The following is a 144,179-nucleotide window of genomic DNA, read 5'->3' as shown; positions in this document are numbered from 1 at the left end:
TAGATCGGGCCAGAAACAATACAAAAGAAAATGAATATGAGTGAAATAATTAGATAGAACATATTCAGGAAAAGCAGTTGATTCAGTATGGGTACATGTAGATGATGGGGGAGGGAAAAAACTCTTGAAATGGATCACAGACTCTAATTTCTTATTTTATATGTTTTTGAATCGTCTTGATTTTAGATCTCTTCTGTTTTAAAATTAGTTTTTTTTTAAATCATTTTTTTAAGATAGATAATAATTTTGACGTTTCGACTACTTTCAGTCTTTATCAAAGTATATCAAAGTTAGATTTATAGCTCTGTTTTGTAAATTCTAATACAACTATGAATTATTTAATTGATGATTGCTACATATTTTTGAGTTGATGTACTAAGAGAAAAGTGAATTTCAATTTTTATTTTATTTTTATTTTGATAATCATGAAGAAAGTGTTCTATTGATCAATATAAATACGCAAATTGTCAATATCATATTTTGATAAAGACTGACAGTAGTCGAAACGTAAAAATTATTATCTATCTTTAAAAAATTATTTAAAAAAAAACTAATTTTATAACAGAAGACACCTATACAAACATATAAAGATCTAAGAAATAAGAAATTGGAGAAATTTCTATATTTCTCGGTTGTACACATCTTGTCCTATTTCAAAAAAACAGTCATATCCTTACCGATGAAGCCGTCGTTTGAGAGGTGTCGTGTTTCAACTAATGCAAAAAATACCACCCATTTTGCTCAAACCGTGTCAAGAAGGCCTGGGAAAGGTTCAGTCGAATGCGCTTTTGATCCAAAATGAGCAAACTTCGTAGCGAAAGCGCAGATAGCTTAAGCATGCTTAATTCTTCAGTTAGTATCTATATTGCAAACGCGCTCTTTTGATAACCTTCTAACGTAAATCCGATGGTGGTCCAATAACATTTGGTGAACTTTTTCGATGATATCGGTGATTGTCGCAGTTTTCGGCCGACCTGAATGCTCCTCGTTAGTCAAGTTGATACCAACACGTTTGAATTCAACTGCCCATATTTTACGGTCATAAATGATGATAAATAGTCTTTGTACTCGGTCTAGCTTTCAAAGACAAATATCGGATGACAGCTCGATACTAAATTTTTCTTCACAACGACTCACTTATAGAAGGGTAAATGGCTAAAATGGCTGAAATTTTAGCAAGAATCTCTCGAAGCGTGCGAAAACATATTTCCCAAATTATATTGATAAGTGCTGACATATTCAGGTTGAGGTCTGAAGCTTTTCAAATAAATCTTGTACCATAGACAAATTCAAACGTAATGAAGACCTTGCTTTAGATTTAAAGCGATATTTACCTAGTTATAATGCTAATTAATAATAGTATCAAATATAAATTATAGCCATAATGTTCATTTACAGTTACTATATTCCAAGAAGACGAAAGTATTACACTTATTCAATACGGGAAGTAATAAATATAAGATTTTTTTTTTTTCAAATAAACACTGGAAAGTCTGATATTGCATATGTAAGATTCTTTTAAATCCCATCACATGTAAGTAGAATGTATTTCTGCTCTTAATAGTGAAGCAGCATGTTTCCTATTATGCAAGTCAATTGTTTAAAATCACTCCATATTTTTAGAGCAAAACAGGAAAGAAAGAAAATCTGGTAATATAAAAATCATACAAATGATGAGGCAATTAAACTTTACAATATCAAAACAATTGAGAAGCGCCGTAGAAACAAGCACTGGGTGCAAATATGTAAACTTAACAGTTTGCTCATCATAGTTATTGTTAAAAGACAGTCTGATGTCACAAGAGTACAAGCAAGGTTAATGTTTTCGTCAATTTTTGATTAGATACTACAATGTTTCTCTTCGATGTTCCATTTTTGTAACAAACAACAAAAGTAGTACCTCGTCGATAGCACTTTCAAAATTAATGACTGTACAGAACTGAAATTAGAACTAAGTCCGTAGTATGGCCAATCTCATTACTTTTCTCTTATATCTCTTACAGATTTATCTGTTCTCTCCACCATTACTGTAATCAATAAGTTTTATTTTGTCTCAAGATTTAATTACGCGTTGGTCATGCTTGTAGTAGCAGCTACAATTCATAAATAGATTGGCGTAGAGTAAATATCGTTTATAAAACAGTGATACATTCTAAGGAAGAATGTTCAAGATAGAATTAGAATTTATCGTTAAGCAAAAGATTCTAAATGCAAAGAGTTATGCAATAGTGCATGTATTTAAATTGATGACGTTGGAAACATTGATTCTTTTGACAAAAAACCGTCACAAGTTGTTGGTATTGTGGGGTCAAAAACTGGTTAATAGGAATGAAATAGTATTGTAGGTAAAGCCGACCGGCCCATTACCTGGAACCATCTATAGATGTAGCAACTGATCAAATTATATTTAATTTTGGTGAGGATGACATTTAATAAATTCTGAGAGTGAAAACAGTGATTTATATAATGTTACGAGCTCGTCCCCGAATATAGACCGTGACGCCAGTCCTGTTCTAATTTGTCAATTGAAGCTAGAGCTCAGCGGATGCGCCATTTTAGTAGTTTCTTCCACCTTCTCAATGGATGTAACTAAACGTGATAAGAAGGATTAATTACTTTCCATATCTTGAGGTATTCTTAGCTAAAAATTTCAACTTATGTTTGGTAGAATAAACTATAAATATTAACAAACTGTTTGGAGATATTTGATTTATATAAAAATATTCAATCACGAATTTTCAGTAGAATGCGGGACAAATGATGAAATTTGTGACTGCGACACAATTGAATTTTGATGAATTTAAACACCTCAAACCCTTATCAAACTTATAACACGTACTTAAATTAAATGTATTTCAATATTCTATTTTTATTATAGAAGCTCACATTAGCCAAAAATCAATTGAATAAGCATTTTCATCTATAAAAGCTTAAAATTCTGTCTCTTCCTTCCTTATTCATATTTGAATCGGTTTGCCTGATTCGTAAGCACGCTTCTTCAATTTCAGAAAGATCGTTGCACGGCTATCCACTTGGGAACGCTCAGCATGACCTTTATCGACCTACTACAAGTTCAGAATTAGTTAAGGGCTCAATATTTTACAATGCAAAAAAAATGCACAATCACTTGCCAATTGAAATAATTTTTCCCGCATTTCAGAATAATTTGAGGGCATATTTACTAGAAAGTGTCTATTACTATTACCTATAATTGTGTTACTCATTGTGATTTTCTTCTGTGTATTGAAATTTTATTTCATTTGTATCTTTATTTAGTTATTTTTATGTTTGCTCATTAGTTTTTACCAACTTTTGTCTACAAATTGTAACGATTTTGAGGCTAATATTTTTTTACATTTGACTATTAATATATACCTATCATAGATTAAGGATTAATTTCACTTTAAGGTAAATTTAATTAACTTATTTGACGTATTGAAAAAATTGAAAAAAAATATTTAGAATTTCATTCAGTTTTATATTATAACGTGCTCATAGATGTATCATATCTACTCTAAAGACTGATTTATAAACTTTGCGTTACGTTTGCCGTTACCGTTCGCGAGTGACGTTTGCCGTTTGACGTCTATTGACATTATGTTGCTGCTGTTAACCTAAAAATTTTATTCTTTTTGACATCTCTACGTTTTCGTAATATTTTTGAGTTTTTGTTTGTATTCCGGTATTTATGGATGATATTATAGAAAATAACGAAGAGTTTTTTTGAGATTTAGGTAAAAACACGTGACGAACGAAAACGGATGTGATTGGCTCTTTTCTTTTGCTACGAAACTTGCTACGAACGGCCGACGAAAAAAGTTAAAATCCGTTTATATTGAATGTCACCGACGGCAAACAGCGACGTCAAACGGCAATTTATGAATTTCATTGTTTTTTATTTTGTAACAGCAAAGGTCAACGGCAACCGGAAGTCAAGTTTATGAATCGGTATTATGAATTACATCAGTCACACATCCTTTAAAGATTTTTGTTATGAAGTAAACATATTTCACGTAAACGTTGCTCTACAAACCGGTTTTTTTTCACAAAAACAAGCAAATAAACGGTCCTATTTCTATTTAGGACTAAATTTTGTGAAATTGTATAAAGCTACTTTACTATATAGACTAATACGCTGCGCTGATGCGTAACCGGATGAAATCTTTGATGATAAAACCGATCGAATTGCTCCAGGAGATTGCTTTTCACTTTCATAGTCCATAAAATATATTTAATAATACCATTTAATTTTTTTACGTAGTTGCAAGAACGTAATTGAGTAAATTATAGTGATACTATTTGAATAACTTATATTCGTTCTATAAAACCTTAAACTACAAATAAATTGAAATGCGGAGTATTGGAAATATATTAAGTTCAGTATTTTAAAGCGTAGATAGGCAAAATGTATAAATTTACAGTCAATTTTCAGTCAATCCAAGATTGAATATAGTAATTGTCAACCATCTACGATAGTTACTATTTATATTTTTTGCTATAGCAACAACACAAAGGTGCATCAAAGAACATATTGCGAATTCATGAAGTTCCATCCTGAAGAACTAACAAAATGCCATATGCTTATGCAAATTAAAGTAGAGTTAGACACTGTATTTGGATGCTATGCACCATAGTTTACGACCGAAAAATGTTTCTAAATCTCAAAACTCGGTTTTTATAAAATTATTTTTTTATTTAAATTAATTATTATAGTGAAAATACATCTAACATCTACAAAATTTGATTTAAAAGTGAACAAATTCAAAGATTGAAAGTTAAAGTGAAAAAAGATATGATTAACAGATTTTACGACATGAGTTTGCTGAGTCTGCGGTTCCCATAAGAAGTGTTGCTGCTTTGCCATGAGGATACGCATCTTCGGTCTTCACCATAGCTAAGCTTCAAGAATTGTACTTCGAATTAATTGGCCACCCGCCGTTTTTATCACATCTGGCCGCCAATGATTTTTTTCTGTTTCCTAACCTTAAAGTTTCACTTACAAGCAAGACTTCAAAATATACGATTACGTATATTTTGAAGAAGAAGACGTCACTATTAATTGAAAGGGCATAGCCCCGATTTAAATAATAAAAAAGAATCTAGTGGTTAAAATTTCAAAGTAGAATCAGTATGTCAAATATATGTGGCTAAAGTCTGATGAAACTTATCCACCTTACACTGTTAAAACGCTTCAACTTCACGATCCAGCGACTAGACGTATATGTTCTTCCTTGATATATTATTTCATAAACTCGAGACGAATGAAATTGATTGTCCAGAATTGCTGGGTCCTCCAAGAATACATACTCTTCGGGTCGCATTCGGTCCCACTCATCATTCTATTTTGCAGATGCTATAACCAATGTTCTGAAGCTTCCACCTTCATACAGAATGAATCAATATCAGTGTCATATGCAGAACAAAACAGAGTTATCATGGGGTTCTAGAACTGTGTGTGCTTTTCCCACCTTCTGCCCTACGATTTTACAAATTCTTGTCGTCATATTAACACTTTTGGGGTATATGCAATTTTGTTTCTTCGGTTACTGAAATTTTCATTTTGGTTAGGTTAGGTTCCACTCCTGGGAGCTGTAGATTTCAGTTCTATAGCCTGAACGGGTGGGGGATTGTTGGTAAGAAACAGCTAAAAACGGTTGGTGGGAAGCTGGTTGGTTGACTGAAGCAGACTAGATGTAAACTGGCCTAAAATATGGCCGAGTTTACCAGTATGAATATTGCATTCCAAATTTCTCTGGCCGAATTTACCGCACCAAAAGGTTATCTATCTGTTCTCTGACCAGTCCTTAGGCTGCGGGCTGGTATAAATAAATAAATAAAGAAATATGTGAAGAAATTCGCACTTATAACTGCCTTGTATCGCATCGCTTGAGTCGATCGATCATAACAATTCTTGAAACTAATTTTTGAAGATTTAAAGTTCATACACACCTCTTGGTTTTCCTAAGCAAACAAATTTCTAATGGCAAAAGTGAAACTATTTTATGACACTCTCCTCCATATATGGAAAACTATATTAATGGACACCCACAACTTAAAATCGAACAAATCCGATATGATATCGTTTGTAGAAAACGTAGGAGTTGAACGAAATTACCACCATCTCTAATATTAATGGGCTTTGATACAAATTATTATAAAAGAGTAGATATTAGTGGCGTAGGAAGTGTAAATAACTAAATATATCATCATGAAATAAAAGAAATTTCCAACAGAGATTAACTTTAATCGTTGGGCGTGAGTAGAACAATTACTAGAGAATGTTCTGCGGCTACTATAGTAGGTATCAACAATACAAATCTTTGCAAGTACCGCCGTGCCGGTTCAAAAGAAATGCCTGAAGGATGATTCAGACAAGTGTTTTTTATGCTCGAATGGAGGAAGCAGCATAATTCATACTGCCGGAAAAAATAATTAAGATCGAAAAAGTTGAATATTTACCAATAATTATTGGGTTTGAAATCTTATTTTGGTGTTTCACCGAATTAAAACATATTAAGATATATTTTCGTTTAATCAATCTAAGTATTTTTCTCGAAGCTACGGTTTTCTACAGAATGATGCCCGATATAAAACTAATAAAAGAGTGACCGGCGAATCCGCTTACAAACTTCAAAATTGTTTCTTCGGGGGCGTTATAATTGTAAAAGAAGATGAAAATGGAAAGAAAATCGCAGTGGCTAATAACCCTTGGTACGGTATAGGCAGCAGAAACGTTTGCAGATACGACGATCTTAAAGATACCGTTATTATGACAAAAATTTAAAATCATTTTATATGTAAGTGAAGCGCTCGAATAAAAATTTGTGAGCAAAATTTTTTTCCAGTTACTTTCGAATCTGTGGGCGCTTTGAGACTGGAAGACATATTTAAAGAAGCCGTTAATTCATTGAGGAGCAAATGTGCTTCGTTATTGAAAGAAAAGAAATGTATTTACTTTCCTGTATGACTGTTTCAAACATTTAAACAATTAAAACTTGTATTCAATCACTTCTGTTTATTACAAAAACTGCCTCAATCTCACTTCAATTAAGAACTTGAAGAGAAATTAATAGTTTTAAGAAGGTTTGAATGATCAGACAATTCAAGTTGAATGTATGGATAGTTGAGAGGATGACCAATGAAAGGTATATGTATGGATGGCTGCCTACACAGGCAAGTAGGATTGTAATCTATCCGTCTTACATTTGCTTTTACGTTCGTTGGTTTCTAGTAACACCTTCACAGATTCCAGACTCTTAGAGTCGGTGGTAAGAAAATATTCGATGGAAAATACTCACTAACGTCATATATCATTGGAAGAATTGACGCAGAAGCCTCTTAGCCTCTTAGCCGATTTAGTCTCGAGAGTAAAACTCGCAATTGCAAAGGGTGTTGAGAGTTCTCGCCGGAAGTAGAGAGTGAACTCTCCGAGAGCTGCTCCTCTTTCGTCACAGTAGCAGGTGTAAACGCTTCTGAGAGCTACTCTCAGAAATTCAATTCGAGTTTGACTTTCTGAGAGTATTCTCAGAAAGAATGTCTTCACCAAAAAATGAACGCATGAGAATGTTTGCACTCATCGAGGTATATGAGTCTAATCCAATCCTTTGGGACGCGATTATAAAAATAGAATTAAAAAAACCTAATTCTTGAAAAGCTAGCTGAAGACTTCGAGACAAATATAGTGGAAATAAATAGAAAAATACACAACTTGAGAAATGAAGTAAGTTTATTTCAGATAAACAATAAAAATTGTACATTTTAATTAACAATTCATAATGTATCACTTTGTTTTTCTTAATAATTACAGGTTTCTTAGGAACTCAAAAAAATGAAAAATATGAAGAGTTGAAATGGAACCAGTGAAACGAAAACTTGCTATTGGTGCTATTTTTCGGTATTGAGTTTCATTGTATCCTCTCTTGAAGCCGCTCCTTCTCAATGTAATCTAGTAAGTTTTTCTTAGACAATTTTTACAGAAAATTAGGTATAAATATCGGCTATACAACAATACAAGGGGTGACTGTATGCTGTGGAGACACCTGGTCCTCAAATCCACTAGTTTCAATTGGGATTTTCTCCGAATTTGATTTGGTTTATAATTCAAATGAGCAAAAATCAAATAATTAAATAAATCATATCCATAATGATTCAAAACTTAATCAATATTGTGAATTTCATAAGTACTGGGCAGGATTTGCCAATAATAGCAGTTGTTTAATAATAGTGCACTAATATTGTATATCAATTTTTAGATGCCAGCTTCAAATTTTGTCGAGCATATTCATTTGGAAAAGGCCACAGTTTCTTCTGATGAAGCCACTCCAATTGTCACATCAAACGAAAAATTATGTGCGAAGAAAAGAAAAAAGGAATATTCGGACAATGACGGTGTTATTAAAGCAGCACTAAAAGTGCTCGCTAGAAATCCCGATGATTCTTTCTCCACCTTCACCTCCGACGATACCTTCGCCTTTGCCCACAAATCCCATTTAGCCCGAAAATAAGAATAACCCACCAGCCCAAGAAATTGTTGAGTTGTGTGATTTTGTACATTTATAACATTTTATTTTAATTAAATACGTTTTTATTTATAAATCTTTGAAGCTTCTTCTAAACAGATTTCGCTTCTTACAATGGAGTGTTCTTTTTGAAAATTAATGGGCTCACTAATTGTACTAATAATTCAACTTCCACACTTGAAAATCTACAAAAATTTCGAAGCTGCTTCTAGTCTTCTAGTTCCAATTCACGGGTCAATGTGTGGTAAGCGACTAAGTTATTCTTTGGTCCCAAGACCTGACCTATTATCTTCTTCCTCGATTCGTTTTTCTTCAACATACACAAAATCAACAAAGCCGCTGCTGTTTCTCGTATCCTTGAAGACAATTTGAATAATGTATATGTTGAATTAAAACGCTACAGCTGATAGCACTGAACTGAAATCACGAGATGTTAACTGGCTTAAGTCAATCTCAGAACTAATAGAAATTACCCGTGTAAACGGTCTGAGGGTACTCTCGAGAGTTGCCATGGACTAGAGTAATTTCACTTTCACGTAAAGGACTCCGCGAGAAACTCTCGAGAACCCTCTCGTCGAGCTCCTCCCACGTGTAAACGCATCTTAAGGTATATGATATAAAGACATCGTTTCATGTTGGAATTGGAACTAAATACATCTTATGAATTAAATTTCATGTTAAATGTGTATTTGGCCTGTATTCTGAATAAAATACGCACTGCAAAAATAGAAATATCGATGCTGGACAAAGTTCGTGATGCAAACTGGATGAATGCCGCACAGAACCGATACAGATGGAATAAATTACTGGAGGCCTGTGTCAAGCAGGAGTCATAAGAGCTGGAAGATTATGTTATCTATATCTGGTATTACCTGGATTCCAATTAAGGTAAACATCCGTCGGGATTAGTAGTAATTTAACTACCAGCCATTTTGCTTCTGCTCTGATATCCACGACGTGTTTGAGAATAAATCAGATTTGTAAATTTATTATTTACTATTTTCTGGAAATATCTGGTTTGCAAACTAGTCTAATAATGGTTCTAGGGGACCAGAAATAGGGGAGTATAAAAAATCAGCATTACAACATACTAATCAAACTATGAAACAAATGTTCGTACAATGCCAAGAGCACAATATCGGAATTGCAAAAACATCGACTTCAAACAAGCCATCGACAGTCTGAAAAGGATGACAATTATAAAGGACGTGGAAAAACTGAGTGCTCTAAAAGTTGATACGAAAATAACTATGTTAGATTCTAGGGATTCTTAATGAAAATTGAAAAAAAAGGAAGTCACGAATTAGAAACAATAAAGATGAATGACTTCAGCGTCCAAGAAGTCCACACCTTTAAGAATTCATAGGCAACAAACATTGTACAAAGTAGAGTAACAAATATGGACAAACAAGGATATATGAGAGGAGAATAATTAGGAAAATTCATGAATTAGTGAAAGCTAGAAATAATAAGTACCGAAGACTTATGAACTATGAGATTAAGAATAAATTAGAAAATGGTGATATAGTGTACACAATTTAGTCAGACAGATTACGATGGTATGAAATATTGAAAAAAATGTAAAACGACGGAGGATAAAGAAAATTACAGAATGGAGACTGAACGAGAGAATATTGTCAGGAAGATCAATAAATAAATGGCTTTGAGTTTCTAATAATTAACCATGATAATTAGTAAATAAAAAAAAACAACTTATCTATAAAAATAATAAACGATTAATAATATTTTTGGAAAATAAAATCGACAAAATGAGGCGTTTAATCACGTGACATTAAACAATAATCGGAAAAGCGTGACGTCACACCTCGCGAAATGCTATTTTGTAGCTGTCATTTTCGTATAAAGAAACCAGGTTATTTCGAGTTTTGCAGCAATTATTGTTAAATTAATAAAGCTCGATTTTAGTTTAATCTTGAAAGACAGGTATAATTTGCCATGGAGTTAGGATTTAACAAATCAAACTGTAGTAATTTGCCCAAAATTGACGCAGTTATGCTTGACAAACTTTTTGCATTGAACACCTACTATTGTTCATCGAAAGTCCGCAGTGTTCAAACTTATATGTAGGTATTATGTGAAAAACAAAGTCTTATTTAATTAACAGTTACCAGTCAGAGAGTCGCATTTACCCACTGTGGAATGAAAATTTTAAACTGATTTTGAGGTTAGCGAATACAAAGTTTCAATAACTTTAACTTAATTAAGTCATTACATTTTATTTGTTATTTGTGGTATATTATGGTAGATTTCGTAAACTTATAAACAGATACATCAAGTTTTGTTTGATACATCAAAATGATCTCCACAGAAATAATTTGTGGAATTAGTTGATAAAGTAAGTGAATTTTGTCTCTTTGCCGTTTTTAACCACTTGTACTTTCACATTGGGATACTATACAGTATTCATAATACGAGGAATTCATTATTTATTAAAAAACACAATTGACTGTCTTAAACAAACACAGTTGTTTCGCGAGGTGTGACATCATTCAAGACGCCATGACAGTTCGACCTTTTTCGCGGTCAATTTCAAGTTCATTTCTAAAAACTCGAAATACTAACGTAAAAAACCTATTTGTCTTAAAATAATATATTTTTGGGATGAAATAGATGCTAAGCTATAGTTTTAAACTAATTTCCAAATTTTGTCAACTAGCCTATTCTAAATAGAAGCCTTTGATCGGGGTATTTGGCATTTCTCACTAAATTTGTTCATTCCATAAACAAAATGTGTAATAGATGGTGGAAACACTTAATGTTTTCATCACAAGCTTTGCTTTTACAATTAAATACACAACAACACACTTTACTTTCATTTTTTCTTTCTGAAATTTTTTAATTTTTACATACTAATCGTTATTAACTTTCACTTTAAATAATATAAAATCGAGTGATAAACTTAGAAATATAAAAAATTCCACATGAATATTTGTATACTTGCAATTAACTATTATCGATTCGACCTATCTACTCTGATATTAAATTTCGCCAACAGATAGCGTATCCGAGTGATAGAGATCCGAATATATAGTTGAATAGTATCGTTTACTATAAAGTATGGTAATTATACACTATCACGGTCACCTGGTTTTTTGGCTCTAGAAAATCGAAAAATGGATGGATTTTAATGATCTTGGTCTCAAAATGTTCCATTTTACGGCGGATTTATAAAAAAAATTAGTAGAAATAGCTGGAATGAAAATTTCTCATAGTTTTACTGTTTTAAATCGTGAAAAAAAGGTTTTGCAAAATAATCCTTGACAAAAGTATGGTAATTATACACATTTTTCGATTTTATAGAGCCAACCTAACCTAACCTACTCGGTAATCATACACTTTCACGGTCACCTGGTTTTTTGGCTCTAGAAAATCGAAAAATGGATAGATTTTAATGATCTTGGTCTCGAAATGTTCCATTTTACGACGGATTTATAAAAAAAATTAGTAAAAATAGCTGGAATGAAAATTTCTCATAGTTTTACTGTTTTAAATCGTAAAAAAAAGGTTTTGCAAAATAATCCTTGACAAAAGTATGGTAATTATACACATTTTTCGATTTTCTAGAGCCAACCTAACCTAACCTACTCGGTAATCATACACTTTCACGGTCACCTGGTTTTTTGGCTCTAGAAAATCGAAAAATGGATGGATTTTAATGATCTTGGTCTCAAAATGTTCCATTTTACGGCGGATTTATAAAAAAAATTAGTAGAAATAGCTGGAATGAAAATTTCTCATAGTTTTACTGTTTTAAATCGTGAAAAAAAGGTTTTGCAAAATAATCCTTGACAAAAGTATGGTAATTATACACATTTTTCGATTTTATAGAACCAACCTAACCTAACCTACTCGGTAATCATACACTTTCACGGTCACCTGGTTTTTTGGCTCTAGAAAATCGAAAAATGGATAGATTTTAATGATCTTGGTCTCGAAATGTTCCATTTTACGACGGATTTATAAAAAAAATTAGTAGAAATAGCTGGAATGAAAATTTCTCATAGTTTTACTGTTTTAAATCGTAAAAAAAAGGTTTTGCAAAATAATCCTTGACAAAAGTATGGTAATTATACACATTTTTCGATTTTCTAGAGCCAACCTAACCTAACCTACTCGGTAATCATACACTTTCACGGTCACCTGGTTTTTTGGCTCTAGAAAATCGAAAAATGGATAGATTTTAATGATCTTGGTCTCAAAATGTTCCATTTTACGGCGGATTTATAAAAAAAATTAGTAGAAATAGCTGGAATGAAAATTTCTCATAGTTTTACTGTTTTAAATCGTGAAAAAAAGGTTTTGCAAAATAATCCTTGACAAAAGTATGGTAATTATACACATTTTTCGATTTTATAGAACCAACCTAACCTAACCTACTCGGTAATCATACACTTTCACGGTCACCTGGTTTTTTGGCTCTAGAAAATCGAAAAATGGATGGATTTTAATGATCTTGGTCTCAAAATGTTCCATTTTACGGCGGATTTATAAAAAAAATTAGTAGAAATAGCTGGAATGAAAATTTCTCATAGTTTTACTGTTTTAAATCGTGAAAAAAAGGTTTTGCAAAATAATCCTTGACAAAAGTATGGTAATTATACACATTTTTCGATTTTATAGAGCCAACCTAACCTAACCTACTCGGTAATCATACACTTTCACGGTCACCTGGTTTTTTGGCTCTAGAAAATCGAAAAATGGATAGATTTTAATGATCTTGGTCTCGAAATGTTCCATTTTACGACGGATTTATAAAAAAAATTAGTAAAAATAGCTGGAATGAAAATTTCTCATAGTTTTACTGTTTTAAATCGTAAAAAAAAGGTTTTGCAAAATAATCCTTGACAAAAGTATGGTAATTATACACATTTTTCGATTTTCTAGAGCCAACCTAACCTAACCTACTCGGTAATCATACACTTTCACGGTCACCTGGTTTTTTGGCTCTAGAAAATCGAAAAATGGATGGATTTTAATGATCTTGGTCTCAAAATGTTCCATTTTACGGCGGATTTATAAAAAAAATTAGTAGAAATAGCTGGAATGAAAATTTCTCATAGTTTTACTGTTTTAAATCGTGAAAAAAAGGTTTTGCAAAATAATCCTTGACAAAAGTATGGTAATTATACACATTTTTCGATTTTCTAGAGCCAACCTAACCTAACCTACTCGGTAATCATACACTTTCACGGTCACCTGGTTTTTTGGCTCTAGAAAATCGAAAAATGGATGGATTTTAATGATCTTGTTCTCAAAATGTTCCATTTTACGGCGGATTTATAAAAAAAATTAGTAGAAATAGCTGGAATGAAAATTTCTCATAGTTTTACTGTTTTAAATCGTGAAAAAAAGGTTTTGCAAAATAATCCTTGACAAAAGTATGGTAATTATACACATTTTTCGATTTTCTAGAGCCAACCTAACCTAACCTACTCGGTAATCATACACTTTCACGGTCACCTGGTTTTTTGGCTCTAGAAAATCGAAAAATGGATGGATTTTAATGATCTTGGTCTCAAAATGTTCCATTTTACGGCGGATTTATAAAAAAAATTAGTAGAAATAGCTGGAATGAAAATTTCTCATAGTTTTACTGTTTTAAATCGTAAAAAAAAGGTTTTGCAAAATAATCCTTGACAAAAGTATGGTAATTATACACATTTTTCGATTTTCTAGAGCCAACCTAACCTAACCTACTCGGTAATCATACACTTTCACGGTCACCTGGTTTTTTGGCTCTAGAAAATCGAAAAATGCATAGATTTTAATGATCTTGGTCTCAAAATGTTCCATTTTACGGCGGATTTATAAAAAAAATTAGTAGAAATAGCTGGAATGAAAATTTCTCATAGTTTTACTGTTTTAAATCGTGAAAAAAAGGTTTTGCAAAATAATCCTTGACAAAAGTATGGTAATTATACACATTTTTCGATTTTCTAGAGCCAACCTAACCTAACCTACTCGGTAATCATACACTTTCACGGTCACCTGGTTTTTTGGCTCTAGAAAATCGAAAAATGGATGGATTTTAATGATCTTGTTCTCAAAATGTTCCATTTTACGGCGGATTTATAAAAAAAATTAGTAGAAATAGCTGGAATGAAAATTTCTCATAGTTTTACTGTTTTAAATCGTGAAAAAAAGGTTTTGCAAAATAATCCTTGACAAAAGTATGGTAATTATACACATTTTTCGATTTTCTAGAGCCAACCTAACCTAACCTACTCGGTAATCATACACTTTCACGGTCACCTGGTTTTTTGGCTCTAGAAAATCGAAAAATGGATGGATTTTAATGATCTTGGTCTCAAAATGTTCCATTTTACGGCGGATTTATAAAAAAAATTAGTAGAAATAGCTGGAATGAAAATTTCTCATAGTTTTACTGTTTTAAATCGTAAAAAAAAGGTTTTGCAAAATAATCCTTGACAAAAGTATGGTAATTATACACATTTTTCGATTTTCTAGAGCCAACCTAACCTAACCTACTCGGTAATCATACACTTTCACGGTCACCTGGTTTTTTGGCTCTAGAAAATCGAAAAATGCATAGATTTTAATGATCTTGGTCTCAAAATGTTCCATTTTACGGCGGATTTATAAAAAAAATTAGTAGAAATAGCTGGAATGAAAATTTCTCATAGTTTTACTGTTTTAAATCGTGAAAAAAAGGTTTTGCAAAATAATCCTTGACAAAAGTATGGTAATTATACACATTTTTCGATTTTCTAGAGCCAACCTAACCTAACCTAACCAAAAAACCAGGTGACCGTGAAAGTGTATAATTACCTAAAGTATTATTGCTCCACGTTAATTTTGTGACAGATATAATGGACGGCGCTTGTTAAAGATCAAAATTTAATAATTATTCATATTCATATTCATATTCATATTCATATTCATATTCATATTCATATTCATATTCATATTCATATTCATATTCATATTCATATTCATATTCATATTCATATTCATATTCATATTCATATTCATATTCATATTCATATTCATATTCATATTCATATTCATATTCATATTCATATTCATATTCATATTCATATTCATATTCATATTCATATTCATATTCATATTCATATTCATATTCATATTCATATTCATATTCATATTCATATTCATATTCATATTCATATTCATATTCATATTCATATTCATATTCATATTCATATTCATATTCATATTCATATTCATATTCATATTCATATTCATATTCATATTCATATTCATATTCATATTCATATTCATATTCATATTCATATTCATATTCATATTCATATTCATATTCATATTCATATTCATATTCATATTCATATTCATATTCATATTCATATTCATATTCATATTCATATTCATATTCATATTCATATTCATATTCATATTCATATTCATATTCATATTCATATTCATATTCATATTCATATTCATATTCATATTCATATTCATATTCATATTCATATTCATATTCATATTCATATTCATATTCATATTCATATTCATATTTATATTTATATTTATATTCATATTCATATTATTCATATTCATAATATTTCATCCACACATATAATGATTGCCGTTGGCCCCAATGTGTGGACCCTAAACGTCAAAACACAGACTTTGTATTCCTTCGATTTAACTTGCTTATGAGAAACATCCTGTATATGTAATTAATTGTATCAAAGTTTCGAGAAGAAGTTTATTTAATTATTTAGAATATTTATTAACGATTAATTATTTCTCTAATAAGGAATTCTTATATAATCTCTTGGTAAACGAATAGTTACCAATCACCTTTTCTAGAATGCCATCAATAACTTTTTTGTGTTTCATTGAAATTTTAAGCAACGCAACCTTTATGTAATAGATTCTCAAATCAATCAACAACCTATCTATAATTAAACACGTACTATTTATTTTGAGTTTTAAATCATCATGTTATTCATATTTTCAGTTTATAAACTAAAGTGAAACCGGAACTGTAATTTGAACTAACAGTATCAAAGTAAAAAAAAACTGACATTAATCATAACACTTCCCGTAAATGATTTATCATCAACTTAATTTGGAGAAAGGTATACACGTTGAATAAACAGTCCGGTTTGTTAATGTTTTAATAATATCAAACAATATATGTATGTCCGGTGTATTATAATTTAATCATAACGTTGCAATCGGCTGCTGCAGATCCTGTTTTAGTGCAGTCATTGCAGCGTTATTGCTCCGATTTTTTTTACTGTGAACTGATTTGGTTTTGGAATTTTGGAATTAGGCTCATCTTACCCTTAACTTCAAAAGTGAAGATAATCTGAACCGTGCATCCACCCTGGAAGTGGTTTCCACCCCTTCTCGGTGGGGTAATTTTTTCTAAATAACCTCGAATATCGATAGACGGCATAATTTTGAGAAAAAAATGTTCTATAAAGTTTTTCAAAAAACCTAGTACTTTTCAAGTTATTAGTAATTGAATTTTTTCACGTTTTTTAACGGTTTTTTGAAAATATCTCAAAAAATATGCATTTTAACGAAAATTTTATACTAAAAAAATTATAGATGGTAAAAAACTGAACAAATCGGTTTTTTTTAAAGTGTTCTAAGGGCAATATTAAGCGAGATATTGAAGATCAAAGCCGTTATTTATTTTGTCTGAAATTTAATCAATTTATTCAATGCCATCTAGCAGCCAGCAGATACATTTTATAGATTGGAATGAAATAGGGTTTTATACTGCTTAAAATAAGCTTTAAAATGAGTACTGTTAAAAGTCTTTTACACATAAAATGAGTGAGCTGTAATACAAATAAGATCATCTGGTTTTTTCTTTTAAATCAATGTGTTTCATAAGAAGCATTTCCACCAAAATTAAAATTAATCGTATTTCGTCTAGAATTAACTTTAATATAAAGAGTTTGATGGATGCTAGCAGTTTGGCTGCTTTAGGACATATATTTTTCATAAAAATCACGATTTAAGAAAAAAATTTTCGAATTTAAAAAAACCCACCTTCTTTTCATAATATCTCAAAAATTATGAAAGATACGTATAAAAGTATACTGATGGAAAATGTAGGTCTTTTTCTGATAAAAAATTTGGTTAGTGTTTTTTTTCTCCCACACAAAAATTGACGGAGATATGATAGTTTAAAGAGCTCGCGGCAACGCAATCACAGTCTCTATCGAGCCCTTTGACCCTTCACCGTTTTAAAATAAAAAGTTTTTCACTATACATTGTAATGAAAAAAGTTGTAGCTCTTTCAATTACCTTTAAAATGGTTTATTATAAGTTGTGATTAAAGTTGTGAAAATTAAAGGACTTATGAAAAGCTTGAGAATATGATAATCATTTTCGAGAACGTGGAATAATATTTAAATCCATTTCATTTCATCAGAAGAATTTTTTTAAAAAAATTTCTTATCAAGGGGTTGTTTTTAAGGGTCAAAAGGGTATTAAAAATTCAATAATTAAGATAGAGAACATAAAATATTATTTACTCTATACTTAAATCTTTTTATGTCATACCAAAGTAATTTTTTCAATTTAGGGGTTATTTGCAAGGGTTGTAAGGTTTTTAAGGGGTTGAAAATGATTTTATTATGAGGTAATTGTGTTAGAAAACACTTTACAATTTCACCCTTTAATATTAAACACGTTTACTAGGGATAAAATGGCTCAATATAAATTTTTCTATTAAGGGGCTGTTTACACCCCTTAAAAATAATAGGCGGAGCTCAGGTCATTTTCACTTTTGAAGTTAATGGTAAGATGAGCCTAATTTCAACATTTAATGCAAATCGCTTCACAGAAAAAAAATTCGGAGGTAAGACCCTATTTTGCGCTTCAATGACTGCACTATATTAGAAATTTTAAATTAGGTATCCACAAATCAATACATTGCCGGTTATACTATATATCCATTGGGTTTTCATCATTGACAAGTACTAATTTACACTCAGATATACTTCTATTGTAGCTAACAGGTCTTTTAATGAGTGCTGCGGCGTGCCACACTTTGAAGTAGGCCTACTAAAGCAATAAAGTACTTATGCGTTTGGCTAGATACGAAACTCAGGTTTAACAAACGCGTGAAGAAGTCGATAGAAAAAGCAGAGAAAATTCTCTCAGCTTTGGCAAGTATAGTTGCCTAATGCATCTAAAAGGAAAATAATTTCGAGCGTGGTTCATAGACAAATTGTATAACGCACCAGTACGGCATATTGTCTACGAAAGTCGTGTCGCAAAGCTGACACGACTACAGACGAAGATGGTACCGGACTGTATTTGCAGAAAGAATCGCAGGGCTGGTTCATATGGGGTGGCAAGTAAAATAGAAAAAAGGCAGGTACGACGGAATGTCGAAATCTGACGCAAGAAAAAATCTCATCCAGAGATAGCAAGTGAAATAGGATAACGAAATATATGGCCGATGGATCTACCGACTTATTCCTATTATCGAAGTCTGGGTGAACAGGAAGCACGGATAAACTGACTACTTCTTAACACAAGCACTCACAGGCCATGGATGCTTTCGCAAGTATGTACACCAGACACTCCAGTACAGTCCAGTAAGAAACTTGTATAGCCAGAAACGTAAAATATTGCCAACATGATGTAATGCTTGTTGGAATCAGAGAAGTTCTGGAAGTACACTTTTGAAGCGATACTAGCTATAGTAGAAACCAAAGAGTAAGAACTAGACATAAGAAAAGACAGGCTTTGCAACGAAGCAATGCAAGAGCGGATACCATTGCAAAATGCAAGAGCCCAAGAGGGGTTTAAGTCGGTAAACGTCCGACACTCCTGCCGGTGGCCCATGAAGATTACGCCTCCTACAGAAAAGAAAAAGGTTTTTCAATCAATGAGTTTCTCAACTGCATTAAATATAAGTTTAATAAAAATCCTTATACGAATCCGTACTATTCTTATTCGACATACAATTCATCAACTTCTATAAAGCGTGACAAACATGATCAATTTTTGCCACTTTTTAATAACCAAATCATGAATATAATGATTTCATCAATAATTAAAGCGACGGAATATTTTTTTTTCAATATTTCCAATCTCAATTTATTTCTCTCACGGATTTTATTAGAAAGGTTGTCTAAAAATAAATTTGTATTTTTTTAATATATCGTTAAGTTAAAACTCGTATTATAAGTCATGTGAGACGTGACATGAGAAAAAATCTTTACACACATACCAAACGCAGAAGTAAATAAAATACCATAAAAGTGAAACTGGAATTTTCGATGAAATGATTTTATTTATTGACACTATCAAAACCAACATCAGTTTAACTTATATGGTTGTCATGTTAACGCCACCAGCAAGTAAAGGTGGGAAAAAATTTTTTAAACTGTTATATAATAGAAAATGAACTTGCACGAGCCAAAAAAACACACGTTTCGGTTTCTAAACAGACTAACTTTTATTATCTTCATTGTCAATACAGAAAGTCACAAAACAAGAAGAAGGGAACGCAATGATGGCTACACCGTACAGTGACGCTTCATATACAGGGTGTTTCAAATTAAGAAATTAAATTTTTAATTTTTTTAATATTCTAGATACGAAGTCGGTTGAATTAGTAAAGTAGTAGTATATAATTAAATAATTGCTTATACGATTTTCGAGTAAATCGGAAAAATAGAATATTTTTCTATAGAACACCCTGTATATTTTTGGCTCAAACTTTTCCAAATTATTCACAGAATATAAAAGCTCTTATTTAGTCTAAATCTAAAAATAACCAACTTATTCATCTCTCTAACAAGTTGGTTATGGATATTTAATTTTTTTTAACAAGTTGGCTGAAATAAAACTCAAGTATAATCTAAATATTTTATTACAGTATAAAACAAACAATTACAAACTAGATTAAATAATCAAAAATATCGCTGTTTTGTTCATTTTGAGTATTCTTTAGTACACGTTGCGCAGCTTTTAAACCGGTTCTGCCGTCGATGGATGCTATAATGTGTCTGATACTATTTTGAAGTATATCTTCTTTTATAGACCTCGTTCTTGACATAAACCCAAAAGTAAAAGTCTACGGGAGTTATGTCAGGAGATCTAAGGGGCCAACGTGTAGGACCATTTGTAGTAATCCACCTATCTTGGAAAAGTCTTTCCAACAATAAATAAATTTTCTCGACACCAATAGTGCATGTTCTTACGATTAAACATACCCCTATTTGAAAAATTTGCTTCGTCGGTCCATAAAATGGATTTTAAAATATTGCAGTTCTGTCTACACATATTTATAAATCATTGAGAAAAGATCAATCAATGTTTGCATCGGTCGGTACTTGTAGGGCAGGTAAATTTTGTGAGAATTCTTTTTTTCTTTTTTTTTTCTACTTGTTCACTTATTATGAATTGTTTCCTAGCTCTCATCTTCACAAAAATAGTTCCTGAAGTTTATATACAACTTAAGAAAATATCTTCTGTCTGGCTGATCACGTTCGGGTTACATTTGACCATATCGTTCCAATGTTTGAAAACTATTTTTTCAAATCTTAATCCACATAGACTAATATAAATTACATTGTTTTTTGACAGCAGTGTAATCCTCTGATGCATGAAATGATGTTTTTTTGACGTACGTACACTAATGTTGTATAGGAGCTTTTATATTCTGCAAATAATTTGGAAAAGTTTGAGCCAAAAATATACATTTTCCATTAAAAAATATTCGATTTACTCGAAACGGATATAAGCTATTGTTTTTCTGTTTTCACCATCTTAATTAGCGTGAAAAATAAGTTAATCGACTTAGTGCGCACTTAATTTGAAACACCCTGTATACATATTTCAAGCTAAATTCAACATTCCCACTAGTACGAAATATAAATCTAAATCTTTTAGGTATCTTTTAGTTGATAAATCAGCGGGCATATCACCGGTTGACAGATAAAATTTTAAACCAATTTTCAGAAATTGCTTCCATTATAAAATGATACCTTACATCTATGTGCTTAGATCTTTTATCAAACATTGGATAAAGGCTAACGTTTGTGCACTTTGACTATCATTATACAAATTTATACCATTATATACAGTACCAGTCAATCCAGTCAAACGATTTTTTAAAAAACAGCGTCTCTTTTGAAGCCATATATTCTGCCTACGTGCTGGATGAAAAAACTGGTTTTGTTTCTTGCTTTTCCAAAATACAACAGATTCAGAAACTTTAAAACACATTCATTACTGGCCCAATCCGCGTCCACGTCTAGTTATGTATCTTCCTTTACAAATTGTAAGTAATAATTTTAAGTAAACTGTAAATACCTCAAAACTAGTTTGGCTTCCCTCCAATTATTACTTCGAAACAATTATTAAATTGGTTGAAGCAATTAACTTCAAATACATTGTAAGGCCTCGTTAATACAGCGAGATACATTAAACTACCAATAAGTTGTTGATATGGCACATTAGGTTTACATGTATCATCTTTGCTTAATTTAACCTTTGTCTCAATTGGAGAATATAACAAATTAACCTAACCTAAAATATTAAATCGTTTTAGCAAATAAATTACATATTGTTCTTGATCTAAAGTTAGAAGGCGAGAACTACCCTATCGGCAGGAATGGTGATGGCCACATGATTACCTGAAGAATGGCAAAATGGTGACAAGGCTGTACTATGTGGAATTATTGGGCCGATTCGACACCGAAAAGAGAAAACAGCCCCATTTGATGGAGGAAAATATGCTCTTGCACCATGATAACACATCGACGTACACCTTCACCCTCGTCCCGGCTAAAATGGTTGAATTAGGTTACGAAACGATACTCCACACCCGTTTTTTCCAGATTTGGCATCGTGTAACTTCTACTTGTTTCCAAAGTAGAAAAAAGCCACTCGACGGATTTGAGGATTGCTGCCACAGAGGCTTACTTTACAGACCTCTAGAAAACGTATTTTTTAAACGCGTAAAAGAAGTTAGAGCATAGATTAGTCAAGTATACCTAAAAGTAGATTCCATTTAAAAATAAATCGTCACTGTTCTTTTTTTTGTAGTCTAAGTACTCATCGGAGCACCTTCGTGATTATAGAAAAAGGACTAACGACGAACTAACTAAAAAATTTTTTATGAACTTTTCATTTTTGTTTCATTCTCGAACACCCTGTATACCACGGTATACAGTACTGAAGCACATTTTGTTGCTTAAACAAGAAATAAAGAATACTAGCTGACTCGGCGAACTCTGTTCCGCCTTAAAGGCAATAAATAAGCCGATTTTCGAATTTATTAAGTTAATTTTTTTATTATGTCCGCTCCTAGCTCCTCTCCAACTCAACCGATTCAAGTGTTCAAAAACTCTAAAGAAATAAGATGCTTCAGAGAGTGATCTTAAACCAAAACGAAGTCTCTATCTTGAATAGAACCTGAGATATAGATCTTTGAATGTAGAAAAATTTCCAAAAACCTACAAAAATCCATAACTCCACATTGAATGTCCGCGCCTAGCTCCTATCCAACTCAACCGATTTAAGTGTTCAAAAACTCAAAAGAAAGAAGGTGTTTTAGCGAGTGTTCTTAAATCAAAACAAACTCTGTAGCTATATTAGAACCTGAGATATAGATCTTTGAATGTAGAAAATTGCCAAAAACCTACTAATCTCCACATCGAATGTCCGCGCCTAGCTCCTCTCCAACTCAACCGATTTAAGTCCGATAAACACAAAAGAAAGAAGGTGTTTCAGCGAGTGTTCTTAAACCAAAACGAAGTCTCTATCTTGAATAGAACCTGAGATATTGAGGATAGAACGTGTGTATGTGAAAAACTCCCATAAGTAATGTACAGGGGGAAAACGCATTTGAGTATAACTTGAGAATGGTGAAAATTAGATGAAATCCGAGGGTTAATGGCTGATTTGTGCATCAATACCTTTCAATGAAAAAAAAATTAGTCAAATCGGTTGGGTAGAACGCCTGAACGGACTCGGAATGGAAATCATCAATTTTTTTAATAGATAACACTGTATTTCAACTGCTTTTTAAGCATCTATCAAATTAATCCAGCCTTCAGACACCCACTGATAAACATAGACCTCCCGGAAAGCACGCTGTTCTACCTGTATTGAGCTTATAAGCAAAACACGCAGTCAGAGGCTCCATATAAAATGGACTATTTGCTTAAGCTTATGATAACTTATTAGATTCTCTACTTAGACCGTTGTTTATTTGTTTGTTTGTGAATGAATCTACAATCTCGCAAAATAATTGTGATTTGAATTTTGAATTACTGAAATACCTCAAAACCTTCTTCAACTTACAATTGAATACCACAATTGTGAAAAGTGACTCATATTGTAGACCGATTTTATCTTCTTCTTCTTACGTTAGGACTAGGTCCTGTCATTTGCCAGGAGTAGTTGGGATGCTGAGGACCAGCTTTCATACCACCTTATAGGAGGTCGTCCAGGAGGTCGATTTTATAAACCAATCAAATTAGATGTTTACCTTGTACCAAAGAGTTGTTTTAATAGTTAATGAATACCTACGAAACGAGAAAAATCTAGTATCAATTAATAAATAAGTGAGTGAATTCTAAACAAACAGTTTTCTTTTTCTTTCACTCACTCTCCAACAATTATTCAGGAAGTTTCAAGAAAATTGAGGAAATCCTCATATATTTTTTATGTAACTAATTTGTGGGTATATTATTAACTTGCCGAATAGGTTTGCATTAATTTTACTAGTTTATTTTTAAACTATTCAAATTTCTTCTAAGCCAAGAAGAGTTCAATGCACAAAAAACGTTGTCAGCGAATGTTATTCAACTTGTGACTATAGTTTATATATTTCTCTCACAGTAGACGAGATCAACACTATCTTCGTACATAGATTGAAGCTTCGTTATTTGCATCAATGCAAGTGATCAGGTGATTTTGTTTTTAAATTTCCTCGCTAAAACATTTTGCTAATCGTTTTGACAAAGATATTATAAAGCGATACTGGAATTGTTTGTAAAACTAGTAGTAAGAGCTTTAGCGTTTACTTCATGTGAATTTTGAATAATCTATTTTGGACACAAAACTATAAATATAAGTGTAATTAGTAATAGTGAAACCGATATAAAAAAAAACGCTAAATTTGACTTCACGAAGTATGTATAAAATATTATTAAAACAAGAAATGGAATAAACTACAATAATACCTTAAAGACTGAAATCATACGATAAATTTGAAAGATATAACACAACAGGTCATTCGTCGTTCGGTGGAGAAAAAGAGCAAAATATATGAGATCTTGATAATTGCATTGAAATTACCATCGAACCCGTAGTCGTGGATCAAGACGAAGATACTATTGATGAATATGAAGACGATATAGACTTTAACTGTAGTAATCAATTGGAATTATCTTAGGAGCAAAAGGCGATGAGACAGGTCTGTCTCCAACCCTATTTAAAATTGTAATAGATCGGATGAGTCAAATGGATGAAATGTCAAGAATCAACTGGAACCTATTAGAAAACTTGGAGGACCTTGAATCGCAGAAATACACATCACATGCGAGAGACATCTAACAAGCTGCATAATAAATGAGCACCAGATGGATTGAATATAAAGAGTAAAAAAACAAAGATATTACGAAAAAGCGAAACTGAAACAGAAAGCGCCCTCTATTTAGAAGAAAGAGAAATATATCAATCTTGCTATTTGGGTAGAATAGTAAACATAACAACAAGTATTTCAACAACAACAATAAAATTAAGACCAATGTAAAATCTGTTCTGCTCTTCTTCTTCTTCATCGTACGTTAGGACTTAGTCCTGTGTTTGCGTCAATAGTTGCCTAGCTGCAGCTGGGATGATGAAGACCATCTTTCATACCATCTTGTAGGGGTTGATTTTTCTTCCTTTGCAATCTTTTCCAACCTGTCCTCTGACATCTGTCCACGTGGTCTTTACATTCCATTCACCGATTTCTAACCCTTCTCACTACATCCTGGATATCACATTTCATAATTTCTTTTGTGGTCAAATAATGTATGTCACGCTATTGATTTCAGTAGTTCTTAAAAACCGCTTAGTTATGATGTTTGACTGACTTTGCTCCTGGTAGTCATATATTTATTCCGTTAAAGTACATCTCTAAGGTACCCTGACATTAATCACGCCTTTGTTGTTTGAGTTTTCACTTCATTCTTTAGATTTCTATTATTTGTTATGTTCGCTCTTAGATATTTGAATGACATCATTTGTTCTACACTCTGATAGTATATGCGGTTCTCTGGATACTGTAAAAGATTGTTCAAACCTATACAGTAGCCTTTGTAAGTGATCTTCGTCTTCTGAGATGATCACTGCGTCATCAGCAAAACGTACTATTTTGATTTCTTTGTTTCCCATCCGGTATCCTCTTCCAGCTTGATTTACCTCGTTTATAATCTCAGATCGGGCTGAGGCTGACTGCCACAGGTATTCAACTGCTCAGTTTATTTTCCATTCTGATATATGTGTAATTATCGGTGTTCAGGTCTTCGATAATCTTCTTTCTCTTCAGTAGAGTTGTTACATCCCTCAATTGTACCCTATCAAATGCTTCGGTGAGATCGATGAAGCACATATAGGCTGTCTTATAGCCTTTTACGTAATTTGTTCTTTCTGGATCCCTGCTGTTCCTCAGAGATACCAGATGACATCAATTTTTCCGTTAAAAATTTAATGAAAAGTTTTTATACTGATTCATCAAGCTATAATTTTGTGGATCGTTCTTTACACCTTTTTTAAAAATTGATATCAAAATACTTTCTTTCCATTCTGATGGTATACTCTTGGTTTCAAGTATTTTATTGAAAATATTCCGTAGTTCTTCGTGTAATGTAGTACCTCCATCGTTTGATATTTTGTTAATACCTTAAGCTTTTCTGTTTTTAAGTTTAGACACCATTTGTTGTATTTTCTTGTGTTCTGCTCTATGGGACCGAAGCTTGGAAATATAATAAGTGTTCCTGATAGTTCAATTGTTCATCAACAGATGCCTACTTGTTATATTCAAAATTCTTTAGCGAACACTACGGAAACTAGCAACAAAATATGACAGATATTCAACTATAATAAAGGGGCACACCTATACGAACAACGAAAAGAATTATGGAAAGAGACTACTGACATAGCCGAAAACAGAAGGAAATGGCAAGCCCTCTTGGACAAAATTTGCCGGAATCCACAAAAAATAACGCCTGGGAATAGAGGCCACATAGTTCTATCATAGCAATATCTCAGGTTCTATTCAAGATAAAGACTTCGTTTTGGTTTAAAAACACTCGCTGAAACATCTTCTTTCTTTTGAGTTTTTGAACACTTAAATCGGTTGAGTTGGAGAGGAGCTAGGCGCGGACATTCAATGTGGAGTTATGGATTTTTGTAGGTTTTTGGCAATTTTTCTACATTTAAAGATCTATATCCCAGGTTCTAATATAGCTACAGAGTTCGTTTTGGTTTAAGAACACTCGCTGAAATATCTTCTTTCTTTTGAGTTTTTGAACACTTAAATCGGTTGAGTTGGAGAGGAGCTAGGCGCGGACATTCAATGTGGAGTTATGGATTTTTGGCAATTTTTCTACATTCAAAGATCTATATCTCAGGTTCTAATATTCCGGAATTTTTTCCAAAACTGTGATTAATTACGTTTAAACGCAAAAGCAAATCTGTTAAATTAGCTATGATGTTAATAAATATTTACTTCATAGTTCAATCAACGAGTAGGGGTGAATGATAATGTAAATTAGTCAAAAATCTGTGCAGTTATAATCATCAATTAATTTTCTTTCTTTATTTGACGTAAAGAAAGAAAAGAATGCTGAAACAAATAATTATACTTATAAACGAAACTATTATACTTTCTAAACACTAGAAAGTTCTCAAAAAATAAAACAGTCCCCAAGATTGATGCACAAATCAGCCATTAACCATCGGATTTCATCTAATTTTCACCATTCTCAAGTTATACTCAAATGCGTTTTCCCCCTGTACATTACTTATGGGAGTTTTTCACATACACACGTTCTATCCTCAATATCTCAGGTTCTATTCAAGATAGAGACTTCGTTTTGGTTTAAGAACACTCGCTGAAACACCTTCTTTCTTTTGAGTTTTTGAACACTTAAATCGGTTGAGTTGGAGAGGAGCTAGGCGCGGACATTCGATGTGGAGATATGGATTTTTGTAGGTTTTTGGCAATTTTTCTACATATCTATATCTCACGCTCTAATATAGCTACAGAGTTCGTTTTTTTTCTATTATAATGATTTCTGATACTTATTTAATGGATTCGATGCGAGCGAAGCCGAGGGTAAAAGCTAGTTGTTGTTTAAATTTATTTTCTAATAAACAAGAATCAAAATATTCCGGAATTTTTTCCAAAACTGTGATTAATTACGTTTAAACGCAAAAGCAAATCTGTTAAATTAGCTATGATGTTAATAAATATTTACTTCATAGTTCAATCAACGAGTAGGGGTGAATATTAATGTAAATTAGTCAAAAATATGTGCAATTTTAATGAGTTATAATCATCAATTAATTTTCTTTCTTTATTTGACGTAAAGAAAGAAAAGAATGCTTAAACAAATAATTATACTTATAAACGAAACTATTATAGTTTCTAAACACTAGAAAGTTATCAAAAAATAAAACAGTCCCCGAAAAATGAAATTTTTAATCCGCTTCAACGACCAAACACATAATAAAATTTAAATTGTGTGATTTATACGGACATAAACAATTTGATGATACAGAACAGCCTTTCTAACAGTTACATAAGCACTTGTATTAATAATCAAATTGGAATTGATGGGCGAGATGGAATAGAAAGGTAATTGATGTATCTAGGTAGGTAATTATATCATCAATTTTTTTGCTCTTACCGAGAAATAATCTGAAATCATCTAATTCCAGTTGTGGAAGTATCATTGCGTTATATTTTCGAATCGTTTCGAACCATTAGTATGTAAGAAGAAATCTATAACAGTTAATAAAAACGTCGGAGTTTTTATGAGGCAACTAAACAGACGAGTGACAAAAAGAGACTTTACAACACTAAAATGTTTTATTATTAAGAAAAATTGAAAAGCTAACAATAAAATTTAACATCCCTTATAACAAAACAAAACTTTTAATCACAAAATCGTTTGTTGTAAGTCCAACGCTATCTTCGTGTTACCACCTGCTACAGTTTCCGCAATGTCTCATGTCTGCTACTCTATCTTCTTTACAGGCATGACAGAACCAGCTCTCAACCTTTTTTTTAGATTTACATCCCTTCTCGTTTTCTTTGTTAATTTTCCTTCATAGTCCTTTGCTTGTCTGCTTACTTGCAGGTGTTCGTTTCGTTACTCCTGTTTTTTTGTCTTGTACTGTTTTTGAATCTTTCTTATTGAACAAATCATTCGTTACTTTTTGACTCACATAGTTTGAGGCTTTCCTTCGTGATCGAGTTTTGATGTCCCAATAATCAGATGTTGGTATAAATTTCTAGAACGAAGTCTTCGTATACATTCGAGCTAAAGGTACGTCATCCTCATCTATTGAACTACGAGAAGGAGTTCTTTGGCTTGTGGAAATACGCGGAGATTCAGATATAGAGGCAGAGGCAGTTTTTTTATTAAAAAAAGCTGTATAGGAGCTGGCGCAAATCTCTAGCAGTAACCGACATGGTGGAAAAAGCAAGTTACTGATGGGTCCCTTGATCTCATGCTCCCATACACGAATATTCCTGTCATAGTTTTGTTCAATATCAACGCGACGCTCGCACATTTCGTCGGGTCATAGCGTGAGTGTGCGTGAAGTAATTTTCAAGATTATTTTTTCGTGTTTTCTAGTGTGTAGGCCATACTTCAGCATAGGTTTTATTTGTATCAAGTACATTCATTTTAATAGTAATTTCTCTATTTAATTTATTATTTTAATTCACTGAAATCCATTACCCACGACTCGGAACGAATTGCCTCTTTTAAATATCAAATTGCCTCCGTTTAGGGCGTGGGCCCCACGGTGGGAAACACTGCATAAAAATATATTATCCTATTTAATGTCTCAGTAATAATAATAACCCACCCAAAATAATACGTTGTCTTGGTACAACAATTTTTCTTAGTATTAAGACGTTAAAAATCTTATAAGAATGTTATAATCTTGGATGATAATGCGTGTAGGAAAGAAGCAGAAGTAATTAAAACCGATTTTATAAATAGTATTACTTAAAACTGAGAAAGTGTAATCCATCATTTAGTATCTTGAAAAACGTTTGATCTTTTAATAAAAATAAGAACGTGACTGAAAGCTGAAAACATGTTTGATGTTTTTAACTAATTATAATTAATAAGAAACCAGTAAAAAAAGTCGGCGCGAGAAATTTTTTACCAGTAAATATTAACAAACATCATAATTTATAAAATGAAGTTTTTATGAAAAATAATACAAGAAAAATATCAAGAATTTCATTTATTTAATTATCATTATTTTTTGACATATAATAATTGACGTCTAACGTCATTTGATGTTGATCGATGTCATATGATGTTTATTGCCGTCGATTGATGTCGAATCACGTCATTTTATGTCATTTGAATTCATTTGGCGTATGGAATCACATTTTGGTTGTTTCAATTAACTTTTTTCTAATAATGTCTCAAATTTCTTTCGTTTCACATCAACAGCAATACAGGAGTTACGAGGATGGTCCCAGAAGTACCAAGTACCTGGCCCAGCAAAGAAAACCCAAACATTTTTGGAAAAAATATATTTATTTTTCAAAGTAATCTCCTTTTAGTGCCATATACTTTCCCCAGCGATGCTCAAGAAATTCGATAACCTTTTTATAATAATAATCGTCAAGCACCTCAAAATAGCCATTAATACCTCTTGATTGTTGGAAAATCTTTTACCACTGAGCGATTTCTTCAAGTCTAGGAACAGAAAATAATCCGAGGGAGCTAAATCTGGCGAATAGGGTGCATGAGGTAGCAATTCAAACTTTGATTAATTAATTTTGGCTATTGAAATAACGGATGTGTAAGCTGGTACATTTTCTTGTTAAAAAAACTCTTTTTCTTAGCCAAATGTAGCCATTTTGCTTGATTTCTTCACTCAAACGTTGCTATAAGTATAATACTCGCCGTTAATAGTTTTCTTATTTTTCAAAAACTTTTTTTTTATTTTTATTTATTCACATTCATTACAATTTACTTAATAACACAATTTTTTGAATACATATTCTTGTAGTATTTTCAAATTGTGCAGTACTACTAAAATATTTAAATATAACAAGCTATTCAAATAAATTACATCCGCGCGTGCCCTGTCACAGTCTAAACAAAAGAAATCTATCCATAAAAAAAACTCCATTTAATTTGTGTATCACGATTTTTTTCAAATAACTTGTAGTAGAAATAATCGAATGCAAGTAAGTGGTTCGGCACAAACTAGGGCGTGTCAGGCCATCAAACAGGATTAGCTTTGTTTTGTAAGTTGATCGACAGCAGAAGTTATAAAATTCTTCTGTTGAAAATCATTCCACTTGCGGCTATACAAAATGTTTGTTATAGTGAATGGGTGAAAGGGAACTAAAAAATCTTTCTATATCGACGGGACGCACCATGATGACATTCTTATGGATTTAATTTTCAGAGTACTAAGTAATCAAATAAAAAATATATCTGAGTATACACTAGGTTAAGTCATTGCTAAAGTCTATTAAGCGAAGAAAAATAGTAAACCAAAACATTTTCGCGCAAAGAGCACGTGATTAGGGTTCAAAAAGGCCAAAGCATGTAACAGGACCGCACTCCGCACTTAAGAAATAATTTGCGGTTTTTTGCCTAGGTCGTTTAATTTTCATTATAATTAAGGATGGTGACTGAACATATTTTTCAATTGCATACATTTCTGCTTGAAAAATGCTTGGTGCGATGCCCAGTGTTTGGCTCTAGATCCGTACACTTCTATTCCAGTTCCGTCTGCTGTTTTTGAACCGTCCCTATACCATTTAATGGTATTTATGTTCATTTCTTGTATGTTGTTATGATCCCATCTACTTCTACAGCTTAGTATCGACGTGAATTTTTTCCCAAAGCTAAACTTTTTCGATGCATTATGTCCCAGTTTTGGTCATTATTTAGAAACGGGTTTTCTTTGATGATTCTGTCTCTGAACATTCTAAGTGATGTTTTCTCTGCCACACTTCCCAGTACTATGTGCAGAGATGGGAGATTTAGAATCACTTCTAGTGCAGCTGTTGGGCAAGATTTGATGACCCCAGTTGCACATAAGCAAGCCAGTCTTTGTACCTTTGACAGATTGTTCCTCATGGTATTTAGACTAGTTCTAGTATACTTTTATATACTTATACATAGCATCTTATGGCTAACACCGAATGCAGAAATCGAGAGAAAATATGTATGTTGAAACGTTGAAATAAAATCTTCATTTCCTACCTCGTCGTCAACATTTATAATAAGGGACTTAACTTGCATATCAATGACAATGTCTATATTCCACATTTTGATTTCAACCTTTTCCTGCACAAGTTGACTAAACTTTTTCGACTTATCAAGAGTAATTAACGTCAGAAAATGTGAATGATTCATTTCGGTAAACTCTTAGAGAAGATACTCCCGAAAAATTTGCCGTTTTAGAAATAACGTCAACACTCTTCATTCTCTTGCATTTCATTTTTATAAATATTCATATTTGTTGTTCGATAGGGTTAAATTGAAACTTTTCAGTTCTCTTCTCAGGCAGAGTATAGTTAATGTCAACAATTTCATCATATATTCAAGAAAATTATAATACGATGCCGTCCCTGTACTACACTTGATCTAACGGCTTCCTCAGCGATGCGGCGCTCGCCGCTTCCACGCGGCGTTTTATTTGTAGTATATTATGGCCTCACTGATTTGTAATAATAACGATGTTCCGCCGCATTTCGCCCGGGATGTTCACGTGCTGATCAGGCACTTATCATTGTTTTGGTTTACCATTTTTCTTCGATAAATAGTAGGAATAGAGGAATGAGAATATAACTTTTTTGTTATTACCATTAAATAATAAGAAGCAAAGTTCTTTATACAAGTTGTTTTAAAAAAAGTAACCTCGTCGTAAAGGGCGTTGAAGAAAAAATTTATACAAATCATGTACGATTTTGATTATATTTTAAAAGCTGATACATTTCATGAATTCATTTTTATATTTGACAATCGTAGAGGGCGTTACGTATGCGATTCGTACCAAGTAGTTTTGAACATAACTTTTTTGAAGTTAGAAATTTCGAAAATTAATTCTCGCATATAAGTAATGGTTTATCTTGATTTTCTCTAAATTTGCCATGAAAAACTGTCATTTATATATATAAACGTATATAGACAAGTAAAATGTAGTAAGGGAGTTTGGCTTAAACAGGGTACCGGGCATGAACTGAGCCCTTTTTGTACTCCATTCGTCTATTAGAACTTCGGTAGTCTTTTATCTTACGGAAATAATTTCAATTTCATTGTCTTCATTGGCTCATGGTCTAAAGAACGTCATATTACTATTTATTTAAAAAAAAATATGAATTAAATAAACCTCACCAAGCCACGCCACTGCTTATCGTAGACTGTCTAGCAGAAATATTTCAAAGAAATTGTGTACATACGCCTTCCGACAGCTTCGACGAATAGAAATGCATTTATGTTTACGATTCGATGTTTTTATCGGTAAACAGTGAAGATGATGAGTCCACGTGGACTGACGGTTTGTTAGATGTTTACCGAATTTTATACGGGGAGTAAACTTTTTTTTCATTTGTCAATTTGGTATTAGTGCCGTGCGTATTTACGAAATATTGATTGATCCTCGCATAACCGCGTAGTACATAAAGTTCGAAAAATCGATTGATAGCGGCTATATTTGATTCACTTTATATTCAATAAGTATGATCAGATTAACGAATTAATCGGTGACATCTGAATTTTCTGAATTAATAGATAATCACCGATAATGTTTCAACTTTTTCACAAATGAACAAACATTCTCGAATATTAATTTAATGCAAATTTGAAAAAATCAGCAACCGTTTACATTACGGTTAACTTGCTACTCTGTTCATTCGAATCTCCAGAATTGAATATGTTTTCACGAATTTACAAGTCAAAGACATTAACATACTTATTAATAATTTATTTTAATAAATTACGCAGATCATCGCCCTACGGGCAGACAGTCACAAGGATTCTACTTTTACTTTTAAGGAGCAGTGAAAACAGCGTTAATTTCAAATTCTAACCTACCATATTTCAATATGTAGATAAAATATATGTATTAAGTGAAATGTACACTAATATGAAATGATTCCTTTATGAATTCATTGTACAATCATATTCAAAATTATAGCACAAATCATTATTTTTTATTTGATTTTAATTAAGTCAGAATTTCTATAACTTGATGATATTGACATACTGAAGACTGTAAAATATTTCGACGAATAAATAAAAAGAATGGACCTAGCATGTTTGAATATAATTGAAGCCAACTTACAGTTGACCTCACTATTGTCAAATTTCACAGTTAATATTTATTATCTGAATGCATTGTACGTTTCACAAATAATTATTATTATTAAAAATCAATAAGAATCTGGTTTAGTTCTCACTAAGTTTGGTGAATGGGAGATGTTTTCCACAATTGATCTCAACAAAAATGTTTTCATCACCAAGAAAATAATTTTGCTCAAAAAGTATGAGAAAAAATATAAGTTTAGCAACATCGCTATATATCTGTTTTCTTTTGCGGTAAAATGGCTGCCTTTGTTTACTAAATATTGAGAAAGAATTTTGAATAGATTTGTTGAAGTGAAATATATTTGAGTGTTTAGATAATATTGTTTAAGTGAGAAATTAGTGTTAAGACAATGGGTAAATCGTGCTATGTTTGTAAAATTGTGGATTATTTAAATCCTAACCTTTCATTCCATGGGTGAGTATCAGTGGCGTAACTCAACCTTATTTGTTAATAAATCGATTAACTTCTTACAAGATAAAATTGTGCATTTCGTACGAATGTAGAGCAAAGACAAAAGTGGCTAGCTGTATTGAAAATACAGGAAAAAGATTTACCCTAAGAAGCTTATATTTCTTGCTCTCATTTCAAAGCCGACGATTTTTAATGGAAAGGAAATCCTGAGATTTTTTTGAAAAAGAATTTAATACCTTTACCATACTTTCAATCAGATAGCAGTACAGATGATGAGGTATCTTCCAGTAAGAAGTATTAATTTAAGTAATTGATAAGAAAATTATCTTATTTACAAAGAATATTGTTTTCAGGCAAAAAGTTACGTTAAATTTGGATATTAAACCGGGTACTTCTTGGCAGTGTTTTGATTCAACATCTGAAAAGTATTTATTGTCTGTTTAAAAAATTTTGTTAATTCATATTGCGTATATCAATGTCCAAAAAATTTTAAATATTTGCTTACTTATAAATTTTCACAAGACCACTTGGAACTGTTTTTTGGTGCTATTAGAAGTAGAGGTGGATTCAACAATAATTCTACTGCACGTCAATTTGAAAATACCTTTAAGAGACTTCTAATTCACCAAGAAGTAAAAGCAGGAGATTCAGGGAATATTATTAGATTGTATTGTAGTAGATAATATTCAAAAAGATGCAGAATTTCAAAACCAATTGAAGCAAAATATTGAAGAATTTCAGTATTTTAACACGGAATCAGGATTTTGACCGATTATGTTTTAGATGTAGTTAGTTATATTGCAGGATTTGTTTGTAAAATCTTTAAGACAAATTATTAATTACAAATACTGCTTATCTCTGCTAGAATCAGAGAAACCTTTATCTAAATTGCAAATGCAAAAAGAATTTCTCCATTTCACAAATGCTTCATATTTAGTAATTAAGGTATGTCAGTGTGCAGTGAAATATTTTCGATTTTTCAACAATACCACCAATATTTTCAACAAAAATATAAAGAATTTGGATTTGATTTTAGTTTCGGAAACAGTAGCTAACTTGCCTAATACCATTTTAAATGAATTTAATGATCATCTATATGATGAAGATCTCATAGAAAATCACGGAATTAAATTGATTAAACTTATCTTAAATAAGTACTTTAAGGTGCGAATTCATCACGAAACGAATAAGAAAATTGAAAAAATTCCACGAATTCGTCAACAACTAAACAAAACTGTTCTCTTCAAAAACCAGTAACGTTTTTTAACTTTGTATTTCAATTTTGTTCATATTTATTCCATATTACAATTGCCTATAAATATTTGTTACTTTTAATTTTCAATTGAACTATTGTCAGACATCCAATATTATCCATTTGCCATGAGAAAATCGATTTTGTTAGTTTTATATACTTCTGGTTAGCATTCATAATTTACGTCTACATTTAATCTAGGATATTATTTTTAAAACTACCTTGAAACATATATTTTGACATATTTAATTTTCTTTGAAACTAACTATATTGCAACATAAACAAACTGAGCCTAAGTTGGCTTCATCCATGATGTACAAGGGTTCTTCCCAAAGGCTCATTTTCGACTCGGTCTCTTTGGAAGCGAATTCTAATTGGCTGCTTCCCATCTGGTGCGCAATAGCACACCTTGTAGTCTTTACATCATGTAGTCAATTCAAATGATTCAAAGTGGCGCGTCGTTTTGGGAGCGAACTCTCATTGGCTGCTTCCCAGCTGGTGCGCAATAGCACACCTTGTAGTCTTTACATCATGTAGTCAATTCAAATGATTCAAAGTGGCGCGTCGTTTTGGGAGCGAACTCTCATTGGCTGCTTCCCAGCTGGTGCGCAATAGCACACCTTGTAGTCTTTACATCATGTAGTCAATTCAAATGATTCAAAGTGGCGCGTCGTTTTGGGAGCGAACTCTCATTGGCTGCTTCCCAGCTGGTGCGCAATAGCACACCTTGTAGTCTTTACATCATGTAGTCAATTCAAATGATTCAAAGTGGCGCGTCGTTTTGGGAGCGAACTCTCATTGGCTGCTTCCCAGCTGGTGCGCAATAGCACACCTTGTAGTCTTTACATCATGTAGTCAATTCAAATGATTCAAAGTGGCGCGTCGTTTTGGGAGCGAATTCTCATTGGCTGCTTCCCAGCTGGTGCGCAATAGCACACCTTGTAGTCTTTACATCATGTAGTCAATTCAAATGATTCAAAGTGGCGCGTCGTTTTGGGAGCGAACTCTCATTGGCTGCTTCCCAGCTGGTGCGCAATAGCACACCTTGTAGTCTTTTCATCATGTAGTCAATTCAAATGATTCAAAGTGGCGCGTCGTTTTGGGAGCGAACTCTCATTGGCTGCTTCCCAGCTGGTGCGCAATAGCACACCTTGTAGTCTTTACATCATGTAGTCAATTCAAATGATTCAAAGTGGCGCGTCGTTTTGGGAGCGAATTCTCATTGGCTGCTTCCCAGCTGGTGCGCAATAGCACACCTTGTAGTCTTTACATCATGTAGTCAATTCAAATGATTCAAAGTGACGCGTCGTTTTGGGAGCGAACTCTCATTGGCTGCTTCCCAGCTGGTGCGCAATAGCACACCTTGTAGTCTTTACATCATGTAGTCAATTCAAATGATTCAAAGTGGCGCGTCGTTTTGGGAGCGAACTCTCAATGGCTGCTTCCCAGCTGGTGCGCAATAGCACACCTTGTAGTCTTTACATCATGTAGTCAATTCAAATGATTCAAATTGGCGCGTCGTTTTGGGAACGAACTCTCATTGGCTGCTTCCCAGCTGGTGCGCAATAGCACACCTTGTAGTCTTTACATCATGTAGTCAATTCAAATGATTCAAAGTGGCGCGCCGTTTTGGGAGCGAACTCTCATTGGCTGCTTCCCAGCTGGTGCGCAATAGCACACCTTGTAGTCTTTACATCATGTAGTCAATTCAAATGATTCAAATTGGCGCGTCGATTTGGGAGCGAATTCTCATTGGCTGCTTCCCAGCTGGTACGCAATAGCACATCTCGTAGTCTTTACATCATGGCTTCATCGTTCTCCGCTTAATGTGTGTTATGATGCTAGGTCCATCTTTTGTTATTCGTCCATGGTAAAATGCACAACACTAATAACAAAGACAGCAACGCATCAAGACTTTCTATTCGATTAGATTCTTTGTGAAGGGTTCTGGTAATTGTCATTTGTCTAACTACTATTTTCCATGCTCTGGTTGTTTGGATAAATCCATTTTTCATCACAAGTAACAGTTATTTCTTTTCAAGTATTGAACTAAACTGACAAAGCGCAGTTCAACATGAACAAACTTACATAGAATGCCCCATTATTTAAACGATCTCATATTATACTGGTTTTCTACTGTTTCCCTTGTATTTCAATGTCTCACGCAGTTTAAAGACCTGAGCAGAAACGGTCTTCAAGCATGAAATCTCCACTATTAAAACGATTAAACCAACGCTGTGCTGTTCGCTCATTGAATGTATCTCTTCCCCTTCAGTTTCACATATTCCCGTAGAATGCTTCAAAGAAGCAATTGCAGTCTTATAACAAGTTACGTCATGTTTGAATCGAGGCGTATTAATTGTGACATAATATGAAAACCAATATTACTTATGAGAAACCCTCTGAAAATTTATGGTTTTGATAAAATAGCTTTCAAAGCTCGCCCTTCTCCCTGGAAATAAGTAATAGAGAACGGTTTGTGTCCGCTAGAACAAAAAACAATTTTTGAAGAGGAAAATGACGTACCTACACTTGTTGTAATTAGAATAATTAAATTGTAATTATTGGAAAAGTTAAGTATACATTGCACATGCTCTCAATATAATATTATTATACTCTACTCGGGGCGTAAGAATTTTCATATATGTGAGCCGACATTACTTATGAAACACCCCCTGTAATAGTAATCATTAACTTTTTCAATGAGATTAAAACTTCTGTGACTCACTCACGTCATGTGAGTGCTGTGGTGTTTTGCGTACATTTACCCCAGGGCGACACTTTTAAATTTTTTAGTCCTTTAAAAAAAGTAAATCGTTGATGCAATAGAGAAAACCAGAGCAGATTTAGAAGCGAGCCAGTCTAAGGGCCAAATCAGACGGTGCGGACTAGACGTGCATCACGATTATTGAAGAATGGAGTAAGCCAATCAGCACCTTGACGCATACGTCACTAAATTCTGCATCCAGCGCGTAGCCAGAACGTGGGCGCCATGATAGTGTCAAACGTCACATAGTTCAATTTGTATTTTGATGTTCTGACTACTATTTGTGTATTAAATAATGAGTTCTAATACAAAAGTACTTTAGTAGTATATAAAGAAGTATATGAATTAAATTGAAGTCACCTAGAAGTTCATGACGTACATTTCGCTGCGCATTTATCCGCTACATGTGAACATAGTGGGCCAGACAATTGTGTAACAAAAGATGCGTCAATCAAAGTGCTGATTGGCTCTCTCCATTTCGCAATAATCGTGACGTACGTCCATTCCGCAACGTTTGATTAGGCCCTAAGAGCTCAAATCATTCGAAGAATCGACTGCATCATAAAGACGTAAGGTCATAAATAGAATATTATAAATTTTTATCAAAATCACTTATAAAACACAACTTTTATTTGTTGATAATAAAGTTTGTGAAAAATATCACTTGTAAAAATTCAGTCAAGTCTTGAATGTATAATATTTTTGCCAGTAACTTTCATTCAATTGTTATTTTTAATTTTTTTAAATTATGTGAATTAACAGCACTGATGATTTATATTTTTTGCGTTTTATTACCATTAACAAATTATTCAGCAAATTGCAAAATTATGTAGAATTTTTCGAGTGGTGCGTTAATTTTGATTAAGAGTTTACATCTATTAAATATTTAATAATAACAACGATATAGGCGCGTCTGGACATTCTCTTTTTTTTAGTGATTCACTTATTTATATGGATTGGTAGGTTTTGAATATGACTTTCATCGATGTTCACTGAAATGAAGCGTCTACTTCAGCTCTGGAATATTTGTAAATAAGTAAATCTTCCAATATCAGTATCTGTTCTGTCACTTACACATTAAATTATTGCGCTTTCATTATAAAATCATCGATTGAAAATATTATACAGCGCTTTCGTCGAAAGTCAAATATTGTATTGCGGATAGAGGGGCTAGGATATGATATTCCTTTAAAGAAACTAAGCATTGTTCACAAAGGAATATTAATTGTAGCTCAAAAACTATCAGTATCTATCAGATTTACTATTTAAAGAATCCAAAGTTTTATATATTCGCCATCCCCTGTATCCTTGAGAAGTGGTACGAATGCTATGGAACGTTGAGTATACTTCGTGTGCCAGACAATCTAAAAGACGACTGGTGGTCATAACCCTATGAATCAAAAACTGTTCAAACTGACCTTGGAAATAATATTTAGGAGGCTGCAGACAAACCCGGGAGGAATCTTACTTAACCGATCGAGACACGGCAGCGTTTCGGTAGGTAACTACACAAAAGAGAGGATCTACCGTACAGTACTAAAGCTATTTGTCTTGTGAGCTTCTGAAACCTGGAGAATGACTGCTAGAGATGAACTGAGACTGAGCTCGTGGGAAAGGAAAGTACTTCGGCATATCTATGGTCCAATTCCAAGACCAAGGAGAATGGCGCATCCGTATTAGGGCTGAGATTTATGAGTATGGAGAGCCCAGAGTTCAAGAGTGCGAGACTAAGATGGTTTGGTCACGTCGAACGAATGCCGGACGGTCGAGGAGTCAAACTTCCATACCGGCAAAAGTCGGAAGGCGACAGACTACCAGGACAACCACTCATAAGATGTAAGAACGACGTAGAACTAAACCTAAAAGATCCAGGAATCCGAAACTGGTACAGCATCGAGAAGAATGGAGGACGGTTGTCCGCGAGGCCAATTTTCTTCAAGGACCGTAACGCCAATTGGTAAGGTAAAATAAGTTATAGATTTAAGACATATTTACTATTTTCAAATTTGTTAATGGTGTTACAAAAATAAATCTTTCTAGTAACAATCTAAATAGAAGACATGCATGTCACTATAATATTGGAAAGGACAGGGGTCAATAAAAAATATTGGTCAAAGATACCGTGGATATTTGATTCCAAAAGTATTTAACTATCTGCCATTAAACCTAAAAAAATCTTAAAAATCTCGTTAAGAAAATTGAAAAACATATTTAATCAACTGTCTTAAGATTATTTTATTCTTATTGTACGAGTATTACATATTGAAGGATTTTTTATTGTTATTTTATTTATAAGTTAATAATTTTTGTCTGTCTTTGAAAAGTTAAGCTGTTCTGGGAGCATGTCTGTTTGATATATACTATTAAACAAGTTTACTCTTGAAAATAAATTTAATGTTTTGGAGTTTACTCCTTAAGAATCGATTTGCATATATAAGGGGCCCGGTATGAGAAAAATGTGAGGAGTAAAATCTATCGATGAATGACCTCGTTACGTTTTTGGTGCGCACCCTATGATGCGCAACTTTCTAATTTGTCAGTGTCGACATACTTATATTGCTGTTTTTATTATAAATATCAATAATTAATATTGTTATTGTGAAGTTTTAATTTTTATCATTGTGTTCCGCCAAAGTGAACTGGAAGTATTTTCAAATAACTATGGCAGAAAGAGGTGTAGATGATATTGCCGGAACATCTAACAAACACGTGGTTGCAAGGTACGTTATAATTCATGTATTATATGTATGAGCATGTGCAATTCATATTTATTAAATATTTTGATAATTATCGATGTAGTTCATATAAATATATATTTGAAACAACACATAAAATTAGATAATCAACCCAATATGAATTACTTATCGAGATTATTGACTATTGTAAAAAGTTTAATGTAAAATATTTCGTCGATTAGTTATAATAAATGTATATGAAATGAATAAATTGAATAAATATATATTTATATATGTATATTATTTTCATTAATTAATAAATTTACCCTTTTATACAGTATCAATCTTTTTTAAGTTGAATAAACTCTTTTTGCGTCTGGTTAGACTATCGAACTTAAGGAGTAAACTCCAGTCGTGCGTCGGAGCTGACACACACAATTTTTTTTTAATAATATCTGTTTGTTTGCAGTGGGCATACTGTCTATTAGTGAGGAAGGTGAAGCTTCTTTCTAATATAAAATAAATGGTTCTTCTGATCTGCGCCAGATCCTTTAGACCTTTAGCCATGAAAATTTCTGATACTCTACATTTTCCTCTTCTAGTAATAGCATTAGTGAGGTTATCTGTACTCAAGAAATTTGTTCTCTTTATCTTTGTCATATTCTTCATTGGGTTATAATTGTGTACCAGTCATTCGGTACGTTGATCATAAGTTTGTCGAGACCGTACTTGGAACGGTTATCGGAAGCGTTTATAGATATTTTCTGGGCAATCTCCGGCTATGCCCGCTTCTTGTAACAGTACTTGCTATCAACCAAGTATCGAAAAGATCGTCCTTGAAACGGTTCGCAAACGATGCCTAAGTCGGTTGGAACACATAATCTCACAGAATTGTCACCGTAGGACCAAGGACGGTTTTTTGATGGGTTGGAACGAACCTTATATTAAAACAAAATCAGATACATTAGATAAAGCCGTCAAAGGAAAAGTATGTATCAATAAGGATCTTTTTTTACACTAAATTAAATAAGTTTTCATCACAACATCGCCTATGAGTAATATCTGACAGTTTTTATCAATTGTTTACTGACAGTTTTTATATTTTAGAATTGAGTACTTTCCGGTTTATTTTTAGGTCAGAAAATCTCATTTTGTCGAACCGAGCCAGAAAATTATTGTGATAGTTCGGTAAAAGCTTTTATCGGTCTCATTTTTATTTACTTTCCGGCCTATCTTTAATTCAAATAGTTGGTCTAAGATAGTAGTCAATTGGTTTCCATAGTAACCAAGTTTAGTATTATTTAAAACTATACAATATCTTGACATACATTAACGTTTTCTTTGAAAACGTGACATTTATTTTAAAATGGATATTCAAAATTATGCATTTGATTGTAAATTAATGGAAGATGAAATTATACCAGATGAAATTGTTAAGGCGGCCACCCGAGCAACGTTTGATTTATTACCTTCAAAGTCCCGATTTGAACAAACCAAATTTTTGAAAAGTGGTGCCAGAAAAATTAGGTAATAAGCATTTGTGAAGATGTGTTATTGGCGCATTTGTCAGAAAAATCAGAAACGCTGAAATCTTCTTCGTTGTGGAGTTTATATTCGATGCTACGTACTAGAAGAAATATCGACATAAGTAAATATTTTAAATTAACAGCGTTTATGAAGAAAAAATATTTATAGTATAAAGCAAAGAGGTCTAGAGTACTTAATAAAGAGGATATCGATAAATTTTTAGTAGAAGCTTCAGACGAACAATATCTACTGACCAAAGTGTTGTTGATTATAGGTTATACTGGTGCATGTCGGCGGGAAGAAATCACTAATATATTAATTGACGATATAGAAGACAAACAAACTATACTTTTGTTAAAATTTCAACCACGAAAACAAACAAGATCATTTATTATCAATGGGAATAAAAGCTAAATTTGTATAGGAACTATAGAAGAATAGGAAGCCTAACTAACGTTCCTCGTCGACGTCTCTTTATTAATTAACAATAAAGAACAATGTAATAAACAACCTGTAGGCATACAAACTGTAGGTAATGCCCTCCAAAATAGCTACATTTTTGAGTTTGCAAACCCAAAGGAATACACAGGGCATTGCTTTAGGCGTAGTTCGGCGACTTTTCTAGCTAACGAAGGTGCTGACATCATAAACTTAAAACTACATGGTAGTTGGAGTTCATCTCAAGTTGCCGAAGGCTACATTGAGGATTCAGTTCAGAATAAGATTGATATAGCTAATAAAATTAAAAAAGCAGGTAACTCAAACACAGAAATTGTCTCAGAAATTCATTGTAATGTAAGCAATTCAAAAAATCTCACGTCAACGAATAATTTTGAAATACCGTACTTACAGATAAGTGATGCTAATAATTGTACTTTTAATATAACTATTCAGAAATAATGTTTATATTTGTGAACCAAAAATTAACGATTGTTAAAAAACTTAATTAATAAAGAGTTGTTATGAAAATGTAAACTGAATAATATGAAGTTTATGGTACAACAATGCCCGTTTTAAAAAAAAATATTGTCCGTAACACGGCCAGAAAGTGGTCTTTGACTGGACTCGCCCTGCAATTTGCCCACTCGTCCAGTAAAAGACCACTTCTGGGACTTGTTACGTAAACTACTATTAATTGAATCTATTTACAAGTTCCTTTGTTTTGAATCTTTTAAGACGACGTACTTCTACGTATTCTTCGGTTAGTTTCCTTAAGAGTACGTTAAGGTAGGCAATGATTTTGGCACTGTTAGTCAAACTTTTGGTCTTGTCTTCATCCCTAACCAAAAGCACTTGAAGGTTTCTTTATATGATAAATATAGGCGCGTACCACGGAATGTTAACAAAAGTTTTAACTACTTTATCGTGAAATCTTTGAAGGGTTTCAATATTGTTACTTGCAGGGCCCCAGAGTTGAATCCCATGAGTAAATAGGGGTTTAAAATTATCTTATAGAGGAGGAGATTAGTTTCAATGTTTAATCATGAGGTTCTGTCATTTAGCAAGTGCATTTTTCTGAACTTAATATTAATAGATATGCTTTCATCATGTTAATTTCCTTTCTAAATACATGCCTATTTACTTTATGTAAACAACATGCTCTGCAGTGACTCTAAACAACATTAAGTTAAAACAAGAAACCATAGACATCCAAAGTTTTAGTATAGTTGTCGTAGGGTGAAGATGCACGACTTTTATAAAAAAAAGTTTATGCTTGATCACTTTGTATTGATAATAGGGAGACAATATATGGGTGTAAATAAATATTTTATAATTTCAATACTTTTATTAATTATGAAAACAATAAATAAATTAGTATAAAAAATATATAAACATAAACTTAACAAACGTATTTACAAATAACATACCATTGTAAAAAATATATATATTATTTTATATCATCTTATTTTTCAAATATATTGTCATAAAAGCATGTTGGTACAGCACTCAACTTCATCAACTCTTTTGTCGTCTGATTTTAATAATAAAAATTTGAGAGAAACCACACCCACAGCCCAATATGTTTCATTGGATTAAAACTATGCGCTATTAAATTTGATAAGATAAAAATTCAATGTACAGAGTGCGCCAGAGAAACTTACTTATTTGAAAAAACTCCCGAGCGGTGAGTTGGAGGAGAAGAGGAGTGCGACGGAGCGCATCCGGATGGGGAAGTCCCCAAGTTTGTCCCCCCTCTAGTCAGTTGCCATCGTGCTCTGGTCGAGAGCAACGTGCCTTCCGTATTCGTTTTAAAATTCCTCCTCACAGACTTGTTCCTGGCCGTAATTCGATTCTGTCGTGGGTTACCTCATTTCGGGAGAGCGGAAGTGTCGCCAGACCTGGACCACCAACAGAACTCCGCAAAGTGTCGAAAGAGCGAGGCAGTAAATTATGCGTTATCCTCGGCGGTTCGCTCGCAAACATGCAGCTGCTCTGGGACTTTCTGACACCACTGTTCGGCGAATTCTCCATGAAGACATTCATTTTCATCCCTTTAAATTGGCTGTTTTGCAAAAATTGACTGAACGCGATTTTGTAGCCCGTCAAAACGCATGTGAATTGCTGCTTGACAACCTTCCTCACGATGCGGTCCTTTTTTTAGTGACCAGGCTCACTTTCATATTTAGGGCAGCGTCAACAAACAAAACATGCGTTATTGGAATGGTGAAAATCCGCGTGAACTTCACAAGAAGCGACTTCATTGCGAACGAGTTACTGTCTGGTGTGCGATATGGTAATGGGACTAATTGGTCCTTATTTTTTTGAAAAAAAAACGAATATGCAGTTACCGTAAATGCAGCTCGTTACAGTAACATGATCGAGGAATTTTTTCTTCCAAATCTTTAACAAATGAACGTTAGGAACGTGTGGTTTCTGCAAGATGGCACGAGGCCTAATGGATTTGTTGCGACAACATTTTCCCGGTCGCCTTATGTCTCTCAGAGGTGATCTCCCATGGCCCGCACGCTCTCCAGATTTGGCTCCATGCAATTTTTATTTATGGGGTTATTATCCCTGGTTTATGACGATCGACCACGGACCATTGCTCACTTGTAGAACAACATTCGTGATGCCATTGCCAACATACCCATTGATATGCTGCGAAGAGTGGAGACGAACTTCCGAAATCCCCTAAATCAATGTATACACAATGGAGGTCGCCATTTAACAAATGTCATTTTCAGCACTGAATGAAAAAAAACTTGGGACCTTGAATTTTCACATAAAAAAATATTTAAAACAATATCTGAAGTACTTTTGTTTTCATTGACCTTTCAAATAAGTATGTTTCTCTGGCGCACCCTGTATATCCTCTGTAATGTGTGTCTCGTATCTTCCAATTAAAGTTCAAATAGTTACTTTTCATAAAATTATAAACCGGTTGTGGAATTGTAGCACAAATCCATAATTTTGTTTTCACCGATGTGAGTAAATTAAATTTCGAGACCACCCGTGACTATTAAAAAATGTTCAAGGCTATAATTAAATCAATTACGCAATTGAGTACTTATTCTCAGTTGTTTCAGATGAAATCTATTATCTATCACGTGTGTGATATCACTTTTAATGATACTTTCTGTTTCGCCAAAAGGTTCCTTGATACAAAAGCTATGTTTAGTATTATTTAGATAACCACCTCTTTAGAGGTTTTCATTCAAATTCAATCTGTTTATTCTTCTAAATGTGAAGACGGTGTTATTAATTTATAAAATTCTGAGAAGTGCGGATTTACTTTAAAGCTAAAAATTTTGAAGAATCCACAAGATTCAATGCACACTGATTGGGCGTCGGGCGAAAACGTGGCACAGACGTCGCTTGTTGCACTTCTAGGACATTGTTATAGTTCATGTATACCTTGTATCCATCAATACCCAAGCAAAGATACATCAAAGCTACTTCTGGTTGCCGAGCGACGAAAAATCAATAGATTTTCTCCAAAATATGTTACCGAGGAAGCTTGGGCAGCAGTAGCCACAGAAGTAAACGCTTTCAGAAACAGCATCCTGAGCAAATTATGGGTTACCATCTACCCGAATTTTCTCTGTTGATATATTCGTGTTTTGTGCTTCAAATTCTGAGGCTTTTCTGATAATCTAATTTTAGATATGACAACCCTAGTTACTGCCCACACTAGTAGTAGATTTTCCGCTGCATCTCAATTTATTCAAGCTTTCAACGTAAATTTATGGACACCTACTGCACCTCCACTTAACTTGTATATAAATTTGTAGCTTGAAGTCTGCGTTTTTCGGCCAGCTCAAGAAATAGTTCTTCATAATAAAATAATTTAAACTTTCTTGGGTGTCTGTCGAGTTCCTTGCGCTGATCTGACCAAAGTACATGGAAGCCACGTGGCACTAGCATCTGCCATTTCACCCTTACTTGTACCTTCCAAGTCGCTCATACCTTACAAAACCAGACAAGTCCATTTTACGACACTTGTGTACTTAAAAGATTATAAAATTTTATTTAAAATAATTTTTGCATTTGATTGGGTCAGTAGTGATTATAATTATGGTAAGAATGAATCAAAATTGTTAATTGATACTGGGAGCAATAGTACTATGAAACAATTGAAATATGTGGATAGTTTGTTGAAATATAAATGCAGAGTTTAACCATCGTCCATTTGAATCTTATAAAACGATATATAAAGGTAACTTTTCGTGCCTCTTTGATATTTACATTTTAGTATATTCCTTTTTGGACATATCCATAATATTACTAGAACTTTTCATACTTTTCACTTGCGGACTTGGTACAAACTCGTTGGTGTTTAACTGATACTTGCTACCACTTTCAGTTTCTTTTTGACCTACGGTTAAAGGTCGTAGAGGTGCGCCGAAATGAGCGCTTAATTGAGCTTTGATCTTTTCCTGCTGTTCAGGCGAAAAATTTTCGAAGCCGGTAATTATCGGTGGTAAAGCTGGATAATTTGCGTGGTTTTCCCTAGCTTCTACTTGGTATTGAGAATAGTACGGTTGTGCTGTTAGCTGCGATATTTGATTACTTTGGGGTACATGTTGAGGAAATTGTTGATTGTAAGTTTGGGAAGGTTGTACCGGTGACATGTGTGTAGTTTGAGATGAATAAGGATGAATTTTGGTTTGGTATTGGGGTTGGGATGTAGAGTAAGAAGCTTCTGATTGGATATGTTGTGAAGGTTGAGGGAAGTATTGTTGAGACGGTTGGGCTTGAACTGCTCCGTTAACGAATTGATACCTGTAACAATGAGAAAACTGTAATTTCCAATTCGCAATTTATTATTATGAAGTTAAATAGGTTAATTAGGTTGGGTTACTTGTTCTTTTAGGTTAGGTAACTTGTACTTTGCCTCTATGGTTACGTAATTATCGAAAATTGTATGAATTTATTCTATTGGATGCTGCACTGGCTATGTTCGAAGAACCTACCAAAATATACGGGATAAATACACATGTGCAACAAAATTATCGATAATTTTTGAATTAAATGTGTTTTTTTTTTAAGAATTTGTTGGCAACTAACGATTTGATTTCGTACAAAAAATGTTGAATAAAACATTTTCCGATTTTAATGAAGTGTTAATTTATTAGAATGTTTCCCGAATCAAACTAGAACTCTAAGCAAGTAAATTTGATTATTTTTTTAACAAAAAACGTTCAGAGAATAGTTAAAGGTGGTTCAGAATCACAATAATGTTACGAACTCTTCCACAACATGAACCATGAAGCCCGTCCTGTTCGATCCTGTCTATAGAATCGAAAATTTGGTGAACGCGCCAAGTACAAATTTCCAAGAATTGTCTTTTATAACGTGTTCACAGTATGTTATGGCTGTTTTTATAGAATCAATTTCAAAAGAGCCCTTTCTATTTGTGTACGGCAAATTAGAGAATTCCAACATTCTGGATATGATTAAATGTATATAAATAAATCTCTAACGGCTATAGTTGTCAGTAAATAATGTATAATTTAATGTATATAGTGCTGTATATGAATAGATAAACTAAGTAAGATACTTCGTAAAGTTTTAACTAAACTACTTTCAAATAATTCAATTTACGCGCCATTAAATAACGAAATAGATGATAAATGGCTTAAACTGAAGTTTGTCTATAACCGTCCTGTATAAAACGTAACAAAGAGGAAGCAGTTCCCCTCCTCATTTTCTGGAGAAAATATAATTAAGGCTTCATCTAAAAGACACGCAGTATTTGCCACAGCAAAAAGTGCAGCATATACATTCAAAGACGTGAAAAATAAGGACTTAGCAGCTGAAATGAATCTTGCGAGCAGTTCAACAACACTTGATAGATATACTGCAGACTCTGGAAAATATTTAAGCAATTGACTCAAAAACTGGTGAAGATCCAAAGTTTTGTATTGAATGTTATGAAGAAGCACTTTTTTGAAAAACTGACATCCTGTCAAAATTCATATTGAAGTAGTCTAGGTGGCTGACAGCGTCGGTTATGTTCATTAATGGTTTGAGAAATGAAGAAGAGTTCCAAAGATTTTAAGTAAAGCATTTGATCTAAGTAAAGCACACGGCTTTGACGGGCCAACAGTTCATCGCAAAAGAAAACCCACCTAAAATATGATTCACCTCGAGCCTATTTTTTAAAAACTTTTTACTCTCTTCTGTTATATACACTGAGTGAGAACAAAAAGACCTGCTGGCTCTACTCTGCGACATGGCATTATTACTGACGGCTTCAACGAAGATCAAGTCAGTTTGTAAAGACACTGTATGAAAAAGCAAGATGTTTTCTCAAAAATAAAGCATGATCAAACAAAATTGATCGACATCTTGTGCCAAATTTGGTTTATCAATTCAAATATGAAAATGTTCACAACCAGAATGTACTTGTTCAAGCTACTGCAACTGTTTTAGACTATCCCTGTGTCTACTGCACTGTGTCCACTCCACCGGTAGGACGATCTTACAGTGTTTTGGAACGCATCAAAAAACTATTTGAGAAATTCGATGTTCCAACAACGGTTTTCACATTTAGCTATGCTAGCCATTCAAATTGATGCTGTAAAAATGCGTGGCAATTTATGCTAGGCGAAATTCAAGACATCTAGCGTTGTTTTAAGCAATGACACTTTAAGAAGACGTGTATCATGTAAAATTAGATCACTGCCTACTGTCTATTATTTTTATTCATACTTCCTGATTTAGTTGTGTAATTTTCTTGATGGTTTAATAAAACAACCAATGCCAATTACGATTGTATTTAACATCGCCTCGAGTGCCAGTTGAGGAAGTGAGTGCCTAAGAGGATATACTTGCTAGAGGATCTGTGACGCGGCAGAAAAATAGGTAAGAACAACTCCAAAATTGCGTCTATAATTTGTATTGATAAACTAATAGGTCAATACTTTAGTTTAGCCTGATAAACTCGTTCAAAACGAAATAATTTTACTTAGGCAGGTACATGATATCAATGTGTATGTATGCCGTCAAATCTTGATATCAAAGCTATCAGTCACAAGTATCTGATTCGTGGACACACACAAAATGAAGGAGACGCAGTCCACAGTATTATTGAGAGATTTGTTAATAGGGCGAAGAAATCGGGACCAGTATACGTACCTGATCAATATGTTTCGTTGATCAGAAATGCGAAAAAAGGGGGAAAACTCTTCATGTTAGGGAATTGGGCTATGAAGATTTCATAGACTTTAAAAATGTATTTATAATGAGATCACACTAAACATTTCTAAGGATTCTAACAGAAATACTTTTAAATTATCGGAAGTGAAAGTATTACGATTTGAAAAAGGAGCTGACAAGTTTTGTTTAAATAAAGCTATAAGCAAAACTACTGGAGTGGAGTTACATTCAAACCAGCTAGGGATAGGTGTTCAGGCGTTCAGGCAGGACAAACTAAGAATATTAGTTTGAAACCTGCATATGCACTCTGCCTGATTAAAAAAAAAACTTGATCAATTAGTGTGATAGCAAAATGATTCTCCACTATTGTAAAACGTTTTATTAAACTCTGTAAATTCAAATGTTTTTTTTTTATTTTTTGTTTAGGGGGACTAATAAATTATTATTTGTAACTATTTTATATTAATTTTTCAATGTTAAGTAATGATAATATAAAATGTATCTTTTCCTTGGAAGAGTGAAATAAAGAAAGTGTTTTGGTTTTTTAATGTTTTTTGTTTTAATTATATCCTGGTTCTGCCTATTAATCAGTTATCCATTTTATATTACATGAATTAATAAAAATGTATGCATTTTTGAACGTTATTTAGACAAACAAGAAATTGAACGTTAACAGTTACACGCCATAAAGTAAGAAAAAATTTTGAAGAAACAACGGCATAATTGATTAAAATTAAAAATTAGCGTTAAATATTAATATTGTTCATTTCCAAATCTTGATTTATTTACACAGTAAGTATTTCAAATAATTTTTTTTTCTTCTCTTTGGCCACCTGTAAAATTCCAGTATTAGCAGTTGTGTCATTGTTCTTTTAGTACAACGAAAGGCTTTTAAGTGCAGAAATCAAACTATAACATGAAACAATTTTTTACAATGCCATTTCTAGTTTTAGATTCTACCTTTACCCCACTTCTAACGTCGCTGTTCAAATCTGTGGTTTAAAGTTCAAACCTACATTTGAGACCTCAAACTTCACTTGGAAAATTACCTTTTAGAATATAGAGGAAACCTGTGATTGTAAAAACGTCAAAAACTAAATTAGAAACTCTTTTGAACATTGATTACTCTCATCCTTCAATTGATGTGAATTTATTTTTAAAAAAATATTCAATCTTATTCATTATATCGATAGGATTAGAAGAAATTTTTAACGTCTATAAATATTTATATAAAAAACAGTTTCGGACGAGTGCTGTAATAAATTAACCGAATATTTGTGCGGTTTTTAAATCCGCTACGTTTTGTATAGCATTCACATTCCCTTATTAATTTCCGGCTATTAAAAACGAAATAGACAATCTAATTTTTATCGTTTTTGTAATAAATAGATAGTAAATGAAATGTTACAGTGAAAGAGAAACTTCTTGGTACTTTTACTCTATCGACTATCTTCGGTTCTACGCAACAAAAGTGACCAGTCTCTTAATATGCGACGAAAGGGCAAAAAATGACTGGATTAAACTGAAAGTAAAGCGGTCACTGACATCTAGCTTCTATTAAAGAGATTGTAATCGTATTTAAGAAAGCTGCATTTAGTGATAACAAAAAACATAATAATAATAATAATTATTATTATTATTATTATTACTAGAAATCAAAATGATAAACGATCTTGAATTTACGAGGTGCGATTGATAAATACGATGAATAACAGAATTTCTTTCGCTGCATCCAATCGCATTTCTTATTAATAGTTTGCTGACGTTCTTTATCCTTCTGAGAAATTCTCATAAAACTAACGTAATATTTTTGAAAATTAAAACATTGCAAGACAATAGAAGTAAAATAGTAAAGACTTCGACAAAGACGTGAAGGTGATTCATATTTTTCTGGTTTAAGAATTATTTCAAGACAATAGAATTCTCGTAAAGTTAAAAAAATTTTATCACAAGCCGCCACTGACACTTAATAGATAAAACAAGTTTTGATGGTTACAATAACTATTAATACATTCATATATCTTACCTTGCTTGAGGATTTCCCTGGAAGTAGTTGAATAATTGTTGCGCAGGATTACCATAAACGGGATTAACGGGAGCGTATGCAGGTTGAGCTATAATAATCATCGCAGTGGGCTGATTACTTTGCTGCGTGTTATAGAGCACTTTCTGAATTAATTCAAGTATTTGTTGTTGTGATTGTGGATGAAGCTGCGTCTGGATAGGTACTGGAATGTGCTGCACCTGAAATGAAAAGTATAAATAGTATATTCCATAATCTCAAGTATTCATACAAGTACTGACAAGCTCAAATTCGTTTTACCTTGTCAGTCTTGGAACTGCACTGTCTCATGACTATTCTTCTTATATTTTGCAACTATACTATATTTTACATTTTAGTTCATTCAATTTTCTATTCCTATACTCATTGAATATGCTTTAATTGGATCTTCTTATATTTTTCCGTATCTTTCTCGTTATCTATGCCAGGATCCACCTTTCTTTCGTGTTCCTTGGTAGAGTTGCTGCATTGGTTAAAAATATGAGAACGTCTTAACTATCGCTCTAGACTGGTCTATTCAAGAAATGGAAACGAAGAAATAGAAAAAACGATAAACAAAAGTCACAAAACCAGATGTTTGTGAAACTGTTTGATTCACATACAATGAACTGCACTTCTTGCTCAGAAAGAATGTGCATTAAGACTCTTCAGTCAATCCTCTTAACAAATTAACAAGAGTTTCGATCGGTTTCATGAACTTGGAAAGGCCATAACAGAAGAGATTAATATTCATCTGGAAGAAGTCTTTTAGAAATGTTTACAAACTTCTAAGCAATTTTGAAAAGAATCCTTCGTGTTCAAACAATATTTTTCTAAATGGTACTAATTTAGTAGTCAAGCAGAGAAATTTCAACGGCTATCTCTGGTTGGTTATCATTTCTTTCATATCACCGATAGGGAGCTGAAAACTAATCATATTTTGAAGACTTTGGACCACTAAATTCACGTATTTTTACCAAATACTACGAGCAAACTGAATGATGAGAAAGTTAAAGACAAAATATTTGCAATTTTTCCGGTTAATGATTAATGGTTAGAAAATGCAGCCTTTAAGTGAATTACCTCAGCTTAACTTAATAACTTACCGATGCCTGTTGCGATGGAACATTTTGTAGAGTGACTTGTTGAAGCTGTTGAGAAGCAGAGGCCAAATTTTGGGTGAAATGACTTGGTGGTCTTTCCGTTTGAACACCTCTATATTGATTAATTGATTGATACTGACTTTCTGGTTTAGCGGTTGTTGAAAGGTAGTTTAATTTCTGGCTAAATCGTAATTTTCCTTCGTTGACTATAAGAGGATTTGATTTCGTTGTAACGATTTGAGGGTACAGTATACATAATAGAAGAAAAGTCTGAAAGAAAAATGGAAATTTGATTAGAAATTTTATCAAAAATTGCAGTTTCGGTTTCATTTCATTCAAATTTTCATCTGATCGGCTTCTCTGGCTAATAACACTCGCTTACACGATTTTTTTAGCACAATTCAATCATTTATTTTCATAACGCTAATACTTTCCAAACAAAAAATGTTCTTTAGATACTTTTTTGTTGGTATAAAATAAATTTTATGAGGGGTTATTAATTTAAGGGCAGAGCCGGAGAGTCATCGTGGCCCCCGGGTCAAAATACTTAAGGGGCCTATGTAAGGCGGGCGTTTTACGTGAATTCTTACATCAAGTTGATTTTTCATTATAGTCAATTTATTCATTATTTCTAACTAAAAATAGTACAAAATTACGTTCATAAATTAAAAACATTTTTTTCTTATTTTGCTACCTACAAATTCTTCAATAACACTAGTGCAGTCAATCGATTTCAGTAGCTCATTTTCAATACACAATACGCTATATTGATTTAGTTTTTTTTTGAGTCATTGTGGTTTTTCGCTTGCATTCATATGTTTAAAAATCAATCATATGGCTCGTCGCGAGGCCCCCCCGCAGCGGTGGCCCCCGGCGCACGCCCCGTTTGGCCCATGCCTAAGTCCGGTTCTGTTTAAGGGTAACGAGAGCTTCAGGAAGCTCAGTAGAACATTCACACCTGTTTCAAGCTCCGACGAGTCACATTTGATTGTTCAAATAGAGTTAAATTATGTAGAACGTGATTTGAGTTTTTCAAAGCAACAGTTTGAACTTCTTGGTTCCTATCTTAAGGAGAGAAACTTTGTAACCAAAGAAAAAAAATACTACTTTTGATAAACTGAACTGCTGAAACATTTTACAATATAGAAAAATTGGTTATGAGTTGATGTCGGTACTTTGATGCAGAAAATCGATATCAAGCACTCTCTAGTTTAAAATTTTTTTTATTTGATAGTATTGTGCAGTTAATGAACACTACGTGAGACGGAGGACGTTTGTCGTGCATCAAATAGTGAACACATTGAAACATAATAATTCACAAAGAAAACTTTGTAACTTCCTCTTTGTACGTCCGCAAATTTTCAAAAATTCTGTACTTCTTCGGATGTTTGAAGCATCTATGTATTATAAAATCGATGTTTATTACTCGATATATCGCAACATCGATACTTTGTAATTCGATGAATCGGAATTAGAATATTCCAATAACTACGTTCTCCTGAAAAATATACTTCTGCTGTTGGGTTTTTGCCCGCTTTGTGAGTCGGACCTCTATATTTTTCTCAAGAAAATTTATGTGAAGTGCCATGACGTTATCGCTTTCTCTGGTGATGAGGATCATCTCTATCTGTCAGAATGTGATTCTGAATCTGAAGAAAATTCGTCGATATATACTTAATATATAGTGTATATACGGGAAATAGTTAAAAGTAGCTTATACGCGCAATTAGTTGATAAATACATGAAACCGTTTTTTCATATCACACGCCCAAATTCTCGACTATTTCTTAGTATATTTTGGGACACCTGGTATATACTTTTTTGTTTGTTGTATATCATTAATAGTATATGATTCATTCATCAAAAACACGTGTAGATTATACGTTTAAATACAATTGCCTCAAGCATCCTTGACTGATGACTAATCGACAATGGACGCCATCTGCTTCATATCGTTTTTAAACCGTGTTATTAAAAACTTTATTTATTTTGTACTACTACTCACATGCGTCATGTTTTTGATTTTGTTTATTTGGCAGAATAGTTTTATTCGCAAGAAAAATAATTCAAAATTTCCCTAAATTTTGTATTGAACAAGTAAAATTGGTCTGATTTCAAATGTCAGTACCACGGTCTTACATACAGGTCTTGAAGCGAGGGTAGTGGGTAGTCATGGACGCTTAGCTATCTCACTCTGTTGCCGCCTGGTCGGCGTTGTGATCAAGGGATGGCAAAATTAAATATTATTTATAATAAATAAGAAAAACACTAAATAACCACGTCGCTCTGTAGAAATTGGTCTTGGTTTCAAGATCTGTATGTAAGACCGTAGATCGTACCGCCATTTTTTAAAAATCTGTATTCTTCTTTTTTGATACAACTGTCTTGTAAAGCAACATAGAAAAATAAAAAGTATAGAAGAATACCCAACATCGATTATTGTAGTTACTTATCCACTAATATTTTCTCTCTTTTTAGCAGGCGAACATTTTAAGAAACAGAATAACCAAGGATCATAAATAAATTGTTGAATTCAAAATAAAGTTATAATGTTATATGACAATCAAGAGATGTCCTGCCTCGAACTGTACTTGAACAGAATGACATTTTTTTCTCTCCTTCCAAGGCTTCCACTACTTTTGGTAAATTATGAAGTCAGAACTAAATACCTAGTGAACAATAGGCAGATAAAACACAATTGTGGAAATCAAGAAAGCCTCTCTGTAACTTGACATGTGCATTGAGTAGTCCCCACTTTGATTCGGGGCTGATCACAGTAAATATTTTAAGTTCGGCAGACGAATGATTTTAACAAAAAAAAAATTAAGATTAAGTATTAATAATTTTAATATTGGCCAATTGTGATTAAAGAATTTCCATTTCTAAGCAATGATAATCTACACTTCACTATAATATTTGATTATTTTAATATTTAAAAATGTTTCACAACATAAAATGCCTCTCACTGTAAAATATCTCGTGTTTCATTAATTATTATATTTATTTGAAGAAATAATTGGTTATCAATGACTTTCAATCTTATTAGACAATATCCATAATTACAAGACTTTTTATTAAAACTCACGCATCACTTGATAAGAGGATTCTAAGAAAAATCTTGGAAATATGTTATTAGAGTGTAAAAAATGTTCAGAGAAACTGCTTATAATCAATTGACTACATGACTGGAACATATTCAATTATTTAATTAGAGATTGAATACAATTATAATAAAAGTCGCGAAACAAGATACATACTTTTTAAAAGTGTATTTCTCTTCTTCAACATGAGCTCTTATGGAAGCTATAGTTAAATTCTTTGATTACAAATTAATTCAGGATTGCTGCGATATATCAGTATATAGATTTGATTGATAAAAAATTTATCTTTCTAATGATGTCAGTTGTTATTGCGATTATCGAACAAAAATAAAAGTTGTTAGATAAACATTATTATGATTCAATGCATATCCAGTAACTGAGCGGAAATGAGGAAAACGGCCATATTGTTTGTCTGTCACTCAAGGAAAGCGCGCGAAAATTAACCACATTTTTTTACGGTTTCTTTTTTATCTTGGCTCATTTATACACTCACAAACTAAAGATATTTATCTGTAACAAACAATTATAATAACCGATGCCGTTATAAACTGGCCGTTATTATATAAACAAAAGAGATTTTTGTATATAGTGTATGTGTATGAGTAGCAATACTCGACGCTTATTGGATGTTTTGAAAAAATCAAATCAGCGACTATTCATTTTTAATAAAATGTTAACTTTTAGTTTAGCAACTTTTATGCATTATTTTAGTTGATCATTAACTAATTTAAGTTTTTTAAGCATGAATACATGTGGAATAAAAATCAATAAATTTTAATTTCAATATGAGTATTTTGGTAGACGCGCGAGCGTCCTCAACAAATAGGATTACGTTCCGACTACACATCCGTTTTATGCTAGAGAAAGTAACGTAACCACAGTCATCTTGGTCAAAATTAGGTGAGAATCTCCGAATGTGAGATACCAAGCTAAATATTTGTACTTAATTCAGCATTCTAAAAGTTTTTAGATATTTATACTTAAAGTTAATATTGTAGAGAATTAAATTCTTCACCACTATTGTATCAAATTGTTTTATTCGTTGAATCATTTTTGGGATAGAGGGCGCACTATGCTCTAGCTGCGCGCTCTCTGCCTTACCTACAAATAGCATAAAGCCTATAGGATATTAGATATTTGCGAAAAAAAGAAAAATCGATTTGTTGTATCCATGATCAGATGAATGGATGCGTACACCCTACCTTATATAGGCTTTAAAGACCACTTTTAGAATGCCAAAATACAAGTTTATACAAATATGACCGCGAGATATTCCATGAATCTATTGGTCAGAAGTGAGACCTTATATACAGTGCGGGAATTTTTATGTGTAACATTTAATTAAATACAAGTCTGATCGTATTTTGTATGTATGTATATAAAATAGTTACGTTTTGTTGTTTATAATTTATACCTAACGATTATTTTTTTAAATAAAGAGTACCTAGTATCATTTTTAAATGAAAAAATTACAGACCAAACTAAAAAAATTGAATTAGGTTAGGTTATTATACGAATTGTTTACATTAAATTATATACCTACTCAAGTAAACAAAAAACATTTTTTTTTTATTTTAGCGATACTTATCACGTGATGAAATTTGACCCAACAAAATATAGTTAATCTCGCGGTATTTGCGGTTTTTATCGTATTCGATGTGTCGTAATAGGTTGAATTAACGGTAAAGGTCAATTCGAAGACCGACGTTTCTTTTCTAATTATATTATTTGTATCCATATTAATTTCCGAATTTGAATGCATTTGTTTTTATTAAAAATGTATTATGAAACCGAATATTTCATTATCGATTTGAATTATGAAGTTTTATACATTAATAATGTTAATAAGGTGCATTGTAAAGTAGGAAACATAATTTTTGATATTAAATATAATGTGATAAAATTAATTTTTCTAAATTTACTTTTTGAAGAAAATCAATTGATACTACTACATAAAAATTAAAAAGATTTAAGAAAATCAGAGAGGAAATCATTTGTGAACAAATGGAGAAGAAACAAAGTTCATAGATAAAAGGGAAACAAACTATAGATAATTCATACATATTTAGGACTTAATAGAAAATTAAACAGGGGAGAGAATTAGATATTATATTCATTGATGTGAAAGTTGCATTCGACACAATTTATTAAAAATGGTATAGGATACTATGAGGAAAATAGGAATCTCTAGAAAAATAATAGAGACAGAAGGAATATATGAAAACGTAAGAGGGAAAGTTTAAGTAGACAGAAAAAGATTGACGGAGTTTGGGGTGGATATGGGTGGTAGTAAAACAAACAGATATTCTTAGTCCTCTACTATTTATGCTTATCATGGATAAGATGATAAAAACAATACAAGAGAAGAACTATAAGAGTAAGAAAAGGTAATCAAATACCTGGGTAAAGAACAGGAAGACGCAGAGTAGAATAGTAGCAGCAGATATGAAGCAACTAAAGAAAATAACGGTGAAAACGAGGATGGATAGGATAAGAAATGATGTAATTATACAAAATTTCGAAACAAGAACAAATAGAAAACAAAATAGTTAAGAGATGTTTTAGTTGCTATGGACACATAAAGAGAAGAACTCCACAAAGCATAATAATAAAAGTGAAAGAGGCAAAAAGACATAAGAAAAAAAAAAGAAAAAGAAAACCCAGGAAAACTTGGCTGTAGCAAATAGCACTGGAAGCAGGAAGAAAGGGGGAAACGATACAAGAAATGAAGTAGCAAAGAATCTGGGAAAAAACCCCAATAATTTGATATATGAAGAAGAAAATATTAAATATTATTAACAAGAGTTATTTCTATTTTTCATGGTTATCTTCATGACTGAATGAAGTAGTCTATCAACCAGAGTATCAGAGCTCAAATTCGGTACTTTTAACATTAAAATATAAAAAAATATGACAACCACCTGTCGGAAGGATTTTCGGAAACTATGATAGGGTTAATTTTACACACAGTGAAAAATCATTTTTTTTTCCATAATCCATAATCATTTTTATTTTTCAACATAGAATACAAGTCTATACACTTTTTCTTGCGATGTTTTAACCTTTTTAGACCCTTTAAATAATAGTTACCGTTTTTCTCGTCAAAATGGGCATTTACATGTGCGATAAAGTCATCGTCTGATGAAAATCTCTTTCCAACAGAGAAACTTTAAGGCTAGGAAACGTAAAACAGTCGCTGGAAGCTAGATCTGTTGAATAAGGTGGGTGGTCAACCAATTCGAAGTGCAATTCGTGAGTTTTATCAATAACATCGCCGAAGTGTGAGAAGGCGCGTTATCCTGATGGATCGGAGAACCACTAAGAAAATTATTTCATGAGATGGAGTTCTCTGATAATATTTTTATAACTCGTTTTCTTTAATTGTCACGTTTACGCCAAACCAAAAATTAGAATAAATTGAAAAAGATAATAAATATTTTCGTAAAAAATTCTTAGTGTACCTATGAATTTGTGACAGTCTGTATAAATCGTTATACTTGGATTACTCACCAAAATTTACAGTTTAAAATGAGAATCAACTGACAATATTTTCATTGACAGGTCCAAAATTGTACTATCGTGACAAAAAAAATTGTGAAATTAAAAAACTCACCATTAACACCGAAAGCTCCATTCTATCACCTCTGTCTCACAATCAAATTGAATCAATTCACTCTCACTTCCGAAAAACTAGTGCAACGGAGCTTACTCTCCCTCTCTTATTTATAGCATTGCATTTCATATATTATTTTTCTTGTGGGTATCGCCCCAATTGACACATTTGCTGAAATTTCACTTTCAGTTTTAGAAGTAATTGTACTATGCATACGTAAAAAACGATAGTCGGGACGAAGACGTGTCGAAAGTTCATTAATTTTTGGATTGTTGTTAAAAAATATTGAATCCTTTCCTTAGAAGCATGACGAATTTTATTAGAACAGTAATGATGTGGTCAGAATTTCAACAAAATAACGATTAATCATTAATTAATTAATCAATTAATATTAAATATGACATTTATATATTCAAATTGAAGAATACAGCTATTTCGATATCCCGAGAAAAAATTACATTTACCTGAAAGAATAATAAAATGATATATCAATTTTTATAACTTAGTAAAGGTGGAAGTTAAAGTAAAATAAAAACTCAATACCTAACCTACAAGAATGGTTCCAGAAGTAACTGGCTCAACAAAAAAAAAACACAAAAATTTTGGGAAAAAATATATTTTTTTTTCATTTTAGCTCCATACACTTTCCCAGCGATCTTCAATAAGTTCGATATCTTTTTATATAATAAGAATCGTCAAGCTTCTCAAAATAGTCCTTAACTGCTGACATTACCTCTTCATTGCTGGAAAATCTTTGACCACCGAGCCAAAAATAATCCGAAGGGGCTAAGTCTGGCGATTAGGGTGCATGAGGCAACAATTCAAACTTTAATTTATTAGTGTAAGCTGGTGGATTGTCTTGATGAAACAACACTTTCTTCTCAGCCGGCTTTGCTTGATTACTTCGCTCAAACGTTGCAATAAGTGCGCATAATACTCGTTATTAGTTTTTCCTTTTTCAAGGTAGTCAATGGAAATTATCCCATGCGCATCCCAAAAAACCGACGCCATGACCTTACCTGCAGATGGAACATTCTTTGTCTTCTTTGGAGCCAGCTCTCCCTTTTCAGTTCATTGTTTTTATTGTTGGTGATGGACCTATGTTCATCCATTGTTATGAAACATTGCCAAACACTCGATGGAAACATCTTCTTAACGCTGTTTTTGTTCTATTGTGAGGCAACGCAGCCCCATCTTGAGCCCAGTTTTCTCTTGTCCAAATTTGTTGCGATTTACCGCACATTTTGAGATGCAATCAGTACCGCATTATGTCTTTTCTTTAACATTTCTGACGTCGTCAACTCATTTGGTCGACCACTGCGGTGATATTCTCGGCGGGACATACGGTCTCGTTTAAACTCTGCTACCCAATATTTTACTGTTTATAACGAAGGAACAGTCTCACCCAGCGGAAAATCTAGTTCTACTTTTATATTTGTTGGGCTAAGGCCTTTCAAATGAAAGTATTGTATCAAATCACGATGATCAATTTTTTCCATGTTTACAAATTTACGGAAAATATTCACTATTGATGGTTGCCAAATACTAAACAACGTGGCGTCTCTAAACTTGAAACATATGCTGTATAAATTGTGTACATTCTAATACGGTGGTATTTTTTTAGCAACTACCGCCTTCTCTAGGTCAGACCAGGTACTTCTGCGACCATCCTTTGGTTTAATTTCAACTAACCAGCAGCACCATTAAAAATTCTAACTGTTGACAGATTTTCTATGACTCATTACATTAGTTGATAGGGGCGAAAATAAAAAATGTGTCCAGCTGTATACGACAAATAATAGTTCAAAAACCTTCCAGAATGGCGCTGGTGCAGTAAAGGGTATGGTTTGAATGTAACAATTGTAGATGAATTGAAGTATGCAAAATTAAAAAATTTAATATAATTTTTGACATAAGCGGTTTGTTATTGATATAATAATGTAGTAAATATAACCTAAAATAATTATTATAAACTTTATTCTCATACTAATATAGATTTACTCTTATTTAACACATTTCAACTAACATTATATATAATTATAATTAGAAAATGTTTGCTCAAACTTAAAATACGTGACTAGTTTTTTATTAACTGTAGAAATATGTTACAAAGATATCAATGTTAATCTCAGAAATATTTAAATAAGCACCACCAAAAAATTATCGCATCACTTTGATTTCTGATCATTGCAATAAAATAGAATCACCATGATTATTTATATGAATGTTTTCAGATAGTCTTCACTGTTTTCTGTATTTAAATTAATAAAACAGGCAGAAAGTGATTTAAAAGCGATGCTTTATATACAAGTTAGTGAAGGGAACTGAGAATTCGAAAAATATATTACACAATAATTCTTTTAAAACTAAATAAATTAAATTTAGTAACGTGTGTTGCATCCTCTAGCTCTTATTACATCACCATCAAATTTTCCCACCCAGTCATTAATACTTCTCGCAGTTGTTGAATGTTAGTTGGTATTAAATATGTGGGTTTCAGTCTTCTGTAATTATTCTCGCACACATGCTCAATAGGATTGTGGTCCAGGCTGCGTGCAGGGCAATTTAAAATTTAAGTATTCAGCCCTTGAAGATACTGGCTCTAAACTCTAAAATATCTGGAATGTACCTAGGGCCCCTCAATACAATAGACCCTCCTACTCTCCTCCAAAATTGTTTGAAGGTCTTTTGTTGCAAGGATTATACTTGTCACCACCTCTTCTATAAACGGGTATTCTCCGATCTGAAATATATGAACAAAATCTTGATTTGTCCGTACATTTCTCCAATTTTGAATATTCCATTTCGCATGTTACTGAGAATCTTAACCTAGCTACATGGTGTTCCCTGGTCAGTTAAGGAGCAGTCTCAGTTTCTCTGACTCTAATTCCATAATGTCTTAAAATATTTCTAGCAGTTTGGGAAATTTCTCTTGCAATTTGAGGTTCATCTAACTCTTGTTTAAGCTGTTTAGTTATTACATGCCTTCTTGAAGCTTGCAGTCTCAAAAATCTATTATCTGCTAGTGGAGTTGCCGATGGCCACCCCTGCACTGGCCTTCTAAAATATCATCTGGTGTCTCTTTCGATATATCGCAACTAGCCGGAATACAGTTCTCTAAGTACTATCTCAAATATATTTAATAATCGTGTTGATTTGATCATTTGTGGTGAATAAGCTGGTTTATACAAAATTATTTGTGGTGTCTGCTGACAATCGTTATGCAACCCAAAATACGTCCACTTCCAATGAATGTTGTTATAGAGTTGGGAGTATCATTTCTAAATTAACTGATGTGTTCAAAATTTTTTATCGTCGTGTATCATGGATTCGGTAAAAATTGTTTTCAATGTGAGATCACCTCGTCCCAAGATGTCTTATAACCGAGACTTACACTTTCAACTATTCCTAAAGAAATAATAAAATCTTCAATGAAACCATAACAAAGTTGTAAAATTGAAGAAACGGTTGATTTTCACCTGCTCCAACTCTATTTTGACATTACGTTTGTTTACACTTCACCAATCGAGTCGATTTAACCCAATTACTTTTTTACTAATGTAACTTTGGTGAATATAAGGATTTTAAGAAATTTGGAAGATGGGTTAACTAAAAAATAATGCTTTATTGTAAGGTAAAACTTCTTCTGGCTGCAGTTTCTATCTCTGTGTTGTTCACACTTCTATATTATATGAAAATAAATAATAATGAATTCAGTGTTGAAGTTACCGAGAAGAAATTTTTAGAGACAACCCAAACCCAAAAATATGAAAAGCTATATGAGGTAAACAACTTCCACTACATCTTGAGTCCAAATGGATGTGGAAATGACTCAAATATTGAGGCACTGATTATAGTTACATCATATTTTGGAAATGTAGAAACGAGAAGTGCCATGAGAAGAGCTTTTTCACAAGACGACCTTAAACAAATTAATTTAAAACGAGTATTTTTACTTGGTACAGCTCCACTTGATAAATATACTACCCAAGCTTCTATAGAAAATGAAAACCTTCGATTTGGTGATTTGGTACAAGGAAGTTTTGTTGAAGCATATAAAAACCTAACATACAAGCATACAATGGGTATTAAATGGGCATCAGAAAATTGCCGTTATGCTAATTATATTATAAAAATGGATGATGATACAGTCGTTAACATAGAACGCATACCTACTTTGTTGAAATCTTTAAAATTATCCAAAAAATCAAAGTATTTCATAGCTGGATATGTTTTAAGAAATATGGTGCCAATCAGAGAGCCTGCCAATAAGTGGTACGTTACAAAAGAAGAATATGAGTTATCTTACTACCCAACTTTTGTTTCTGGTTGGTTCTATATCACTACTCCAAAAACAGCAGAGCAACTTTATAAATTGAGTCAGAATACAAAATATTTTTGGATCGATGATACTTTTATAACTGGAATCCTAGCACAACAACTGCAAATAAAACATTTTGACATAAGTAAATATTTTGCTGTACACTCTGAATATATGGAATGTTGCTTAGATGATATTCGCAGCAAAAATTTGAACTGTGATGTAATAATTGGGCCAAATGGGGGAAACAATAATTTGTTTTATGAATTTAATAATGCTATCAGTATTTGCAATTTACATTTATGCAAAAATAGGACCAAACCTTTGGAAGACACATGTGTAGCCAAAAAAACTTTTCATTTAGGAAAAGGACAACCACTAGTAAAAACATACCAATTACATTGAGTCCTAAATGAAGATAGCACAAATACAGTATTACAACTCAATTAATCGTAATTCAACTATAGATAACATTACAAAAACTGAAATATATTTTTAAGGCATAATAATGAAATGTTATTGTTTCATTGCAGAAAATAATGTGGTTAGAATGATATATTTTCCTTTCAGTAACTAGCATTGAATTATTCAGATGAAAGTTTTCATCAATTGGTGTCTATTTTTTATAAAAAAATATTTAACTTAATTGCACAATATTTTTAAATGTTAATTATGGAGTAATTATATAGTATTTGAAATGTTGTGATGGCTAATATATATTTTATATTAAAATTTTATTTAGTTTTATACTTACTAATATTGTATATTTTTACAGTAATATATAGTTATATAACTTTTTTCAATTTGTTTCAAAAATTAACCAAACCTAGCATTTATTATATGCAAAATTTTATTAAGCTCTATTCTCGTAAAAATAAATATTTGATTTCATGTTGAAAAGAACCTAGAAAAGATTTTTTTCTAAAGAATATCAAAATAAAAAATATGGGAACAATAAAGTACCTACCTAAGACAGAATTTAGTTGGAAACATATTTTTTAAATCAGTCTAACGTATCTCGACAGTACTGATCATTTGCAGAGGAACAAAAAATATAAAAATTACATTAAGAACTGTTATATATTTTCTTTTGCAGCCTGGTAACTTTGAGAAACTCCCATATATGTAATATTGCTATATGGACAGTTCTTAAGGGAAAAAACGTCTCTACGTTACAGTGCCAACAGTATTCGTTTTTCTCTCTCGTTCGAGACTATCTAGACTGCGCATGCTTCATGCACGCAAAAGATGCGCAGAACTAACTGAAGCGCACGGAGGAGAGAGAGAACGATACACTATTTGTTTCACTTAGTCGAAACACCTTCCACTTATAGAAACTGTCTATATAGGAGTATTACATATATTAGGACCTCTACTTTCTTGATTTCTGTGTGGCATGTCTGCTTAAGGATAATTTTCAGATTATTCTGACTGGTGAACAGTCCGGATTACCTACACAATAGGTCAAAGGGTTAGCAAGGTAGATTCACGACCTTTGAGACCTAGGTCATCTAATTTTCAGATTAAACTGATTCTATTAAGCAATCCAAGAAAACAGCAATGTACCTCAAAATGGTGGCCGTGGGGTAAGCAGTCGACTTTCTCGTATGTACCAGTGTTAATTTTTTTTTTATTTTTTTCTGGTATTTGTGTTGTTTCATATTTTTTTCTGATTTAATGGTGTTAAGAAGACTTCATAGATACTTACAAATCTGTTTTAGTGATATTAATACAATGGAAACTGAGTATTTTTGCAATTCTTTTTAGGCAATCTGCAAGTAAGCATTCAAGCAATTCACAAAATTTAAAATATTTAGTTTTGTTAGAAATTGATTTCCACTGTAGCATTCAAGTTTATCAAACATGAGTGAGTAGTTTTTAAGGTTACAAAGTGATAACTCGGTAGCAGCTGTAAGGTACAAGGAGAAACATAAAGCTTCTGGTGAAGTTAACCAGTTTTCATTAGAAGAAAAGAGCTTCACCCTTCGTTTAACTTGTAACTCTTTAAAAAACCATTTCGCAATGAAACTAAAAATAATATAATAAAAAATTTACAGAAACCCAAAATGTCCGTTTGACTTTATTGACAACGTTGCCATAATTGCATTCCAAAATAGATACAGAGTATAGATTCGTGACAAGAATGCAACGTTGCCATATTCACGAAAAATTATGAACAAACACATACCTATCAACATTTGGTAGAGTTATCTAAATTTGGGAATCATGAAGGAAAATAGAAAAGAGCATTTGTATATATTTATTTTATCTACAGTTAGAATTTATTTTATACAGACAAAATTTTTGGTACGGCTTCAGAAATTATAGCAATACTTTTAATGCTTCAAAATTTCTGTAAGCTGTAAGCATTTAAAATATGGGAAAAGTCTTTCCTCATATAAATAAATCTTTAATTACATTTTAAAATATGTTACTGGACTTTATGGAGGAACAATTTTTCTTTTTCTGGTATTTTACTAGCTCTCTTATCCATAATAGTCTCTGTTTTGGTGAAAATAATAGTCACCATTGTTTGCTGATATCTACTTTAATAGCAAATAATCGCTTTGTAGTCGCTGCTGAAAACTTTAATAATGTCTACCTTATTTTTTTCAGTGTTACACAAATAAAAAAAAATAAAGTACAATAATTTTTCAACTTACTATCAGCTCTAGAAATTAATATACTCATTATGGACCACCTGGTTTAATCATAATGAGTGTTAATGAACCCTTACCAAAGAAGTATTTAAATGAAATTTTTTATGATAAACTTCCTTTAAAAATGATATAAAAATAAATTGTATTAACCATACAAAATTATAAATATGGTCACCTTTAAATAAGAATATGTTTCTATACAAAAATAAATAATTAAACCGAATTATGAACAAAAATTTATATCAATTCCCGTATGTTGCTATTTAATAATAAATTTATTCATTCATTGAGAATGCAGATATTTCAATCTCATCTTATCAATTTTGGCCCAATCCATTTTAGAATGAGGATAGAGCCCGTGTTTGTCTTTAACAATCCAAAACCAATCTATAATCTGACCGCTTTTGTCATCAGAAACCTGTTCCAAGTACATATGCGTTGAATTGTAAACCTTTAAACGTGTGTAACCGTAATCGCTACTTCTGAAAGCCGACCATTCTGGTAGTTGTTGTATGAAATGATCTCGTCCTTCCTTACAACCAGCAGAACCAGTAGTGAACTGAACGGGGGCCCTAAAAAAATATTAATTATTTTAAATAATTAGTAAATTTCAACAAGTTTCTTCTCTGGACTCTACTAATAAGAAATCCCCAGTTCAAATGGCACATTATTTCATCATCTTCCTTTCATGGTACTAATATTATCATATATCTTATCCCCTAGGACTTTTTAATAATCTAGTATAGTATAAATTTTCTGGAATATTACTAATTTGAATGTCTGTAGGTAAGATATAGAAAAAGTATGTACCCTGGATTAACATAAGGTTGTTCATAGCTCCCATTATATACAGTGTAATTATATACAGGCCAAAGTCTTTCATATGAATGTTCGTGAGCCCAAATAGCCAAATCTACTCCATAGTTGTAAAGTAAATCTTCAAGACCAAAAAAGTGCAGAAATGGTAATCCCACTCTTGTTATAGTCTCATGATGTGTACAATCGTCATGATCAGTATTTGAGCAATACATTGGTCTGTGTCCCATTACTATAATCCATGGTTGTTTTTCTCTGTTTTCTGGTAAATTTGCTTTTGCTAAGTCATCTTCTAACCACTGATATTGAAACACAAGAGGTTTGATTCCTATAAAAAGGATATTTGTAAACAGAACCAAAAGAAATATTTAAAACTGTACCATATTCCAAGAAATAGTAAACTTCAGTAGATATAGAAATAATGTGCATTGGGCCAATATCAATGCTGTACATGTAGGATTCTGATCCACCTGGCATTGAAAATCTAGCTCGATAGTTACTAAAATTACTGAAAAAGATAATATGTTCAATGATTTGTAATTTGAATTATTAAATATTCTTACTAGGCCTCTTCGTGATTTCCAGGACAAGTCATGTATGGTACATATGCTGCAATCGACTCAATTTGTCTCATGAACTCGTCGCCAATTTGAGCATTTTGCTGAAAATGTATGAAAATATGAAAAATAAATATTAAGTTAACTAATATCATCAACAAACGTGAAAGACTGATCTGAATTTTCCCATCAAGATGTTTAAAAACTTGTCAGTGAAATATTGTATGTAATGTTGAACTAACAATAATGATATAGATTAAGATTTATTGTACAATATATGAATTATAGCTATGAAAATATACCATAGTTTTCCAATTGCTGTTATATGTTGAAAACAATATAAACGAAATGAGAGATAAAAAAATATCTCAGAGTAAATATTAGACATAATGCCCCAACAGTAACTTTTTCTTCAGAAAATAAATTGTTTTTAGCTATATTCAAAATATATCATCTTCAAAAGGTACTGGGTCTTGTGACAAAATTTTTGGATAAAAGTACATCAGTTTAAATAGATATGAAAGCAAATATAATCTTTATAGTCTGTGTTTTCCAGTAATTTTCTGGACATCCTGTATATCATAGAAATTTTTTATTTCCCACATCAAATATAAAATTAACCAATAATTGAATGAGAGGTAAGGGAAAGCAAAATTGTGTTGTTTATCTAATTTTCCCTCTGTAAACTTAATGTTGATGTGCTGTAAATTATTAAAAATTGATAAAAAATAAATTAACATAGACAGGCTTTCTTTTGTTTGGAAATATAAACATGGATGTATCTAATCTCATGTTAATTTATCAGTCTGCTCAAGGTTTAAATAAAATAAAATATATTCTAATCACTAATACTTGAAAACCAGTGTGCTAATTTTGCTATAAATTAAATAAATATTTCCTTGATTCAATACAATTATTTTATTGATTGGTAGAACAACTAAATATTTTTTATACTTAATCATATAAAAAATTTTTGCCCCTTGGCATGCCAAAATTTATGTTTAATTTCAACATTTTGTATCATCACAAAAGAATGTAGATTCAAACTGGTTTGTACTTAGATGATAAAAGTTAATTTGTTGAGTAATGTTAATTACATATAATTATAAAATTATTGTGAAAGTGTCTTACTGAATCCATGTCGTATGCAAAATCTCCAACATGTAAAATGGCATCATATAAACCTCTTTGAGTCTCTTCTTGTAAACGTACCAGAGATTGAGCATTTTCATTACCTAGGTCTCCATATATTGCTAAATGTGGTTGCCAATCAGATGAATCTGGGGCAGTTTTGAAGTAAAATAAATTTGACCACCCCAAATCACTTCCACAATGATATTCTGCAATGTAAATTGCAAATTGCCGATTTATTTAATAATAAATAATCACTTTATAGGAAAAAATCATTCATAGAGCACCTTACTAATTTAATTCAATTATCTTTATAAAATTATATCACACTAAGTTACTTAAAAAATTAAATGTCATCATTATACTTACGATAAATACTATTTGGCGTTAAATCTTTTAATACAACCTTATGAATATATTGAGAATGCTTCTCAGAGCCCCCATCTATAAAAAGCGTCGAAGTTCCATTAGCAGTAAGGATTAAACCACCTATACCATATTCAACAACTGAATCTTGGGTTTTATTAAATGTAGACCAAGTTATTACAATTTCTTGTACATTTTGACCATACGCAATATGAATTTGTTCTGGTCGATAATAATCGATAGACGCGCTCAATTGTAAAACACAAACTAGAATAAATATTGTCTCCAACATTTCGAGAACTATGGATAAATTTAGTTACAATTGAAATTCGATAAATTAAAGTCTAAATAAATTGAATCTTCCTATAATGATAACCGCATATATGTTACTAAACAAACAATAAATCATTTTTATACAAATTTATTATCAGCAAATGATTAATATTTATACTGCTTATTTATAAATAGACCTAAATGACAAATCAACATATTGTTATCTCTATCACAATTATAAAAATCCAAAGAAGGAATTCCGAATACAAGGAAAGACGCAATTCATTTGATAAACTCTATTTTATTGAATAAACGACTAACAGTGCGTTCCACAAAACACGAGATTCACGACCACAGTATTTACCGTTCCGAGCGTTATAATCATTAATCAAGTAAAATGACTTGTTTATAAGTATTGAAACAAATTCTAAATATTGAAACAAATATTAACAAATAACCAGGGAAAAAAATAAAGAAAAATTGTTTAGAGAATATCAAGAATAAATGCCTAACAGTTGTTCCACTAACCCATGACTAAGCCTTACACAAGGGAAGACTATTTCCTTGTCTAAGCGCTAAGAACTCACAATACTCGCGACTACGGTCTTCCCCTTTTCACTTAATCCCAAGCATTATAATGGTAAACCAAGTGAAATAGATTATAGAACGTTCTAAGCATTAAGATAAATGTTAAAAGATGGCCACGAAAAAAAAATAAAGCGAAACTTTTTGAAGACTTTATAATTATTCTTCCTCGTTCTATTTAGTCCCAAACGCTACTCCTGTAAACTAAGTGGAATGGATCATCCATCGCTCTAAACATTAAGATAAAGATTAACAAATGGCCAGGGAGAAAAACAGAGCAAACGTTTTCAGAGAATTTCAATCGGTTGGGTTAGATTGTATAAACATCCTCTTCTACTAAAATATCTCTCATTGAATCAAATTATGAAATATTCACGGTTGCCATCTTTGTTGCTTTTAGTTTTGAACATTAGTCGCCGTGTGGAACGGCTAAAAGAGTATTGTGAACGTTAGTGGAACACACCTAAAATGCATGGTATGATGTCAACTGTCATTTATTATAAATATAACCTTATAATACCATTAAATTTTGGTTATAAGTTCAAACTAAAGCTTTAAATCTTTTATCGCATGAAATGGTTGAAGTCGACGTTGAACTTGGCTTTTTAGATAGTTGTGAATATTGGCAAGTGGAGAGTCGTTTATTCCCCAGTAAAGTAGGTGGAAAACCTGCATGGTTGAATTTGGAAAAATTACCTTCCGCTGAACAGTTGAAATGCAAGAAATGCCAAGAAACGATGATATTTTTGTGTCAGCTGTATGCTCCATTCGAAGAAGACAATCAACATTCATTCGAAGATTATCTTAATAATTTCCATCGCACTATATTTGTATTCATATGTCGGAACAGTTCTTGTTGTGAAAGAAATAATAGTGATAATGTGAAGGTATTACGAAGCAATTTACAAAGAAATAATAAATTTTATCCTTATGACCCCCCAGAAGACAAACCAGAACCTGACTTTTCTCTAAGTAAATGGGTGAACTTGTGTAATGTTTGTGGTTGTTTATCAGAAAAACAATGCAGTAAATGCAAAAAAGTCCATTACTGCAGTAGACACCACCAAATTCTGGACTGGAAAGAAGGACATAAGAAAGAATGTGCAAGTAAAATATCTACTTTGAGAACATCAAAAATCTTGTTTGATGAGTGGGAAATTATAACAGAGCCTGAAGAAATTAATCAATCACATACCACAGATGAAGAAGAGTTAAAAAAATTTGAACAATTAAAAATTGAAGGAAAGGCGGGATCAATGGTTGATACACCAGAATCTGATTTAGAAACTCATGCTGTGAGTGACAATGATAAATGTTTTTCCAAATTTCAGAAAAGAGTACAATATAATCCAGACCAGGTAGTTAGGTACAGAAGAGGTGGTCAACCATTGTGGATATCTGCAGATCCTGTCCCAGAAAAAATACCTGATTGTGAGGCTTGTAAAGGTCCTAGACAATTTGAATTTCAAATTATGCCACAGATGCTCTCTTATTTAAAAGAAGTAGATATTGATTGGGGAGTTTTAGCAGTGTACACTTGTAAAAATAGCTGTAGTGAAGACAGTGATTACAAAGAAGAATTTATATTTAAACAAGACGTAACACTAAGTACTTAATTCTTAAAAAATGATTTTCACAAGTATTTATGAGTTGTGGTTATGATATTTATACAAACATATACATATATCTTTAAAAGTGAAAGTATATGTGAGTAATCTATGATGAAAAATCTTTCAGGTCTTGAAGAGGAATTTTTAGGAGTTTAACAAAACTTGAACAAATTGAGTGAATGTGTGGAATCCATTTCCGGAACATTAAGAATAGTATAAATTCACAATCTTATAAAAGTTTTGGAGCAAGATAAATGAATGACATTGAATCATCTTAGTATAACTCCCATATATTCTAGACTGTATCTTTGTTGATTTTTGGAAGTGGTCCCCAGCTGTTCATAAAATATTGATATTTTTAATATTTTTGTTATTTTGCTCTTTTTTGTTGCCACACAAAGTTATGCAAATTTACAAAGAAAGCACGAAGGAAGGGAACCAAAAATTTTTTAATAATCTATAAAAATGGTTTAAACCATGATAATCAATTACTTTTTATATAAAATTATTCTGTTTTGTATATACTTTTTGGAAAAAATGAATTCTTGGAAAGAAATTTTTAGTAAAATTTTCAAAGACAAAGTGTTGAAATTTTGATTGTCAAACTTAGGCTCCATTTTTACCTGAAATGCACAGAAAAAATAAGCAAAATGAAAGAAAAATGATTGGAAATATTAATTATTCTATTTTTGTGACACTAGACCAACACTCACAATTACACTGTCTGACACACGTTTTGATAACCAAGTTATCAACTTCAGAGACTGAAGAAAGTTTATCTGTAACAGTGTAATTATGAGTGTTGGTGTAGTGGTAGTGTAAACAGTGTGTTCAGTATGAATATCACCAATGATTTCAAAAATTCCAATTCCAAATTTCTTTCTAACGATATTTAAGAAATTTGTGGTATTATTTGTGATAATTAACTGGTCTTCAGTCTCTGTTGTTAACTAAATATTCGTTAGGGTGTACTTGTTAGTGTACTAGTAATAAAAAGTGATAATGACAAAAATAATTGAAAAATTAAATATGATAGCAAAAAAGAACATTTCTTATAAAATATTTCAAAAAGTTACTAAATTTTATACAATTATAATATACAGAGTGTCTAGAAACTCTCCTGCTAAACATTTACTTGATACTAGATGTGATTTTATGTCAAACTAATCCCAGATTAAATTCTTCAGATATATCACTGTTTTCATTCTCTCGAAACGCCACTGTGCCATAGAACATTTAAATAGGATATGGTCATCATTGCCTCACTATCCCGTCGTGAAAATAAATTCCATAGCTGTTTACAATTGATGATATAATTGTGTAGTGCTTTTTGTTATGCGGTCCCCTCAAATCAGTAACCTTAAACATCTTTCTCATAATTTATTTTTTCCGTCTTACTGAGATATCTACAGTATTTAATCTCGGACCTATCTAATAGCGAATTCAAACAATAGCAAATTTTTTTAGATAACTTTGAAATGTAGTGCAAAAAAACTGATAGATAAACGTATTCACCAAATATATCTGTTGACATTCTCATATTATATGTGATAGTTTATATTTGGCAGGGCAGTTTCTGGGTGTGCATTGTATGTAAATGATGTACCTTTATTTAATTTTGTAATTTGATAATATAAAGTAATTTTTTTAAAGCATGCAATTGAAATTATAGTCACAAAAACATTATAAGGCAATAAATGTTTATTTCAACTTTTGTAGTTTGAAATTTTACAATATTTTCTTTTTTCCTATCACTAGTCCGAAAATTTTTTGTAGATAAACAGTGTATGTTGGCTTTTGATGAGAAAGAAATTTTGTACACATTCATTATCAATATTACTGTCCGGTTATTAATACAAATGAAACCAAAAGAACTATATGGGGAAAATAATAAATTAATCCGATCCAAGGTTTAAACTAATATTGAATAATTTTACAAACCTTTGTTAGCTTTTGTATCAAACCCCTTGAAAATAAGAGTTAGGTCTTAAAAAACATGAATAACTTTTAATATTCTTTATTAAAACTTGTGAATTGAACAACAAATCATAACATATGTATATGTGAAGTTTTACATTGACTAGACTGTGATAAAAATTCCCTTTCAATTAAAAAACTGAAATGGATTGGCCAAATTCTGTTTCAATTTGTTTTTCTTCCCTTAATTTTGTCTGCAGAAGAATACATTCCAACACGCCAATTCTAACATCCATATCAACTATTTCTGCCTTTACTTTTGCTACCGATTTTTTTATATTGACTAACGGAGCTGAAACAAAACTTTTAATCAGACACAACAATTGATACATTTTTTTCAGTTGCATAAGCATCATACATACTTATGTAAGGTAAATAATCAGGTTAAGGCAAATGATATATAGTTATTATAATACAAATAAATATGAAAAATGCTACATGTGTTGAAACAACATAGTTTCGAGTAATACAACATGTGAAATACATAGATTAGTATTAATATGCAATGCAGAATCAATAACATAGACTGATATAAATAGTTAATGTTCAATCGTTGTAAATAGTCCGGATGAAACTCAACAAGCAAATGATTGTAAGATTATAATAAAATGAAGATAGATTTACTTCTACTTATAAGTTTTGATCACACTTGAAAACCACTCATAATTCTATAAATTGAAATGATAAACATTCAAGTTCACCATATTTAGTCTTAATAAATAAAATCTGAACTGAAAAAGGAAAAACTCAAGACGACATACAACAACAAGCCACTGATTCTAAATTAAAAACACTGGGTACCACATAATAAAGTTTCTAATGCTGTAATAATAAAAGACATTTGGTGACTCAGTGGATAGAACAATTAACTTTGGATCAATTCCTACCTGTGGAAATATTTTTTCATCATTAATTAATTATTTTTAGACTAAAGTGTGTCAATGAATTTATAATTCTGTTTGGATGATTTGATTTGATTAGCGGATTGGTATTTTATGTTTGTTGCTGTGATATTATGTTTAATTGAGTTAGTTATGACTTAAACTGAAGGTATCAAGTTCATCTTTTATTTGTTCTGTACATTTTTTTCTTCCTTTTTATATACTACTGAATTTAAATTTTTCAATAGAGACATAGGGTGAGGTCTCCACAATGTCACTGTTTGTTTCAAGGACTTCAAAACATAATCATCAGGGTTGAAATATTTTTTATAAATATGTGAATATTTTAATGGGGTATCGCTGTCACTGCAAGCCACTACACATAACTTTAAGACAGTTTTGTCTTTCATAATCGGCTTCTCAATATGCCTTTGATAACATCAAGGGGGACACGAAGACCCTTGGGTACCCACAATTCTACTATAAACAACTAGGAAAATAGTTATATTCAAATTCTTTGTATAATAACAAATTTTGATAAGTATATCTAGCAGTACACAAGCTAAATAATAACTATAATGACATAAAGTGATTAAACTGTAACATTTGAAAGGGGGCCCTTAAATAAACCAATTTTGATAACTAAACTTAACTAAAATAATTATTAAAAGAGGAAAAAATTGTATTAGTGATCTATACTTACTTCCATCTGTCATTGAACTGCCTCTCTCTTCCATTTGTCGTTTAACACTTTCCAATTTTTCTGTCAACTGATAGAGTTCCCTATTTCTTTCAGCAACTCCAGTACTAACGCTTTTGTAAGTGTCTTTCAACTTTGAAAGTTGGTCTTGTAAGCTACGATATTCCTCCAAAACACTTTCTAATTCTCTGTTGAAATACTTTTCTCTATTATTGATTTTATCTAAAGTTGTTGTAATTTCTTTGTGAAGTTTTTCTAGTTGTCCTTTGGCACTGCCAAAACCGTTATCTATAGTCGATTGGTGTTGTTTCATTTGTTCAAGATGTGAACGCCAATCTCTATTGTCATTTTTTATTGTTACTTTTAATAAAGGGAGGACCCTTTCAACCTAAAATGTTGATGTATTTAATTTAATCTCTGATGTTATTTAGCGTAATAATAATTATCATATAAAATATTTTCCAGGTTTTCCCTAGAACTCTATTTTTATTAATAATCTGATTAGATTACCTCTTCCTAATGTGAGAGTAATAAATCATTATTAAACTGTAGAGCCCAGTGGTATTTTACATAAATCGGGTTTATAAGAAATTTATTTGTAAAAAAGTCTTACCTCCAATTTCCAAGCTTCTTCATCAATATTAGATTTGAATTGTGTAGCTTGAACTTCTTTTTTTATAGGCTTAAGCTCATCTAAACGAAAAATATTTTCTTCATCAGAATCATCTGAATATGCTGCAATCATTTCTTCCTCAATTTTATCTAGATTTATTTCAGATTCATCATCTAGTATTTCTGTCTCTTCTTCCTTTTCTTCAGGTAGTTTTGGTCTAAAACAGTATACAAATCACTTATAAACAATTTTATTTATAATATGTACTCACTTTTTCAATATAATATTGTTTTTTGTAAGAGCTATATTTGCTAGATAATCAAGAATTGCAACAACGTATTCTCCTACACCTTGTTTAATTTTGTTGGGAGAAAAATCTACGACCATTCCCTGAAAATGAAAATATATTGGATTTAATAGAAAACAGATAATACAGAAGTGTTTTTTTTTACATTTTCTTTGACTTCATTTAATATTCTATCCACAGTTTCATTGGGATCATCAAATTCTTGTGGTTGTTCAAAGGGTCTTCCATTTTTTCTAATCAACCAAGCAGCTAGAATCGAAAAAAGGTAAAATTGTTCCCCTGGGTTTTTAGTCACAGCAAAATAGAATCTAAAATTTAACATTTATTAAAAATTAGAGTTTGATATACTCTAGAATCTGACTTGTGTATTGGTTTAATTTTAAGGCCACTTAAAAATTCAGACTCGTAGTTTAATAATTTTAGTTTGTCCAGTAAATCTTCCATCCGTGCATATGTGGAATAAAGGGGTTCCTGTTCTTTTTCAGATAAAATTCTTTGTTCATTTCGCATCATGTTGTATTAAATTTTAATTTAATAATATAATTTCACATCCCTGTGTTTGTTTTGATTGTATTGTTTGTCGCAACTGTCATTATCAGTATTTTTTCATTAAGTTAATATTAAAGATAGAGGGAGGGCTTAAGTGGCTGACAGAGAAAGAAAGAGCATCGGTATACCTTTAGACGTTCGGAACGCTTTTAATTTGTGCTAAGTAGCGATAGCGGAAGTGAACAAAGACTGAGAACCAAAAATTTGTTAATAATCAACTGTGTTCTGTGGTCAAACTTTAAGTTGTGGCATTTCTTAGAAGAAAAATGATTGAATTAGGTCATGAGGATGAGGAAAATGAATTGGAGCTTCATGAATTATTCCCATAATTTCGTTTTGAATTATAATTCCCGTTTTTATATTACCACATAAGGTAATTCGTGTTAAGTTTATTCAAAATGATTTTGTTTAAATAAACTAAACATAAAACAACAAATATAGCCTATGTGAAAAATATACTTGTCAAAAACTAACAATTTTTTTTATTCAAAAGCACGATGTCAATTAATATTTTTTTAAAACGTTCCCACCTCTAACATTGGAACGGAGAAAATATATCTGTTAAACCGTTCGCCGATAGATGTCACTTTTGTAAAACGTCAATGGTAAAAACATAAACCAATTAGAGCATGGTGTACCTATGTATTCTTGTAATATCCAAAATTAAAATATAAATAACAATGTGAATTAACTCTATAGAGTGTTATGAGTCGTTGTGCCAAAACTGTCGTAATAGTTTTATTTATTTTTGTTTGTTTTACATACGCGTTATCTTTGTTTTTAAGAATCGGTAATAACTATTTTGCTTCGGGTGCCTCCGAAGTTGAAATTTGGCTTCAACAAAATCACCTACAAAAGTATAGTGATTTATTTAAGCAAAAAGGTAAGTTCAACAATCATATACATATAATTGTCTAATTTAGCATATATAATTTATGGACATTGTTGTTTTGAATTATTTGCCTCCCAAGGGAACAATAGAATTATATCATTGAATATCAATTTTTAAATTATTCTATGACAGAAAAATATTTTATTGTCTCACTACTGTATAAGTATATTATATATTATTATTTCTCTACTCCTTATATTCTTTATTGATATATTTCTTGAGAAACGCATTGAAATTCTATTTTTCATCTCAATAACAAATTTTCTTAGATATGTCTGATTAATTCACTTCATACACTGTTATGATATTGCTGATTCATTTAATGAAGTTATTGAATTCTGTATGTGAATGTGGTCATTACATAGATGTAATCTCAAAGGTTTAAGAAATTTATAATAAAGCACCAAATATTGCAAAAAGATACATTTTAAGCAAATGTTAAAGGTTCATATATTGTTTGATAATACTGTCTTAAATTGAAAATAATGTTAGCGACAATCTTGGATACTTATTCAAGAAATATGACATTTTAAATAATAAAGTTTTGTACATTAACCTGGGTTAAAAGTAATTGTTATATTTTTTTCACATAGAAAAACATTATTTAGGTAAGACAAGTTTTTATTTATAGCTCTAATAAATATATGCAAGTAAAGAAATTCTAACAACTGGATGACTTCTACTCCATTGAAAACAAAATTTTTTTGTGAGATGTATAATAATGTATTGAGGTATAGAACTTTGGAATTGAAAAAATAAGCTTTACAATAAATAGTTTAGTCAGTTATTTGTTGTAAATTGGAAATATATCATCATACTCTCACTGTGACAACACTGAAGCATTACAAATATAGAGAGATATCAATTGGCTCAGTCATAACTTCAGACCCTTTGACAAAATTTTACTCCAACACAATTTAATTAATTGAATGTAAAGAATTATGTTGCTTACAACAATTGTTCTTCATATTTTACATTTTCCGGTGTTTTCAGAGTTGATCACTGTTGTACATATTTTTTCCACTGCTTTTTTCCATTTTTATTAATACCTCTAATGTTTTTTCCCTTTTTGTCATAATTTCCTTTATCTGGTCTAGTTATTTCTTTCATTGTCTTCCTTTTAATTTTTAATTGTGTCTACATCCCTTATTATTTTCTCATTAATCTATCTGTCTTATGATATTTCCATATAAATTTAGCTAGTTTTTGTTGTGCAAGTGTTGCGTTTCTATTACGTTAATTTTGTTTTATCAAACAGATTAATCTTCTGATGAGAGTGAATGTTGAAATAATTAATTTGTATATACTTATTTAATTTATGAATTATGAAATATTTGATTTTGGTTATCAACATCGACCCACCTCTTATACTAAGGTAATTATAAACCATTAACTTACAATATCTTCAGTTAACTTTATAAAATTTGCGCCATCAACTATTTTTCATATTCATATTTCTGAAAGTATCACATTTTAAAGAAAGAAATCAAAACTTTGTCCTTTTGGCGGCATTTTTATTGCTTAAAAGTTATAATTCTAGGGAGAAATCTAGCTTAACATTTAACCAACTATTAATCAAATCAGCTGATTGATTAAAGTACTTTTGTGAAACTAATTTTATCCCCTTCTGCTGTAAATCTAACCTTATTGTTGGTTCGTGTTTTTTATGACTGGAATTTATTCGGTTTACTCAGTTACATAGAAGGTTAGTGACATCATAATGTATAGCAGGAGCCTTGTGTAATGTCAAACGTGTAATATTCATTGTATTAAATATATTAACTTCCATGCAATTTCTTGTACAATGACGTTGAGCGACCTTTACAAAATTACAAGGTTTGCGCAAGCATCGCGTTACCACGTGATAAGTTTTGGAAGAACTGCGAAATAATCCGAAGACAAAATAATTGTACATGAATATAAATCCGATTCAATATGAAATAACTGACATATTTTGAGTTCATTATATATTAATTATTTTTACGTATACAGAGCTAAATGCGTGGTTGTCAAATTTATCTCTTTGATTGCTGCATCCTATGTGAAATTACTCTTTTTTATGAAATAAGAAATACAGAGGGGATCATAATATATTTCCTCATAAATCACATTAAATATATTTTAAACGTTTAATGTGACTAGGCTAACACTCGAAGATGTATAGGTAAACGTGCCAAATGTAGGGTTTTCCGCGCAACTCACCCTGTGCGTGGTGTAGTATCCCGGGAAACGAACAAAGCTTTTCCACTGCAGCAACGGTTAGTATCCCGATACCGTCCTATATTGGAGCATGTTACCATTAGAAAGAAGTTTTTCAAAATTTTTCCGCGATTCCTCTCTTCTATATAGTTTTTGTTTTCGATCATTTTGAAATCTCACTTCTGAATTCCCTCATCATTAATCGTACTGGGTGAGTCATTAGATACGATTAAATAATAGTCAAATAATAAAAAAAAGAGTTTACAAAAATGTTTCAAACAATGAGTTACTGTTATATCAATTTTACAAAAATTTTATCGTGTCAGCTTGTAATAGACTTTAATCAATTAAATAATAATTTTTCGAATTTTTTGGGAACTATTTTTCAAAAATAGAAGAAAAAAATTGACACGCTTGATTTTTCTATTTAAATGTTCATATTCCCTTGTTTTTTGTTTTATTATATAGGGTGAAATGATTAATGATTTTAATATTTAATAATAGTTTGATTAATGGGGATAAACTAAAATTACTTTTAATTAATTCAATCATTTTATAGTTTGTAAAAAGAGTTGAGAATTAATTTTGGTTTATGGGGATAAATTGAAATTATTATTGATTAATTCAATCATTAATCATTTCATAGTTTGCATTCAGGGGGGTAAATTAATTTTGGTTTATGGGGATAAATTGAAATTATTATTGATTAATTCAATCATTAATCATTTCATAGTTTGCATTCAGGGGGGTAAATTAATTTTGGTTTATGGGGATAAATTGAAATTATTATTGATTAATTCAATCATTATTACAACTAGTAAAAAAAAGATAAATATAATGAACTCTTGCATCCACCCAAGGCCCATGGTCGTCGCTACCGATTGCTCGAGGTCATGTTACGTTATACAGAGTCTTTTAAGAAGTATGGACACTTTTATGTGAAAATAGTGAATGAAGAACGTAGCGTACTATACGATACAGAAAATACTCATTTTACTTAACATGATGTAACATTTCCTCAACTGATTAACTTGTAATTATTATATCTTGTATACAGAGGTCGGTATAAGTCAAGCAACAAATTTGTATTAATAAATTACAAAAGGGATTTGCAAAAGGTTTACTGTAAGTATTCAAATTGATGCCCATTTTGATCAATGCATTTACGGCACCGTTTCTGAACAGAGAGGCAGGTCCTGTGAAGCTGTCCGCAAAGAGTTTGAATTCTTCTTCAATTGCAGTTAGGAGGTCGGATGGTTCTCTTGTAAAAACGAGGCCCATGAGAACGCCCCACAGGAAGAAATCACAGAGAATCCTTGTCTGTCGCGCACATAACGCGTAATGGGGCATGGAATGACTGTTTTTTGCGAGTGTTGGATCGTTGTTCATTTGCCCACGCAAATCTTCGAGCATTTCTAAATAACTTTGGCCCGTCAAGTCACCCTCAAAAAAGTACGGGCTCACGAGACCTCCCGCATGGATATCTGCCCACACACACATCCCATGTCGATTTTTCGAGAGCGTTGCCTGACTTTTGCCGACTTCTGTATATAGGGTGGACGGAAATATGAACCTTTCATTGACCTTGTTACCCCTTTTGTTCCTCTCAGAGTCAATCATATAAGTTTTCTAGAGTCTCTATAGCTGTTTGACATTCCATTTCTTTCAGACTATACATGCGTTAGTTAATCATGGTTTGAGGATGATCTCGAATTTCTAAATCATCATTTATTCGCTACATTACTCTAACATTAATGTGTAATAATGATTTTTCTTGCTAATGTAAAATAATAACAAAAAAACATTAATGTCATTGTAGGAGATGTTCGAAATGCTCGTCTGAATCGTCTTGGCAACTTTCTAATCTGGTGTAAAAACGTTGCACATTTGAAAATGGCTGCCGTGGGGAAAACAAATGCTTTTGTCGTAAGTTTCTGTGTGGTTTGTGAAGTTATTTGTTGTATTGTAAAAAGGTTACTTACAGAATGACTAAATAAACTGGAATATCTATGGAGTCCTCTTAACACCATAAAACAAAAAAACAACAAAACAATATAACCTAACACGGCAGATACAATCGGTTGTTTACCCCACGACCGCCATTTTGATGTAGATCAACTGTTTCTATTTCAAGCGGCCTTAATACATTGTTTGAAACTGTTTTTGTTTCTTCAAATAATTAATGTATAGTCGGATCAAATGACTTACTTCGCATATACGAATTTTAGTTTTAACTTTCTTTTGATCTTATGACCTATTTTTGCATTTGATTTGCTTAAATTGTGGTTGGCGCTTTTGCTCTACGAATTTTGGAGACGAGTCATGTCACTTTGGGCAGAAGAAAGTGAAATATGTTCAATCGGCATGACGATGCAGCCGTCCTCAAGTGCCTCTTCTGGTAAGCATTTTTTTTGTAATATATATAACGAAAGTTAGCGGTATTTTAAATAACAAATTATTTATTTAAATAACGGCGTAGAAACTAACCACCATCTGATTGATATAGATACATGAATTCTTATCGATCAAAAAGGTAAATGCGATAGAGAAATAAGTGATCAATTGAAAAGTATTAGAAAAGTTAAAATAATCGATAGCAAAAGACTACAAAGAAGTCTGATTGGATGGTAGAAGGTCTGCCATTACACTGTTAATTCTTCTGGGGTCACGCGTGGAGTGTAGTTAAAGTTTATTCGTTTTGTGTACGAGAGTTTTACCAAAAATAAGGTTCCTATATGTTTTACAAGTAGAAAACGTTGTTTATAGATATGAATTTATATAGAAATGAAAAATTCACACTGTTTTCTATTTTTTTACATAATCTTCCGCCAATCCGTTGAGGAAGCGTGTGACCTCTGCTCGGATTTCATTGTTGCTTTTGAAGCGTTTACCACCTCAGCGTTTATTTATCTTGTGGAAAAAGTGATAATGCTGGGGTTTAAACTCGGGATTTATGGGGGATGGGGAGAACAACCCAAATTTTTTCTTCTCCCGTGTTTAATAAACGACATGGGGTCGAGCTCGCAGGAGTTGAGTCAATTTTTCACAGAATCTGTCTGAGCTTTGACTCAGATTGGATGAAATCGATGAGGAATACGTTCTTTCGATACCAAAACACAATCGCCCTAACCTTTCCTGCCAAATGCGTTTGTTTGAATTTCTTTTACGGCGATAAACCAGAGTGTTCATCTCCTGTAACAATAAAGTCAAACAATTTCTCCTTGTTGCCTACCACCACACATTATTGAAGAAAATTGAGAGCACATGTCAAGGCGTTGCTCCTTTTGTCCATCAGTCAGCATTCGGGGGATCCAACGAGCACTCACCTTCTGATAACACAACGTTTTTGTTAAAGTTATTTCGATTTTGCCATGGGAAGCTTCATAAATGCATTCAACAAGTTCACGGACAGTGGACCTTTGATCTTTGATGAGATCATTCTTGATCTTCTAAACAATCGCATCCGAAACCGGCGCTTCCATTGCCCTACACCATTTGCGGACGTGCTGAACGCACATGCACTTTTCACCAAAAACCTCAACCAGTTGCCGATAAATCTTCACGGACAGTAACTTTCTTACGTGTAGAAACCAGATTACTTCCATCTCTGACGGCTGCTAAGCTTAGTCATGGACGGGCAGGCTTGAAAGTGGGGGAACCACTGCGCATGACAGTGTTGATTTAGTCTAATACCGTCACTCGAGGCTGTAGCTCATTGGAAATATTACTTTTAGTACAACCTTCGTATTTTTTACTGCCTATTGTAAAACATATTTCTTATTTTTCTCAATTTCAAAACAAAGAATGTAAAAAAATCTGATTAAACTGAATAAAACCATGTTATACGTCACTGAAAAAGAATCTAAGGCATTTTTCAAATCAACGCTTTAAACTTATTCAATGTAGACACAAGTGCCGATTTCGAACAATTTGAAGACTCTCTCTATTTATTTCGAGGCGTTGAAGAATTTTCTTTCAGTTCGTTTTCCACTCTCTTTCCCCAGCGAGCATAATAAGAGTTAATTTTTTTCTCGGAGTCGTAGACATTAAGCAGTATTGTTCGAAATATGCGCCTTTCTGTAGGAAAATCTTTTTTTTGTGGATAAATTAATAAAACAAAATACTAATCTCGCCTTCAGCTTTATAATTATCGTTTTTGTCTGTTTGATTAAATGTTGCTCCCCCATTTCATAACTGAGATGAACTACCTCTTACACCCTTCATGTAGGTTGAGTTTAGAAAATATATACTAAAAGAGAATATAGCGGTTTGAAAGACAAGTGAACCATCACAAGTATACAAAGGGCTGTATAAATATTATGTCATGGCGAGCTTTCTATGACATTTTAAAACTAATTTTGCGTTTTGTAACCAATGGGTTTGAGACGTTATTTCTATGACGGGTATGCACGAATGATTTTTGCTGCAAATTATGCATAGAGTAGTATTCTTTTCTTTCTCCATTTTCATATTGAGCTCGAAATGGTTCTCTATGTTAAAATGGACGGTAGTGTTACTTGGTGCGTTTCTTATTGAGGTTCGATTCCTATTTAGACTCGTCCGAATTAATTTTGCATCACCGTTACCACTGAGTACGTCTTCTTTTCCTTTATTTTCCATTTATCTAACTTGCTCAATATGGTAATATCGAAATTTGGGACTCGATGTCACGAGTTATCATTTTTTACTAGTTTTTATAATAATGACATTAATTTTCTCATCAGTAATTTTATTTTTATGACAAGAATTATTTTCAGTTTTTAGGTTCATTATTGTTTTAAGCGCTTTTTCTTTGTATTTAAAACTAAGAATTTTTTACTCTTTGATATAACTAACTTTAAATGTATAGTTTCAAAACTGTATTTTATTCTTTGCCACTTTGTTCAATTTGCGATTTGGAAACCGTTCTTAATATGTAAAGATGTGTTAACGGTTGCATCTCGATTTTTTAATTTTAGGACTGCACGCTTACGTACTTCATCCACTAGCTTTATTTTTCTTACTGTCATGCAAACGATAAAAGAAGAAATTTATGAATCCTGTCGAATCTAATGAGGATAATCAGATATTTTGATCGAATTATTTCATTTTTTAATTTAAGAATTTTGGACATCTGAATTCAAACATGGCTGTATCAGCTTGACGAGCGTTCGGGACAGCCAAAAACTGGTACAACCAGCGAAATCATCGCGTTTGCTCAATTTGGACCAAAAGCACCTTCGAATGAACATTTACCAATGACTCAAATATTTGAGTCGATTCCTAACTATAGATAAATCCTGGATCCACTACAATACTTCCGAAACAAAAATAAAACAAGATAGTGGATTGCAAAGGGCAAGTCTTGGGTTTGTGTTGATCGACTATACTCAAAAAGTTGCAACAATAAATTGCAGAAATTGCAAAAAAGCATTTGACGAAAAGATGTTGAAGGTTAACAGCAGCTATTGTTTAGAAAGGTTAAAAATATTAGAGCGTCTCTGGACTAAATGTATAAGCTAAAGGGAAACTATGTTGAAAAATAAAAATGATTATGGAAAAAATGCCTTGTGTTTGGGGAATCGGGTTCAGCCACAAGCAAACATATGAACTTAACAGAAGAAACGGAAACTATTTAATCGCAACTATTGAAGATTACACTGACTGACTTTTTTTAACTGAATAATTTTTATATATTTGCTTGTGGCTGAACCCGATTCCCCAAACATCTGGCATCCCTGGTGGGGAATTATAGGTCTCTTAACAGGGGCAACACGAACTTTCGCTCCCACCATTATCATAGATACCGTGTTATCTGTTTCAACTCGCAAAAATGAGACGGTGGCATAAGCGACCTGACTTGCGTCACAAAATGTGTGTAGAGACACATTACCAACGGTCAATTTCAACCATCGTGGGACTTCGATTTGATTCAAGGCATCAGCTTGACTCATCCACTTACGGAACGTTGCCTGGCTTTGCTCATTAAAAGGGGTATCCCAGTTCCCAGCCTCACCCCAACTTTCTTGAACTAACAATCTCGGTATCAAAATGGCGGGTGCACATACACCGAGCGGGTCGAAAATACGGTGTGCTGCTGACATCACTGTTTGTCGCGTGATGGCATCACTTTCCAAAGGCTTGGGAGGGTTTAACCTGAGAATATCCTCCTTTTTATCCCACAGAAGTCCAAGAACGGGGAAACTGGAGTTTGGAACTATGGAACGTTTGTGCGCGGAACGAGCGCAACTTAGAAGATTCTTCACGATTGCCGCGAATGGTTGTGAAGAAACCTTTGGAAAACCTGAGGCAACCGTCGAGGAGGTAACTGTTGCTTTTATTAAGCTTACCGACAAGGCTGATAGGCTTTTTCTTCTGGATGATAAAGTAAAAGAAATTATGTTCGAGTCATTGGATCAGGTCAAAGAAGAAGATTTAGGTAAGGAGTTTGAAACTGTGGAGAAGTACAGGGACACCTGGCTAACTTTGAGTGCTAGAAAGAATGAGTTACTGGAAAAAGTCAAGGCCAACACAGCGTGTCCTACCGAAGTTTCTGCTGCTGCTCCTAGTAGTAACCTCATGTCTTGTCAAAATTTGATATAAAAAATTATTTTAGTTAAAAAGTCAGTCAGTGTAATCTTCAAATAGTTGCGATTAAATAGTTTCCGTTTCTTCTGTTAAGTTCGTATGTTTGCTTGTGGCTGAACCCGATTCCCCAAACACCTTGTTTCTTTGTCACAAATTTTTTCAGTCATCCCTCGTATGCAGAAAAACGTTAACAAAAAAATTATTTTACGAAGTCTCGAGTAACAGAATAAAAAAAATAGTTGACAATCATTCATCGAATTTCAATTTCAAATACAAACAAGATACTCGTCACGAGAAGTTAGGTTAAAACTTTTCGGTGCAATCGATGAAAACATTTTAAGAATATTATTTTTAGATCTGCTTATAAGGGGTATACCACTATTAGCACTATTAGTACATATAGATAGAAACCTACTAGTAAAGTCAATCTATCAGTGATGACAGTTCCAAGAATGATTCGACCTTAAATACTGAAAAAGTGAATGTACTCAGCGAGAGGCCCCGCAGTGGGCGAAAATACCAAAAAGTTGGCCGAAATTAGAAAAATCGGATAATCTTATTGAAAATTGGTAACAGGGGGTTTTTATGGTCGCTAATTACGAATTAGACAATCGTTTTTCGAAAAACAAAATAGCGGATCCAATATGGCGACCAAATAAAGACGAAATTGATTGTTAGTAGTGGAAATTAGTTATTAAAAGTATGCCAGCAAACAAATGAAATATCAAATATAAATTTTATTCCGAATTATGTTTACAAAAGAGAAAATAAACTAAACTTAAGCTTACAACATTAGGACTCGCCATCACACTCTTCATCGCTGGCTTACCAATAATCCGTTTCATTCTTAAGCCGGTACCATACGATGCGCCCAATGCTTTTACGTTAGACGCTGGAATGGTGGGCCGCATCGTGTGGACATAGTGGGTATGTCATTCGACGAAGGCTTTGTGGTACAACTACATAGTTTTTGTCGTTTTGTGCGTGATTGAGTGTTTTGTATGAAAAATCAAAGCTTCAAGTTCTCGCACACACTATAAATTTTTCAGATTTGCTTCAAACGCTGCGTCCAGCCTTCGTTCAATGTTCAGTTAACATTAGAAGGTGGTGCAAACATTGTAGCACTGCGTCATCCAGTCATACTTCCAATGTACAGCCATACGTTGGAACGCGAATGATGGCACAAACTTTAGGCACATCGTATAGTACAGGCTTCACTGTCTATATATCCATCGATCACAGATTGTAAGTTACGTAAAGTTTTTGTTTACCATATCGGAGAATCCGATATGACCGACGCAGTTTTTTAAAAATGTAAGTTTCGAAGATGACTTCTACTTCAGCCTTTATATGTATTTGTATTAAAGAAAACAGAAACTTCTGAGTCATCGCCACTGCTTTTGCAGGACTCGTGAGAATAGTCAATTCAAAATACATTACTTTGTTAATAACAAAAGACTTTTGCTTATTTGTTTAATGCAGTGGAATTTCTTTTTAAATATGTGTTGAAATAACTCCATAAATCGAACTTAACCTGCCGCTATTTTTGATAACGTAGCGCAAAAAGTAGCATTACACTCAAAGTTGCAAAAGTTTTCAAAAAAGTTACAGATTCATAGAACATCATAACAACAAAACTATAATAACCGCTAAACAAAAAAATATCACAAACACACAAAAATCCAGTAAATACGTTCACATCCAACCTAATCTTAATGGACAAGAAAATATTCTGATTCCAGTGTGACATCACTTACCAATCGTGGCGCTAGTGTAGTGAAAGTGTCATTCTGTCATTGTCAAAGTAAATGAACTTTTTTTTCAACGTCTCGTACGCTTTGCTGATGTATGTTCCAAATGGGAAGAATTTCCTTTCCATTTCCTGGAAAGTGATTTTACAAATACCAATGGAAAACATTTAAAGTATAAAACTATCCCATGTATTCCTACCTTCATTGTCCACTTCCATTTATGAAGATCACAGTTGCGTCAAAGTTCATGACTGTGAATCTAGGAATCTGCGAAATCAGAACCGAACAGAATACAGTCGATATCCTGTGTTGTAAATTTAAATGAACCTCGAAAATACATTAGTTCAACCACGTATAATCGACGACACTGGCATAGAAAATCCGCCATTTCTTCTTATGGTATGTTCTGTGATCTAGCATACCAGCGTATGTGTATCGTGGTAATGTATTGTTTGTTGCCTAAATTGTGGGCTGCGAAATGATTTCTTATACCTCAAATGGAACGTACTAGTACTTCGATGATAAGTGGCGAAAGTTTAACAACGTGCACAACCTCTTAACCTCAAAATATTATTTTCTCTGTATTAGTCCACAGTCGTACGACAATGATAAAAATTTAATTTTCTTTACTGATGTTTTTTAAAAATATTCATATGACGTTATGTATTTATAGTCGTTGCCGTTGCTGTTTTATAGATCGATCGTTAGTTTTGTTGTATTACAATTAATCAACTAGTTTGTTGTCTGCCACAAGAGATTACAAACAATGAACAAAATATGGTACTAGAATGTCATTTTATTCAAATAATTAAATTGGCGGTTCAGTATTTACAATTAAATAAAGTAACTAATTCAAATTGATATTTTCTATCATATTTATGTTGTTTTTATGTCTTTTTTAATGATGACGTGGTTCTGAAAACAACCCCAGCGTTAAACGGGGCTTATCTGTATACAATTATGTCTTCGTTCAATCGATAAGTCACGTAAAGTTGGTTGTTTGAAATATTATTCTGAGAACGGTCCATGATACTGTGATTAATCATTTTCTTCGTTCTAATGGTGTTGAAATTTGAGAATGGCAGCTCCTCGAATTCCACAGGGATAAAACGAAGACCATTTATCAAAAACGGTGGCTATGACACGTCAACATACACTTTGAACTTAGTAATCAAAGTTCGTATCGACTGTATTATGTTATAGCTTAGTTCTATCTCCATTCATCATTGTTTCAATCTTAAAAAAAAAAAAATTTTTTTTCATGTATCCAGATCTACACCCACCGGATAGGAATCTGTTCAATTGTGTATCTTCTGCAGCAAAATACCTTCATTGCATGCACGCAACAACGTTATTGCTTGAAATTTTCAAATAAAATCAGTTAAATGACGTTAATTCTAAGACTGACTCTGACAAACAGTAAATGCAAAAAATGATGGCGACAGATGTTCTTACTAGGTAACTTCAAGTTAGGTGTCGCTTCTGCTCATTTTGGACGACAAGTGCATTCGAATGAACATTTACCATCTTTAAAAAGATAATATTATAGCAGGAAAGTATTAAGCATCGTTACTTCATTAGGTAAAAGGATAAATTACAAAAAGCGACCGCATTTGAAGAAAAAAAAGAAGCCTTTCTACATCCGGCGAAACTTTCTCCAAACAACTGTTAGATATTGGCGATGGGAAAGCTGCTGTTCATGAAAATAATGGATAACGCATAATACTCTCATCGATAACATATATCCCGATGTACACACGCAATATGAAAATCATAAGTGGCTGTCAGAAAGAACGATTTGGGCAGCAAATACGTAGACTGCCACGATTCCTACAGATCTGCCAATAGAATCCAAACGCACTCAATTCCCAATTAGATTGGCATTCGCTATGACGATCAATAAGGCACAAGGCCAGACATTGTCTGTATGTGGCTTTGGAAACACCATGCTTTTCCCACGGACAACTATATGTGGCATGCTCTCGCTTGGGAAAACCATCCAGTTTATTTTTGTTGGCTAAACCAAGAAAATTGTACATTCTATTGCGCTGAGAGATGAATCTTTATTTTTTTTTAACTTCCATTATCTACAAGCTTTAGATTACAAGTACACAGCTACATACTTATAGTAAGATAGTTATTTGTATTGAACTAGAAAAATATTTCGTAGATAACATTTATATGACAGAAAAACGTTTGCCGGGTCAGCTAGTATTATTTATAAGATAATTCACATCAATAACCGTTTGTAAAATTTAGTATTGTGTAATTTCTTGCTTATATTGATGAGAAGAACTCACAACTTGATATCCTTAACCTCACTTTCAATTTGAGTTCACAAAACTCACTAAAAGCATACGGTCTCAAGCTGTGCGGGATTGCGGGAGAAAACTCCGCTAGGTCTCACTTGTGAGACTGAAAAGGAGTATAGAGCACATTGAAAATAGATAAAAAAATTGTTCAACTGATATAAAATATTGTTCCTCCGTCACTGAGGTTCGTGTTATTAATAAAAAATACGAACATCATTTTCTTCAACTACTATACTATAATACTACTCCAATCGGATACAATGGAAGTAAATTAGGATCGTGTTTAATTTGTTTCAAGGTTGAAATATTTGTGCGTCATGAGGCTTTCAAGCTAATGTACTTCAAATCGATTTGTTCACAATATTCTTATTTCGATCCATTCCTACATCGTAACAAAATGTTTGTATCAAAAAATCTCTACATACGAGATATGAAAAAACTATTGACAAAAAAATTGATTTGAGCCATTTAAGATCTATAAATTTTAAGTTACACAGTCTCTTATTTTATACTCTATTAACGTATCGTCTCGGATTACCTAATTACTGCCTTATACAAGGTGTCCAAAAAGAGTATCGGGTTTTTGTTTTCGCGCCACATTCGAAACGGTGCGACGAAAGGGAACGGAGAGAGGTTCGTGGCGTCCGCCATTTCGTGGAGTTTTAGTTACGATGGAACAGTACTAGGGGAAGTATCGCACATTTTGCGTACGAGCGAATTATCGTAACGGGGATTCAATAGTAACTGCTCAACGTCTGTATCGTGCGGAATATCGTACACGCCAAGTGACGATAGCATTAGGAAATGGATCAGGATGTTCGAGAATACAGGTGCGACAGTTAAAATTCAAAACTCTGGTCGCCCTCGTTCAGTTCGCGATGCAGAAACAATTGAAGAAGTTGAGACGTCGGTTCGTCGAAATCCATCTTTAACCATCCGAAAGCGAAGCCAAGCGTTCAACATCCAAACATCGTCCTTACATTTGATTTTAAAGGAAGATTTGCATTTAAAAGCCTATAAAATTCAATTGGTTCAAGAATTGAAGGATACGGACTATGTTAATCGACTGAATTTTGGAATTTTGCAATTTTGCGAGCGAAATGATGCAGCGATTTAACAACTTTGACATCATACTGTTCAGGAGCGAAGCTAAATTTCACCTGAATGGTCATGTTAATCCGAGACGAAAGTATGAATGACCCCTGCACAGCCCAAATGTCGTTGTTTGGGCAGCTATGTCTGCTAAAGGAATTATTGGTCCTTATTTTCACGAAAATAAACGAAGCCGAGCAATCAATGTGACTAGTGACCGTTACTGCGATATGTTGCGAAATTTTTTGGTCCCAGAGTTGCAGGAGTTTGCAGGTTTCAACTCAACAACGTCCTTCCAGCAAGATGGAGCCATACTTGCCATACCTCGAATGACTCGATGGAAGTTGTGAATGAATTATTCCCTAATAAAGTCATTTCGCGAAGGAGTAACATCCATTGGGTTCGCAAAAGCCCCGACCCTAGCCCGCTTGACTATTTTGTATGGGGATACCTTAAAAGTACGGTTTATCAAAATAATCCAACGAACCTAACCCAATTGAAGGAAAACATCAGGTCAGAAATGGCAGCAATGTCAAGAGCTTTGTATCGACGTGTTATCGCCAATCTTCGTTCCCGTTTAGAAGAGTGCCAGCAACGTAACGCTCATCATTTGGATAAACAATAAAAGTTTTTATTGCTTATAAATATTCTTATTTACTTGAACTTACAAATAACCGATACCCTTTCTGGACACCTTGTATTAATGTGACTGTGAAAAATCATAAATCTACCTACTTACTATTGTATTCGTTTTGTATTGTAAGATTTATTGTAGACTGATCGTCCTCAATGTCTTCATAAGCGGTTCCTTAGAAACTTGAAATTCTATTAACTTATTAAATTACGTATGACGTGACGACCATAAATATAATTAATTATAGGTTTTGTGTACAACAGAATTAGTATTTAAGAGATAATAACTTGCATATATCGTCATATATAATCTTAACATCCAACGAGAACAGTAGTCAAATTATTGAAACAACTTTATTTATTTATGTATTTAAGTTAATAAATAGTTTTTCAAAGTTGCGAATTAAGTTATTTAACTCTCGAGACCCATCTTCCTATGTTCCGCCACTGTTTTGTAAATGAAAGTCTTATTTTTTTGTATCACATTTTTATTTAATATTTAAGAAGTACCGAGTAGCTTACAAATTAATTTGATTTTTTTCAAATGTAATGACAATCTCAACAACTCTGGAAAACTTTATAAATTCTTAATTACAAAAAAAATTAATAGGCTTCTCGTTTCACAGATGAGAACTATGCTAAAACAACAACAAACATGGACATTTTTCTTTCTTCTATAAGAGGCTTATCGCCTGTTTCTTCTTCGATATCTTTAATCACCCTGGCTCTAGATTGTCATTACACCTCTTCCGTAGTCGATCTCTACTCCGTGTTCCAATTGGAGATTCATCCCTATTTTTACCTATTTTTACGTTTGTCATTCTGATATGTTAATCACTTTTTACACTGTCGCCTATTTTCATCTATGTGGTCTTTAATAGCTGTTTCGTTTTTAATCTTTCTGGCCTTGCTTCTGATGCATAGTTCTGATCGTTGCTTTGTCAATTCATGCCTTTGCTTATTTGTTCAAGCTACTTATCCTCTTAATGATTTTTCTACGTCTCCATATCTGGTTATATCAATTCCAAGTTATTTTATTTCATTCTCCTTTGTATTATTTAACCTTTTAGTTCTAATTTGCATCTGATAGGCTCTTTTCCAGTTGAGATAGTCATATAATATTTTCCTGTGAGATTAAAGGTAATTTTATAATATTTGATTCTGATATGGGTTTTGTTTGTTTATGATTAATGCAAGTCTGAACTTTATTGCTATCTACAACTTAAGCTAGCTTAAAGTATCGATATAAAACATGATTGATATACAAAAAATAACCTTTCAAATACAGCTTCAAGCATCACCTTAATTATTTCATAATGATTAAGTGCTCTGATGTGTTTTTTATAGGATAATTTCTGTCTCCCCCATTTTTTCCATTGCTTTTTGTGGCTCATGTCTGCTAAAAGGTTGTCGATACTTAGTTATTGTGACTTATTCACTTCTAAATAATAAAATATTACACTTTTTTCGTAATTAGATATCACCTCATCCGCTAGCTAGAGGAAGGTAAACGCTCCAAGAGCCTTCTTGGAGTCACACTCAACACATCTCAACGGATTGGCTGAAGACTCCTTCGACTTGAGAATATAAAAGCTGGAGCATTGTCTTCAGAAGTGTGTTGAAAAAAATCTTCAAAAATAGACAGCATATTTGTAAAAATATGGAAACTTTCCTTTTGGTACAACCCTAAATTCTAATAGTGGAACGATTCTTTACTTATTGTTGTATATAATTCGGTGACAGTGGCTTTTCGTTTCTTTTTAAAATAATAACATTACCTTTATACCTTGACTTTCCATTACAATGGAAATTTATCATTTTCAAGAAGACAACTGCCTCCAATATTCGAATTGTTACTACTGGAATTTGGGTTTGGTTTCGGCGTACAGTATATCAATGGAGACCAAAACATTTGTCTCGGTCTCTCAACTTTGTTACGGCACGAACCGCCACCTTTAATGGCATCAGTAAAAGATAAATTATAGAGGGTATCTCATAAATAACGTAAATTTCCAATGTTCACTTTGTTTATTGAAAAATTATACATAAAAAGCGCATTAATATTAGAAATATAGTCCATCGAATTCTATGGTTCGAACCCAATGTTCAGCAAGATCTTTCAGATCGCTCTACATTTTCAACATCTTCTTTGAATCTAAAAATTTTCCCACGCAAAAATTTCGCCATAGATCTAAATGAGTACTAATAAAACGCAAGGTCCGGACTAAATGCTGGATGTGATAAGAGTACAATATCATAGTATGTGGTTTGGCATTGTCTTGTTGTGATAGAATCCACTTTTGGTCAAACCTGATTATTTCTTTGATAAAACTCAACATTCGAATCAAATGTCCACTATATAACTCGGTTGGAATGATTTCAAAGTACACTAAACCTTAATTTTCGTTCGAATTGCCCTTGGTGTACCTAACCTTTGATTTTCCATGTTCGGTTTGTGTAGATAAATCATATTTCGACAGGGCAAGAAGCTGTTTAGACACCTCTACTTAACGTTTGGCTTGAATATCGGCACTATTCGGAAACTTTTATAGATTTCTTGGAAGGTCCAAGGGAATTCGATAATCGGTGGGCTCTGGTACTACATTGGTTTTCAACTGACAATAAGTCAATTTTTAGGAATCGAAAATAATTTAAATTCACTTTAAGGAACATCATCAAAAACATACTAAGTAGTTTCCTTCAATGTTTAAAATTGTGCCTTTGCATAAATCTCGTCAGTTTTTTTGCTTAAAAATAAAATCTCTGTGGAAACTTTGAAGCGCCCGTTATCAAATTACACTGTGAATATATGGGTCGAATATTAAATAACAACCTTTCAATATTCATTCCTCGTTACTGACTTTCCTTCACTCTTCGACCCTTTCCTTGAAACTTACTCGCTTTCAGAGGCGTTTCAATTGGTTCTACATGAGAAAATTGTTTGAAGAAACTTATGTCTGGCATATTAATAAATTAAAATCCTTGAATTGAAACTGGAAATAAAATATTTCATCAACGACGGATGATAGTCTAGGGAACACCACACCATTTTTTTTGGAGACTGGATATCATGTGTCTAATCGAAAACATATCAATCCCTAATAATTTTTCCCAATTCTCGACTAAATGCAGGAACAGCTTTGGGAACTCGAAATTTAAGTCTTTAACCTAATAAATCTTTGTAACCATTAATTTTACAAAAATTTGGTAATTTGTTTATTTATGTGGCATGTAGATTAAAAATAGTAATGAAATTGATATTGTATGCAGATATAGAGGTATTTTCAAATTTTGTACGCGTGAACGAGTTTTAAATTATAAAATAATAGGCCTTAAAAATACAGTTAGAAAAAATACGGTCATTATAAGCCAATGGAGTCAACGAAAGTTTAGGATCTCTAGGTGCTAATGAATTTTTAGATTCTATATAAAAAAATTTTCGTTTTCTTTTACCACATCTCAAAGTTTCGAAGCAAGTATCACTTTATCCTTCATTGTTTTTACTAAATGTTATTGTCACTTCGTTTCAAATTTTATTGGTAAAGGATTTGGAGGAAAGAATGAAAAAAGGAATCATCAATTTACACACCTATAGGGAGATGTTTGCTAAAAACTGGGGACTACAATCGGAGATTAGATTTTGGTTGTATACAGCAATCATAAACCGTATCACAATGTATGAGTGGTGGGAATATATAATCAAAAAAACAAACGAAAAGAATGTCCCGAAACTGAGGAGGATAACAGCACTGGGAACCGGAGCACAAAGAGCACTTGAAGCAATCCAAAGAATTGTTCATGAAAAGTGTAACATCAAAAAGAGCTCTACCGTTAAGAAAGAAAATCCTTTGGTGACAATAAAAATTATGAACATACAACTATCCTACAGGAAATGATTTAAAATGATTCTCTTTGGAGTCCGAAGCGTCTGCGTATTCTATACTAATCTCTTTGATCAACGTTTTGGTTCTTAAACCTCTAAGTTGCTTTTTCAACATCACTTGTCTTATATTTGGAACAGAGCACAATATTTTCGTGTTATGAAACTCAAGTTTCAAGGTTTGTGAATAAAAAAAGAGGAATCATCAAAAACTGCGCCGCTACTGTACTTTATTACTATTCACGAAACATGACAATGAAAAAATAAAAAAGTAAATTTACAGCGAAAACAGGGCTTCGCGCCTGCTTCGGTCCCCCGGCACAACATAAACCGCTACAAGGCTATGCAAACGATGTTTTAATTATGCAAATATTAAATGTTCTCTTCTTGAATGGTGTATCTAGCCGTTAAGTGTAGATTACAAATTGTCGAGAAGATTATATCAAAATTCCCTTCAAATAGAACGTGAATATTCATAAATTATAATTCGAAAAAACCTTAAAAAACAAGTTTTTCGCAGTTATCAAACTATCAAGTGAAACATGATTCTTGGCATGAGTATAAAATTACTGATGAGAAACTTAATGTCATTATTATAAAAGCGTGGGGTACTTTCTTTGAAATTTTGAAACTCTGTGTTTCAGAAAGAAACTGTAAATAAATGATAACGAGTGACAGTGCTTCATAATTTACGTAAACTGGGAATGAAGGAAAGGAAAGATCTACTTAGTGAGTAAAGGAATCGAACCCAGATCTATTGATTACACGCTAGAAGCTCTACCAATTAGGCTATCCTAGAGACAATTACTACTTTTATGTTTCAGTCACCTGCATAAAAGAGAAACAGTACCGCAAAGAGTTAATTGTTAATAATAATAATGTTTTTCAACTGTATTTTGTTAATTTAAAAAAAGCTTACGTCAATCAGTGTTACGAAACCAGCGAATAATAAATACATATGGTTATTGGTTTTTCCAGTAAAAGGTATCAAAATACTGCATTTAAAAGTACTGCTTGGCGTTTGATCAAGAGTTTTTTTACAATGGACATCGTTCATTTTAAGACAAAAGTTATAAAACATGATAAAACTGATGAAGATATTTTTTTTGCCAAAAATCAATTTTATTCATCGATGTAATAATCTCCTTCAAGAGCATTACAATCATTCCAACAGTCGTGCTTGTAGTAGGATTTGTCTTTTTCCTCAAAATAGACCTCATTTTCAGCAATCGCTTCTCCATTGTAACCATCGTTGTCATCGCCTTATGAATCGGTGCATTGTGTTGGTGAAATAGTGGTTTTTTCTTGATTTTTGCATCAAACGATCCAATAATTCTATGTATTATCCGTTATTGATTGTCTCCCCCTTTTGGAGATAGTCGATGAACAATATTCTATGCGCATCCCAAAATACTGAAGCCTTAACATTCCCAGCTGACTGTTGTGCCTTTGGACGGTTCGGACGTGGTTCATCGGCTGCAGTCCACTCAGATGATGATCGTTTTGATTCTGGAGTAAAGTGATGGATCCATGTTTCATCCCTTGTTACATATCGACGCATATTACGTACAAACATGACCAAACGCTGTCTGAATCATCAACGCGTTGTTGTTTTTGATCGACTAACTCACTAACCTAACCTAACTTAACCAATTAGTGGACTTTTTGATGTTTTTTGTAGTAACCACTTCATCATCGGGGTCCGTACGACGTTTAAATTCATCAAACCAATATCAAATGTTTCTTTCGATAGAGCAGAGTCCGGATAACACTTTTGAAGCTGAACATGATACATTAACACCCGAAATTGTTTTGCATCCATTTTTTTTGAAAATAACAAAAGTAGCTTCACTTAAATGGCCGACTAATCGAAATGTCATGAAATGTTACGTATTCTCTTTTCAAAGCTGCTACTTCATAAACGTCATATGGATTTTAAAATTGCAGCGCCATCTGTGTGTCAGTCACAAGACTTTTTGAGTGATGTGATACTTTAAATTCAATAGAACTCAAAACTCACTCAGAAATCGAAGCGCGATTACAATTATAAGTAAAACAATCTACAACGAATTTATAGAGGCTTGTTTTAAGGCGAGCGAATTTCAGAAAACAGAAATTTTCGTCAATGAATAGTTTTACCTTAAAAAAACTCGCAATATTGGTACAAAGGCAATCACCAATACGTAATCAAAGCAATAAGAAGGCAGTATTTAAAAAAAGTGATTGTTTGGTATACCGTGTCAAACCAGCTAGGAATCGTTATACCTCTCTCTATTGGAGGAACGTTAAATCAGCCTAATCAGTTTGTTTGTTTAAAGATGATTTAAGAGAATCAGTGTCTCGTGTTGGCCTGTTAGATCCCCAGATATTACAATAATAAGAATACATTCCGAATTATAGTCAAATATTTATAAACAGAGTACAAATCTTTTCAATAAGGATTTTTAACATTGTTACATAAAAGTCAATATACATAAAATAGGTTTTAATGAAAATTTCTGAGGCATATTGATTTCCAACATTCAAATTATTCTTTTGCAAGTAGAACTATTGGAAGAAGAGTGTTAAAACATTATATTTTATTGTGTTGCTTTGAAATCCGTTGTATTTACTTTTATTTAAATATTCTAACTCAAATTACTGCTCAATGACAATGACTGCTTTTAAAGACAAAAAAATGCTTAAAAAATAAACAAAATCATAAATATTAATATATCCATAATTTTCAATTTAAAAAAAAATTGTTATTTAATTAGAACGTAGTGCGACTTTTCCACGCAATTAATTTTCATTTCAGGAATATCCCAGTTGGCCCAGTGTGGGCAGCTCGGGGAATTACCGGAACTTCCTGCACCCGATGAACAACGTCTTCAAAGAGCTGCACTAATTCTACAACAAAGATTGGTATTGCGTCAATGGCTTTACAAATACAATTTACATTCTTATTATCCTAAGTTGCTGACTATAGAAGTTACCTCTCTTGAAGACGTCTATTGGTTGGAGGATACCAAGGCTAAACAGGTAATTCATTGTAGGATAGATCGCGCATACGAGATGTCCAAGTCGTTCTGATATAGTTTATATTCCATATTTAGACCCACCCCAATTCCATCTTACATACCAAACCCCACCACCATTCGTCACCAGCATGTCTTATCTATCATCGAATATGGAAAGATACTGAGCAACATACCCAAAGTTATGAGAAGCTGCTCCATCTAGTTGATTCCAGGCTAAAGCCTTTTGATTTTTCAAAATATCTAACGCCGGTCGTATGACTTTCTAAAATGTGACAATATAATTCACCATTCAAATTTTCATCTAGAAATTTTAATAGTAATATTTTATCTACTTTTATTACACAAAAGACAAATCAAAGAATATCAAGATTCGTTATCTACTAGGCTGTTCAATATAGTATTAGAATGGATAGTACGTAAAATCGGTTTGAACAGAACATGGACACTAAAAACAAGGACAACGTAACTACTGGCATACGCAGACAATGTAGTAATCCTTTCAACATCGGAAAACGAGCTTCAGGAAATCTGCAGAGCCTTCATAGAAACGGCAGAGACAGTGAATCTGCGAGTCAACGATGCAGTAATAATGGCAACACCACAAAGGAAAAGAGCAATGAAAAGTTTGTCAACATAACTCAACAAAGACTAAGACATGAACTTGAACAAGTTCAAAGTTATGTATATCTTCGGGTGGTTATCAAGGACGACGGTGATTGAGAGCACCGATTGCCATAATAAGTTCCAAAAAAATCTCCGAAAAGGCGAAGCTACATTTATACAAAACAATACTCAGACCAACAGTGAGCTACGGAGGCGAAACGTGGATCCTAAATAAAGCAGAGGAAGAGAATATGGGAAAGATAAATACTCAGGTAAAAAGGAGGAAGAATTATGGCTGAGAAAGACAAATTATGAAATAAGGAATCTACTGGAGAAGCAGAACAAAGCAAAATAATAAAAGAATAGAATGGCTGGATCACATACGGAGAATGCCACAAAAAAATTAATGGGCACAAGAAGGAACAATAAAAAAGGAAGACCAACGAAAAGATGGTACGCAGAGGTGATGGAAGCCCTAAGGAAGAGATGAATCCTTGACCGGAAAACGAAAGCAAAAAATATGAAATTACTTATGGTATAGGCCTCAAAATATTTTGATACAGACCACTGTCTTCGAATCAACGTTCTTCACTAATCTGACTTTTGACTTTTTTTATGAAGTTTTCATCATTTTCGGTCTTTTGAAGAAAATCTTGTAATTGTAAGTGTTGCATCAATTGAACTGAAAATGTTTTTCATTTGAGTTTGTTTAAAATGCGATGAATTGTTCGCGTCGGTAAAGTAAGACCTATCTCACAATCTCTGTTGGAGGCATTTGGAGAAGCCGTAGAATAACCCAAAACATCGATTACGCTTATGACACTGTCCACTAATGGTTTATTTTTCTCAATTTTTGTCTTAAGTTGACCAATCTAACAGCAGTTTTTAAGCAATCTTTTCACAATATCACCATTTCGTTCAACAATTTTACGTATAACACACGCTGTAAGTAATAAAGAATCTTCTTTAGTAAATTCTACATTCGCCATTATTTATTATGAAATAGAAATTGTTAGAGAAAACTATCAAAACATCAAATTTTTGACAGCCATTTGTTTGAGAATGGAGAAAATTATAGATTTTGATAAGAAACGATTAATAAGAAAATCGAAAGCTATCCACTTTAATCCTGGAAGAAAATTAAATAATATAATTTGTTTAAACTTGGTATTGAGTTGTTTTAGATATAATTTTGCTTTTTTTCTTTCTTTGACACGCTCATATAATATCCGATGAAGAAGATCTATTGTGATACCATAGATGAATATTACGTTAAAAGAGCATGACTTTCAGGTATTCTCCAAAGATTTTCCTCGTTGGTCTGCTGCTAGACAATCTCTGCCGATTTCCAAGCAACGTTTGGAAGTACTTAAGGCTGATCTTTGGTCAGAAGTTGTCAAAAGCAGTCATCACCAAGACGCCTGGACATGGGGTGAGTCATTGTTACTTTCATATTACCTGATAAAGGTGATAAGTTACTTTTTCTCATACATATTCTACTTTATACAATTTAGTATGTTGATAATAATAAAAAATTTGGTTGGTTATATTTGGGATCAGGAAATTTTCCATGCTAAGCAAGGTTCATTAGATATGGACCTGTTACAGGAGTTGCTCCTCTGCAGCGCCAGGGTAGGGTTTTTTTTGGAAAAAATGAACGACCAGATTGGGTTTGTATAATAAAAAAAAGAGGAAAACCCCATCCTAAAGAAAAAGGGTTCCTTCCGGAAGCGGGTATAGAAGGCGGGCGGGATGGTGCAGCCTCTGCTACATTATTTCCTATCGTCAGCCATTTTTCTGGTGAACCGGTTCACCAGGTTACAGGAAAACCTGTAACACCGACGATCGAAGAGGTGTAAGAGGTAGGGCTTTATCTAATGGCTTAGGGAGAATTATCTAAGAAGTTACGGTAGTTCTCCGAAAGGTCTATGTATATTTGCGAGCGAAGAAAATCTTTTGCGTTGGAGTTTTTTGATGCGACGGTACGAATTACATAGGTTGTGGTTTTTGTTCATAATTGCACTGCTCCAGGACGAAAAAATAGAAAAAACGAACGATTAGGTTGGGTTTGTATAAGAAAAAAAAGAGGAAAGTTTCATCCTAAAAAAAAAACGGTTTCTTCTAGGTTTAGAGATGTATTTTGTAAGCTTTTCATGTTTTTTTATTGTTTTTGTATGCTTTTTTTGTTTCATTCTATTTTTTCCGATTCATCTTGTTAGAGGAAAACCGCAGAAAACCTGTAACATCGACGATTAAAGAGATAAGAGAGGTAGGCCTTTAACTAATGACTAAGGGAAAATTATCTAAGAAGTTTGGTTTGGAGGTCGTTCTTCTGAAATTTAATGTATTTCCTCAATCAATTCTTCATCAAACAAATCTTCTAAATCTTAGAAAGCATCCATATTAAATATTTAATTATTTGTGTGATGAATATTTTCATATTTCCAAAAATGAACTAATCAAATATAGGTATAATCATATATGTCATATTCCTATATGGACAGTTGGTATGGGAAAAAACGCTCCTACGTTACGGTCCCGACAATATCCATTTTCTCTCTTGTTCGAGACACTTTATCTATACTGCGCATGCTTGAGAATGCGCAGAACCGAGCTGGAACCTCTGAGGATCATTCTGTCTTCCTTAGTCGGAACAGTTTCCTCTTATAGAAACTGTCGATATAGAAATATGGGTATAATAAACAAAAAAACTACTTTTGATGTATAGTATTTTAGGTTAAGTTTCTACCAAACTCTTTAATTGACAGTTCTAATTGCCTAATAACTTATTTGGCAAGTAACTCAATTTATTCGGAGGTTTAATTTCTCAGAAGGCGAGGAAACCGAATTTTTAGTAGAATTTTTCAAGGAAAAATTAGACTATTACGGTAGGCATGACTAGAAGAAAAATGGGGGGGGGGCACATCATTTTTCCCATGCTTTGAGACCTCCTGAACACGATTTGGTTCAAAATTAGCATACATGGCTTTTTTGGCGGCGGATTGATGTTATTAGAGTTTGGTTGAAAACAAATGAATATTTCGAGGGGTCTCAGTGCAAAAAAAGTGGTTTTTGACCTTTGCTCACCTCTGCAGGTCAAACGAAAAGCGACTGAAAAATGAAATTTCACATGTAGGTTCAATTAGTTGCGAGATGATTTCCTGTCTAAGGTCGAAACTTTTCATCTCTTATTTTTTGGCCAGAAAAAGTTTAACTAGAGGGTTCGAACTTCGCATGCAAGTAGGGGTGATGTTGAAGAATTGTCTTTCTCAAGTTCAAAGTTTTCTTCTTTAGTTCTTCTAGCACAAAACGCCCGAAATCGTTTTGATCGTTGTAATTGTTGAACTGGACCGCCTCCTATTTAATGAATAATACGAGTATGATCGTTGCTAGGGTGATTTTTTTTACTTCCCATTTTCGAAATTTCTTGTCATTATGACAATTTTTTCTTTGTTGTCGATTGGAATTGAACAAGAGGGTTCGAGACCACCGGGTCTATTGAAATTATGAATTTTCATTCGAGAGAGAGAGACTTAACTTGTGAAATGAAAAGTTATTGAGGAATAGCAAATTTTCCATATAAAGGAATAAGATTGAGAATTGATATCATTTCCAAGAAATTCATTTTATGGAAAGATTTGTTTGTGTATTAGTTAAATTCTTCATTCGACGAAAAATTCGACTTTCCTGATGGAGCTCTGCTGCTCACGGCTTTTTTGGTTATTTGGTAAACAGTTAATAGGGAGTTTATTAGGAAGTGAAGAAACTCAGTATTAGTCTAATAAAAGCAAGCAGATGTGGCTCCAAACTTTTTCACAACTATTGTGATGTTCATATTTGTCTCTCTGACCACTGAACTAGGCTAATGTACATGCTATAACTACACAAAAGACTGATAGAAGTTCATCAAAGTCGATTACAAGAGGTAACAAACATACATCATTGCTTTTTTCATTATACGTATATTTCACTTGTCGATAGTATTCAGCAATCACTAATAACGATAGTACTCTAGGGTTTCAACAACAAAAACAAACGAATAGATAAGGTATACTTAAGAATTGTAAACATTTTCATAAGTAGATTCGATTCTAAAACTCGCTGTTTGTCGTTATATGGTCTAAATTGTTGTGAATATAAATAAATCAATTTTGCCGCAGTACATCCATTTACGAGTACGAAGAATTCGCCGAAGAATAATTTATTTAAATAGATTCATTGTGACAAGGACGAATCTTTATCAAGGTAATACCAGAATAAATTTAACAATTTTCATTTGAACATAAAAACCTAAATCAAGTTGGGTTTAAATGTAATTGTTTCGTATAATCTGAAATAGCACTCTAAATCTTGATATTAGATGTAGTTAACCGTGGGGGTTTTATACATGACATATCGTCCAAGGATTAGACGAACTTTTTATAATTTTGAACCTAGTTAACGAAATAATTTAACATGAGAACCAAGGGGATATTTCATGACTGCTTCTAATATTCTAAGATCCTAAATCGACCTTCACAGAACTGACAGTGCTTTTAGTGATGTGCCTAAAAGTAACTTACTTATTTAAGGTCCATTGTTTTTGCAAATTGGTTCCTAAGTCCCTAGTTTTTCAAATTTTGCATCAAATATTGTATAATTCATATAACGGCTTCGGCAATGAAACTGGAAAATTTCGTAAATAATTTTATTGTTGAAAAAATATTTTTTCTTTGTAATTATTAGTACATCAATACAAAATAAAAGAGTAGCCATTTATTATACAATGTTAATTTTTTTTTAAACTACATCTGCCAAATGTCCTCCGTTGACACCTAAGCATTCATGGAGTCGAGTCCATTGATTCCATTTGCCGACATTGCACACCATATTGTCACTTTCTGAGCATGAAGAGGTGTTTCATGAAGAAAACGAGGGTTCTCCTCCGCACAGTACTTGAAATTTTGTTTGTTTATAAAACCTCATCCACAAGTTGTTAATTTGGTCATCATTTTATTCCAACCTGGCAAGCATAACCTCACAAAATCTGTGACATTGTTGATAATTACCCGGGTGAAGAGATTTAATAACCTGTATTTTATACGGGTGATATCGAGGATCTTGATGGAGTTTCATTCTCACCGATCTGTCACTTATTCGTAGGTGTGTGGCGTGACGGACGGTCGATCAACGTGGACACTGCTTGTCGAACACGTTCGATATTTTCAGGGGTTCGAATCGATCTGGGACTACCACCTCTTTTTCTAGACGTCGATCCAGTGTGTTCGAGGATGTTTACCCACATTTTAATCGCATGGTCTGACGGAACCGCGATGCTTATCTGTTCAACGCTCCATTGTAGACTAAATGGAAAGCCACTCGAGTCCCGACAGGCCTGTGAGTGTCTTCCCTACCACTTCACCGCGCACTGCAAGCCCCACTCTAAACCCCGCGGTCAGGATTATGAACAACAGGACTAAGTTCACGGGTTGAACCGCGTTGGAATTTTGAAAATTCTCGACGATTCGGCTCCTTTGGAGCTTTGGAGCCCTTATCGAGAGAAGGGTGGGGATAGGGTGGTTATTCGTTCATTGGTTAGAAGTGATCCGATTCCAATCTGCCTACTCCATGCAACGAATCGCCCCTTTTTTATTGATTCCAAGGCCTCAATCCGCCTACTCCTTGGAATTCCACCGAGGAAATGAAAAGCTTAAACAAAAATATAAAATGATTAAAATAGTTTTCAACTTTTCATTTCGTCGGTGGAATTCCAAGGAGTAGGCGTGGAGTAGGCAGATTGAGACAACGGAATCGGATCACTCCTTACCAATGAACGAATAACCACACTATCCCCACCCTTCTCTTGATAAGGGCTCCAAAGTGGGAGCCGAATCGTAGAGAATTTTCAAAATTCCAACGCGGTTCAACCCGTGAACTTAGTCCTGTTTAGTCCCCATCATACATATTTACTACATTTCCACATACTTTTAATTTGACGCTCGTGCTCAGCAACAATTGTTTATGACCGCCAGATGAAATTGAACATAAATTGTATGATTGGAAGTGAAATTATCACATTCAGCCACTTTTTTTTCTGTAAAACTATCAGTCGTTTAAATCGTCATTTACTCATCGTGTAATTACAAATATATGCTTTAGTAAGCTTCTTACTAACACTGTTCTCTTTTATCATTAATAAAAATGTACACCACGGCTATAGCTGTCATTTGCGGCAACATGTTAATTACCTACAAGCTGTCTGTTAAATGAATCAAGGTATGCGAATCTGAATTAAAAACTTTGCGATACTGGATGATCGTAGACCGAAAGTGCGCGAGGTACCAGACATAGTAGGCATTTCAAAAAGTGCGGTACATCGTCTATTAACTGAAAATTTGATGATGGGTGTCGCGTTTGCTCACAGTGGAACAAAAACGGCGACGTGAAGATGTTTCCATCGAGTGTGTGGCAATGTTTCACAGAAATAAAGCCGTTTCATTACCACGGATGAAACGTAGGTCCATCACTACACACCCGAAACAAAAAACATTCAAAACAATGAAATTGAAAAGAGATAACTGGCTCCAAAGAAGGCAAAGACCGTTCCCTCTTCGGGCAAGGTCATGGCGTCGGTTTTTGTATCCCCCTTTTGCACAATTTAGTCATTCTCTCTAACAATATGACAAATAATCGTTGTCTATTTGGATCCATTCGTTTTTCAGGAATTGGTAATAGGACACTGCTTTTTGACTTCCCTGTCAACAACTCAATCGCGTTTAGGTCAGGCGACTGTGACGGCCAAATCAGTTCCAGTACATTTTTTCTTTCCAATTCTTTCAAATACTCTTGGCACAGCTTCGAGGAATGCTTGGGATCGTTGTCATGCAGGAAGATAAATTTTCTGCCGTTCAGGTGCTGGCCAGTACGTACTACATATTCCTTCAATTATTTGCATAGTCTTCTTTATTCAAATTCTCTTCAATTTTTACCAGGTATCTAGTCACCCTTTCTCCATAACATCTTCTACTACTCTTCTCGTAGACCCAAAATCCTTTAAATTTCACTCATCACACCATAAAACTCTCTACCAGTTTTCATGCGTCCAATTTTGATGTTCTTTGCCCCACTGCAATCTCTTATTTTGTCTTAAGAGAGATTTCTTCACTAATACCCTTCCAAAAAGGCCAGCTTCTCTCAATTTCACTGTACTCAAAAGCAGATCCCTAGATTCATTGATTTAAGCTGCTATATCTGAGTCCGTAACATTACGTTTACTTTTAGCGATTGTGGTTTTTCGAGGCCGCCCTGAACATCTCCTAGTGGATGCATATTTTTCCACGTTGTAATCTACGGTACGTCGAGTTATTTTTAATTAGGCAGCAATTACTGTCGCCCAAACTATGAAATTTTAACCTGTCGCACTCACCGACAAAATATAAAAGAAAAATTTGTTAAAGTGTATTATTTTGAAATTTAATGAATGGATTATAGGGTATAAGAATTCACTAGAAACGTATAGGTGAATTCCGAATTATCAAATAAGTAGAGTCACATCCGAGGCTAAACCGTCGGTGTTATAACTCTACTAAAAAAAAAGGAACGTTCACTCCAATATAATAAGAGTTAACGAAAAACACCGATAATTATACCTTTGTAAGAACGGCAAACAAATTAGGCAATAAAATACCTGTGGCAACTGGTATCAGACAAGGGGATAGCCTAAGCCCAATCCTGTTCAATATTATAATGGACGAAATCATCAACGAAGTAAAGCAAGCCGGGAGAGGATACCGAATGACGCAGTAATCATCTTGGAAGATGAAGATAACCTACAGAAGCTCCTATATCAATTCCAACAAATAGCGAACAAGTACAACATGCAAATATCCACAAATAAAAAAAACAAAATCTCTGTCAATATCTAAAGAACCGAGAAGATGTTAACTAGCGATCTACGATAAGAGTGTAGAACAAGTGATGTCCTTCAAATATCTAGGGGCAAACATAACAAGCGATAGAAATCTAAAGAAAGAAGTAAAAGCACAAACAACGAAGGCGGCATTAATATCAGGATACCTTAGAGATTTAATTTGGCGAAATAAATACATGAGCACAAAATATAAAATTAGAATATATAAAACTTGCGTAAGGCAATAAATAATAATAGAAACTAGAGCGGAGAACACAACCACTAAACGGCTCCTAAGAACAACAGAAATGCGAACTCTGAGATCAAAAACAGGACATACGTTACTCGATCGGAAGAAAAATGAAGAAATAAAGGACATGTACGATATTCAGGATGTAGTAAGATGGGCAAGGAGCCGCAAAAGAGGATGGAGAGACCATGTTGACAGAATGCCAAATGAACGGTTAGCAAAAATTGCAAAAGAAAAGAAACCAGACACAACTCGACCTCCTGGACGACCACCTATAAAGTGGTATGAAAGCTGGTCTTCAGCATCCCAACTACTCCTGGCAAACCCTTAATGAAAATACAGGACCTAGTCCTAACGTAAGAAGAAGAAGAAGAAGACATAAGTAGAGTAATGTCCGGCATTAACTTCAACAGGTACTGGAAGCAGCTGCTCCTGCTATCCAGAAAACATTCTTGTAACACATCTTATCAAAGCAATGAATAATTTTTAGTGCGTTAGACCTAAATAATTTTAAGGAAAATTATCACCATTCCAATTTGAAGAAATATGAATAATATTCGATTTTTATGTTTCTAAATGTTCTTCTTTTTAAGTCTCTTCTGTTTCAAAATTAACTTTTTTAATAAAATATATTATTTTGATAAAGAAAAGTCGAAATGTCAATTTTTATCAATCTTTTAAAAACTATCGAAAAAAAACTAATTCTGAAACAGAAGAGACCTAAAATCAAGAACATTTAGAAACATAAACATATGAAAAGGTCTAAGAAATTAGAGAAATTTATTCAATTTTTTAGTTCAAAGTTGAACCCTTTGCTGATGTTTTCAACAAACGCATCACAAAAGTGCACAGAAATAGTTTTGACCACGATTTCTTCATATTTAAACACTTTTCGCGCGCACTATAGAGACGAATGAGAAATAATCGAAAAGATTCTGTTGCACTGATATATAAAAGTGAAACTATTATAATATGTTAATGATAAAATGTTTTTTCTCCATATGGATGTTTTATTTTAGTTGTAGAAGATTTTTTTCTTAATTAACAGCAAAGTTCGTCTTGTTTGTTTTTTTATTATAAAAATTTCAATGTCTTAACCTTATATAGAAATTTAAATCGCCCATAAAAATAAAATATTTCCCATTGTTAAACGGTGCAACGTCAATTATGCATTTGATAAAATGAGTAAGTGCTCACCTATATGCATTAGTTCTTTAATTAATTTTTAAGGTTAAGCGGTGTACTTGATAAACGAAAAAAACGCGCTCAAACGTTTTGCTTTTTAATGATTTTTGTTGGAATTACTTATTGATCTTTTATAAATAAATGTAATGAAGTAAGTATAAAATATATATATTAATTTCTATTAGATCCTTAGAAGAAAGTTATGTTTGGAATCTTCCATCACGAATTTATCACTTTTATTTTGGAACAAGAAATTTATTATTGTTCATAGTATCATATCGTTATATCCTCATTTATTAAATTATTGTATTACCAAATTCTCATTTTATATTACAAATTATAACTGTGATTGCAGGAAATTATCATTCATCGATATCTGCCAACCGCATCTTCATAATTTTCACTTTTTTCGATCACTTTTTTGTATGACTTCTAAGCAGCTTTTCATTGACAAATAACAAACATACGAACCGAGAATCTTTTAAAACTTCACCATTCTGTAGGACAACAATAATTTATTATTCACATTTACTGTTATATAAAACTCACTGCTAACCCTAAAACGTTAAGAGCTCATTGAATTGGAGAACAAACGACGTCCTCTTACAAGCTTCATGAAGTGCTGGTCAGTGCTACCGAAAAATCGTAGAGATGTCTAGGCCATACATGAATGACCCATATTTGATGCTAAACCTGAACCTAAAGTGACAACCGCAATTGCAAATTGACTATAAAACACATAATGTCCATCTTTTAACGCAGAAAGATCACACCACAAACAATATCTGAAATTTTAGGACCTAAATACAATATTACTAACCTCAAAAGTTACCTCAGATAAATTTCTATCAAAAACTTAATTTAACAAATATCTATAGTTAAAGTACTAACATTTATCTTGTACTTTAAAAAAAATTGAATTGCTAATAACCAGTATACGGTTGATGCGAATTTTGTAATAAAGCACTGCTCAACGATGGGTCTAAAAACGATGTCGGATTTATATTTTTCAATTATTTCAATTAATATATAAGTATTGAATAGTGTAATATTTTTACTCCGCCCTCATTTCTTTTTGCAACGCGCCAATCGCTTACTTACGTCACTAGCGCCGATCGAGTTTCCCTCGACAAGCTACAGTAGCATCCATATCACGTTTTTTTTTTGTTTTACCATCCTATCGCGTCGTATTAGTTGTATTTTTTGTTAGTATGTCGTTATAATTACTGTATTGTAACAAAATCTTTCAACATCACTATTACTGCACCAAATAAAGTATTTTTAAGTATGCCCAAGGGAGAAAAAAATGGTATGATAGAATGAAGAAGGGCAGTAAAAGATTATTTCGAGGTAAGTATGTAGGTCATTTTTTGAATAGCATATTCAAAACCTAAATCTGCAGTGGTTTGAAGGTGTTGGTTGTGATAAGATTGTTTTGTTTTTTTGTATTGGCGTGGCGTTCAGACGGGATCTAACCTGAATATTGTTAAAGAAAAAAAGGGCACCACAATTTGACACCTAGAGTATTTTGTTAAAATCCATCTGTTTTTCATAACGAAATCGTAAGAATGTTTTATATATATTTTTTTCATTAAAATTTTTTATAAAACTACTTTTTTATGTAAGTTGGTTGACACCTTTTGCTAGTTATCAGGCATTAACTAAATCTAGGGGTACTATACTATTTAGAAAACAATACTATTGCTCTATCTCATTTAAATTATTTTGTGATTAAAATTAGACACTTTTTTACTCGAACACTATAAATCCAATAAAATCGGAGTCGAATTTGCTTCAAATTGAATGTAATATCTTTGTTCAAAATTTTAACACTTGGTATCTTAAGAGGTTCCGTGCACATAAAATCTCCATGTTTTGGTCCCATGAATAAGTAGCCGTTGTAATGGAATCTATTTGTGACAAATTGTCTGAAGAACCATGAAAAAAACCCTTCTCCATTTTTATCAAAAAATAAAATCTTTGTCCTCACTCTAGCAAGTAGCATTTTGTCGGCGCTAATGACGTAGTACCTATTTAGAACGGATCTTGGGCGGTATAAAATATAACCAAACTTCTAAATTTTCTAAGTAAAAATTGATACACTCCAGAACAATTTTTTCATCGAACGATAAACCATTTAATATAAACAGTATAATACTTTGTATGACCGCCACTGGCTCGTCCTAATACCATCGCTCTGTTTGGAAGTTTTCAAATTATTTATAACTTGTTGATGTATCGCTTCCCAAAGTGCTTTCAACTCTTATTGTCATTTCAACTTCCGGGACATTTCATGCCAAACGTGCTCAACGGAATTCATGTCCGGTGAGCAAGGTGGTCATTCCATTCTTGTAATTATGTGACAGTCTATGGAGTCGGGCATTATTATCAATAAAAACAAATCTTGCAACTATTGCATCAGCAAATGGTACAATTATCGGCTCTATAAGTCTGTTGCGATATCTTATTGTTTCATTAATTAAAAGTACTAAATCAATGTGTCAATTATAGCATATGCCTCCCCAGAAATGAATTGAGTCGCTTCCAAAAAGAGTGGTAGAGACTATTAAATGTAAAAATTGTAAAGTAAAGTGTAAAAAAACTTCGAAAGCCAAAAAATTAGTTTACAGTCGAAGGTTTTTGTACAATAATAGTTATTTGTATGCCAAGGACTGAAAGTGCTACTTTGTTGGACGAGTCTGAAAATTGCGAGACGAGCGAAGCGAAGCGAGCAACAGACAGTCCAACAAAGATGAATTTCAGCCACGGCGTACCCATCATTTTTTATATGACGTATAAGATCCAAAACTTTTTAAATTACACTGAGGAAAGAAAATAATAAACATTTTATTTATAATTTTTTCTGGTGACACCACTTCATAAAGAACTCGTACTGATTTTCGTACTTTGCACGAGATTTATCCGGCAACGAATTAAGAACGGCCGCATTGCTTTCTTCGGTGAGATCAAGTGGCCTGGATTCGAGTAACTCTTCACCGATGATGTTTTCTTTTTCATCATCATTCATTAATTTAGACAAAACTTCGGATAAAACAAATAATTTCAGAAAATAAAAAATTTAAGGTTATGCAAAATCATCTAAGTGAAACTGTCAACTGTCAACATTGAAGTGGCTACTCCAGAGCGTCCCGAAAGTGTTTTACAGTACGTAACTGTCACTTTCACTACATGGAACACTTAAAACGTAACTTTCGGTATATAAATGAATACAGAACGAACAACTTTCAGATGGCGTCGTCTAAAAAAATATTTTCTGTATCTGTACACGTTTTTTACACAATCAAACGGAATTTACTTTGTGGATATACCTTGTAGTTATTGTATAACAAATTGATTTATATATTTTATAAGGCATCTTGACTGAAAAAAAATGACACAAGAGCATTTCGAACACTATGATCCTGGATTAAAAACATCACCTATTAGCTGATACCGGTTCACTAGATTATTGTCCGTCTCTGATCGCCGCTTATACTACTACTCCTGATTTCTCCAGCAGAAGGAAATAGGCGAAAAATCTATTTGTACTAATATAAACCATTGAGAATTTTGTTTTCGCTATCTTAACAACAGGAATTCAATTTTTCAATAGTCAACTCTTGTTAAAGAATAGAAAACCATTTTGGAACCATAAAAGCATTAAAAACGCTTTTTGATTATTTTATAAATCGTTAAAAGCAACCAAGGGACTATACAGTCGTGATTAGTTGTGTAAGATCGTTCTGAGGTCAGTATTTTTAGATATGTTGCAATAAAAGTAGATTAAAATGCAGACTTCCATGTAAAAATTAAATTTCTAAAAATTCTTGCTCTGTACCAGTTAAAAGAACGCCAATAATTTTTGAATTCATGCCCATTTTAGTTTTAACGAACATCAATTCATTTCATCTCAAAGGAAAATTTGTTTGAGATGTTCCTAATATATTTATTACTGATTCAATATACGTGAAGTTACTAAAAATCTCCTGACTCCAAAATATATGTTCCAGAAATACCCTCCATTACTCCATTACTCTGTCTATTTCGTTCGGCCCTACATTTGAATAATGTTTGGTAGTGACAGTTACAAAACTCCTACTTTCATTTTTACTTATTCGTAATACTCGCAGCGAAATTGATATCACATTAGATAAAAAAATAAAAACTATTTGATTGAAAGAATTTATTATTATCAACATGTTGATAGCGACATTCTTTAGTTACCAGTATATCGGTACAATTTTATGATTGCGGTATTCTATTCGAGTAAAAATATTTTTTATGTTCCTATTTCGATATAAAGTATGCAAAATAGTATCACAAATCGCTTTATTTTCAGGAGGAATGCTGGTGGTATCCGTATCTGTTGCAGGATTGGTCACTTTGGCTGCTATGACCCAACCATCTTTAGCGCCCGAGGCCAAGCATTCCCTACTTCAATATGTCACCGGAAAATATCTGTTACCGTCAAATTGTAAGGTAAGATTGGGATCTCAGTCTGTGAACATTTGAATTGACTAGTTGTTCGCATAATTTTATATAATCTTCAGAGACAATGAACGTAAAAATTACTAATTATTATTAGTAAACTATAAAGTGTAGTTTCTTCCGTCAGTAACTTCTTTACACGCCATTATCACATTTTAAAGGTTTCTTGTCGTTTTAATACCAACGGACGAGGTGTTTCACGAAATGCCCTTTTACGGTCAGCAGTTTTTATTAGATTTTTTTTCTTTGTGTCAGATTTCATATCATATAATTTTCCAAATCTGTTTCAGGCTACATTAAAAACTAACAATAAGTTAACATTTTTCAAATACCAATAGATTAAACTTAATTGAAACGATCTTCACAAACACATACCGCCAAATTTGACGCTCGTAAATTCCTTCTTATAGCTTGAAATCATTGTTTTCATCGCTTTTCCTCTCGAGGGACTTGCATGAAAACTTTATTTGGTGTTTTTATACTAGTGTTTGTACATTCTGGTTCAATGCACCAACGATACGTCATCTTTTATTCTACAAAATGGAATACTAACAGTCGTGCGACAACTCTGCTTAAACTGTATTTGCTTCTAACCTAACTTAAGTCTGTTTACTTACTTTCTACGTTACACTACGTCACACTACGTCACACTCAGTCATGTGACAACAAATGCATTTTGGCGCGTCATTTAGGTATTTGAACTTATTTATTTGTTTTACGAACTAATATAACGTTTAAAAAAAATAAAAAAATAGTGTTAAGGTATAAAAAAAGTATGTATGGACCCTATTCGGGGTATAAAAATAGCAAACCCTTAGAGTTGAGCTAAAGGGCTCATCTTGGTGAAGATTTTTTTATGAAATAAAGTTATTTGAGACGTTTAGAGTTGAAATAGCAAAATAAAATTTTTATTGAAGCACCTTAATATGTTATTTATTAAATAACAAACGTAAAATGCTCAATATTTTTGCAAACAATTTCTATTTGAACGAGGAAATTATAATGCTTAATCTAATTAATAATTGTGTCGCGAGCTTGCGGATTCATTCACAAACAAACTAACAAACAACGAAGCAAAGTAAAGAAAAAAATGCGATAGAAAGTAATTTACTCTGTAATTCAATATAAATAACAATTTGATTATATTTATTCAAAATGTACTATTTCAGGTAAATTTTCAATGGTCATGTCCTCATCCCGTGGGCCAAACAGTTTGTTTTACTGTGCAATTCTACCAACGTAATGGACAGCCTTATCCAATCTGTGATACTGATAATTTTACTGTTGATGTTTGCGGAGGTTCAAGAAAGGTGAGTATTCATATTTAACTTGGAATTTATGGAACCGATGGTGATTTTCATATGTCCTAGGTACTGCAAATTTCTCTCCTTGATTGTCGTGAGAAGTTCTTTATGTTCCTATTTGCTGTAGGACCTCTATGTTTGTCTTATGTTCCGTCCAAGATATCTGCTGCATTCGCCTATAGGCGTACATTTCTAAAGCATCAGTTTTCTTCTATATGGCCGCATCCATGCATCTGTACAGAAGAACAGGAAATATGTAACAGCGAAGCATTCTAGTCCGGAGTTCCAGGCTGAGGTTGCAGTTTGACAGAAGTGTCCACATGGTGCTCAGTGTTTTCCGCGCTTGCTCAATTCTTGATCTGATTTCGAGTTTTGGCTCGCAATGCTGGTTGACGAGCGTGCCCAAATATCTTAAAAATGGCACTTGTTCAATAATCTCTCCATGGAGTCTTAGGGTGGCGTTTCTTTGTATTTTTTAGAACACCAATAGTTTGGTCTTGGACGTATTCATATAAAGGTCGAATTACTCATTAGATTCTACAATAACGTCCGTAAGAGATTGAAGTTCTGGTATGCTACTGGCGACTACCAAGGTATCATCTGCGTAATGAAGATTGTTTGTAATGTTTCCATTGATCTTTATGCTTGCAGTTGTTTTCTCCGTATTCCAGATAATAAAAGGAGGGTAACTGGAGAGCATATTGAAGAGCGAGTACTTTTGATGTCTATACCAGATGATTACTGGTTTGAATTACTAACCGCTGTTTAAATGATCATTTTCTGACATTACTAAAAACTTAATTTTATTAACAATATTTAAATATTTATTTTCTTAATTAATAAATAAAAAACTGAATAAATTAAATGTTTGTTCATATTTTTTAACGTTCGAATAATTTGACAATTTTTTGGGTAATCCCACCTTGAGTAAAAATATCGATAAATCAAACTATCGATATTTTTTATTCTGCATAAATCGATATTGTTTAAAAATATCGATACGATATATTTTTGCTCTTTCCTTATCTGTACAGCATACATTTCAAGTTTGTTTAGTATTTGTTTGGAAGCCAGTGAACGTTTTTAGTGGATTTGAAGACATAGAAAAAATTGGTCATCGTTATGTGATACAAAACTTTCATTTGGAAGTCGTTAGCCCAACCAATATAAAAGCAGAACTAGATTCTACTCTGCTCCTTCGTTATCAACAGTAAAATATTGGATAGATAGCACAGTTTAAACGAGGCCGTAGAACCTGCGAAGACCAAGTGAGGTGACGATTCAGACAGAAATGTTGAAGAAATTCAACAAATCGGTACTGGATGATTGACGGCTAAAAGATTTTGTAAAATACAGAAATATACTTGTATTAAAGAATTGTTTCAACTTTTTTAGTAACATCAAGATTCAATTAAATACTTAATCCGTTGTTTTCAGTTAGCCGTTATAACGGAATTGGGTTCTCCAACGGATCCGAACAGCGCTAATGTTGCAAAAGTTAAATTTACCGTCCGACACGCTGGTCAGTATCGAATTTCCGTAATGGTTGGTACTCAACACGTGGCCGGTAGTCCTTTTACAACTGTATTCGTTGCCGGACCAGCTTTTGCCCAAAGGACCATGGTTGTGAGACATTGCAGCACTGTCGTATGTACTGCTAATGTCGCTCATTTATTGTACATCGAACCTAGAGATGAATATAGCAATATTTGTCGTTATTTGTCCACCGACAATCCAACAGAGGTAATTTTTTTTATAAAATAATATATTTTCGAACAATGTGATCATTTCAATAGAAACTAATCTTCACAGCATTTTTTAGAATCGGTTTTTTATGAAAATATCGTGGGTTTCCACTTAAACAATTCTGATTAATTATCGAAAAGTCAGGTACATAAGAAAAAAATAAAAAATTCAGATTCATAAAATACAAATTGAAAGATGTAATTATGCATGAATAGTTAACAATTTCCACTATGAAAAAATACACTTTCATGAAGGTAAGTTTAATCAAAAATATTTCTCCGTTCACTGAACAAAAATTCATCTTACCCCAACTGGTGGGGCAAGATTTGGTTTCCAATGGTGTAACTGCTTCGTCATCTTCATCTTCCTCTTCCAAGCATCTCGTTTCAAAAGCCTGTCTTCGTCCATTCGTTCTAAGTGCCCTAGCAATTGTAATCTTTTTGTCTTTATAAACACGCTGATTAGTGTCTCATTGAAAAGTGTATAGATTTCATGGTTTCATTTTCTCTCCCATTCTAACTCTGTCTGCTTTCCTCCAAAAATTCTTCTTAATATTTTTCTCTCCCAGATATCCAATTTCTGTTTTATTCGTTATTATCCAAATTACTCAGGCGTATGTCAGAGTGGATCTCAACATTGTCTTATAAATTCGAACTTTCCTAGAACTGGCTATTTCTTTTGATGTTAATATTCCATTCCATCAATAGATTATATATATAAATAATCACAATATAAATATTCTGCGCCTGAAGCTTCGGTTTAGGATTGGTTTTTGTCACTTTAGCTTTCTTTTTTTCTTGCTTGCTCTTATCATTGTTATTGTGGCTCTAATTTCCAAAGAGATAGCTAGGAATGTCTGGCGTTGAACCCTATTAACCAATACAGTACAGCTACTTGTTGGAAAGTACTTCGTTAGAAAAGGTATGCTTTTTGTACAGCTTCTTCGCCCATTGACATTCTCAAATCATAAGAGGTAATACCGAACAGCCTTCCTTAATCGATTAATAATTTTTTCCTCTCCGTTAAAAACCGTGGTGATTGGCACAAGGCTCTTGAAAAATAGGATTATTTTGTGGATAAATTGTAGGACTTGGGTCTACTTTTTATAGCCCATTTCACCCCTCATAATAGCATCTATAGCATTTTTTCTATATTCAGGGCTCCATTTCTCTCTATTAGTCTCTCTACACCTACAATGAGGTAAGATGGGGTACATCCCATCTTTTCTCATTGATATATTCCCATCCAGCCCAAGTCATACTTTTTGCCATTAAATGGTTCGTTTCAGGTTAGGATTGGATGCAAATATTTGAGAACATATGAAAATTAAAGGCTAAAAAGTAAAATTTCCAATGATATATAGTGTAGTTTGACAAGTTGTTGTGACTACAAAACTACATTATAAATGATAAACATTCGACACAAAAACATGTGTACAAGACAAACTATTCAAACTAACCCCCACCTATTTGAAGCCTTCTTTACTATACCCTACTACTAATACTGTCGTTTACCACTAAGCTGCAGCACTTACAAGTTTAGAAGCTTATGTACCTCATCGTACCCCGGTATCCCGTGTTCTCCTACTCACAGAAATTTCAGACAATTCAGGCGTTCGACTAATTAGAAAATGGTAGAGAAGGGACCGAATCACTACTGGAGGTCTTCCGGAACGGTCGAAAACAGTGTTACACAGTCTGTTCATGACGAGCTTGACTTGTCTATTCGCAAGATTTGGAATTGTACCTTTACAAAATTCAGTTGGTACAAAAATTGAATCCTCAGGATTCTTGTCAGAGGCTTGACTTCCTAAACCAGATCATTGAGCGCTTTCCAACGCCTACCAACATCTTCTTTTCGGATGAAGGTCGTTTTCATCCATCCAATCCAAAACAAAAACATCAGAAACCTCTATGTTCTCCTAAAGAGATAGTATGAGCTACGATATCAGCGCGTGGAATTATAGGCACTCACTTTTTTGAAGATGAAAGGGGGGACACCCAGTTACCATGAAATCAGAGCGTTGAGTGAAGATGTTAGACGGCTTCTTCGTGCTTGAACTGTAAAACTTTAATGGCTATAACCAAAGAACATGGTTCCAGCAGGACGGAACAACTTCACACACGTCCAATAAATCACTGCAACGAGCTCGTTAAATTTTTCCTGGCAAGTTGATCTCCAGAAGAGGTGAAATAAGTTGGCCTCCACGTAGTCCCGGATTTAACACCTATGAACTTTTACCCGTGAGGTTATGTCAGTTTATATATTATAATCAGACATCCTAGGCACACTCAAAAGAATATATCCGTCACGAAATGGCAGTCATAACGGAGAAAATCTGCCGAGGAGTCGTCATAGGAAATTGTAGTGCTCGATTAAATGAATGCAGTGACCTCAACGGCTTACTTTTAGACAATGCTATTTTGTAGGATTTAACACCTATGGACGTTTCCTGTGGGGTTGTGTCAGTTTACCTGGGCACACTTAACAGAAAATATCCGTCACGAAATGACAGCCATAAATAAATTAATGCCGTTTACTTTTGGACAATGTTATTTTGGAAAAGTAAATTCGCAAGCAATGTATTTTAATATGAATCAAACATTTTTTCAATAAACACCTTACTTTTCTTAAAATTGTGAACTTTCTTTTGAGACACCTTGTAGTACTTGAAACAATTACTAATCAAACATAACATTTATAAAGAAACCAAATTGACATAGGCAACATCTTTTACTAATATTGAGGATTAAATTAAATACAATCCAAATAAATTTTCTGTAAACACTTCACCTTGTTGAGGTATTGAACCTACCCAAAAGACGAAAATCACATCAAATCCCAAAATAAAAATCTTCAATAACTTGTTCCATATGATTCAATCAACACGGATTGATCCAACTGAACTTGGCATGAGAAAAACTATTTGATTTTAAGGTACTGATAATATATTTCGAAAAGTTATATATTCCTGAGAACGTTGTTGTCAAATCTACTTCTGTTGACACCTAGAGTTTTTTTTTAATACAAAGTATGTGTTATTAGAATAGTCTTGTTCGTTTTAGGGTTATACTGTTGATATAATACAATTAGGAAGTCAATCGCACGAATCTGAATTAGACGTAGACAAAGAAAATTTTACCACTAGCTTAGATTATGATTGGGAAAGTCAACGAGTTAGCGTACAATTGAAATTTTTTAGAGAAGGCTGTTATCACTCTACTATTTATTATCATGGTACGGAATTACATAATGGAGACTTTGATATTATCGTTTTAAACAGTAAGTAAAATATTTTATACCTAATTAAAGTCAAATACAGTGATGAAAAATGACAAAGTGGTCCGTCGATACTTAATCGATGCCATAACAGCATAACAATTGAAATGGTATGCTCCAAGATACTGCTGGAATGCAAAAAAAGTCCTATAAGAACTTTCGAGTAATGGTTGCAAGGTCCTGCTTGTCACTCTGGGATCTTTAAAACCACCAACGGGTCCAGAATCCATTCTTGGTGTAACTATACATCCCTGAATAGTCTACTTGCACGACAAACTCTACGGAGATGTTTAGAAACACTTATACTACACACATGCAGAGGCACACATAGATGGGTCCTCTGCCTCTCTTACCGATCAACAGCCCAACCTAAACAGGCGCGAAATCTGATTCTTCATTTACCTTTTACACGGAAACTGACATCTAAAACGCTATCTCTAGGCTATAGACATTACAAAAGATCGGGAACGCTGCTGCTGCTTGGAGGATGAAGAAACTGCAGACAACATCATCAATGAGTATCAGGTACTCTTATATCCGAGGCTTAACCACTTAGGCAAGCATTACAATTTGCCTAGTGACTTTAAAATGCTCAATCCAAGATTCCTGAGTCGCTTTTTAAAGGATATTTGCCTTTAGTAGTTTTAAGTGGGGGTCAATGGACCTATCAGAAGACCTATATGTTCAACGGTCTCTACCTATAAATTATATGATAATTAAAAATTGGTATAAATGAAACTAAATTCCAATTTTGCTAAATGCGAACTATATAAATTAATTTTAAGGTTGGGATGAAAAAAATGGAATATAAATTGTTTCGAAAATATCCCATGTATTACAGATATTGTGATAGATATTTGAAAAGAAAAAAATATCTTTCTCGAGCTCTACCGGCTCTATGAAGACCCCGCCTGGTGACAGAAGTCAAATGGGCCAGACTCAGATGGGTAGGCCACTTGGAGCGTATGCCTTAATAGCGGCGGGTGCGAAAAGTATACCGGCAGAAACCCGAGAGCCGGCGACTTCCTGGACGACCACGCAAACGATGATTGGATGAGAGTCGCCGAGCGTTATACCGTGATGACTGAAGGAATGTTGTGGATGAGGCCAAGGCTCTTTGAGAGCCCTAGGGCCAGTGGTAGTAGTAATATCTTTCTTATTATTCAGTTCTGAAGAAAAATCTATATTAATAACCATATGTTCAAACTTACTGCCAGCTATAGAAATTAATGTACATACTTTTGCATTACCTTGTATATTCTTAGTAATAAAAATTTGTGTAAATGTTGTATGTAACGGATCGTTTGTTTTTTAATTTATTTTAGGCGTAGATTCTACTCTAGTTCATAAAAACGTTGCTTCTAAAAATCATAATATTTGTTACGATGCAAAATTAGTTGGGATTCATGGAGAAAGAATACCAAAACCTAAAAAAGTTTTATGTTACGTTTCACCAAAACAACTTATAATTAAGGAACTTATTTTGAAGTTTATACCAAAGAGACTGTTCACTTTTAGGTTATGTCCATCAACCAAGGTAAGCAAAAAAATTTTCACAAGAATAAGAACGGTGTAATGTTTTGACTTGAACTATGAAAAATATGAAGCTTATTGAATCTTACAAATAATATCTTCTAGATCTAAACCTAACCTTAACACTCTAGGTTTGAAAGAGAGACAATGGGAACTCCAAAACATTATACATATTTAATAGATATTTAGATCTTTTTCTCTTTCTGAAAGAAGCGGGGTTAATATTCCAGTTGTAAAGACTGAACATTCCTAGTGTCACAGACACAGACTGTTGGGTCGCATTATAAATAAGTCCTAAGAATTAAAAAATGTAAATATAAGAGTACCATAGTTGAAAGTTTACTATTATTCAATTAAAAATTTAGAATATATATACTTGAATTGATGCTCAAAATGTTTATTGTTTGTAACGTTTCATAATGTCTATAACATTTAATTTAACAAGTTATAGATTAGATTGTTTGGGATGTCGTTTTCTTTTTGGCCGCTCTACACCTATAAGTAAAAAGATATTTTGTACACGAATCTCCATGTCATTGTTCTGCTTTCAAGGCTCCTCCATGGTGATTTTCTGTCCCACCTACCAATAAGTTAGCACTACTTCTTCGAGGTACTCAACTAAACCTTTTGCTGAATGGGCAGAACAGTTGCTCTGTTATATAGCTTGCTCGCAGAATCTCCAGTTGCCCTCTTACAAGTTTATCTTCTTTCACTGGGACTGACAACTAATTTAATGCTGTTTCAGGACACCTCTAGAAGTTCCTTAACTGATACGGTTTTGAATCTTTTGGATTGTCATAGACCTTTAGTGTTTTTCTAATAAGACTCCATCTGATTCTTCTCCTGGTATACCCTGGGGGCGTGGTAACTACAGTTTCCGATTAATCCCTGACGGTGCTACCATTTTGAAAATCTTTGGTTTAGATTCACTGTCTCGCATAACATGAGGGTCACCCTATCATTTGAAGTTAGTTTCTTGAATGAATGTTATTGATTTGTAATCAGTGACATGTTTTGTATATAAATATTATGGATTTGGTCTTTTATCTTTATGATCATTTTCATTTTTAGACCATTTTGAATAATTCTCTTCTTCGTATATTTTTTTAATTCAATGTAAAGTTTTTGTTTATTTTTTTTTTTCTTTTGGTATAACTTTTTCTAATTTTTGTAATATCCAAATCTACAATTATGGCGTTAAAGTGGAGAAATGCCCCTTTTATATTAACTAAATCAAATTAAGTTAAAATACAGTACAGTACAGGTCTAAGAATGCTTGTAAACAAAATAGAGAATTTTAAATGTTTTTTATTTTTGTCTACATGATTATTAATCAAGTGAAATATGTTTTTTATTTTTCAAATGAATTTTCAGTTTACTTTCCATGCAGATACATTAAAATTCAGCGAATTCTACTCTTCTTCTTTCACTGTAGACGACGGCTGTCAGCCAAAAATAGAATTAGTTTCGAAAGACAGGAATGTTATAGCTGCCACATTTGCACAATTCCTTTTAAAGAACATGGGTGGATCGGAAACATTCAAAGACAAACAAGATTTCTTTTATCACGAAGTAAGGAAATTCCATCAAAAACATTACCATGAGAAAATATCCATGAAAGTAAACAGAGAGAAGTTACTAGAGTCGAGTATGAAGGCGACAAAAAATTTCTCTGTTTCAGATTGGTGTAAGAATTTTGAGGTTAATTTTCAAGGTGAACAAGGTTAGTTATTTCATTCATCAAGTGAAATTTCGAATTTTTTTATTTTGTTTGGGTTAATATGTTTATTTAATTAAATTATTGTGGTTGAAGTTCAGTAAACATTAGTAATAATCGATGAGTTGATATGTGTTAGAATAAATTTTTGAGAGCTATTCATTTTTTAAATTTATTTAAAACCAAAATACTCGAAGAGGCTGGAGGTTCATATCGTACATTCTTTCAATTCATTGGATATTCAAGGAATTCTTAATATTCATTTAAACTCAAGCTCTTTTATTTTGATCTCAATCCCTTTTTGGGATTGAGGTATCTGATACCTGTTCATTAATTTTTTCCGTGATTAATTGTCTCGATTTTAGATCTTTTTTGCTAAAAAAAAATCCGTTTAAAATTGCACATAAAAAATTGACATTCCGTTCTATATCAAAAAATCTTGACACTGAACTACTTTTTTATCCAAATAAACCTAAATTCAACGCAATTAATTACGAGAAATATATGAAAAGGTGGTAAGAGTGAAGAGTTTGAAAAAATTCATATTAATATAGGTATTGATTGGGGAGGCTTAAGAAGAGAATGGTTTGAATTAATATGCGAACAACTCTTCGATGCCAAATATAAATTATTTACAAGTTTCCACGAAGGACAACAATCTTTGGTACACCCCAATCCCGCAAGAGGTTCCCATATTAAATTGAAACATTACGAATTCGCTGGAAAAGTTGTTGGAAAATGTTTATACGAAAGTGCGTTAGGTGGATCTTACAGGCAGTTAGTTAGAGCTAGATTTACTAGATCTTTTTTAGCACAAGTGATAGGACTTCGAGTACATTATAAGGTAACTAATCATAATGTTAATATCGTGAATAACAATATATAATTTCGAATGGTGTTGCGGGTTGAGGACTCAAAATAAAACTGTCCAAGAGTTTTTTAAAATGCCAACCTTTCCATCTTTATCAAGTCTAAAATAAATGGTATATCAAAACTCAATAACTTTAATGAAAAAATCGTAAAACTATTAACAAAACTTAACTAGAATTAGTTTGTTTGAAATATTTAATTCTAGTAATGTTTGGCTTAACTTTTTTCTGTTCACAATCATAAGCTCTTTCGAAATCAACAGAAAGAATCTGTGTTGGTATCTCATACTCATAACAGCCAGTAATCAGCTGTTTGATCATAAAAATTTGGTCGGATGTTCCTCTGCCTTTTCTAAACCCTCCTTGGTACTATTCTAACAATTTTTCTGCGTATATTTCAAAATTAATGCGAATATTTTGTATGTGATGTCTAGCAAGGCTATTTCTCTATCATTTCTATACAATGTTTTGTCCCCCTTCTTATAAATGGGCTTTTTTCCATGCTTCTGGCATTTTCTCAGTTTTCCAAATCTAATCAAGTAAATAGAAAATTTCTTCTTTAAGCTACTCACCGCCATATTTGTTCTTTTGTCATTTCATTATCCCCGGGACTTTATTGTTTTTTATCTTATATATCCCTTCTTCAACTTCTTAATTCGGTAAAGCTTCAAGTTGATTTTTAAGGTTTTCTTCATTTGCTATTTCCTCGAGTGTATTTTCGATTCTGTCATTTTTGACATTAAATATTTCTTCGAAATATTCTTTCCATCTTCTAATTTTTTCTTCTTCGTCACCTACAAGGTTTCCTTCTTGGTATTTTATATATGTGGTAGTACTCTCGTTTTGTTTTCTTATGTGTTTAACATCTTTGTAAAACTTTTTTATTTCCTTCCTCTATAGTTTTATTTGGTCTTCTAAAGATTCTCTTTTTTTTCAACCTACATACGAGGGCCGTTTTTTTTTCAACCTCTGATCGCTCCATGCAGACGTAACGCGTGCATGCACTGTAGGCGACTGCGAAGCTCTCGCACCACACACTCCGCTATTGTTAACACTCAGACGTCAGTCGGCGTTGTGCTACAGCCACGTAAACATGTCAGCCATTATTGATGCTCCCGCCAAGTGTGAATTGCGAAATGTAACTCGTTTTCTACAGGCTGTTGGCCATAGTGCTGCAGAAATCCATCGGAGAATGAGTCGTGTGTGCGGGGAAAAATATTGTGCGTGAATGGTGTCGAAAGCTTAAAGATGAGTGTAATGATGTGCATGCTGAAGGGGGACAAGGACGCAAATCTGTCATTTCAAATGACCTGGTTCAACGAGTTGACAGAATGGTTTAAGAAAACAGCAGATTCACCATTACTAATTTGTTTACAGAATTTCCAGAAGTTTCAAGGTCTGTTTTGTACTATATTGTTATTGAACGGTTAGGCTTGTCCACACATATGACCTAACCGTAAGTGTACCAATCTTCTGGTAATAAAATTATTGTTTAATATGAACTTGTCTTTTATTCATAGCCTATCGGAGGTTGAACAAAAAACGGTCCTTGTAGTTTCTTAGCTTTTTTTCTTTGATTATTATATTGACTATTCAATAAACAGATATATAAATGAATAGGACATACTGTATGTAATACAAACTATATAACATAAACAAATAAGAACATTGTTGTATAAAACGGAAGAACAATGAAAAAGTCATTTAAAGAACCTAATATATACACATATAAGTAAAAACCTGTGCAAAGTGGAAAGAGATCTGCCATTGGTATATTTAATTGAAAAGTTTAGGCATATCTTTTCATTTGTTTTGATAAAAATTTCATTTCACGTTCCCCACGGGAACCCCCAGATTGGCCACACCCGTACGGTTATTAACTGCATCATTCCGCTGATGGTTCTTTTTGAATATGTATGTTCCTTAACCAGAATTTTTACATCATCAAAATTAAATTTGTGACCATCAGTGAAATGTTGGACTAGAGCTATTTTATCTTTTTCGTTCTTGACAATCATATTCATGCTGGTATATTCTGAATTGCAAGTACTGTTTAGTCATACCGATGTAACTCTTATTGCAGCCCGAAAAATTAATTTTTAAATCACATGGGAACGCTGAAATTTTGGAGTTTTATCTTTGATATGTGTGAATAAGTAACTCTTGGACAATTTTATTTTGTGTCTTCAACTCGCAACACCATTCGAAATCACATACTAGGAAGGACGACAATAATATCAACAATGACATAACTATATATTTTCAGTATTTCGAACAAGATGATCCAGATTTGTATCTATCGAAAATAAAATACCTTTTAGATCATAATATCGACGAAATAGATACTGAATTGTATTTCGTTGAAGAACAATACGATTCTAACGGACAGCTAGTCAAAACCGTCGAATTAGTCCCGAACGGTTCTAAAATTAAAGTCGTAAATAGTACAAAACAACATTATTTAGATGCTCTAGCGCAATATAGATTAGCTACAAATATAAAAGACGAAATGGAAGCTTTCCTTAGAGGATTAAACGAGTTGATCCCCGATAATCTTTTGAGTATATTCGATGAAAACGAATTAGAAGTAAGTATTGTTTAAAATGATTATATCCTTTTTTATTCAATATAATCCATTGATATAATCGTCTTGTTGTTTCTATTCATTTACTATACTCACTGAATACACTGTTTCCACTACCATTACACCAACACTCACAACTACACTGTCAGTCGCGCGTTTCGATAACCAAGTTATCGTCTTCGGAGGCTGAGAGACAGTGTAATTGTGAGTGTTGGTGTAGTGGTAGTAGTGTAAACAGTGTGCTCAGTATGAATATCACCAACGGCTCCAGAAATTCCAACTTAGACACTTACTATACTGTTGGAATTAATTGGGATACACATTTTTTTCTATTGCGATTGCTTTTGATACTCAACCATCTCAAACTGGTTATACCTGCCTAAAGCTAGTGTGCAGAATTGACATTCGATATTAAAAATCGTTTTACTGATATAAGAGTGTTATTAGTTCAGTTGTGATGTTCAAAGTTGGATTTTGCTCGTAAAAAACATGCTAAAATAATTGTTCTCAATGAACATACTTATATAACTGTTAAAGATGTAGCTACGGCAGATGGTTTTGGTAACTCAAGAATTTTAAGAACGTTTCATTTGTCTCCATAAACGACAGAAACAACTCCAAACATGGAATAGTAAATTAGAAGAAGAAGTAAACTAAATCCACCAAAGACGAACATAAAACTTCAAAGGGATTTGCTGAATTATGGTGTTGAAGCGAGAAAAGGTTTTTGTACAGTTACGAGAAGGCAAGAAAATCAAAGAAAAAACAAAACGCTTAGTATAGGTTATGAACTATGAATGATTGGAAAACTGTTATTTTCAGCGATTGAATACATTTATTTGTACAGATGAACATCTGCGAATAGATCATATACTGTTAAAAACCCTTCTAAACAGATGTTTACGGAGTTTTTACAACAAATGGCACTGGAAGCTTAGTTCCTAATAGAGGCATGATGAATCTGTCAGATACATTGAATCATTAAGCTGTAGAATTGTTCCATTAATGGAAAAATTTGATATCTTGGCCCCTTGCCACAATTCGAAATTTATCTGGGAAAATAAATTTAAAATGCTTGATTGGCCTAGTAATGTACCAGACCTAAATCCAATTGAGAACTTTGGTATATTCTCTAGCTTAATTGCAATATGAAAGATAAAATGATAACAAGTGCTATACTTTTGTGGTTGTAGGATCAAGAACATGTGCGCTAAATTAGTGAAGTCAATGCCACTAATATATAGATTATTTAATCTGATTATAGTAGATAATAAAAGAAACGTATGGTTAGTTTTTATCGTTTGTGCCAATTAATTTGAACAATATGCCTCATTTCAAAATTTCTGCTTGTATTTATACACTTCCCTTTTAACACAATGATTAAAAATATTTGTTACAATGGGCCTTTCAGCTTCTTCTCTGCGGTACCGGTCAGTATAGTATCGCAGATTTCAAAGCCCATCATGTTGTTAACGGTAACTCTACAGAATTCCGAAGAATAGTTGGTTGGTTTTGGGCGGCAGTGGGTAACTTCACACAAGAAGAAATGGCTAGGTTGCTACAATTCACTACAGGTTGCTCTCAGTTACCTCCAGGTGGATTCAGAGAATTAACACCTCGGTTTCAAATCACTGCAGCTCCTACTTTTGGAAATCTCCCGACCGCACATACTTGGTAAGTTGTAAATTTCTTTTCAGAAAATTTCTTCTTTAATTCGGATATATAAATATGTTCCGTATGTAAATATCCTGAGTTGGATTAAAAATAATTTATATCTGAAACTGTTAACAAATCTAATAATAATTAAAACTGCCTCTAGATTAGTAGAAGTAGTTTATTTTATAAAAATTAATACAGATATTGATGTACACTGTAGCCTTGTCCTGCTAGTGTAGACCAAACTCATTCTGTTTACCTCTCTCAGCATGTTTACAACAACTCCTTTCCTTGGTAAACTTTTCAAATTTGTCTTTCCTAACTATAAAAATCTTCAAAGATAATTTTTACTGGACAGTAGTCTGTTTTGTTCATTTATAGTCCAGTCATCAATATTGTGGAGAATTTAATTCTCTACAACTTTTGTATTTAACATTTTTTATACCTTGCACTGTTTTCGAAATAGAGGGCGTAGAGCGCGCGGCCAGAGAATTATCCTGACACTCGATTCAGCGCCCGGTGTAATTTCAATCAAAGTGAAATTAAAATGTTTCAACAAACCAACCGAACCGTTTAAGAACTACAGTTTTCAGTTTAAAAAAATCTGTATAATTGGAGACATATTTGCACTTTGTTTATAAAAATGTATTTTCCATTTTTCAGTTTCAATCAACTTTGTCTACCTGACTATGATTGCTATGAACACTTTGAAAAATCTCTTTTGTTGGCGATAAGTGAAGGCACAGAAGGATTTGGAATGGTTTGACCACAACTGTGATTTATTTAAGATATTAGTAACATATTTTCGTTACTTGATTATAACCAAAAGATATTACATGAAAAAAAAAGGTTGCTTATATAATATTTTGTGTACGTCCAGAATTGCATAACTACTATAAAAACAAATTAATGCTGTTATTCATTCATTGAAACAAATATTAAATAGATAATATTGAAAAAATATGAAAGTGGTACGGTTTTACGGTTTTTTCAAAGTTGAGTATAATATTTTTACTTATATTGTGAATCACAAGTCCCAATGTTGTTGTCGAATTCAACTAAGGTGCAAAATCCTAATTAAAGTATTAGATATTGGCATCCAAATTTGGTTATTATTATTATTATATATTATTACTTTGACTCATTTGTAAAACTTTAACAATAAAGTTTTTAAAGGCTCTTCTGGTTCACCAAGTAATGGAATGAAACTTTACCACCGGAACAGTACATTGTATTAGTTTCATCTTCCCATTTGAAAGTATCACAATAGTGACATTTTTTATTCATTGAGCCAATAACAATCAAAGGATGATTATGATATTAAATGAAGGATCTTATTGAAACCTAGTACCATTGAATACCGACCAATCCTTACACATGAAATTACGACGGCGTGTGGTCAGCTTTTCTGCATTATCAATTCTTCTTGCCTGCGATTGTTCTGGCGTTTCTATCGCTCTTCTAGCTGCCTGCAACGTAGCTTGTCTTTCTGAACGAAATCGTATCTGAAGAGGATTTTCAGCTGCTCTCAAAACACTTTGTCGCTTTGCTTGCTGTTGTCTTCTCACGTTTGCTGCACGGGGCTTTTGCTTCCGATGCATTTTTAAAGAACAGAGTAAATTAAAACAAAAAGTAAGATCTAGAATAATGATATTGACACATAACCTCAAAAATTCAAATAGTTCTACACCGCATATATAATGGCAATAATAACAATAAATCCAAATAGCTGAAACTATAGTCAATTGGGTTGGATATTGATGTGACGTTGGTGGTAGAGTACGCAGGGTTGGAACTCCATTACAGGATGCTAGATAGCGTTGAGGAAGCTAGACTTTGAGATTTTTAACAAAAAATTGTTTTATGTCACGTAAAAAATAATTTTTTTTTCATAAAAAGTATCCTATGTTATTTCTAATAGCTTCAAAAATATGTGTACAAAGTTTTATGATGATCGATTAAGTAGTTTATTAAGAAATAATTAGTATTAGGTTTTTAGTGTAATGACGCAAATTTGGGAAATAAAATATTTCCTTTTTCTATTTTTAATTTTTATAATAAATATGAAAATACTTATTATATATCAGAAACAGTGATGATAGGTATAAGACATTGTACTTGAATTAAAGAATCTGAATAATAGATAATATGCGGGGATGCATTTAAAATAAGAAACTTGACATTGGCCACTGTCACATGACACACGATATAATTTATTTATATTTATATTAACGTATTCAAGCGTTTTTACCAATACGCCGTCATTTATTTATTAACGAATTTATTTCAATTAGCAGTTTCACTTCGTAGTTTTAAGCAATATATAATCATTTAAAATGCTGTTTCTCAACTAGAAGATAATAAAGATGATAAAATTTCGTAATATGTATCAAAATATTTTTTCACCTGAACGTACACAAAAGGTAGCTATATAATTTTAATTTAAAAATATATATTTGTCAATTAAATCTCTGCACCCTTATAATGAAAAAATGGTAACCAGTATTTAATACTTATCAAAAGATTACCTTTTAGTTCTACAATCAGTTTGTCTATATATTAGTTTTGTTAAGGTTTTTCTGATCTAAGTAAACTATACTATCTTCAATAGAAATGATCAATCCGAATCATCTAATCCATGGCTGCGGTACTCGCGTTAAGACCTAGATGAGTTGTCAGTCTTCTGTAAAGCAACCATTTTCCAATTTGACAATAATGGAAGCTTTCTGAATTTCAGTTAACCAAGGAGACATTGAGTACATTTTTAATTCAATTGAACTCAAATTGATTATTGAATTATGTGTCACTGCCAGTGACAGTGACATTAGATAGAAACTCTGATGTAAGTGTATGCTTTTTCAATGAACAGAATTATACTTTCAGATAGTATGACAGCTGCTATTGGGGCAAAAATGGCTGTCATAGCTATTTTAAAAACATACTAGTGTAAAGTTTTATCTTGATCAGGTAATAACTTTTATTTACAACCATATATGACATTCTGTCATTACTAATGTCATTGAAGGTTGGAAAGTGTCATATTATACATCTCTACTTCCCTACTTCCTAAAATTTTTCTCATCTATTCTAGATGAATATTTTTTATATTTAAAAATATAAATTTATTATAATACCTATTGAATGGCAATTTTTTTAAATTTAATGTTTTAGATATGTTCAGAACGAAACAAAGATTTATTAATTTTGATAGAAATATAGTTTCTTATAGAATAGTATAAAAACTTCTGTAGGAAGTTTCATTCTTGTCTCCGGTCTTGGTTAACTATATCTAATCCCTCGACACTAATGAAATTCTTCTCACGTCGGTGTGTAATATACTATTTTTAATCTGTTCCTTTTTTCTCAACTTTGTAATTATTTTGGTACGACAATTCGAACCTTGACGAATTGAAGATATTTCATCTATAGTAAAACACTCTGTAATTTCTTTTCTCTGCCTACGATTTTTCTGTCAAATCGGTTTAAGATTTCTTCATTGTCCGTGGAATCACAATCTAGCTTAAAAACTTCTATTTTAATTGTTTTCTTTTCCGGGCTATCAGTATCAAATAATCTTCTGTTACCATGGTTACCGCATACTAAAGACAGCGTCATCTTTTTGACATACTGTGCTTGAATTATTATGAAAATGCCGCCTATGAAGTAAAAAATTTCTGATTATGAAAGTTTTAACTGTTAGCATCAAAAATAATAAAAGCTGAACCAAACCAAGACATGGCCCTCTTGTCAGAGTCATCTTACAAAAATCTTTCCTGGTACTGATATATTTAAGATGTTAGATAATATGTCGAAAGAAGTGAAAGTTTGGGGTCATTAGAACCAGTAAAAACCATCAAAAACACTCTTTAGCTTTGTTTATAAGTGCCTATATTACAGTATCCGTTATGTTACCTCTCATTGTTAGTTATCTGATGTTGTTATGTTGGTAAATACACTTAGAAGCAGTTTTTTTTATGTGAACATTTAAACTTGACTTACTATGTATCAAATAAAAAAGGCCATGTTTTCACAACATGGGTTCAGAAACATATTAAAAGCACTACCACAGATTTATACTTTTGTATTTACTTACTACATTTATAGTTTTTTCACTTCCGAAGAAGTATTATTTTTACAATTTCAATTATTGTGTACTTAATATCAGTTTTTGTGTAACGTATTTTATGTAACCATTATGTATTTTCTAATTCCATCGATAAGTATTATTTAATTATTATTTATTATAAAAAAAGACAAGAATAATGGAAGAAACTTCAACAAATAAAATTAAAACATTTTAACTATCAATTTTATTTGTTTGTTGATAAATTATTTATTTATAGTATTATTTGCAATACTTATTTGGAGGATCTGATTGTCCCTTCGCTAACAAAACAATTTTTCTGTTATCACAAATTATTACTTGATAATCACCCTAATTAGCGGTTGAGAAACAATTATTTATACTTATATAACCTTAAATTCACCGGCAAGAGACTCTTCCTTAAGAAGTTGTATTTGGCGTCAGTTAAAGTATATAAACTGGTACTCAGATGGGGTGAACAATTAATATTAAATTGGATGCCACCAGCTTTTCAACGAACGACTTTAAAGTCACTAAAAACAGTGGAAAGATGGAAACATCATAATGAAAATCTGAAACTGAGAACATTATGATACATATTTTATTACAAAAAGATGACTAGAAGAAATAATTTATTTTAAATTGAAATATGAGTTATTTGATACAAGATATGTTGATTTACAGATTTGTTCTTTTTTTCCAATAATATATCCACTTTTACCATATGATTCATTATTTTAAGAATCTTTGATCTATACAACGCTTAGTATATATACAAGTTTAATGAATAAATATATCTTTATTTATTAAAATACACAATATAGATGATAAATATAGTTGTTAACTTGAAAAAAACATTTTTAGAAATGCCTTTTAAATTTCAATACATGTGATATATGTGATAAACTTCTAACACGACTTTGGTGATTTTTTTTAGTGCAGATAAAGACAATAAAGATAGTTCTCTAGTGATTTTAATCCATTTTTTGTTCTTCTCCGTCGATAACATCAATTTTACCTAAAACATTTCTCAGTAAATAAAATCATAAATGGGCTTTTCATATCATCATAATCAACGTTACGAACTTGAGGAAAAGATCAATATTTTCTATATGAAAAAAGAAAATCTCACTTACAATAAGACTCCAGTACTTCTTTATAGATTATTATCGATAAAATTTCCAAATTATACATGGTACATGCGGTAAAGTGGGGTTAAAGATCTTTACAATAGTAAACTATGGAAGGTAGAAAGAAGGAGAACAATCTGTCTATATGAAAAAGTTGTTTTTGAGCAGTCATTTATCGTAGGCAATAGATAATTTTCAACTTTTCTCCACCTTCCATAATAGTAAACAAACTATAACAGTATAACGAGATCAGATATTGGTTGGTAAGGTTGTTATTCTTTCCCGCATAACTTGTCCCTCGCCCCATATAAGTATACAGCAATTGAATACTCCGGAGTATCCTACTATTCTGTAAAACGAGGATATTCTAGAACCTGGATTTGGATATAAGAACAACTACGACAAGAAGTAATAGAAATAAAAAGAAATTTACAGAGGAAATTAGAAATACATCAACATTTTTTTAATTGAAACATTGATTTATATAAAATCCTTATTTTCTGTGATGTAAAATCTTCGGTATGATACAATATTAATTTTATATCAATCTTCCGCAATGGGTTTCAAAATTTACAAAGTCAACGATAATATAATGTAAATTTTCAATGGAAAAGAATTTTGCACATTTTCTAGCATCTTATAAACACAAACTCTTAGCTAATTTGGGTTATTTTGCCAACTTGATTTTATTATTTATTCGATTATTCATACATCTATTTTGAATTTTCAAAAAATGTTTTATTTTTTTAAACTATCGTATATTGTATTGACCAAAATCATAATTTCAATTTGCCAGTAGAGACGTTGTTAATCACTACTTAAAAAAAATTGTCTTTAAGAATGAAACAAGATAATGATTTATACTCAAATTCTGTGACAACAAATTTTAACAACTATACTCAAAGACCTCACTCGCCAAATATTTACCACAGCCCTCATTTATATTGAAGAAACCTCGAATAAGGTACATAAAGTTTAGAGGAGCGAAATTATCTAATAATCGATATATTAGAGAATATTTGAGTAACAATACCTCTTCAAGATCTTCCCTAATGCTAACATTTTCATATTGTATTTCTTCAATGTTAGAAATATATTGTTGCAATTCATCCTCTAAATCTTCAAGATGCTCTTGAAGCTCAAATTTCGATTTCTGCAAGGAACTTATTGTATCGTTTAACAAAACGTTATTTTTGGTTTCAGTTTCTACTTGTCTGAAAAAAAAACAATCAAAATATTTAAATTTATTCTGACTCACTCTCAAGTACCTGCAATTTCCTATCTTAGTTGACGAGATAATTCTGGTGAATACATATAGAATAGACAGATAAGATAAAATTAAAAGAATCAAATATAGAGCAGGTCAAAAACTTCAAATATCTTCCAAGACACTAACAAAAAATGGAAGAATGAAACAAGAAATAAACGAAAGAACTGGATCAGATGGAAGATTCTTAAATACAATTAAGATACAGTTTCTAGCCAAAAAGGAAATACCAAAACCAAAAAAAAAAACAGAAATAAATCTTAAAAAGTAGCCCACAAAAATGAAATTTCTGGAAAAATATATAATAAATCAAGATACGACAAAATATTTTGAATTTAAAACCAATTCAAAAGAAAATAGAAGGATAATTGAGATGGTTTCGCCATGTTATGAAAAAGGGAGAAGAACGATTAATAAGGAAGATATATGAAGCACAAACTTGCGGAAAAAAGAAAGGAAGATCGAGGAGGAGCTGCACTGAAGAAATTAGGATAACAGGAGAAGACAGAAGATAGGAGAGAATTGAAACTGCTGAAAAGATAGAAAGGCTTCAGGATTAAGTAAGTGAGTATATACTTAAATGACAATAAAAAATGTTTTTCATGGATATGAAAAAAGAAATACTTTAGAACACTAGCTGTTCCGATTTACTCAAAGTAGTGACAACTACATAAATGTCTATTTTGTTTGGGAATATGTAATAGCAGATAGAAAATAAACTAGAGATCCTTAAAGTTGACCCTTCCAGATGCCTGTCCAGAAGAAGAAACCGTCTACTACCAACTGACTATTTCTATGGAATATAGAAATATGACCTGTATAATGAAAGTATTGAGTACATTCTTTGTATCATCCAAATTATCGTTTTTATTATTGTCTAGGTAATTTGTTCAGTATAATGCCATCAGTTTTGTTTCGGACGCATTAATTCAATTTCAATATCAGTGAACTTACTGTTTAACTTCATTTAATTCATTCTCTTTCATTTCTAAACTTGATTTGATGTTATGAAGATTCATTTCTGTGGTATACTGCTTTTGTTGTAATTCCAAAATAATAGCGTTTTGCGCAAGAATTTCTTCTTTTTGACTCTCTATCTAAAAATAATAAAACCATTTAGATGATACAGTTTTTAAAACCAGTTTTTCGAAAAAGCGAAAAAATGTTTCTATGAATCGCTAGCCTTAGATATATATATTTTTTATTTAAAACTTAGTTGCAAATGCCAAATGTTATTTATGAAATTGTGAAATTAAACGGTTTTAAAGCAAAACCTCGTATTTTATTTCCTGCTCCATACTAAATACATTTACACTACTACAGTATATGGATAGTACTACACGATGTGTCCAACTTTTGAGTCAACATTCACCTTCTAACGTTAACTGAACATTGGAAGGAAGACTGGATGCAGTGGTGCAGACAAACGTGAAAAAATAAAGAGTTTGTGCGACTTGCCGTTATTGGTGTTGCGTATCGCGTTTCCATATTCACCAGTTTACTTTCTTCATTTTGTTTACGTTTTCGTGTACTCAATTATCATTACGTGCACAGAAACCAAAAAAAGTACATTGCTTAAAACGAATCGATTCATCCTATATTAGGAAGGCAAAAGAATTGATTACTTAACGAATATCCGTCATACAACATAGTACTTAGTAGAAGTACGTTAAAAATCACCAAAATACACAGATCTGTTTGCCGAATAATCTAGTTTAGTGAAACAAAACGAAAACAAATTGACATAGTTCAAAAATCATAACTTATTATTCAGATTCCTCTGAAAAACCAGCGACAATTCTCGTGAATAATAACAAAAATTTGCAAAACTACTCTACACTCAAAATTTTAAATGATGGGAACTTCAGTTTATTCACCCTAACCTTAATTTCATAAATTTATGTTGAACGCAGCAAAATTTAAAAATCAAATAAATAAATAATCGCTTTACATAACTCACTTGAGCCATCAAATCCATTTTTTCCTCTTTGCGTCTAATTAAAGTCTCTTGACTTTTGGCTAACTGTTCAGAACGATTTTTCAAGTCATATTTTGTTAGTTTTAATTGTTCCTTTGTATTGGATAATTCCTTTTGTATAGATTCTAAATCCTATGTAAAAAATGTATTACACTATCCAAGTACTAAACACAACAACATCTATTACCTGTATCAAAGTAGAATTAGCTTCTTTCATTACGTTATAATTATTTTTCGCCAATTGGCACAAACGAATTGCCTCTTCTCGTTTTTCACATTCAGATTGTCTCATAGTTTTCAAAAAATTAACTTGTATTTCCAATTGAGTGATCTGATAAAATTGTTTTTTATTAAAAATCTAGGTTATTTTATAATAATTATGTGACCAAGCCAAGTGAAATATACTATACCTGACTGAAGATGTCAAACATTTTTTGCAACAATTCTGTTGCATTTTCTATCGCACCCTCGTATGTATATAAAGTTAGTGTAGGCCAGTGTCAGTTGTTATTACTTGATGAAAAAAAATGAATAAACCAAAATTATTCCATATCAAAAACAACATAAGACAGTTTAAACTAATTTAACCTCAAAATATCTATTTTGGTTTTATTTACATTCACAATCGTAAATATGGTTAAATGTTAATGGGTTAATATGTATGTAATTCAAATGAAAACAGGATTAAAATATATAACTGTTACTTTCCGCGTGTAATAAAAATTAGGAACAGTCATTCAAATAAGACTTACGGAAAACGAAACGTAAATTCCTAGTTAATTAATAGATTTACAATTGATTCATGTATTATCACCAGAAATAAGTGATCATGAACAATTGCAAGCCAAAATATTAACGGGAATATGGTTCTAAATTGATTATAAAATTTGTATTATACGAACAGACTGAACAAGTTCAAGAGTGGTAAAAACGTAGATGCACTAAGGCCTGTTTCATACGTAAGTGGTTCCATTCGGTACGGTTCGTTTCCGATAGAAACCGGAATGAAACCTTATCACATATACACGGTTTTCACAATGTTTATATTATGTTTCGGTTTTTTTCCGTGTATACTCAGGCTAAGTGCATTGTTGGTTCTGGCCCTTATTTTTCTGTATAAAAAAATAAGTGAGCTTGAATAATTGCAAGCCAAAATATTAACGGGAAGTTGGTTTTAAATTGCAAAATTTTTACTATACAAAACTGACAGAACAAGTTCAATTAAGAGTGGTAAAAACGTAAATGCACTAAGGCCTGTTTCACACGTATGCGTTTCGGTTCGTTTCCGATAGAAACCGGAAACGAATGAAACCTTGTCTTACATACACGGTTTTTTCCGTGTCTAATCGGGCTAAGTACATTGTAGTGATTTGTGGTGCAATAAGAATGTTTGTTCTCTGTAGAAAAATGAAAAAAACGGAGATAAAGATATACAAGAATTCATTGGGTGCACCCTCATTGCTGCAAGAATTTATATACTATCTTTCTGAATCTAATAGACAACGGAGTCATATTTTTTAAATACTTAAGAATGTTAACTAAATAATATGATAAATTGAATGTGAAGTTGAAGGAATCTATTCGCGAAGCATCGGTGCACATCTTGTCGGTTACGACCGAAAACGAACAGAACCGCATACATATGAAACAGCAGCCAGCCAATAGGTCAATTTATCCCCACCTCAAGCTGAAAGATTTTTTTAGAAAAGAAAAAGTGAGTTCTGAGCAGTATTGTACTGATTATTGGTTTTGTTCTATAAATTTATTCAATCCAATTTGTTTACCAAATATAGTGAAGCCTTTCACAATAAAAAAAGCTTCCAAAAAACAACCGTTGTTTGCTAATAAGATACATATTGAAATCACAAAATACGTCAAGTGTTTTATGTTTTTATTCATGAGTCATTTATTATGATCTGGCGGATTCTATTTATTGTCCAAGAAAAGGCTTTGACCTTCAAGTAACACAGCATCATCTTGTCGGATAACGAAGGATCATTTTCCACAACACATTCCAAACAAGTGTTTAATTTTGATAGAGATGGCTACACGTGATCCCAAAATTGCGTTAGTGCAAAAATCATGTCTGTAATCGTGATTTTTTTACAACATCTTGTGATGTTAAGCTTTTATTATCTTTTTATCGCATAAATATTTGAAATAGCAGTTTTTTTATAATAATCTCAACATTCTGAATTGTTTTGATTCGTAAACCGAATTAATTATCCAATAGTAACAATGTTCTTTGTTGTAGACTTTATTTCTTCAAATGACATTGCACTTATAGAAAGACATGTCCTGTGAACCACTCTATCTCTAGTTCTACAAGCAAACCTTTGTCCTGTATCGGTAGCTTTACGGATTCAAATGTTATTGACTTTTTGGACATTCCCACGACTATAAAATGTAATAATTGATTCCCTATTTGTTTGTATAAGGTTTGTATAAAGAATAAAAGTGATTCTTTTTTAACCAGAACCACCAGCTTCAGCAGAAGAGGCTAAAGTTTTATCTGGCACAACTTTCCCAAAGCAATCCTGATTCATCTGCATTATATGTATATTTGTTTAGGACAAATGCCTTTTTCTCTCATCAAAGATCTTTTTTAGAATGCTTGATCAGCCTCCTCATTACATTACATTACATTTTGTACTTAATACTTTCAACTAACGTTGCACTGAAATCAGATCTTGTCAGTCGTTTATGATCGAATCTGTTTGGAACGTGTCTTCGTCTTTGCTCCAAAAACCAAGAAAAAAGTGCTTCTCCTAGCACGGGATTTTCTAACAAATTTAGCTGTTTTTAAGCCCGGACTTTTCCGGCTTGAGCACCAGACAAACGACTTTTTTCTTCTTCAAATCAATTATTGTCGATTTTCTAACATCATACTTAAGGTAAACAGAAGTTCTATATACTCAATCTTTTAAACAGAACAATAATGCACACTTTTCAACTATAGTTGATGTTTAGTGCTTGCGTTTTGGTGCAGAACCATTTTTATAACCTCTACAAACACGTGGCCCGCTCAGAGTATCATCTCCACGTGAGCTCACTTCTATAGTATAGACAAAGGACAAGATCAGTGTTTGGCCCTTAGAAACTATTTGAAAGTATTAAATTCAGCTGGAATTGTTATCAGATAACAACAAATTCCACAAATTTTTGTTACAGTATTGACGAAATGTTGAAAAAGTACAGGATGAAATAGAATCGCTGATGTGAATTTGGAACGTTAGGCAAGCATCATGAAATGAATGATAAACTCAATCTCCTCATTTTTCATTTTCAGTTTAGTTAATCAAAGAGTTTCAGCAACAAATAACAGCGTTATAGATTATCGAGATATCATTATCGAGATATCGATAGCTACTCTAATCGATAGTCGCTATTCCTTACCTATTTAAAAAAAATTATTTTTTCATTCCGTTTATCTATTAATGAACGAACCTGGTTAAGCTGGCGACCGCTTAGATCCGAAAGCGTTTGTAGACGCGTCTTACAACGACGCCAAGCGTGCACAAGTAGATACCCGTATAATTTACACACTACCCTGTCTCTATTGCAGCGTCGCGATGCATCAACTGTATTCGAGCCTTCCGAACGTCTTGTATCGAGTTCATTGAGATCTAATTCGGAATGTGTCCTGAAAAGAAAAGTAATATGAACCAAGATGAAGACAATACTAATACTAAGAGAATTACTAAATTAATTATTTTTTTTTTCTCTTTATTATTATATTATGACTCACAATATACAAAATTAAAACTCACTTTTTCTTTAATTTAGTCTTCGACGGTGTTATCTCCGCAACAGTTTGGGCTTTCGTAAGACAATTGTGTTTTTTCGGTTTCTGCAAATCTGTCAAAGCTTGTTCCAATTTCAACTTCATATTCCCGCACGGAATATTTGCGTTGAATTTTCTTGAAGAAGGAAAGGGAATTTTCGTTCTAGTTGTCACCTTCTTGATACCGTCTCCATCTCCACTACCACCTATTTTCGGTGTTGAAAATATATCCGTGGTACTATTATTTTCGCTCATGCTTCGTCTACTCTACTAGTTTTTATAGTATTTGTTGATAAGATGTCTTATTTTTTAAAAAATTCAACTTCTTAAATATCTCTATAAAATTAACTAACAGATTGTAAAAGTGACATATATCATAGCTTGCTACGCTAAAGCTTTATGTATCGGACGTCTCGAGGGAGCTAACCAAACATATTTAAAAATGACATTTTTAACGTTTTGCGTTGTCTAAATAAAAATCATATTCGATGAATATCAACATTAGACCATATAGTCAGTTAATCGACTGGTACTTTGGCCGAGAAAAACCGTTTTCTGATTCTATGCACGGAATAATAAACGAAGAAATGTATAGTCCAAGTGAAAGTCTTTTCTAAGTGGGTTACTATAAGAGTTTTAACGGCCTTGTCTTTATTCCCACAGAATATACCCTAAGAAGAAATGGAAACTCAGTGGAAACAACATGGCGGATTTTCGATGCCAGTGCCCTCGATGGTACGTGGCAGAACTAATCTATTTTCGCGGTTCATTTGAATTTACAAAACATATTACTTGAATACAAGTGAGCCTAAGAGCAAGTATGTTAATGAATATGTAAAGTGTAATTGTATAATTGTGTAGTAAATAAGGTGTGAAAATTAATAAGAATAAAAGATTTCAATATTTCGAAAATGTATTCTGCCGATCCCCAAAGGAGACAACAAGTACTTTCCTGGCTAGTGCCTCAACGAATATTGAATTAAAACTCCGCTGAGGAGCGTGATGTCAATCGACCTTTTTGTCGATATTAATATCCCCAATGGCTCACAGTTACAAGGGGGGTTATAACTACTGACTAGTTTCGACGTTGTTACGTCTCGTCAGAGCAGTTTAACAACCCTCGTTCTAGTCTCAAGCCGTATATATTAAAATGCTTAAGTCGATTTGTCCACTAAAATATGTCAAACAACTATATCAAATTCATCACAGATGGTATAGAAGGTTGTAGATACTTCTTTTGTCCGTAGAAAGAACAAAAGTATTATCCATCGTTTTGCCATAACTTGTCTGATGATCCAATTTCACACACATTGTCTTTAACTGCTCTTTGTTATTCTTCAAACTGTTTTTCAATTTTGATATTTGGGCTGTTGTATTCCGATGAACTTGATATACATTATTATTTTATTAGGTGTTAAATTGTTTTTAGTAGTTCCAGCTACAGTCAAAAACCCGATTTTTGTTTGTCAAAACTACTATTATATTGTGTAACAATGGAATTTGAAAATTTACTCGCCAGATGTTAAGGCATACACACTCGGACTATCAAATCTTCGACGATAATATCAGTGTATTTACAACATATGAATGTTCTTGGTTTACTATACAGTCATGATGTTAGGCATAAATGTGATCTTCATAAATGGAAGTAGACAATGAAGGCAGATGAAAGGTAGGAATACATGGGATAGTTTTATTTTTCAAATGTTTTGTATTGAAATTTGTAAAATCACAAATACACATCAGAAAAGCATTTGGGAAATTGAAAAACATGTTTATTTATCTTGACAATTGAGATTGACAGTAATGACACATTTTTATTTCACTAGCTCCACGATTGGTAAGTGGCAGAACTAAATTAGTGTTGCCGGAATTTACATGCAAGTTGACCTTCTTATTGGGTATGTTTTGAGGTATGGCCTGCATAAAAAATGTTTAATCCAAATAATAAATCTTCTGTACGTTATTTTTTTCTATTCTACATTAAAATATATTCAATATCAATACAAGCATATGTCCGCTTTTCAGGAGAAATATTTTATTACCAATAATTTTATTCCTTTGCCAATAAGTACAAAGATTACTTTGGTGTTTGGCAAGTGGTCATCGTTGTTAATTATGTTTAGGATTTTATTTCATTTGAAGCAATCTAACGGTTTGCGACTAAAATAAATCATTTGAGAAATATATCTTATTCATCTTGTTAACCATTGAAAATATATACATGGACAACAAAATCCAAGCCAAAGTGTACGGAGTGCTAACAGAACAAATAGCAGTACACAAAGGGATTCGCCAGGGAGACTCCTTAAGCCCCTTGCTTTTCAATATCATTATGGAGCAAATAATCAAGAAAGTAAGAAAGCTAAGGGGATACCAGATGGGGGATCGAAAAGTTACAATATTATGTTACGCTGATGATGCCGTTCTAGGATGATCTTCAAAGGCTTTTACATGTATTTAACTGCACAGCTAAATCTTTCAATAGGTTAATATCTACGTCCAAAACAAAGTGTATGACCACATCCAAAACTCCGTTAAGATGTAAGCTAGTCGTAGACGACCAGATAATTCACCAAGTAATGAAATTCAAATACTTAGGAATAGAGATTTGGAGACGTAGAGAACGAAATAAGAAAGCAAACAACCAAAGCCTTAAGAATAACAGCATGTTTGAACGAAACCATATGGCGAAATAAACATATCAGAATAGAGGCCAAATCAAGAATATACAAGGCCACGGTAAGACCTATAATGACACAGCCAGAAACGGCGAAAGCCAAAAGAATGAAAGTGCTGCGCAGGATAGCCGGAAAAACCCTTCTGGACAGGGAAAGAAGTGAGAACATCAGAAGATTATGCAAAATAGATGACGTCAACGAATGGGTTCTATCGAGCACATAAGTCGTATGGACAACAATAGACTGGTCAAGATAGC

At 32.7% G+C, this 144,179-nt stretch overlaps 7 protein-coding genes across 11 annotated transcripts; 3 read left to right on the top strand and 4 right to left on the bottom strand.

Annotated features, from left to right (window-relative positions):
• Positions 1–44,510: 44,510 nt before the first annotated feature.
• LOC130440653 (transcription factor SPT20 homolog) lies at positions 44,511–55,504 on the bottom strand. The gene is made up of 4 exons (XM_056773914.1): positions 55,496–55,504; positions 53,530–53,760; positions 52,373–52,557; positions 44,511–47,967 (listed from the first exon to the last, which is right to left on the bottom strand). Exons 1-4 carry the CDS (start codon positions 55,502–55,504, stop codon positions 47,427–47,429), a joined length of 966 nt encoding a protein of 321 aa, XP_056629892.1. The 3' UTR covers positions 44,511–47,426.
• Positions 55,505–63,537: 8,033 nt separating this feature from the next.
• On the top strand, positions 63,538–65,317 carry LOC130440864 (beta-1,3-galactosyltransferase 5). The gene has a single exon (XM_056774249.1). It carries the CDS (start codon positions 63,824–63,826, stop codon positions 64,928–64,930), a length of 1,107 nt encoding a protein of 368 aa, XP_056630227.1. The 5' UTR covers positions 63,538–63,823; the 3' UTR covers positions 64,931–65,317.
• A 1,453-nt stretch (positions 65,318–66,770) lies between these two features.
• Positions 66,771–71,074, bottom strand: LOC130440863 (acid phosphatase type 7). The gene is made up of 6 exons (XM_056774248.1): positions 70,059–71,074; positions 69,690–69,898; positions 68,565–68,662; positions 68,382–68,509; positions 67,996–68,329; positions 66,771–67,757 (listed from the first exon to the last, which is right to left on the bottom strand). The coding sequence occupies exons 1-6, from the start codon at positions 70,345–70,347 to the stop codon at positions 67,469–67,471; spliced, it is 1,347 nt and encodes a 448-aa protein (XP_056630226.1). The 5' UTR covers positions 70,348–71,074; the 3' UTR covers positions 66,771–67,468.
• A 330-nt stretch (positions 71,075–71,404) lies between these two features.
• Positions 71,405–74,421, top strand: LOC130453444 (programmed cell death protein 2). Its single transcript, XM_056793201.1, has one exon. The coding sequence runs from the start codon at positions 71,489–71,491 to the stop codon at positions 72,527–72,529; it is 1,041 nt and encodes a 346-aa protein (XP_056649179.1). The 5' UTR covers positions 71,405–71,488; the 3' UTR covers positions 72,530–74,421.
• A 103-nt stretch (positions 74,422–74,524) lies between these two features.
• Positions 74,525–77,633, bottom strand: LOC130453443 (intraflagellar transport protein 57 homolog). Its single transcript, XM_056793199.1, has 6 exons — positions 77,363–77,633; positions 77,147–77,309; positions 76,966–77,084; positions 76,695–76,911; positions 76,085–76,469; positions 74,525–74,792 (listed from the first exon to the last, which is right to left on the bottom strand). The coding sequence occupies exons 1-6, from the start codon at positions 77,512–77,514 to the stop codon at positions 74,632–74,634; spliced, it is 1,197 nt and encodes a 398-aa protein (XP_056649177.1). The 5' UTR covers positions 77,515–77,633; the 3' UTR covers positions 74,525–74,631.
• Positions 77,634–78,135: 502 nt separating this feature from the next.
• On the top strand, positions 78,136–133,736 carry LOC130453282 (apoptosis-resistant E3 ubiquitin protein ligase 1). Of its 2 annotated transcripts, none has more exons than XM_056792929.1 (13): positions 78,136–78,433; positions 99,674–99,897; positions 101,793–101,931; positions 114,162–114,301; positions 115,480–115,620; positions 117,052–117,357; positions 120,426–120,642; positions 121,965–122,176; positions 123,547–123,895; positions 124,444–124,733; positions 127,025–127,345; positions 128,754–129,016; positions 129,662–133,736. In XM_056792929.1, the coding sequence occupies exons 1-13, from the start codon at positions 78,256–78,258 to the stop codon at positions 129,762–129,764; spliced, it is 2,883 nt and encodes a 960-aa protein (XP_056648907.1). In that variant the 5' UTR covers positions 78,136–78,255; the 3' UTR covers positions 129,765–133,736. The 2 variants fall into 2 exon arrangements, with proteins under 2 accessions (XP_056648907.1, XP_056648908.1); XM_056792930.1 differs by lacking the exon at positions 78,136–78,433 and adding an exon at positions 82,822–83,039.
• Positions 133,737–133,861: 125 nt separating this feature from the next.
• On the bottom strand, positions 133,862–138,362 carry LOC130453283 (uncharacterized). Of its 4 annotated transcripts, none has more exons than XM_056792933.1 (6): positions 137,868–138,143; positions 137,645–137,788; positions 137,440–137,589; positions 136,434–136,576; positions 135,246–135,426; positions 133,862–134,100 (listed from the first exon to the last, which is right to left on the bottom strand). In XM_056792933.1, exons 1-6 carry the CDS (start codon positions 137,886–137,888, stop codon positions 133,963–133,965), a joined length of 777 nt encoding a protein of 258 aa, XP_056648911.1. In that variant the 5' UTR covers positions 137,889–138,143; the 3' UTR covers positions 133,862–133,962. The 4 variants fall into 4 exon arrangements, with proteins under 4 accessions (XP_056648911.1, XP_056648910.1, XP_056648912.1 ...); XM_056792932.1 differs by lacking the exon at positions 133,862–134,100 and adding an exon at positions 138,210–138,362 and having other exon boundaries at positions 134,110–135,426; positions 137,868–137,970; XM_056792934.1 differs by lacking the exons at positions 133,862–134,100; positions 137,868–138,143 and adding an exon at positions 138,210–138,362 and having other exon boundaries at positions 134,110–135,426.
• Positions 138,363–144,179: the final 5,817 nt, after the last annotated feature.

Source organism: Diorhabda sublineata, chromosome 2 (assembly GCF_026230105.1).
Source record: "Diorhabda sublineata isolate icDioSubl1.1 chromosome 2, icDioSubl1.1, whole genome shotgun sequence".
In the NCBI taxonomy this organism is placed as follows: Eukaryota; Metazoa; Arthropoda; class Insecta; order Coleoptera; family Chrysomelidae; genus Diorhabda; species Diorhabda sublineata.
This window is presented reverse-complemented; position numbering and strand designations above follow the sequence as displayed.

Bases quoted from the DNA above. Each gene is read 5' to 3' on its own strand.
- LOC130440653 (XM_056773914.1), bottom strand. The intron at 52,558-53,529 runs GTCACTCTACAA...ATCCAGACGCAG, and splicing joins CTTCTCAACAGCTTCAACAA to CTTCATCCACAATCACAACA. The intron at 47,968-52,372 runs GTAAGATATATG...TCATTGTTACAG, and splicing joins CAGGGAAATCCTCAAGCAAG to GTATCAATTCGTTAACGGAG.
- LOC130440864 (XM_056774249.1), top strand. From the start codon at position 63,824: ATGCTTTATTGTAAGGTAAAACTTCTTCTGGCTGCAGTTTCTATCTCT.
- LOC130440863 (XM_056774248.1), bottom strand. From the start codon at position 70,347: ATGTTGGAGACAATATTTATTCTAGTTTGTGTTTTACAATTGAGCGCG. The intron at 68,663-69,689 runs GTAAGACACTTT...ATACATTTTCAG, and splicing joins TTGCATACGACATGGATTCA to CAAAATGCTCAAATTGGCGA. The intron at 68,510-68,564 runs GTAAGAATATTT...TATCTTTTTCAG, and splicing joins GGAAATCACGAAGAGGCCTA to TAATTTTAGTAACTATCGAG.
- LOC130453444 (XM_056793201.1), top strand. From the start codon at position 71,489: ATGGTTGAAGTCGACGTTGAACTTGGCTTTTTAGATAGTTGTGAATAT.
- LOC130453443 (XM_056793199.1), bottom strand. From the start codon at position 77,514: ATGATGCGAAATGAACAAAGAATTTTATCTGAAAAAGAACAGGAACCC. The intron at 77,085-77,146 runs GTAAAAAAAAAC...TTTCATTTTCAG, and splicing joins TAAATGAAGTCAAAGAAAAT to GGAATGGTCGTAGATTTTTC. The intron at 76,912-76,965 runs GTGAGTACATAT...ATACTGTTTTAG, and splicing joins AACAATATTATATTGAAAAA to ACCAAAACTACCTGAAGAAA.
- LOC130453282 (XM_056792929.1), top strand. From the start codon at position 78,256: ATGAGTCGTTGTGCCAAAACTGTCGTAATAGTTTTATTTATTTTTGTT. The intron at 114,302-115,479 runs GTAAGATTGGGA...GTACTATTTCAG, and splicing joins TGTTACCGTCAAATTGTAAG to GTAAATTTTCAATGGTCATG. The intron at 127,346-128,753 runs GTAAGTATTGTT...TGGGCCTTTCAG, and splicing joins TCGATGAAAACGAATTAGAA to CTTCTTCTCTGCGGTACCGG.
- LOC130453283 (XM_056792932.1), bottom strand. From the start codon at position 137,888: ATGTTTGACATCTTCAGTCAG. The intron at 137,789-137,867 runs GTATAGTATATT...CAATTTTATCAG, and splicing joins TGTTTGACATCTTCAGTCAG to ATCACTCAATTGGAAATACA. The intron at 137,590-137,644 runs GTAATAGATGTT...TTTTTTACATAG, and splicing joins CTAATTCTACTTTGATACAG to GATTTAGAATCTATACAAAA.